Source organism: Calcarisporiella thermophila (assembly GCF_041956535.1).
Source record: "Calcarisporiella thermophila strain CBS 279.70 unplaced genomic scaffold VTP21scaffold_16, whole genome shotgun sequence".
Taxonomy (NCBI): Eukaryota; Fungi; Calcarisporiellomycota; class Calcarisporiellomycetes; order Calcarisporiellales; family Calcarisporiellaceae; genus Calcarisporiella; species Calcarisporiella thermophila.
The window spans coordinates 1-132,581 of record NW_027192206.1 but is presented as its reverse complement, the minus strand read 5'-3'; the positions used below and the strand labels follow the sequence as shown (position 1 = coordinate 132,581).

Genomic DNA, 132,581 nt, shown 5'->3' with positions numbered 1-132,581 from the left:
ATATCTATTAAACACATCTTAGGATGCGGACGGTTGTGCCTTGCATTTTATGTTTCATCCCCGCGATATTATCGGCTCCTATTCAGGAGGACCCATGTGCCAAGTTGTCTCATTGGCCCGACAACGGTATACCTCCAGCATCTCTATACCATTGCACCCAATTTGCTCTGTTCCCTGACACTTCATCTTTCCTTTGTACAATTTCTAGTTTGGGTAGCAGACACTTGGCAGGCAGTTAAAAGCTGCTACGAAATATTCCCATTCAATAACACAATCGCCACTCAGACTCTAGATACAGTAGCCGATGTCATGGATTCGCTCTATGTATACCGCGATGTTGTGAAGGCGCCTCCCGATTCGAGATTTAACCAAACCCCCGTAGATTTAGTAGAAGAAATTAACGCGTTGCGCAACAAGCAGTACACGAAGGATTTGGATTTCCACACTGACCTGTCTAAAGTGATTGGCAAAGGGCGCGATGGGCATCTCAGATACTGTAATCGGTAAATTCCGCCGTCATTTAACTTGTAGATTGGATGGTGTTTACACATTGAATCATGTAGGTGCTATTGTAATCGCTATGTTTTCCACCAGCCGCTGCTCCTTTATGCGCCGGTGGACTCGAGTGGTCATCAGCAGATCAAAGTGCTTGGGATGCTGGCCAGCACTCAGACTCATCCTAGTCTCGAAAAGCGCAATTTTACAGGATGCTCGGTGGCTCGAATCAATGGGGAGGAGGCCCTTGCCTATCTTCGCAAATGGTCTGCGGTAAACGTGCCTGGCCTCAAAGACCCCTCTGTCGGCTTTACCCACTCGCTCGCTAGCATGTCCCATTACGAACATTTGGGTGGCAATAAATTCCAATTTAGGGTGTTCTCAGGAGATTTTGCCATGAGAACCGTGTTGCCAGAATCCTCTCATGTCAGCTATACTCTGAAGTGCGAGACTCCCTCTGAACCTGGCTCTGAATTCGAAATTAACATGCCATGGTTTTCTCGGCGTATTTCCGGCAACTGGACTAACTCGGATGGTAAGGTTTATGGCATCAAAGAGATGGGTTTCAAATCACCTCTAATAGCTACTTTACCAATTTGACCAATTTAGAGTACTGGAAACAAGCTTGCATGCCCACATTCGACGTTAAAGATAGCGCCTATGCTAGTCCCTCTCCCGATGTTCAGCTTGTGGAGCAGCCCGCTCTGGATTCGGAAAAAATGGGTGTGGAGGTGGTTGCGGCTGATGGAAAGACAGCATTTGTGATCCTCCCACAACCCCAAGGTAGACCTAAAACGGGCGTATTCATATATTCGAGTGTGTACCCCCATAATAGCACCGATTCTGTCTGGCACGAGAATGCCGCAGCGAATGAGCGTGGATTCCTTGAGAATATTGTGAAAGGCTTAACTGCATTCAAGGAAAGGTCCGTTCAAAATCTCATTATCGATGTATCTCACAACGGAGGTAAGTTGGGTTCCATATTCTACCGAGTCAATTTACTTTATGCAGTATCATTGACTCCGACTCCCTCTCTCTATTTATTTTTGCAATACACATAGGTGGACAGGGTTGCTTGGCGGAGATGATCTTGGCCAATCTGCTCAATGAGACTCAATATCCTAGCAGACTATCTCAATATCCTTCTGAGAACCTGGCTTCTCCTAAGGCTATCCGACTTGCCCAAGAATTTAGAAGACAAGGATTACCCTGGGTGTGGGGAGCAAGTAAGTTGTAAGCATATTTCCAATGTGTCGTACATGATAGCTGATCTCTGAATGCAGATGTCTTGTTTGCGGACGAAAACACCTGGACCAACACCACCTGGACCAACACCACCTGGACCAACACCACCTGGTTGGAGCGACCTTTCCGAGAATACTCCTATGGGGGCAGTACGGCCAACTACACAGATCGATATCGCACCGATTGTGCACCTATGTGGACCCGGCATGCGGATATAATCAAAAACTTCCCTAAGCACTCCTGGGGCGGCGAAAATATTCGAGTCATTTCACAAGGAGACTGGTAATTATATGTTAGAAAAGGCCATATAAGGAAGAAATACTAACAACTTGTACTTATCTGCAGTGGCTCTGCTTGCGTGTATCTTCCAGTTTGTAAGTAGTGGTCTGGGAATTATGTCAATAGAGACCTTGTTTAACAATGCTTTATGAATATAGTGTTGCAGCGTGAAAAGAAGGTGAAAATCGTGACTCTTGGTGGTTTTCCTGATACCCCCATGACCTACTACTCTTACCCCGGAAACGAAGGTGAGACCACAAGCCCTATTATCGATGCTATTTTCATTTCATCTCTTGTTCGCTCGTGCTAATCTTTTCTCATTTGCTCCTCATGTCTCAATGAATCATAGTGGTTGGTAAGTGACAATTTCACCATTTTTACTCTTACCTATCCTAAACCGTGATTTTCTTGTATCCGCACAGACTATAAAGACTTTCCCACTTCGGTCCTCCATCACCCAGAGGTGGATATTCTCAAGAACTCAGAAAACGCTGATCTCTTCAGAAACTTCCGCCCACTCCCCACCCGATCCTACTTGTCTTATACAATCCGTCGCGCTTTCTTCACGGATTCGGGATCTGACATGGTCGAATATACCTTCACATCCGGAGACGAGCGCCTGTACTTCGACCAAGTGTCGGCCACGGCTTACAACCATGTGTGGAATCAGGTGGCAAATATGTTCTAATGTAAGAGTCAAAAGCGTGACATACTGCATCGTTATCCATCGGCACGGCATCCTTTAATAATACCATTACTCCAATTTATCTCTAATTTAAATGTAATCACCATATCACTACTGCAATATATATCATAGATTGTTCAAAATAAATTAGCTCGATTGCCATTTTTGATAGTTTTGCATCCTGAATACGAAAATAATGCGAGTATGTAGTTTATGTTAGTCGTGCTAGGACATTATCTTAGCAGCAGCTCACTTAACCAGAACCACCATATCGTCCTACGCCTTTTTACGAGGCATGCCACTTGAACAATATTAAAAGCAACTAACTGGACCTCGGCGATATATTCGAACAGTTCTATCGCCGCGGTGAGATAGATAATTTCCCCATAGGGATATCGCTACAATGAAACATCTTCCAGAGAAAGAACCTTGAGCAGGATGCTTGAAGAGCATTCGTCGAACCTGTAAAGGGCTAATTCCCTAAGGGCGAGAACCCTAGGGGAATGAAACTGGACACCCACCCACTACACTCTGCAAACACAGCACAGATTCATAAGACTTCTCGAAGCTAGGAAGCAAGGATAGTAGATACCGTCTGTAATTAATTTTTTGTTTATTACTACATTTATAAATTAAAAATCAATAGATCAATGGATATTATATATTATAATTTTTGATATATTTATTTTTCTATGTATAAAGAAGCACATGTTAAGGACATGGCACGAAAAGAAAAAATATGATCAAATTAAAGTTGAATAGTGAGTAAAAAAAAACTTATGTCTGAGCTCGCTTTTGTTTGAGTGCTTCAGTGTGTATCAAAAGGGTAGAATATAGCGATACTAACCAAGGTTGTTGGCGCGGTTGTCAGGGTTGTTGGGGTCGCAAAATTTTTTTAAGATTTTCAACAACAGCGATGCAATAACAGACGCCAACAACGCGTAAATTGGTTTCATTAATGTCGCCGCCAATCTCACGAACAATGTTCTTGGCATTAATCCCACGAACAATGTTGTTGGGATCGCGAAGAATGTTGTCAGCCCCAACACGTTTAACAAGGTCAGAGCAGAGGGCAGCAATTTTGTCAAGGATGGGGTCATATTCAACGCCGTTCCTGTAGTAATGGTTGCCTCCGCTTAGGGCGCTAACAACGCCAACAAGCTCGTCTTTGGGTCCTATTCAATGCGTTATTGACATTAAAGTTGATGTATCAAAATATCTGGAGAAAACACACTATTTAACACAATCTATAAGACTTTTCACCAAATTGTAGCATATTTACAGTATATCTGCATTAATGAGTGATTTCCTGTTTAGTGATTTAATTAAGCTAGTTCAATGCAAGATGACAAATGGCCTATACATGCATTTCTCTTTGGTAATTGTTGGATAATAGCAAATAAAAAAATTTTCGAGCTATGATTCTCCTATAGAGTCCTTGAGTATTACAGTGGCTCTAATCGGTTCATATTAAAGTCGGAAGCGTGTAGACAGCAAAATATTTAAAAACCTATTGAAATAGCGTAATAATCTTTAGTGGTAGCAATAGAAAATAAATTTTAATATTCATGCATAAAACCCACCAAAATTACTCTTGCTCCTGCACGAGAAAGCTAAAATCAACCAGAAAATCCTTACAATGAAGGATAAGGCGGTGACAAAGTGGCCTCCGGTACACAAGGAAGAGGAAAGGAAACCACAGGGACTAAAGGCACATGTCAAGGATTGCATCATATGAACGGGTGTTGAATATAGAGAAATTGTGTAGACGGTTTGATTGTACAGTTTAATGGGATTAGTGAATAGGGTTTGAAAGAGGGATGCAGAGGAGGAAGGAGGGGGTCAAAGAAGTCGAAAAATTTTATTTCCATTCTTGTACCCAAGAGAGTTTGGTTTAATCCGGGATTTCTACCCCGCTCTCTTGACTGTTTTCTGTGGATTTCTTTGTTACCATTACTCCGGTTTGTGTACGTAATATTCATATACCAGAAACTGCTATGTGGGCGGAATTCTTGGCATATGATAGAGGTTTGGGAGCAACGGTTGATAGCCTTTAAGAAATTAGGTTCAATATACTGACGAGCTAATCCTTTCCCTGTTCGAGATTTCCTCCCGCTTCAAACGCTGTTGCAAAACTCTCTATTCAATTTAAATAAGGAATAGCAGGGTCAGGTGTGGCAAAAAAATGCCATTAGCAAACTCTAGCTAAATTGTAGGTTTTAGCTGCGAAATTTTAGGTAGATATTATTGCAAATATTATGATAGGTATAGGGTATATATTAATTCTGAATAAAGTAAATATCAAGGTAAATTTTAGGGTAGTTTGGTAAATGATGAAAAAACTATTAAATGGAAGGAAAGTTTTGAGCGCGATTTTTGGAATACAACTACAAGCGATTATGGATCTATTACACTAAGAATGAGTACACTAAGATGAGCAATCGCAGTATTATTAGCTCTCAAAAGTCTGCTATAATACCCAAGATTTATAACTAAATAGTCTTAACAATTAAACTTCATAATTTTAACGATCCTGTCTGTTTCTTTGTAGATTCTCCCATTTGTAAATTTGCTTCATCAGCCATGTCTAAAATTTAAGATCCGACTTAGGAGAAAAGTGGCTAAGTGGAGCCCAATGTTTGTGCTTCGAAAGGTTTCAGATTATTATAGAAGAGGTTAACAAGTGGACTAAACGGTTCATCTTAAGAGTTCTGTATTTAGGTTGCATCAGATCAAAGCATCCTTTGTTTTACTGATTACTCATTCCGCGTCTCTCCTCTCTTTTCACCTTTCTTCAATTGTAGTATATTGAGTTACTATCTCTGGAATTCAGAATGCGAATATATCTAAGTTGTGCTCTGACAGCACTCTTTTCCACGATGGCATTCTGCAGGCCTCTGCATCTCAAGGATCCTAGTCCAGTTCTCAGCAAGCGCCAGTCCGTCTCTGAGCTTGCCAAAGGTGATGGTTCTGGAGGTGCTGGCTATCCGCTCTCAGGGCTCGTGCGCGATTACTACATTGCGGCTGAGGAAATCGAGTGGGATTATACACCGATGCGTTATGATCGATTTCACGGTGGAGAACTGAATGATACTGTTGCTCGCACATTCACTATCTCTGGTCCACAGCGCATCGGCAGTCGTTACAAGAAGGCGGTGTACCGTGCGTATACCGATCCGACCTTTGCAACACGGGCTCCTCACGAACATCACCTGGGCCTACTTGGTCCCATTGTGCGAGCAGAGGTCGGAGACAAAATAAGAATCCATTTCAAAAATATGGCATCACGCCACTATTCTATTCATCCGCACGGTGTGAAGTACTCTCCCATGTCGGAGGGTGCATACTATTCTAACACGCTGAATCAGAAGGGTGCTCGCGTTCCGCCGGGAGAAACTCACATATATGTGTGGGATGTGCCGGAGCGTAGCGGGCCTGGGACGGAGGATGCCAGCTCGATGCTGCACGCATACCATTCACATGTGGAGGATCCGGCGGACATTTTCGCGGGCTTGCTCGGGCCGATCATCATCTACCGGCGTGGTATGTTGGATGCGGACGGGCTCCCGTCTGGATTCATTGACCAGGAGGTGGTCACAGCTCTTCTAGTGACCGACGAAAATCGCTCTCCCTATCTGGCCGACAACATTGCCAAATATACCACCGACCCCAAGGGCGTCGACATTTCCAACCCCGAGTTCCGCGCGTCGAATTTCATGGAGAACATTAATGGGTTCATGTTCAACAACTTAGACGAACTTCCGCTGCATATGAATAGCCGCGTGCGGTGGTATGTCTTCTCGTTAGGTAGCACTTTTGACATGCATACGGCGCATTGGCACGGCTCCTCCGTCTCGATGGCAGGTCATCGCATGGATGTAGTCGACGTGTTCCCCGCGTCCTTCCGCACCGTGGATATGATTCCAGACAATCTCGGCGAGTGGATGTTCCACTGCCATGTATCAGATCATGTGGTAAGTGCAATAGCAAGAACGTTTCTGTCTTATTTTTGTTTCTTTTCTTTTTATTAATTGGCTGATTTTTCCATAGATGAAGGGAATGAGCATTTTCTATCAAGTGAAGGAAAGCATAGATGAAGATCTCTATGAATAGATGAACTTTTTTTTCTTCTTGTCTTTCTGCTGGTTTGCCAATGATATGAAATGATCTTTTTAATTTCACCCCTCTTAGATACCCGATTTACTTATATTGTTGTTTAATTTATCTTTCGTGTTTATATCTTCTTTCTCGGGTTTTTTTTGCTTATCTTTAAATATAATGTGCATTTAATACCTTCCATTGCACCGCTATATATATAATTTTACTAAGTTTATCAACTGAAAAATAAATACAAGTTCATGAACTACAAGAACAAATAAGACCCTGCCCCCACCGGGGTGTCTTCTCCAAAAATCGCCTTCCACCATCCGGGTATTCATCAGGCTCCTTGAAAGGCTCAAGGCACATTTCAAGACACACCTTCAACGGCGCGTAATCACCTTGCTCTGCTGCGTCAATGACCTCCTGGGCGACCCAGTTTCGCAGAACAAAGCTGGGATTGGCTTTGTTCATCCCACTGGCACGAAGCCCCTTCTGCTCACGAGCCGCAAACTGACCTTCGACTTGCAGACGGGCTCGATAAAGCTCGAGCCAGTTGGCCACGTCGCGACGTAAGACTGAGTCTTTCTGGGATTGGACGCGTTGGTCCTCGAACCCGAATCCTGTCGGAGAACACCCTCCGATCAACCTCGTGACAACCTCTCCGTCTTGCGGGATGTCCTCTTCCCCAGTTGCATCGAAAGAGGAGAGTGAGCGGAAAAAACGGTGGTAGTCGAGATCGTGACGATATAAGACCGAGAGCAACGGCTCAATCACTCTGGACAAATCATCTTCCAGTTGCTCGCTGAAACCCAGCTTCTCTCGCATGAAGGTTGTGTATTCCCGAAGAAATGCGTTTCCAAATTCGTCGTTCAAAAATTGGACAACAGAGCTCTTTCCTTTTTCTCGGTAGATTTTGAGTTGCTCATCGGAGGGCTGCGAGGGGGAATCAACCATATTTCCAGCACCAATCAGCTCTGCTAAGGTTGTGCCAAACTTGAACAGATTCCATGCGCAGATCTGGGGCTGAGCCTCGTACGAATATCTTCCCTAAAACGAGTAGAAAGCAAGAGGCAATGGAGGTTAATCAATGGAATTGGCAGTTGAGCAGAGTCGCACACGAAATCTACCCCGTCGTCGGAATGATTGCAAATGAATTTGGGATCAAAAGCCTCCATAAACGCAAATGGCCCGTAATCGAGCGTAACCCCCAGGACATGCATATTATCTGTGTTGAGTACGCCATGGCAAAATCCGGTAGCCTGCCATCGGGCGACCATTCGGGCGGTGCGGTAGGCACTTTCTCGGAACATTTGCCAAAATCTATTGCCGTTCCCCTCCTTGCTATCTGCTACAGGCTTTCCTGTCTCTTGGTCGGCCGCGGGGACGATTGTATCGTGTTGCTGTTGCTTCTCATGCTCGGAAATGGAAAAGAGCTCACGGCATGTGAATTCTGCGAGTTGACGAAGGGTGTCTCGGTCGCCTCGTTGATGGAATATTTCAAAGGTGCCAAATCGAACGAACGATGGTCCAATCCGACAAACGACAGCGCCGGGCTCATTTCTTTCGCGCTTCACTACCCGAGAAGTTTTCACCAACGACAGGGCACGAGTCGTCGGAACTTTCAGTGCCGCAAGGTATTCCGAGCCAAGAAACTCTCTGATAGAGGAGCGTAGGACCGCCCATCCATCCGTGAACCAGCGGGAGTAAGGGGTTTTTCCAGCCCCTTTCAGCTGAAGCTCATAGATTTCGCCACTGGAAGTCTTGGTCTCGAATAAAGAAATGGCACGGCCATCTCCTAACTGACCCGCCCAGACGCCAAACTGATGGCCACCATAGTTCTGCGCCCATGGGGTGGTCCCCTCTAATACTCTGTTCCCGGCCACTATCTCCAGGAACTCTCTTTTCTCGACTTCCGCTGGGTCAAGTTCAAGTAGCTGGACCGCAGCAGGTGAGACGGCGATGAGTTCGGGAGAGGGCTGGGGTGTCGGGTGAACATAGCTTGCGCAACCGGGTACGGCACGGTTCTGATGAAGGGTTTCTTGGGGTGGTAAATTGTGTGGGTCTGGAGTGGCGGGATCAATGGGGAGAGAGCTCGGGAATCGTGGAGGATGAAGTGGGAGATCGGACAAGCGGCGGAGCATGGTGGGGCAACGACTCATCATCGGGTGTGATCTTGAAGTGAATGCCCAGACTAGTAATGTTGGCTTCAAACCTCGTGTCGGCCTGGTGGTATACGCACAACTTTAATGACTGTCTCTCTGACCGCTACTCCAATATACTATAGGAAACCATTTTACAAGAAGTACCTCGAATTACGAATCACAGTCACGAATATTGATGCCACCTCGGTTTCTCAGTCGAGCCCACTTCATTTTGCCTTGATCTTGCTTCGTATCACTTCCCTCTCCTGTTTTCGATCCATCTAGTTTTGATTTAAATATGGCAGCAAAGAAAAAATCCAACGGTCCCGCACCTGCCTCTATCCAAAAAAAATCGTCCGGCCCAAAAGTCACCAAGAAAACAACGGCTACTGATCGGAGTGAAAAGATTGCTCGCGTCGATGGACGAAAACGCGTCAATAACAATGACGCCGCCGCGCCTCCCAAAGCTAAACGTGCGCGCGTTGCCGCACCCCCCGCCGCCAAGCCAGCCCTCAACCCTTCTCCCAAACTCCCCGCTGATGAAGGGACCATTTTTGTGTTCGGGAATGGTGATTGCGGCCAACTTGGGTTAGGAGACGAGCGCCTTGAAGTGAAGGCGGCATTCCCCGTGAAGGATGTGACAGGAGTGGACATTGTGGCTGGAGGATTACACAGTTTAGTATTGACTAAAGATGGCAAGGTGTTTAACATAGCAAATTGAGACTATTTTTTGGCATAATCTGACTATTCTTTGCTAAATTGTTTTTATTTTTTTTTTCTCGATAGATTATCTCATGGGGTTGCAATGACAAATGTGTGTTGGGTCGCGATGGCGACGAATTTCTTCCTGACCCGGTTGAAGGGCTCGACGGTGTTAAGATCGTCAAGATTGCTGCTGCGGACAATCTATCGATAGCCCTTACAGACGATGGCAAGGTGTATGCATGGGGTATATTCCGGGTATATATTGACCCTGTCAAAGATTGCTCTTCTCGTTCGTTAACCCTCTGCTCGACTATAGGATAGCGAAGGGAAAGATATAGGCTTCAACAAAGATATAAAAATTGCCAAACGGCCAACGCTCCTTAAAGGATTGGATAAAATAGTGGATGTGACAGCAGGATTGGAGCATGCACTGGCCTTGACCGCATCTGGCCATGTCTACGGATGGGGTAATGGTCAGTTGAATCAGTTTGGACACCGTATTTCAGAGAGGCGTATTAAAGAATATTTGTCACCGCAAAAGTATTATTATTATTTGCTCGTGATTGGGTCACCCATCAGGTACACTAACACTATGCTGTGAGTAGACTTCCGCTTCGTGACATTATTCACATTGGATCGGGTTCATATCACTCATTTGCAGTGACGAAGGAGGGACGTCTTCTAGTGTGGGGACTAAACAACTTTTACCAGTGTGGGTTGACAGAAGAGCGTGATGGGGTGCCCGAAGGCGCTGTGATGAATCCGACCGAGATCAAGGGGGAGCTGGAGGGTAAAGTTGTGAAGCAAGCGGCTGGCGGTGAGCATCACTCGGTTGTGCTTTTGGACAACGGTGAGGTGTACTCTTTTGGACGCGGCGACTCTTCGCAGCTGGGACTTCCCACTGAGCTGCTGCAGAAGCTCAACGAGAACGACACGGAGGGCTCAAGCAAACAAGCTGTCTCATCTCCAACACGAATCCCTGGACTGCCACCGTGTGATGCCATTGCCGTTGGAACGCACCATTCACTGGCCCTTACCCGAGAAGGCGAGGTGTATTCGTGGGGCTTTGGTGAAAATGGGGCATTGGGAACGGGGAAAGAGGAGGACGAAATCACGCCGCAGAAGATTGTCGGCAAGCGCCTAGAGGGATACAAAGTCATCCGAGTGTCAGCAGGAGCGCAGCATTCGATCGTGCTGGCTCGTAAGCTGTGAAAATAGAACCAAAAATAATGGATTCTGAAGAACGTCAGTTTGGATTTTCTTTTTGTTTTTAATCTGTTTGAATTTGATGTACGTCCGATCATATTGTTTTGTTTGACTTTATGTTTATTTGTTTTTTTTTCCTCTTTAATAGATTGTTTTCCATTCTGTTTTCCTGAGTTTTTTTCCCATGAGAAATAATGAGACGAAAGACACGGCCGATTTTCCATTCGGCGATACAACCCACTCTAGTTGGAGAGAAATGAATTGAACTAATATTAATTTGAAAGTGATTGTGAAAAAAAGAAGAGGAATGATAACTGGGTGCAAACTAGAAAACTCTTGATATACCGTCATTGCAGACATTACGAGCTTTCAGTTCCATTGGATATATGTTGCGTGATATTCATGACTCGAGGGGGTTCCACCGAGCATTTTTCACTGGGCTCGGCGGCTGAGGTGTTTTGGGCCGGCGTGGTACAGATGACCATGATCATGCCTGGAAGTGCAGCAAGTATCAAAGCAAAGTTTACAATCACCTGCACGCGATAAGAGACGCCCGCTCCATCAATGGCCCAAGCTATAGCTGCGCCGGCGCTCTGGATACTCTTGTAGAAACCGGTATAACGGGATAGCTCCTGTGGATCATCCGAAAGACCCCCGAGCAGCCAGTAGGCAAAAACCTGCCAGAGCGCATCGTTCAGCCCGAAGAGGGCATAGAGGACGAATGCTCCAGCAAAACGCGGATCGGTCCAATCGACGGCGGGTTTTTCGAGCGTACGGTCATAGGTCTGCTGGAAGACGACGGCTCCGGCCCACGTGGGAAGCATTGCGACGCAAATGGTCAAGAGCCCCAGGAGCCCACGCGTCCGCCGGCTGAATTGCTTCGCGTCCAACACGAGGCCAAACAGGGACGCGGTGATGATCTCCATGGTCCAATAGATGACGATATTGAGGGCGCGAGTCCGTACGTTGAAGTAGAAGCCGTTGACCGCGTTGAAGTGATAGGTGTAGTAGAAGTTGGACGAAAAACAGAGGGGCACAAGCACGAGCAGCCGCTTGTTCAACACAAGCTTTAAGGTTGCAATAAGCTCGCGCCGCCAATCTGGGAGCCTCGTGTCACCAACGGGTGAGTCGTCATCGCGCACAACCTTATGTGGAGGAAGCAGTGTCAAGCAGAGGACAGCCCCAAGGGCCATCAGAACAATAAAGGCGATGTAGGTCTCGTTGCTGATCGATTCGGCCGTGGTGTGGTTGAGGTTGATGAAGAGCGGGATCAGCCCCCCCACCACCCCGCCGATGTTGAAGATGCTCCAAAACAAGGATATATAGCGGCCCTTGGACTTTGCGTCGGGATAGCTTAGCATGATGACTCCCTGAGCCGTCCAGAGCAGCCCCGCGCACACCCCAAGGATTGCTCCTGAAGCAATCACAAAGGCGCTGGTGCCTCGAAGGTTGTAGGTGAGAAGCGATCCGCCGTAGAGCACGAATCCAAGAGTGCCAATAAACAGAGTCAGCTTCGGCCCCAGAAGGTTGCAGATGCCGCCTGAAGCAAACCCGACGATGGCAAAACAGGCATAGACCGCCGTGTTGGCCTTGTCGACAACGGTATGGTCCACTTGGCCGCCTCCGCCCATCCCTATTCAAGTGAATTTTCATCGATAGCACAATGGGGTTTTCTTTTTTTTATCTCATATATATTTCAGAGGGCTCCCCATCTTGGATACCTTGTAGAGCGTTGAACATCCCCGGGCAAGCCCAGCACACCAGACCCAACAAAATCACTTGAAAGAGCGGGCTATTATACCGCAACATGGTGGCTCTAACCTGAGAAAATTATTTAGGAGCTGAGCACCTTACCCCCTGTATTTTTTATGGGGGGGGACGACTTAAAAGCCATGCCTCTGCATAAGCCCAAGGAGGATGAGTCAAGATGGTTAGACGATACACAACATATAAAAGGGAAAATTCGAGGCTTGTTGAGAACTGTGTAAAGCAAGTTTGACTCTACAGAAAGCGAGCAGGGAGTGTGCCAATATGGCTATGGTGCTGCTCTCTCTTCTCGTCTCTTGAAAAATGTCTCGAACAAAGGAGTGGGACGGTTGCTTTCCCACACTGCTTGCTGTAAAAAACATAACAAATAATTAGAGTTCAAATTTCTGTTTCGATTACCAAAACCATTTTTTACGGTAAATATTAACAATTATCCGGTAAAAAACAAAGCCATCGTTTGCACCTATGTTTTTGTTTGGATTTAATTGAAGTTGCGACGGAGAAAATGCACTAATAGTGTACAAGAGGTGCGGATATAGTATGATTCATGGTAGGAAGGGATTAAAAAATGTTTAGCCTTGTTTTGACGGCCCTGGTGCAGTATACCCTCAGTATGGGATTTCTATTTCCCTCTAGATAGGACCATATTGGACGATGGAACGCCTGGGGGTTAGGGGCACCGATAATCACTTGTGACTTGGAATTATTCAAAAACGAAACGTGGGCATCTAACTTAAGAGTTTATTTTGACAGTTTTGTGTACGCAAAAACCTTTTTCCAACTCATTTTTTAAAACTATAAATTATTTTTCTCACTCGGCGAATGCGCCGTTCATTCCCATTCACACCCCTCCATTCTCATGGGCTCCAATACAAGGCCGAGTGAGGCAGCGCGCTCAGAAAGCGGATATACCACACCCGTCTCCGTTACGGAAACCGCAGTGACAGACGTCGACCTGGAAAAGAGCAGCAAGAAAAAGGCTGAACATGAAGCCGATGAGATCCCGGAACTTCCATTCCGGCAGCTGATTATCAGTATCGTCGGGTAAGTCATGGGGTGGGCCATCGACCTCCCTTTCGATGTCATTCCAACCGAACATGGGCTGATTGATTCCAAATTAGATGCTGTGTTGCTCTTTTCCTCGCTGCAATGGATACAACCATTGTGTCCACAGCCATGCCCAAGATAGCCTCGGAATTCCACCAGCTCGAGCTTGTATCCTGGATTGCGACCTCTTACATCCTCTGTTTCAACAGGTGGGGTTTCATTCTAATCCATTGGCGCCTTCCCTCTGTTTCTTTCCCACACTTACTTCATGAATACTAACCGAGACCCCTATGATCACATAGCTTCCAGCCGCTCTTTGGAAAGTTCGCCAATATCTTCGGTAGCAAAATTGTGCTGCTCGTGAGCGTGGTGTTCTTCCTCATCACCTCCGCCCTCTGTGGGGTCGCCCAAAATATGGCCATGTTGATAGCTTTCCGCGCGCTCCAAGGAATTGGAGGTTCTGGGGTGTTTTCGATGGTGATGATTGCCATCAGCGAGATTACGCCTCTGCATAAACGGGGTAAATACCAAGGATTCATCAACTCCGTCTTTGCGATTTCCTCGGTGGCCGGACCATTGCTAGGTAACCCTTTTTCATTCGATATAGATCAAGGAGGGAGGAATGGGAGCTAGGAAAATAAAAAGGGACTAACCGGCTGGATTCTATTTTCAGGTGGAGCGTTGACCGACAAAGTGTCGTGGCGGTGGACTTTCTACATCAATCTTCCATTCGGCGCGGTGGCATTTCTGATCATCTTCATATACCTCCGGATGCCTGCCCCCCGCGGTTCTTTCCGCAGCAAGATCAAGCGAGTTGATTTCATCGGCACTATTCTGGTGGTGGTTGCCTCCTCTTGTTTGCTGGTAGCCCTGACTCTCGCGGGGTCCGAGACGGGATGGGGGACGGCGGAAGTCATCGCCCCCCTCGTGATTGCAGTGGTGTTCTTCGCGGTGTTGGTGTGGGTGGAAATCAAGGTGGTCCCCGAGCCAATCTTCCCTCCCCATCTGTTCCGGGTTCGAACCGTGCTTAGCGTGTACATCTCGAATTTCTTCTTTGGTCTCACGTTCTTCTCGCTGGTCTACTACTTGCCCATGTATTACCAGGTTGGGATCTACTTTGTTTGCAGCAAGACTTTTTGATGGAGACGCTCACCACGGATATTCTATTACTGTAGAGTGTCAGGGGCGATAGTGCGACGATGTCGGGGGTTCGTATGATCCCTATGCAGATGGCCATTTGTGCGGTTGGCACCGTCATTGGCTTTTTGATTTCCTACACGCAGAGCTACCGTTGGTTCCTTCGCTTGGGCACGGCCCTAATCTCGGTGGGAGTGGGGATCTTCCTTTTACTAGACGCCCATTCTAGCGAGGCCGCCTTGTACGGGATCCCGGTCGTAGCCGGGCTCGGCGCCGGAAACATCTTCACCACCGCCGTGATTGCCATTCAGAGCGCCGTGCCGTTCCGTGATCTTGCCGTCTCAACGAGTCTTGGTAACTACTCGCGTGTATTCGGGGGCGTGATCGGAGTTGCGGTGTGCGCCATGATTTTGAACACGCATCTGTCGGGTTGTCTTCCGGCGGTGTTGCCTCCCGACGTAGCCAAGCTGGCCAGCCAGTCGATCGAAGTGCTTCATGAGCCGGGCCGTTTGACCGACCAACAGCGGGACATGGCCATTGAATGTTATGTGCAGGGGATTCATATGATTTGGCGGGTGTTGACGCCAATTGCATGTATGAGTTTCCTGGCGACGTGGTTCGTTCTCGCGCACAAGTTGAAGCGGCCGGCTGCCGGGAAGGAGACGAAGTCTGGAGAGCAGGAGGAGGAGAAAGCCGAAGAGGGACTCGACGAGATAGTGGTTGCAACCGAGGGGAATATGGATAGTGTGGGTGGCCAAACAAGTCAAGACACTTCCTCGGGAGACAGGGAGGAGGTGATCGAGCAAGAGGAAGCGGAGAAGGAAAAGGGCGATAAAAATGATCTCTCCAGCATCTGATGGCATTAGAGACTCTTTTCGGGACCCATGCTGTTTCTTCAAGTTTATTTTTTCATAGTTAAGTAGGTTTGGCTCTTATTTATACTGGACACGAGAGCCGTTTTCGACTATAGATGACCCTTATCCTTATTTATTCTTTTTATTTCGTATATGTTCCCTCTTCTTTCACTCAGATCATGTGTACATATTTCCCCTATCCCGCATTTTTATTTATTACTGCCTTTTTTTATTTTAATGCAACGGAGGGGGGGCGAATGCTGAGAAGCTTATTTAATATAGAGCATCCACCCAAGCAGCCCGCATCCGACCGCAAAGAATAAGGGAAAGCAATTTATTCAAACTACCCTTGAAATCCTTTTTACATTAAAACTACGGCCGTGGCTATTTTAGCTTATTAACAGTTATTGCGAATGCTACAAATTGAGTGAGAGTGAAGTGTGGATAAGCAAAGAAAATAAAAGTAATGAGAAGAAACAACAAAAGACAAACAAAAATTGGAATAGAGTAGAAACTTGAAAAGATATATCAGTAAAGAAACCAAAAAAAGATTGAACCTATTGCAACTCCATTTCATGCCTCGACCTCGATGCGCTGCTGCCCATCTTCCCGCTTTTCCTCCTCCTCTTCATCCTCTCTTGTTGGCAGCCGTTTGCGCATCCCCTCTCGGCATCCCGTCAGCTCAGCGCGATATTTCCGCTCCAAGTCCATGTGGGATGCTTTGATAGTGCGAAGGGTCTCGCGCATCTGGGCAAGAGATTCGCGCAGGGTCTCATTCTCGCGCTCGATCTCCTCGAGCCTTCTTTGCTGCTTGCCTTCTTCTCCATCCATCTTTGCCAGCGATGGATCCGGGCCCGCTAGCTGGCGGTGCATGAAGGCCATCTGCTGCACTAGAAACTCATACTCGGGCCCAAACCCAGCGTCGCGCCGAGCTTGGGCAATCTCGTCAAGCTCCTGCATCATCAGCCGATTGGAACGTTGCAGCTGAACGTTCAGTAAGCGCAGGTGATGGGCTTCATCCTCGGCAAGCCTCCGCGCCTCGGTGGCCTGCTCTTCCGCATCCACTTTGAGCAAGCGGCTGGCTCGCTGTAATCGGACGTTCTGGAGGGTAAGCCGCTCGAGCTGGAGCTCCAGCTGGCGGATCCTGGAGGACTGGTCTATTTCGTGGGAGGTGGCGGTGGAAGTGTTTCCAGAGGAGCTGATGGAGGTGGGTCGGGGGGCAAGCGAGGCCGATGCGTAGGAGGAGGTGACCGAGATTCCGTCGTCTTCCGTCTCCTCGTCCTCCACTGGGATCGGGGGGGCCACGGCCGGCAGGCACCTCTCGACCTTGGGCCCAGCCCTCATGTCCTGCTGCCGCCGTGGATCACTCTGGGCCCTCCCCACGGTAGAGTCGAGCGAGGAGCTAGCGTTGGAAATCCGGTCGTAGACATCCCATTCCCCATCATACCCCTCGTCCTCCTTCTCATACTCCTCCTCGGAAGAATACTCATAGTAATGATCCACATCCTCCACCACTCGATATGCCTTTTGCACCTTGGGAGCCGGCCCAAGAGTGTGCTCCAGGCTGACCTTCTTTGCCAGGGATTGCTGCCGTTGCGGCTGAGAGTTCGACCGTCGAGCGCTGAAATCGAACAGTAAAGAGAGCGGGCGAGCCCTTCGGTCCCGAAGCTCCTTCTTCTTGGGACGGGCGGCCAGGGCGGGCGGGAGATCCGAAATACTACTAATGCTCCGAGAGCAGCTTGATGTAATGCTCTTTGCAGAGGTAGTGGAGAGGGGTCTCTCCGGGGGCTTTGGGGTTGCATAGTCGTACACGGACACCGGGCGACGAGAGGGATCCCATTTGGGCGGATTGGAGAATCTGAACAAGCGCTTGAGGGGATTCTTTTCCAGCTCTCGGTCGGAGTGCGGCTACACAAAGGACAAATGATGAGCAAAGGTTAGCGATTGGGCAGGGCGCAGAGGATGCCGGGTCGAGGGTTTGGTTACCGGGGCGGGGTGGGTCGGGGACCGTCTTGTTCCCAGCATGTTGATGCTGCTGAAAGGATGAAGAGTAGGGCAGGGCCGTGTTTCAGGTGAATGCAGAGAAATAGGAAATGAATGGAAGGGGAGGCCGATTACATAAGGGCTGTAAGGAGAGCTGTGTGGGACGGGTTGGGGTGGGGGTGGAGGGAGAGAGGGGGCGAGGCTGAGAGCCGGAGAACAGAGAAGGTATATATTTGCTCTTGCGGGGCGATGTTTTGGGCAAATCTCTGTGCAAGCATGCAGTTTGGAGAGCTGATTCCTTCCTTATTCGAGCGTGCAGTCCAAGCTCCGCACAAGCTCTAGAGCCCTCGGAAATGAAATTGTTTTGAAACCTCTGAAATTAAACCTTGGCCCAAAAACCGACAAATCCCAGTCCTGGGGACCTGGCGATCTAGCCCCGCGCAGCTCCTCGCCCCCTCCGCAAACGGCCGCCCTCGTCGCCCCCTCGAGCCTGCGCCCTCCGTCCGCTGCGGCGAAGGCTGCGCAGTCGCCACGCAATGCCTCCCCTCCCCATAATTTCCTTATTTTGCAAGTGCACAGATGCAGAGGCATAGAGATTGGCCTCCTTTTCGCAAGCAACTCATTAATAAATCCTCCATGAAATTAATAACATGCATCGCACTCCCTTTCTATTTTTTAGTTTTTTCCATGCACGTTAATTCTCAATCGCCCGGATGGCCCATCGCTCCGCGCATCGCCCCCCCTTGCAAACACTTACTTTCTCTCGAGACTCCTCCAAAAATGGGCCTCCGAATGCCGCGAATAATTCACACACATACAGTATCGTGGCATCGATGCAATGCAAGAGGAGGGAAAAAACAAAAGATAGACGATAAATGATCGGAGCCTGGTATTCTGCTCCATTTTCGGCAAGAGATTCCTCCTCTCCAAGTCTCGGTGGTCGTCAGTCGGGTTCCCCTAGGTAGGTAGATCCTTTAATTTATCTTCAGTGCGACCTCCTCGAGCCAGTTTGGAAAAGAGAGGTCCATTTTTTCAGATGGCCATTCTTTATCCCCGGAATCCGAGTTTGCAACCAAGCCCCTTCACCATAGTTCACTCCATACACCATGGCGCTGTGCCCATTGATGGTGCATTGGAAACTACGCGTTGTGGTCTAAATTCTAATAACACCGGGACGAGAGGAATCCGGCTTTCCAAGTTTGAGGATGAACAAAGCTTTTCAAAATGGCGTCGATGTCCATGTGTCCAACCTGTATGCTCAAGCTAACTTCGTGTCTCTATACAGTGGAATTTATTAAAATGCCTTACAGGCCAAAGGATTGACTATTTCAAAGGCCAACTAGTCTAATCCATGCTCCTTAGATGCATGGCTGCTGGCCTCATGAGGCTCAAGGCCACGCTCGCCAGCGCCTGACTAGCCAAGGGTATTGGTGCTATGGAGAAGCATCGGAACGGTGTTGTTTTTACTTCTCTCTGCAAAGACAAATGCCATGCCATCCAGGTGATGAAGTCCAATATGGCAATGCGAGAACCACAACCCGGGATTATTGGCAACAAAACGAAGTACCCGCCATCCGACCGGCTTACCGCCGGGGATCGAGCTCTGATCCTTGACATACGAGTAGATGACCGTCGTATCGCGAAGGATGGGGTCTTTTGTGTTGAGGAGACTGGTGCTATTGCTTGAAATGTAGGCGCCCGGTCCACTCCCCAGATCCCAAAAGGCATGGCCATGCAAATGCCACGGGTGAGCTATCAAGAGGCAAACAAAGGTTAGAGGTGAAATCGGAAATGTAGACCAGCCACCCTCATAAGTTGGGGGAGGGGGGGAGCGGAGAAATTGGGCTACATACACAAAACTACACCCCCCGCATCGACGGCATGATTCTGCAGGACTACTTGGATCACCTCGCCCTCCTGAACCGGGTAGGTGTTGGTTTGCGGATCGTAGCCGTTCTCAAGTTCGCGGAGGGACTTGGACGGCGGTTGTTTCATGATCGTGTCGTTGAGGATCATGGGCAAACTGGGAGAATGGAAGGGCACTCCATTGACGGTCCAAAAGTCAGAAAAAGTGCTTGCATTACTATTGCCTCTTAGATCGATAATGATCTCACGCGTGTGTGGCAGAGGGGGGTGATAGTTGTCATTCAACTTTGCTTGTAATCGGCTAGCCACCCAACCTGTGCTTATCTGGACCTCGGGAATCAGGTTGAAGACCGTTTTATTGACTTCATCAAAACTCTTGGGCAAAATGGGCGGCGGTGCGTATGGATACTGTAACCACATGGCCGCGCAAACATCCTGGGCCGTCTCATTCCCCGTGCGTGTACCAATGAGGTAGCTGGCGGGTCGTTTATTGGTGCGCAACAAAGCCGAGTAGCGTTGGCCGAGATGAAGCTCAACTTGAGGAACGGTTAGGGGCTTGAGTAGATGGCCATCGGCCTCAACCAACTCCAGGTCTTGTCCTTCGATTTTGAATGCTTGGTAGACGCTGATTCCGGCGTTAATCAGGCGTAAGCGATACGTCTTTTGTGGCTCGACCTCGAGTAATTGAGGCTACCCGAGATGGTTAGTGCAGTTTAGGGTCCTGCCATTGATAAACACACCGTTTGCATCCAAATTGCCATAGCGGTTGACGTAGTTTGCCAAATCATTCCGATTTGCTGAACTAAGATCCGCGTTGAGAAAGTCAGAGAGAACGATGGTTCTCTCCTCGTCATACTGAAGCCCATCCTCGGGACGATGCCCGTTCCAACCTAGCTCATGTACGATTAGTGCTCCATGCGCTCCATACTATCATTTACAAAGGGATCAGTTTTCTCTGCCGCACGTTCTAGAGATTCCCACTCCGCTCCTGGCTAACGACACTTACCATATGCAATTTCGTGTGGGTGTGATAAAAATAGGTGCCGGGTGTTTCTCTGAACTTGAATGCATAGCGATAGGTGCTGTTGAAGCCGATGGGATACTGGGTGACGCCGGGGACACCATCGGATGTAAGCGTTCCGATCTGGTGAAAGCCGTGCCAATGCATCGTCACCGCATCCTCAGGATCGGGCATCTCATTTCGCACATTGACGATAAGGATGTCGTTGAGGTTGACGTGAATGGGGGGGCCGGGGGACATCCCATTGACGACCACCAACGAGGTATTACGACAGTCGGGGTATAGCACCGTGCGAGAAATGGTAAAGTTAAACTCGACCACCTTGGCCTGGGCCTGCGTAGCAAGCAGACGCGAGATGGCGAGCAACCCAAATAGGAGCCAGTTGTTAAAGTAACGACAAAATTGGAATTGCATTGCTCTCGAAGCGACTGCTTGGGGGAAATAAGCGATTTTCGCTTTCTTATTATGATCAGCAGCCCCAATACGGTCCATCCCGTCTTAGACGGGCAATATCTGTTTTGGGCCTTTTTTAGAATACAATGGCCGATTTACACTCGACCCCCTGTTAAAATACGGCAGAACGTCGTCACTAGCGTAAATCCCTATCCTCCTACCGAGACCTCATTGACAGAATGATAAAATCACTAGTATAAAATATACCAGGAATATGAATTCATCTCCTTGAGAACCATCGCTCTCGCGTTGGTTCAGTAATGCAGTATCAGTGAGCTGCATTACTGGACGGTAGACTGCCTACACTTTATCTGCTCGAGGAGCATTTGTGAAACTTGTCGATCAGACGGCACAATTCTGCGGTTCCCGATTCTTCAACTCGCTTCCGAATCTATTTCTTTGTTGATTTGGGGTAGAGCCTTGGAGCTTTTCCCTCGAAACACTACACATAATCTTCATCGGATGTCGTCTGCACCTGCTGTTTGGTATGACGAACCATAATCGGTACTTGAAATGCTCTAGAGTTTCAACAAAAGAGATCTCAAAACTGTATCTAACAAAAGCATTTGACTAGAGTCGCCTGTACACTTTTCTAGCCCCTTGGGCTGATGCTTTGGTTAAATAAAAACGGATGAAATAGCCTACTTTTTTTTGTCCTTAAGGATAGTTAGAATTCTGGCTTTCAAAAAACAAGGGGGGTCTCTTTCCACCCTAAAGAATACATTAATTCAGTTTACTAATTTTGCGGAATTGGACCAGACATGAAACAAAATGCGATTAATTGGCTTTAGTAAATTATCCGATATTAAGAACGCACATCTTGATCAAACAACAAATTTGGAGGCCCCATGTGAACCACACTCTGGGCTGCATGCGCTTGTTTCGATCCAATTTAAACCGCAGATTAACTTGCACTTCCAATGGCACTCCTTAGACCTTAATGCCAAAGATGCCAAAACCATCCAACCCTTATTTGCCCTTCGACATAGGCGGATGACGGCGAGGCTGGAATTGGCTCTCCAAACAGAATCCGCCAGTTGACTCTGAATTGATTGTGAGCCCTCTCCCTTCCCTAGAGTGTAGGTGTGTTTGTGGATGCCAATTCGGGTTTTCACTCATGAGGACTGGACACCCGGGCACCACTGGAAATTGCCGATATGGCCCCGGAATATGCTTTGACCAAGCTATTGACGTGCGTTGCAAGTGTGGTACACTCGCCGACGATTTTCGGCCGGCTAATTTCGCTGTCCCGAATTGCTCCCGAGTTCCTCCTCTTTCCCCCTCCCCCCTCCCCTCGCCAACTTCGGCTTGTACCTAGTGGCCAGCTTGTATTCCACGGGGCTAACCTAGGGCCTTTCTCCCCCCTTCCAATAAGGAAATGGGAAAGATTTCACCAGGGACACGTTGCATCTCCTTGGCAAAACCATCGAAAGGCTCTCGAGAAGCTATAGAAGAGCCCACCAGCTGTAAAGAGCTACCGTGGGAAACTCTGGCTCCTTTACACTCAGTTAGGTATATTCTCCCCAAAGATTCATGTGGATGAATGATGCGCCTACTCTCAAAAGAGAATAAAACCACAGAACCTCCCCGCTCTTCCCCCAATACACAAACCTCATGGCACCAACCGGAGACTTTCACCGCCCTAGCCTATTTCCTTATGTGCGGGCCCTGAGAATAAGGAGCGGGAATCGGCCGAATGAGAGGGCTTCTATTCTACGGCCGCCAACTCCGCCACCAGTCTAATTTTTTTCTTTTCCCACTTTGGCCCGACCGTTTCTAGGCCCTCTGCACCACCGCGCGCCTCCCTCCAGTCTCGGCTCAAGGGCTTCGCAGAGAAGGGCCGCCCCAGCCAGCTCTGGTCCTTGGAAGGATGAGCCGCAACCCCCTCTTCACCCCTAATAATTTTTGTGTGTAAGCTTCGGAAAAGCCTCTCCAATTGACATCATCGGGACATCAACGCAACTCAAACATGCATTAATTCCAAGACCAATCAAGACAAATAGCTCTTCGGTTTGTGTTCCCGCGAACCATGCTTTCCATGATTCTTGCGGAATGCCATGTTTGCCCCGCGAAACAACGGGCCTATAAATAGTTGCCTATTTTCGGTACTTCTTTTTCTAGTTGGTCTTCATTTGTTTATATTTGTCATTGTCTTTCGTTTCCCCCCCTCCCCCGTTTCCAGTCCTCTTCTTTGCTTTCCCAGGCCTTCTCCCCCCTCCTTCTCTACTGTGCTTGTGGAATCAACAACACACTCTCCTTCTTCTTCTTCTTCTTCTTCAGGTTTGGGAGGCACCCTCTTTTTTCTCATCGTCATGTTCCAAAACTACAACCGGTCCCTATACCAAATCATTTTGGTGGGGCTTGTTTGCTTCTGCTGTCCGGGCATGTTTAATGCCTTGCAAGGTAATGTCCAGAAAACTCGCCCTCTTCCGAACCCAACTTGACAAGTTTGCTAACTCGGTTATCGCCCTTGTACTTTTCGGTGGGTGTGTATAGGCATGGGAGGTGGAGGTCAAGTGGATCACACTGTTGTCGACAGAGCCAACGCTGCCCTCTACGCCTGCTTCAGTATCTTCGGTTTCTTCAGTGGCGGTATCAACAATCTTCTCGGACCCCGACTCACCCTGCTCATCGGCACCCTTGGATACGTGCTCTATGCCGGCTCTCTCCTCTGCTACAACATCACCAGCAATGGCGGCTTTGTGGTGGCCTCGGGCGCCATCCTTGGGGTGTGCGCAGGCATGCTCTGGGCCGCTCAGGGAGCTATGATGATGAGCTATCCTGACGAGCGCAACAAGGGTCGCTACATCTCAATCTTCTGGGCTATCTTCAACATCGGAGGAGTGATCGGCGGCATCATCCCCCTGATCATCAACCTCCGGCAGACCTCCGCCGGCTCCGTCAGCAACGAGACCTACATTGCGTTCATTGTGGTGATGGCGTTGGGAGGCATGCTCACGCTGACCCTGCTCCCGCCCCACAAGGTGGTGCGCGATGACGGCTCCATGGTGGCGGTGGTGAAGTACCCCGACTGGAAGGCCGAAACCATTGCCATCCTGAAGCTGCTCACGAACTGGAAGCTGCTCGTCCTCATCCCCATGTGCTTCTCGAGCAACTTCTTCTACACCTACCAGTTCAATGCGGTCAACGGCTTCTACTTCAACGTGCGCACTCGCTCGCTTAACAACGTGATCTACTGGGGCATGCAGATTCTGGGGGCCGCCCTCTTCGGCATGTTCCTGGACTCCCCGCGGTGGAGCCGTCGGACCCGTGGCTATCTCGGGCTCGCCATCGTCTGCCTGGTCTTGCTGCCGACGTGGGCCGGAGGAGTTGCCTTCCAGGTGACCTATGAGCGTAACCAGCCCTCGCCCGCCGTGGACTGGACCGACCGCCGCTTCGGCGGCGCCTTCGTGCTCTATGCGCTCTACGGCTTGAACGATGCCCTATGGCAGGTCTTCTGCTACTGGGTGCTTGGCTCGCTTACCTCGGACTCCCAGATGCTGTCCCGCTTTGCCGGATTCTACAAGAGCTTCCAGTCCGCCGGAGCCGCCATTGCATGGAGTATCGATGGCCACGGGGTGAACTACCTGACCCAGATCATCATCAACTTTGTTTTGCTGGTCGTGTCGCTGCCGGTAGCTCTCTTTGTCATTGCAAGCATCACGGAATCAAACGGCAAGGACAGTGAGCTAGCCATGGAGAAGGTCGACAAACTTGAGCACAAAAAAACAGCCGCCAGTGAGCATACGCTCAGCCCGCCCTCATAACTCCTACCCTACTTCACACCACTCTTAATCATGCTTGTCGCGCTTTTCTAACCGCTCGCCTCCCTAACTCCGTTTATTTTATTTTATTTTATTTTTTCCTCCTAATATTTTCGAATGTATTTACCCCCATCCCTTCAGATTTGTTATTAGAATCGGACTGTGTATATTAGAAATATTCTCTCTATAATAGAAATAATGAAAGGACTATCCCATGGATCTACCAGCACGACAAGACAATTTTTTTTTCCCCACCCCCTAAGCACACGACACTTCTAGCTGAGCTGTAGAGGAGATTTTTGGCGACATGGAACGGGAGCGGTTAGCTACTCGACAAGCACGGGTGTGAATACATAGCAGCGTTGAGTTCAACGTCGCATCCTCCCCATCCCTTCCCATCGAGAAAATTTTATTTTTCATGTAGAAAAAAATTCACTTCAACATGCATAATTTGTTCTGGAGCCCGACCAGCGTTGCATCAGAGTGCAAACAGAATACACACTTCATAAAATGGAAAAATAGCCGATACATAGGGCATCACGGATACAAATTCAACCCCTATGGTCGGTCGGGCCGTGAGCCAACCACGGGCTGGCAAATCACCCCTGCGTCTCATCGCGAGTGGTTGCAATGACCATGCCATGCCTCCACCATTGTGTCATCGCGGAGAGGATGAGGTCATTGCTTGTGTGCGCAACCCCTGCTAGCGCTACCTCGTTTCCGACGCCCGAGGGATGGAGGGGCGTGCCACCAGAACCTTCAATGTCATGATACAGGGCCTCTAATAAGCCACCGTTCTCTAACAAAGCTAATTTGCACGGTGAATATTAAGAGCTGCATGGTGTGGAGTTGCGCGTGTGTCGGCTGGGCGGGGATCCGGGGGAGGGGGGGTGATCGCTCCAACAAGGTGGTGTTTCATCATGTGAGGGGGCGGCGGCCTCCTTCTCTCTTCAATCCCCCCTCCCGCTCATCTCCGGCTGCAGATTTGTAAGCGTTGGCGCAATCCCCAACCATGTGGTTTGCCAAAGCCCGGTTGACTTTCCGTGGGCTTACTGAACAAGAGTGGGTGGGGACCGAAGATCCATTTGCGAGCTGTTAGTATGAAACATATGCGCGGACGCCCCGCTTAAGGAAAGCAAAACAAAGCCCAAACCGCTTTGGAACATGAAAAGTTAATTAAAAGCCATCTGCGATCAGCCTCCTGCACTTCTAGAAAGTTTCAGACGGGGGGAAGGGAAGCGGAGAGGCTTGGCTTGACCAAAACCAAGTCAATCTCCGGCTTCAGCCTGCAGGAGTCCGCAGGAGCATCACCACATGCGGAAATCGAGGCCCTCGATTAGGCTCAGAGAGGACTGAGCGCTGGTTCTATCCATCGTGACAGCTGGTCCATGAGTGGGAGGGGAGCCCGCTTGCCCATCCGCAGCCGCCAGGATGAGAGATTACCCGACGTTCATGCAGCCATGGGTAAACGTTTCCGGGCCCCGCCTGCTGAAGGCGTCCTGCGGGGGCCGCCCCACGCTTGTGGAAGGCGATACAGGGATGGAAGGCGCGAGGCGAGCGTTTCTGCGGCGGCTTTCCAGCCAGAACAGGCCTTGCACGAGGGCCATGAAACGAGCGCGCTTTTGACTGGACTGCGAAGCGTTGGGTGGGAACCGGAAATTTTGTGGTCTGAGGATAATTTTAGCTTTGTACCTGCTTGGAGAGACAGGTTGCCGCCCATCCTGGCCGCTTTCCTTTTTCCGCCCGAGATCTCCCAGCAAAATGGTTGATCGCTGGGCGGTGGGGGCAAGCCCCTATGAGCCAGAAACAAAGGCCGTCCCCGGAAGGCTCTGCAATGCCTTGCCGTGCGGCGCGGGGAGGCGAAAGGGCCTCGACTCTGCGACAACAGAGCGAGAGCACCGGGCCGGCTGCTGGGCCGGGTGTTCCATTGGAACGGAAATTAGATTATGCTTTGCTAGTACTCGGTTGTAAAAAAAATCAAGACCTGCAACCATGACGAAAGAGCGAGGGGGGAGGAGGAGAGGGAGAGCCGCCCGAAACCATATGCTCCTCCTGCACTGTTATGTCCGGGTTAATAAGAATGTTAGCCGGATGACTCACGAGAAACGTCTGAATTTGTTCAGTTATTCCGTGCTGGGATGTGTGCCGATCTCATGCTAAACTTGAAGATCCTACAATGTTCCACAGCTTGCGCGCGAGAGTGGGCGATCGACGTTGCTTTTCTTTGCTTTTTTTTTTCTCTTTTTTCTTTTTCTTCTCCCCAAAAATTTGCAGCGGCCGTCTGAACCGTTTTTCCGCCTTCTCCTGCCTCCCTCCGCCCTCGCCATTATTTTGCCAAAGGTCGAGCCATAGTCGCCCCTGCTGACCCTCGCCAGATATTGCCCTCGCCGCCCTGTAGCCGCTCTGCTCAGCCGTCGCTTTGATTGAATTTGTTTTTTCTTCTTCGCCCATCTTCTCCTCACTGCTTCTCCCTCCATCAAGAGCCCATTTAGCCCGCTCGCCGGCCTTCCACCGTCCCCCCCCCCCATCTTGTCGACAACAGCCCTGTGCCCCCTCACTGCTGCTAGCCATCATTGGCATCTCTACCCATTACGGGGCATTTCTGCTTTGTTAGTCATCTCTCCATTTGACGCTTGGCCCTGAATTCGCCCTCCTCATTGCCGTGCTACCATCCACTCGATTTGATTACATCCATTCGCTTGCACCCGAGAGGCCTCGCAAACCCACCCTTCTACATGTTTCAATCGCAGACCGTCGGGTACCCCTCCTACCATTATGATCATCGCCGTCCACTCTACAGCGGTTACAAATCTTGCGCATCACATTGTAAAACTTACACACTCGATCCTCGCTACGTGAGCGGTATGCCATCGAATCTGACCTCCTCTGCCACCACCACCACCTCCTCCCCCTCCGTAGGAGTCATTTCGTCTCCGGTGCCATCCTCGCCTGCAACCTCCAGACCCCTCTCGCCGCCTTCGGTCTCCTCTCCTCCCTTGTCAAAACATCTGCGTCGCACCCATCGCCGCTCCAACGCAGTATGGGGTCTGGAGGCCTTTATGCCACCGCCTCCGCCCCCGCCCCCCCCCTCTTCCTCCCAGCCCCGGCAATCGCGCCAACCCGGCGGGCTGGTGCCATAGAGTATCTCCCTTTTTTCCTCTCCTCCGTCATCATGCCGCTTTCATCATTGGTTTCTTTTCTCCTCTTTTAATGTTATTTCTCGTGATTTTGCACTTGATTTCTCCCCTAATTGTTTTGTCATGATTCTCCCCTTTTTTTATTATTCCATTTTCTGTTTGTACATAAGGTCCGGGAACAGTACTATTGTCTATTTCTCCTATTTCTTTTTATTTGAAATATATAATTTTTTTCCAAGAATAGTATTTTTTCTGCCTAACTCCCCTCCCCCCCCCCTCCTCCCGAATAAGCAATTTCCCTACGTAATGCCTGAATAGGGAAGGGAGAGGGCGGGAGAAGGGGAAGGTGACGTTAAAGCGGAGAAGCTTCGTGTACCAGTGTCTGTAGGATCTCGAGGAGGGGGAACCGATCTCAGCTCAGCGATGCGCTTTTATTGCTTAGACGGATCCGAGGCCTGCAAATCCATCGAATCGAGCCGGGGCCATTGGGCGTTTTTGATTCGGGAATGCCCCCTCTCGCCCGCTCGCACCAGCACCTCTGCCCCCCCCCCCCCTTAGCATCGCTGGCTTACCCGGTCAGCGATGGTAACCCTCGCATCCATATTCGTCCTCGCCGTGAGACAAGATGCAAAAAACGTGGAGGATAAGGTTGGGTTCAGCAATCAGCTACTGGTGCGGCGATTTCTCCTCGCTCGCTCTTCCCCATCTCTTTGCGTGACAAACAATTCCTCGGAAAATCCACGAACCTGACAAGACACAAAGTTTCGTGTGCAAGGATGGAGGGCTGTTTTTTTTTCTCTCACTGTAACGTTACCATGTCCCTCCTCGCTCTCTTGTTGTGTAATGACCTGATGTTTGTTTATTTCAGGCTGACTAGCTTGGCCAGCCCCTGAGGGAGAGAGGGCGTGAACCCAGCAGGTTTGGAGAAGCGCAAAGCAGAAGCCCCTCATCCTTCCATGATCCAATGAACTTTATATATTAGATTACATTACGTCCGTTAAGATTAGTCGCTACAAAAGTCACCACGGTCCCAGACCCCTATGGTGAAGCGCCAGCGCGACGCCCTCACAAGCCAGTGCGAGGGTGGGCGCGCACGCGGCGATAGCCGTAATGCCTGGAGCGGTAAGGCTTAGAGGCGTGCGCGCCCTTGTTTTTCATCTTTCTTCCTTTGGCCTTGGGCCGTTTTCCCTTGCCTTTCTTCGCCTTCTTCGCCTTCTTCGCATAGCCTTGCGGGCGGGCTTTCACCACTACCACCACCGGCTTCGCGGTCTTGACCACCGTCTGCACCGGAGCGGTTCCTTGCTGCGGCCGGTTGGCGGGGTTTCGCTGAATCTCCCCCTTTGGGTTAGAGGGCTTGGTGGCCGCGGGCTTGGCCTGCGGGGGCGCGGGAGCGTTCTGGACCTTGCCTCCAGTCCCCCCGCTCAGTCTTGCTCCTCCGATGCCGATGGAGGAGAGCGGACGGAGCACATTCTGCGCGAAGGCCCCAATGACATTGCCTAGTGGAAAAACAAAAACACGCCTCGGTCATCGTCCCTTCACTCCATCAGAGAGGGGGAGGTACTTACCGGGGGGATCGTACTCGCAGACGTACATGGGATGAATCGGCAGGCTGGGGCAAGGATTGAATCCGCACCCGATCCTCTTCGTGTCGCGCCAGACAATCTGCGTGAAGTGCCCAGTGTTCAGCGAGAATTGGGCCTTGGCGAAATTGAACGCTCCGATCTCGCCCTTGTACCAACTCTCCTCTACCGCCGCCCGCCAGCTCGACGACCCCCACGCCAGGTTCTCGCCGAACTTTCCGTGGCTGTGCTCCATGCGGCACTGGTTGGCCCAGGACTGGGCCGCATTCGCCAGGGAATCGCTCCAGGTGAGCGGGGGAGCCCCGTGGCGGGCGCGGAGACGGTTGTGAGCGTCGAGGATAGTGGCAATATCGCCCTGCGATAGCGAAGCGACGGGCTGAGGCGCATGGAAGGCGGCCATAAGGAAGCCGAGAGCCAGACCAGTGGCAGAGAGCTTCATCATGGTGATAATAAAAAAGTAAAAAAAAAATAAGGAGCGAAGGCTTGCCAAATAAAAAGAGATAAATTAGGTATGAAGGAGGGGAAGGGAGGGGAAGGGAGAGAAGGCGGGATGCGGGGATGGTTAAGGAAAGAAAAGGAAACGAAAGGAAAGGATCTTCCGGTTATATAGGGGAGAGGCGAGAGGAAAGGAGGAAAGAAAGTTAATAAAGGAGAAATGAAGGTGAAGGGAGGGAGAATAAACTTGAGATGTTAGGGTAGGACATGAATAATTGACCATCAGAAATCAAAGACATTTTGGAGATTTTCATCGAAGGGATGGCCCAGGTACCCTATCAGCGTGCAATTTGGATAATGAGGAGCGTAATATAGATAGGTGAAAGGCAAGGCATTCAAATTCAGATGTATCAGTTTTGTCAAGCATCTGAAACATCGGTTGCTTAAAGAAGAAAGGCAATGCTGGGTCCATAAGTCCTCCAGTTTGGATGCTTCCTCTCTGTCGAAGCGGTCCATGTAGACACCCTCCCTTTCCACCATCTTAGCGTTCCTGATTTGAGATGCTATCTGATCCTCTCGTCACTCCGAAAGCCGGCCGAGCTAGCCAATGCAGTTTAGTAATCCTCTTCATCATGCAGTCATGGATGGGAGGTGAGGCTGCCCAAGATGGTAAGAGAGTTGCACCGAATCAAGTGGAAATAATTAATATGATAAGAAGAATAGCAGGCGAGTATTCGACAAAGCTCGGAAAAATTCAATATTCATCAAAGCTCTGCGTGATGAACATTGTGTATCGCTAAAAGACGTCTCGGATTGTTTCATCATAATACCGAAAAACAAAATGGAGTGTGTATGGGATGGGTCTGGCTTAGCTTAAGGGGACATGGTAAACTGGCTGGGAAGCATCGTAGTGGTGGATTGGATAAGTAGAGCTGGAACACGACACAACTATCCACGTCAATTTAAGGAGGGCAGAAGACACCAAGCAGCATCGGTTCATCTTCCGATTCACCCGCCAGCTCCAACTTGCATGCTTGATATACACCCTAGCATACAGAATAAAAATAACTCTCCCACTTGGCTATAGGCAGAGTCGAGACAAGCAGTGTCCATTAACCCGAGGGGCAGGATGTTCCATTGCTTTCATCTTGATCCGAGAGGGCTCATCCACCTTCAGGCTTGTAAAATTCCCACGGTTATTCAATCCCTGTTGATGCCCGCTCCATCATACATGCAAACGTGACATATTAAGCTTACTCATTCCCAAAAGTTTATAGGGCATATGCTTTCCTTATACTTCTCATAACGCTTCGTCTAAATTTAGCCTACCACGCATTCAATTTCCATTAGATGCTGATGGCTCCCGAGTTCGGCCAAGAGTGGGCCGCTGAGAATGAAGCCGAACCTTGGTCGAAGAAGAGGATGGCCATGACGTGCGGTTTAGTCGAACCCGAGAATAAGGCCTGAGGCAGGAGCCAGCCTTCGAACTCCCCGAAATGAAGGAAAAGTTAATTTTGGAGCCACTTGATTTTTTAATAGAAGGCCGGAGTTGCTTGGCTGCGTTGCTTTCAATGGAGGTCCTGTGATATGCAGCCGTGTAGCGCTCACGAGGGGAGGGGGAGGGGCAAGGGGATGTTTATCCATCGGATGACTAACAAGTTTTGTTTGATAACCAAATGCAGGAACCGCAAAAGCGCTGAAGAAGAGATGAGTATTCCTGTGGCCAATACCCATTATGTGATGGATTTTGACACAAACGTTGTCAACTTTACATCTGCGACCGCCACCGGAAATCAGAGAGCAACTTAAATTCCCGCGCTTGTTTTCATTTGTTCGAAATTATAAATATTCTCTCCCCTCGTCCAGTATCTCCCCCTACTTTCTCACACCTTGTGTTTTCATCCCATCTCCAATGTCGACCCAGAACTTCTCCATCCCCGCCAATCTCACATCCGACGCCGCCCTCAATGGGAATGCTTCCCAGGGAACTTTCAACGTCAAGACGGGTCTTGCACAAATGTTAAAGGCAAGTAAATTAAACAAACAATTCATCTTGATAAACATCGTTCTTTTTCGCTGATCAATGTCGGCCGATCTATGTAGGGTGGAGTCATCATGGATGTCGTCAATCCTGAGCAGGCCCGCATTGCCGAGGAGGCCGGTGCATGCGCCGTCATGGCCCTGGAGCGGGTCCCCGCCGACATCCGAAAGGAGGGAGGAGTTGCACGCATGTCGGATCCCAAAATGATCAAGGAGATCAAAGAGGCCGTCACCATTCCAGTGATGGCTAAAGTGCGCATTGGTCACTTCGTCGAGGCCCAGGTACCTTCATGATTACTATTGCCATGTTAACCATGGATTGTATGACTCATTGTCCCCCTTTTGTTTACCTCTCTCTCCCCCTGCTCTCCGGCGTAAATCTCGAAGATTCTTGAGGCAATTGGCATCGATTACATTGATGAATCTGAGGTATTGACCCCGGCAGACGAGCAGCACCATGTCAACAAGCAGACCTTCAAGGTTCCCTTCGTATGCGGGGCTAAGAACCTGGGAGAGGCCCTGCGACGAATTGGCGAGGGCGCCGCTATGATCCGCACCAAGGGTGAGGCTGGAACTGGCAATGTGGTGGAAGCCGTAAGGCACATGCGCACCGTGAATGCAGAGATCCGCCGTGCTTCCGCCATGTCCGAGGAGGAGCTCTACTCCTACGCGAAGGAACTGCAGGCTCCCTTCCACTTGCTCAAGGAGACCGCTCGCCTCGGTCGTCTCCCCGTGGTGAACTTCGCCGCCGGTGGTGTCGCTACTCCTGCGGATGCCGCCATGATGATGCAGCTCGGATGCGACGGAGTGTTTGTTGGATCCGGCATCTTCAAGTCGGGCGACCCGGTGAAGCGTGCGCGCGCTATCGTCCAGGCCGTGACCCACTACAACGACCCCGTGAAGTTGGCCGAGATCTCCGAGGATCTAGGGGAGCCCATGGTCGGCATCAACTGCAGCACCCTGCCTGACGAGCAGAAGATGGCGAAGCGCGGCTGGTAAATCGGCGGTCCGCGATGGAGCAAAAGCAAGAAGAGAAAAAAAAAAACTAACAAAGACAAAATTTAGAACGCTTCCTAAACATTACCTGTATTGTGTTTATTGATGACTGTTTTGGGTTTATAGTATATATATATAATGTTTCCCCTATATTTTAAACAATGTCTATGATGCATATCCTTTTGTCAAGGCCGCCCTTTCCTCTCTTTGCTCTGAAGTCAAAATCCTCCCTCCCCAATCCACTCTCGTCATCATGCTCCCGCTACAAGCCAACTCAGCCAAGGCATTAGACCTATCTAAGTTTATTTTTGGAGGCTTAGCCTCGCTTTCCCACGAGCTCAGAACTGTAAATTCGGCCTTGCGTATGAAATTCACCACTCGCGCCCAGGCTCTTTCATTCCGCGACATTCTGACAAATTTCTCGCACCCTCGACTCTCATGCCTCTCCTAGCCCAAAGCCAAAAGTATCCCGCCAAGAAGCACTGCCAGAAGGTGGCTGCACAGCTTGGCGAGAAGAAAGGATTCTTCTACCTACGCGGTGAGGTGACTCGCTGCCGCCACGATACCGATGTAGGAACCCTGTGCGAATTTGCCGTACAAGATGGCTCGACACTAACCCTTCTCTTTCCATTCAGCTCGAGCTACCATTCCGTCAGGAATCCAATTTCCAATACCTCACCGGTACTTGCTTCCCTGCCTTTCCATTGCTTTCATGTCTCTACCTTTCGACTCCGAATTTTTCTAATCTTTCTTTCTATTGCTCGGTAAATAGGCATTAACAAGCCCGGATTCCACCTCCTCTACGATCTTGCGGCTGATAAGCTCACCATCATCGTGCCCGATGTTCATGAGGACGAGATTGTGTGGTGCGGAGCCCCTCCCTCAATCGATGAACTCAAGTCCCAGTACGAGGCCGACGACATGGTCTATGAGGCACAGCTTCCCGCTCTGCTCGACTCCGCGCAGCCCGAGGTGATCCACACCCTCCCCTTCACAGACGTCTCTGCGCTCAGCAACCACCGTATGGCCATTAATACGGACTCCCTGGTGCACGCGTCCCAGGAGGCTCGCCTTACCAAGGACGAGCACGAGATTGAGCTGATGCGCTTTGTAAACCATGTCTCGTCCGATGCACACGTGGCACTGATGCGGGCCGTGCGCAACGGCAAATCGGAAAATGACTTGGACGCCCTCTTCCGGTACGAGTGCGCGCGCAAGGGCGCCAAATTCCCAGCCTACAATCCGATCGTGGGCTGCGGCGAGAACACGGCCGTGCTGCACTATGTGGACAATTCGGCGCCCTTGGGCGATGGCCAGATGTTGCTGGTGGATGCCGGCGGTGAATACCAGTGCTATGCGGCTGACATTACCCGGTAGGCCCCTTGTGTTGTTTTTCTCTCCCCCCAGGACATCAAGAACCCTAACCGCCGCGTTTATCTAATTCGCATTATCCACACGTTATATTATCCAGCACCTATCCTGTCAACGGTAAGTTTACCGAGGAGCAGCGCATCATCTACGAGACCGTGCTGGAGATGCAGCAAGCGGTCATTGATGCGATCAAGCCCGGAGTGGCCTGGGAGGATATGCACCGCCTTGCACTGCGCGTGTGCTGTCGCCGCTTGAAGGAGGCGGGTCTCCTCGTGGGGTCCGAGGAGGAGCTCTTGGCAAATTTCATTCCCAACCTCTTCTTCGTCCACGGCCTGGGCCACTCCATCGGACTGGACGTGCACGACAGCATCAAGGCATCGTACCCACCTGGTGTGGAACGCATTAATGAGCCGGGCATCCGCTACTTGCGGATGCGCCGCAATCTCGAGGAGGGCATGGTCGTGACGGTGGAGCCGGGCGTGTACTTCTGCGAGCACATCATCCGACCCGCCCTCAACGACGAGCGCCGCCGCTTCATCAACCTGGAGCAGCTCGAGCGATTCCGCCCCGTTGGCGGAGTCCGCATTGAGGATTGCGTGGTGGTGCGTGCCACTGGCGTCGACAACCTGACTACCGCACCCAAGACGGTCAAGGACATTGAGGCCGTGATGGCGCAGTAACGGGGTCATGATCATGAGGGGCTGCTTTTTTTTCCTGTTTTTGTAAGGTCGCTATATCCAGTATCAATAATAATTTAAGTTAAGCAGCATACCTTGTGTTCAAATTTCGATGAGTGTACACAAACTTTAACCCCCACACCAAGCTGCATGGCGATGTGTAGCTGGTTTCATTCTTCCCAGTTCTTTCTGGGCCGTATCCAAAGATACAGGATGAAAACCTGGCGTTTTGCATCCTGCCTCATTAGAAAAACTTGTCTATGCGCTTAGACATCTCACCACCCCAAACTCCTCTCCTGAGTGCAATGTTTTCCATCGCCTGCCCGTATAGGTTTGAGAATATCTCCGTGTTCCGCCATACTTGCCCTATGAGGTGCCGCCTATTTTTATTGAAGACCGGTATAAGCCCCCTCCCAGTAGGTAGTCAGGGAATGGGATTCCCGATTGTGGAAGACAGATTAGAGTTATTCATCGGACCCCCTTAATTAAGCTCCTATTCGTGCCTCCACCTCTATTCACTAAAGTTATATTGGACATGGTTCGGGTGGTGCATTGCGCTGGGGGTGGGGGGGAGGGCAGATACCCCCTCTCTCCTCTTATCAATTTCATCGCCCTACCTCTTCGGTTAGTGACTTCCCTCGTGCGCTATTGCACACTAAGCCTCGCCGGGAGATATCTATTTTCTGCTCGCTTCGCCGAGGGATGAGGGCCTCATCTCAGCCATAATTTCTTGGCTAGTATACCTTCATTGCGGATGGAACTCTCCCAAGCTTGCTGTCGGAGATTGCTCATTTGTGGAGGGGGACAACCGATAACGATCACAGAGTAGGATCCAAACCTCTTCACCTCGCTCCTCTGCACTGTGTCAGCATCCTAGGTATACTCAAAATGCGAGTTCTATATTCGTCTCACTTTACTTTTCCCACGTAGGGTCTCTCTCCGCAATAGAGCGATTAGCCTTATTTTTCTATTTTTCGAGAAACAAAAACAAATACGTTATACTATGAGTATAGGGGAAGATTGAAATAGCGCATGGGATAATAAACAAATTGAAATCTTAATCCATGTGAAAATATCTCTATTGCTGTCGGCATTCTCACACTGGCTTTTGTAGTTTGCCCCAGAAATGCCCTTCACCCGAAGGTTTGCTACTCTTTTAGCCCATGCAGGAAATTGGGGGGGGGGGGAGGGAGGACAGTCGGGAATGGCTAAAGAGGGGAGTGGGTCGTCTAGCATTTAAACTCGCCAAAGCTATGGAGAGCCTCTTCCGTCCCTATAGGAAGCGCTTCTCCACTGGATGCAGGAAGGAAGTTTACCGAACTTGCATGGTCGCACCGGCTGACTGAGCCAAGACGCAAGCCTTCCGTGCTGAAACTATACATCTTTGCGCAGCGGAGCTAGTGGGTGCTGCGAACGACTTCCTCGAAGAGTTTCTCTTCGCTGATTAGGCTTGTAGCTGTGTCTCCGAAGACGCAGTCGCAAGCACAAGCTACAGATAGGCAGCGCTCTTCCGGAGCCGTTTGTGTAGGTTTCAACTAGGTTTCGCCTTTCACCAGACAATTTCTCACAAGAATTTCCATTTAGACCACACCTAATATAACCTTTTCTTCATTTGAGAGGGCAAAACCAGGTCAAGTTGAAGAAGGCCTCAACAAGGTACAATTACAGTAAGGCAAGGCTGTCAAACCGATGGTGGGTTCTGGGTGACTAATCTAACAAACCCAAAGTACATTCTGCACAAATTAATGGGGAAGGCGGCCTAACCATATAGGAGTGGCCCTTGTCTAAAGAGCCGTGACGTCTACCTGAGTCTGATGGGTTTGAAGGTCAGGCCAATCCTTCCATTGAGAGATTCAAGTCTCCGCCCTATGAGTTATTTGGGCTGCCTAGATTTCAATAAACATCGAATGGCTTGGATTCATTATTCATGATAAAGCTTAAATTGAGCATTTTAGCCTTAGGTCGAATAAGGAAATATGCTAATAATGGGGCCTAAAATGTTTCCCCCCTCCATCTTCGCCATTTCCAGCCTTTATTTTCCAGTGCGACACTGCTTCCTAGTTCTACTCTTTCGCCGTCTCTCCAACGCTGGGACCTGTCGCTCAGGCCAATGTCGTCATGCCCTGGCACTATCCTCGTAGAGATGTTATTATTTGAGGGCACAAACAAGTGGGGGCTGAATAGGCCAAGCAATCGACAACAGATCAAAAAGCAGCCCTAGTAATAAATGAAATAAATAGTAAAGGCAGTGGAGAACGAAAACAAAAACAAACACCAACAAGAGAAAACAAAAACAAATCTTGTTCATATTTTGCCTAGGGGCTGCTTTTTTTCTCTCCTCCCTCTTTGTGTAGGGTGGGCACGCAGCTGCTCTCAGAGGGCCGGCCTCACACCTGATCCGGAAACTCTAAAGTTTCTTCCTCTTTTGTTATCCCCTGGAAACGTAAAATGCATTCTTGCTGCCCATGCATCTAATAAAAAGCTCATCACTGGTTGATCATGAACTAATCCAGATAGAAATGACGGGGGGAAATTAGTTCGCGGTTTCCCATTCAATTCTGTACTATGAGATAATTGAAGATACAAGGGGGGGTTAGGGGGAAGGAGGATCGGACAGCTGGATCGGAAGTGGTCGTCATGGCCGTCCGGAGTTCAATGACTTGTAAAGGGCGTCAAGATCGAAAAGATCAAGGCCGGCTTGCCTCCATGCATGCGGCGAGGGGTTGATTTCCACTGACACGCGGCTCTCTGTGAAATGCCTCCGGCTAGCCGACCTGGATAAAAATAAGCAGGCAGGCGAGTCGCGTATATTCATACTGCCCAAAACAAGGTTATCAGTGATCTCTCCTGTATCATATGACCAGAACCACTTTCTCGCAGCAACGCGATGCATAAAATCGATATAAGGTGTGCAAAGGGGAGTGGAATGTGGGAATTATTTGGGTAAGGGGAGGGGGATATTGGAGGTGAATTGGAAAAGAAACTGAACGCGGGTCAAACAGGTCTTGCGATGATATCACACAAGTGCATACTTGTAAGAGGTGCTAAATGCCAGATTCACTCTAGATAAGGGTCGTACTGCATAGGGAGAGAGGGTGGGAACCTTCCAGATTCTTGGTAGCGGCTGCAATAGATGAAAAACTCTAGTTTAACAAATCCAGTCCCGTCACCTGACTCGTCTGACATCATCGCCAACAAGAAGTAAAATTCGAATAGCCATACTTTTCCATCTATGGCTAAAGGTGTTGGAGTGGTGAGAACCAGAAAATTTATTTAAAGTGAGCTCCTTGGACCAAAGAGAGAGGAGAAACCACATTTGCATTTCCATCATTTTTCATCACCTTCTCGCACGTCTCTCTTCCCCCCAATTTCCTGCTGGACCCGATAAGAACTCAAGCAACTCTCTAGTCCACACCGTCTCCTGTTCTCTCCCCTTCTCCTCCTCTTCTCGATTCCCATTCGCTCTTCCCAACACACGCCTACCTCTCCCACCATGACCAGCAAGTGTATTCGGTCTCACCCCTCCACCTGCGGTTGGAAGGTGTCTTGTGAGCTTTGTCAGGAATGGTACTTTTCCGTTTCATCCCATTTCTCTCCTCCCCCTCGCCAAACATAGCTAGGGCGGTCAACTAAGACGAGCGCGCTACTTTTTCTGACCGTTTTATTTTTTGTCTTTACTTATTTGTGCGTAGGCTTCCAAACCACAAGCCTAGTTGTCCACGCTATGGCCTTCATCCTGACCAGTGGCCACCCACCCACCACTTACTGTTGTGCCGAAAGGCCTGACCCCGGGGCCATTAACGGCACCTCTGTGCTCCAAAGCCGCCAAGTGACTTACCACGCCCCTATTAAAACGCTGGACGATATAATATATCTAAGAAAATGCATTTTGTTTGTCTGTGTGTGTGCTTTTTATGATAACTTTTTTTTGTATTTCAAACATTGTGAGTCCATCTTCATCAAAACTTGTCTCTTTTTTTCATTTTCTTTTTTTAATGTGTACGCTTTTTTACTTTCTCCTCGCTTGCTCCATTATGTTATGCTATTCAATTTCTTGTATGTTATATTCTCTTTTCTTCGCCTCTTCTTACCTTATCTAGTGGGCATCCATAACTATGCGTCTATTACCATCTCCTACCCCCCCCACTGCCACCCCCTAGCATAAAATTCCAAAAAAGAGAGAGAGAGAAAAGAAAAGAGCTACGTGGTGAAATAGACATCAAAAATAAATTCGCAGCAGACCATTGTTGTGATTTTGGATGGTGTTTACTTTTTTTTCCTCTTTTTCTTGTTTTAATAAACCAAATAGATAAGTGTATAAATTATAGATAAACTCAAGCAAATCCCATGGAAATTCTAACACTTAAGCCGGGAATCAACTCGAAGAGGACAGGAATAGTGCACACGGCATGCCAACCGATCCCGGCGTAAACTATGAGCTTGGTCACAATGTCAACATCGTATCTCAAGGGTATATCTTCACCAATGCGTTTGTCCTCGCCGTTCGCCGTCACTGGCTTGCCCTTAACGGAGTCTGTGAACCCGTTGGGTTTAGCAGCGGCAAGGATGTGTTTTTCCGAGTGCGATTGCCTTCGCTTACGGAAATCGCGTTCGTCGGCAGGTGCATCTGGGTTCAGCTCTGGGAGGTGAATGACGGATGGCACGCGTCCGATGGGCTCGTCGTGCAGCGAGCGGTAGTCCTTTGCGGCGACCTCAAAATTGCGGTGAGGAAGGTTGAGCGAGCGATAGATGGGAGGGAGCAAGAAATAGCAAGCCTTTTTGGCAACAAGGCGCCAGATAAAGAGGACAATAATGCCTAGAGTAGAGATGTTTTTCACCGAATTAATTCCATATCATCTGGGTAAGAGGGGTGCGGTGGGGGGGGGGGGGAGGGAGAGGCGGAAAAACCTTCATAGAGAGAGAACACCTACCAAAAACGATGCGCATCACCGAGCCGGCAACACCAATGGCTCCGACATCATATGGGACCGTGGCCACCGTTGGAGTCGACCAAGCATAAGGTGTTTTAGCAAAATACCAGCTGCCACCGAGCACACCGAATATCACAGACGTAAAGCAGACGCTATCCTCAAAGCAGGGACACCGGTCGACGGGATCCGGGTGCACCCACACAAGCAGAAGACCTGCGGCAACAAAGAAGAGCGGGGCCCATATGCCCCACCCACTCTCGAAGAGGAAATTCTCGATGATGAGATGGAATTTCAACTGCAGAGCCCAGAGTCCGGCGCCAATGGTGATTCCGCCAATGACGTCCGTCAGGCTGTGCATCCCGCAGTAGAGCCGCCCAAAAACCACACTAAAGCAGTAGAATGCGATGAGAGCAACCAGAAAAGGCGAGGGTGAGGAAGTAGCGCTAAGGAGATGCGAGAGGAAAAACAGCGAGATGGAGACTGAATTGGTGGAGTGGGTCGACGGGAATCCATACTCGGCGCTGGTGGAGCTAGAGAGGGAGAGACGAATCAGGGGGGGAGCAAACGGACGCGGGAGGCAGAGAAAATCCTTGAGAAGAGAGCTTAGTATGACCCCACACCCACTGAGCATCACAAGCCTAAGTTAGGGCCACAGGCAGAAGGATTAATTCACCGTCAAGAGTGGCTAGAGCCAGCACATCAGCCAACTTACCCTCGCCCATACTCAGAGTACCCAAACCAGAAGAGGAGCGGTAGCATCACCATGAAAAATGTATGCGTTCCCAGGTTTGCAGTCCACATGAAAAAATCATCTAACACCGGATACCGCACTGCTCTCTATGTTTCATCGAAACAACGCACAATTCCATTTAGATCCATTCCTGCAATAGAAGCAAAGGGTCCCATCACTATCATACCTGAAAACGAGCAAGTATATCGGTTTCGGCTCTTACCAGCGGGACGAGGCATCTCCGAGCCCAAGCCCGCGGCCAAAAGAGCACTTTGTCATAATACTCATCTGGTTGCGTTCCGGCATCTATGGGGATGTCTGAGGGTTTGGTTTGTTTCTGGTGATGTGTCATTACTTATACACTGGATTTATGTATTATTAGATCATACAGGCATTAAGAAGATTATATTCTAAACAAATCATATGCAAAGAGTCCCATTCAAAGGTCTGCGTTTCGAGGTCTGAATATGAAAAACATAAATTCTAACTTTCGTTAGCTTAGCCACTCAACAGTCATACAGAGCGTGAAGAAAGAGTGCTTTGCACCATGAGCCGAATAAAATTGGCCACTTGCAGTATTCTTCATTTCATAATGTCAATTATGAAAAAAAAAAGAAATCCTATTGACCGTTGGGGAATGTTAAAAGTTCATCCGTCACCTCAAAATATTAAAAAAAAATCCAACCGAGAAAATAAAAGAGTGTAGAAAAAAGAGGGGGAATATACACATAAAAAGCCGTGGAAAAACAAGGGGGGAGGGGGAGATTTAAAAGGTGGAGCCTTCGGGGGGCTGCGGCAGCTTCCTGTTGTGAGGGTTCGCCATTTCCCTGGAATAGGCAGGAAGGGTCATCAGAATATAGACAACTATTGCGAGATCCTTTTATTCTACAATGGTTTGTATTTTACCTTCGCAGCTCGGTCAAGACCGTCTCCATCGAATACGACCGTCTCCATGAGTTAAGACACCCCAGTCGAGAAGGTTCCACACGGCCTGTCTGTTGGTTGACACATGGCAGATTGATACGCGACACGAAAAAGACCTGCGGAGGAGAATCAGGGTAATTCTCGTCACAATGGAGGCGAAGGCTATAGATGCGATTTTCGTGAACAGTCTAGTCAAGCAAAGGAATGCATGGAGGATGTGAGATCAGAGGGCTATGGGAGAGGGTAGGAGGTGTACAAACATGGGAAGGGCCTAGAATCGTTCCGTTCCAATTCGTCATCATAATATCATCTCCATCTGCAAGGCCATAGCTACATGTTCTGTCTCCAAGACCCTTTTCGCCCTTTTCTAGTTCCTCTAGAAGTCGGAAGTTGCGGGGAACTACATCGAGGTGATTAATGATAGGATTTGAAGGGGAAAAAAATAATAGATCATGGAGTTCGAGGAAACATTCGTGAATACGCATCCAGAAAAAACAACATGTCTGATGCATTACCTTTTGCATTCGCCATCGGCCTGATTCTAGAACAACTTCGAGGAGGATTGATGAAGAAGTGTGTCGATGAAAGAGAAAAAAAGTGAAAAGATGATAAATCAAGTTTCTTTTTTCACTTTAGGTTGAGCAAATTTTAGAGTGTCAAATCCAACCCCTGAATTTGTAGTAAATAGGCCACTGAAATGGATTACTACGATAGGCGAGTCCTAAAAATACAACAAGAGAATAAAGTGGGCCCCTCCTCGTCTCTCTGAACACGGGCTACTTCCTCTTTCTACAGCAGCCTTCTTCCTCTCCTATAGCGTCCAGAGCCGTGTATTTTTCCATGTTATAGGAATACGACAATTTTCTCTTCCCACTCTTATAGGGGCCCATTGCCACCCCGCTATCAATATGACCGCCTGATTGAGATAAAAGAGCCAGAGTTAGGGATAAGAGGACCCAATGCTGCCCTCTTATTTTCTTCACTTATTTTTCCATTTGAGAGTCCTTATGTTATTTTTACTTTTGCAGCATTCAATGCATTGCTCTATGCCCATTCGACAAACTCTGGAATTCTCGATTCTATAGCGACTGGCAGAGTTGGGATTGAGTAATGGGAAAAACCCACTTCTTCTTCTCAATATGGCTTTGTGCCAAGTAAATCGACACGAATTCAAGCAGTCACCAAAACCCTGTATTGAACGCACGTTTAGGGAAGAAGGGGAAGCCCAGTAGCGGCAGTAGGGAAAGCGGTCTTAGTATAGCTCTCGGGCTCGCTATCTGGTGCATATCGAACTTGTATTTTTGCACGCCCGTTTTCTTTATTGATTGCTCATTACTGCTGTACCTCTCGTCTCACTCTGCCCCCTGTTTGGGAACATGAAAATATGCAACCAGGCAAGACTTGGAAACCTGCAAGGGCCAAAGAATCGTGCTGGCTTTGAAACAGAACTCTCAACCCTAGGTCATGACTATTAGACCTTGTTGGCCTAATTCTCTTAGTCTTATCACTCTCATTCTCCTACATAATATACAAAAAGTATTTTATAGACACCTCAGGCTACGGATATGATCCGGGATTCTTTGGTCAAGAAGAGGGGGCCTATAGCACTAGAAACCTCCCCATTACAATCCAATGTAGATAATAAAGGAGGATCTTTTTGCCTGGACCGGATGCTATATTTGACCAAACTCCAACTTCAAGGAGGATAGGACGTTTTGCAATTTATTGTAGTGGTGTAGAGTGGGATGGCATGAAGCTCAGAATTTGCCCAAGGTTTCGGCGGGGTGACAGCAGTTAATGTTTAGTATGATGCCAAATACAAATCAAGAAAAGAAAACAACGGAAACGAAAAAGATAACAAATTACGAGATCTGGAGCATAAGTTGCAGAGGACAAAAGCATACCTCGACTAATATTATATTATTCAGAAACTCTAGCCAGTTTATTTGAAGAAGCCCTTGTGCTTATGTCCATAGTGGTGATGGTGATGTCCATGACCGCCACCGAAAATCTTGCCAGCTGCAGACGCAAGCAATGCTCCACCAATACCACCCGCGGCCAACGCACCAAACTTGCCCATACCGCTTACACCGCCTTGCTGCTGAGGGGGTGGATAGTAGCCGCCGCTCCCTCCTTGCGCAGGATAATACTGCTGCTGGTTGGGTTTCGGTTTCGTGAAATAATGGGCCGCAGCCATACCCACTCCTGCACCAACAAGGTTGCCCATTAGGCCCTTCTCTTGCTGCTCCTGTCCTTGGCCCGGAACTTGGCCTGGAACTTGGGCTCCGCCGTAGGAAGAGGATTCACCCGCACCACCAGGGTGTGGCTGCCCAGGATAGGGAGCTGCTCCGCCTTGTGGGGGTAGGGGCTGGCCATATGGGCTTGACTGGCCGCCCTGCTGGGGGTAGGGACTCCCAGCTGGCGGATAGGGAGATGATTGCGGGGGATATGCTTGCGGCTCCGGGAAGGCACCTTTTGTGTCGGGGGTTGGCATTCCACCTGCATTATTTCCAGGCATCATGAATCCACCAGGACCAGAAGTAGATTGATTTCCACCCGGCATGGAGAATCCTCCGGCGCCCGGTCCCGCGGGCATTGCTACGTTCGTCGAGGGAGAATTGGTGCCAGGCATGCTCATGGGAGAGGGCATGCCATGGGCGGGGGCGGGATAGGGGGAGGATGTAGTTGGGGTTTGGCGTGGATCATCCCAGGTGATGTAGGGAGGATTTCGAGTTGTGTCGACGTAGTAGGGGCGCTGAGATGCCTGGTCCCATTGCTCAATCCTGGTGGAGAGAGCGGGCCGGGATTAGTCATGAATTGAAAATCAAGAAAATTTGAAAAGTAATTTACCATCCTGGAGGGAGAGGGCGTTGTTCAGTCATTTATAATTTGGATTGTATGTGAGTGATTCGAAAAGAAAAAATGAAAATGAAGAGAAGTGTACAAAGGCTACAAAGGTGGAGAAAATGGGCCAATTTATGAGCTTGGCTGGGTGGAAATAGAATCTTTAGAAAATTCTATAGCCACCCTCAACAAATTATGGTTGGATAGTCACAATTGACTACTAAACACTAATTGCGCGTAGAGGTGACTTTAACTTTGTGCTAACGCGTTCGATCCTTAATATTTCAAGCATGTCGATGGCGAAATGGGTGGAGACTCATCTCCATTCACAGCTGTCCAAGCTTCCACGCGCCGATACTTTTGTTCTCCACACCGCTTGTACACGCTCTACTCCAACCCGCCCTCTCTATTCCTCTGACAAAACGGCTATCGAAGATAAAGAAAATACATGGCGATGTCGCGAGAGCTTATTCATTCTCGGTTGGCGATCCCCTTCAAATAATAAGAATCAGGGCGAAAAGGGAGAAAATGAAGGGAGCAATTTAAAGAAATTCGGAGAAGAAAGCGAGAAAATTATCGAACGTACCAAGCAAGATGAAGAGGTGTTAATTAGCGCTCTTAATGTATACGAATATGTGTTCAACGAAGACGGAAAAAGCTTGCCAAGCCGTATCATATACATCTCCAAAGTGGACTCCTCTGGTAACTACCCATACCGCTCATCCATTTCTCCAACCAAGGCTCTAGTCGTTGCGTATTTGCGTTCTCTTACCTCCACTTGCAAAGCTTATTCTTCCACAAAAGTGCACGTGTTTGCAAGGGCGCAGAGGCAGTACCTCTTCGCAGGAAGTGGGGAGAACCCAATGAAGCGTGTTGCCGGAGATCGGCGTCTCGCCATCTGGTGGCTTGACGTGTTAGCTGGAATAATACCCAGTGGCAACGAAACAAAGAGCGGTACTGAGGGGATGCATCTGAGTGGAGTGAAAGCCAGAGGCTGGTGGTTTATTCCTGGTTCGTTTTCCCAGCTTGAGGCGCAAGCAATCCTCCGTTATACCCTTGCAACTGCAACCAACGAGGCAGATAAGCAGCCGTTTGTGTGGACGTATGGCTATCCCTACCCCAAATTGGCTCGCGCACACGTGGCTATTCCTCGGTTCGAGGACGATCCTAAAGCGCGGATACTCCAGAATTACAATGCAATGGACGAAAACGAGGAGGGAAATGAAAACCGAAAAGGAGGCAGTGTTGAGGAGTTCTGGGAAGTGCTCAGTGTAGGTGAGGAATGCGGTGCAGGGCGAGTAACCGGGTTTTATGTAGTAGAACTTGGGCATGAAACAGCGCTAGGAGAAAGAGCGGACGAGGCTGCTTCAAAGGAAGGGAATTCCACGCTATCCACAACTGAACACGTTAATGGCGAGCTATCGGCTGAGGTGTTCACACGAGTCGTCAACGACTTTCTTTCCCTCGACTTTTCCTCACAAGAGCACTCTATAGCATCGACAAAGCGTTGGTACAGAATATCGCAGAAACTGGGGTTGCCAACTCCAGCAATAATACGCGTGGAAGGCTCAAACACGGCCCAGGAGCAGGATGTTAAAGCGGCCTATAAGGAGAGTGAGAAAAGAAAAATGGAGCCTGTGGCTGTTAACGTGCTTGGGGCAGGGTTCATCAAACGAAAGAAAACCTAGGGTTGAGTACGTCCCTGCATCCTACTCTCGCAGAATGGATCCAAGTGAATCACCCAAACTTGATGGATCCAGAGTCGATTATCCTCACTTTAAATAAGGAATCGCCCCACCTCTCCATTGTCAATACACACTAGCCATTTTTTATCGTTGACCACCATTTTTTAATCCTTGTACTGTGTAGACTAATTTCTTTGTTAATAAAATCGCCGGAAACTTATGTAACGTGGAGATTTGTTTAGGCTCTGAAGGAGAGATAGAAAGTTTTATCTAGCTGAATGGTATTTCGCTTAATAGAAAGGCATCGACATAGAGTTGGATTTTGTTTAAACAAATAAAATCCATAGAAGAAATAGGTTGTCACACTGTGCTCGAGCTCCCTGAAATTCAGGTTTGTGGTGAAGGACTTCCGTGCCAGATAACTGGGGGGAAAAGCAAAATTGAAGACACATATCTGGCAAGAGAATAATGCCGAAGGCCTAGGTGGGGTGGAAAATCAAAACGGCGCCTGCCATCCCTTCTCTAAATATATAGACGCTAACCAAAGGGAGTTTGTTCGATCAAACATTTGTGACTGCATTTGGCAATTCTCAAGTATATCCCATTTTCCACAGTAGAATATCCTGGGCTGTGTAACGAAGAGGACAGAATTGAAACGGTTAACTTAAAGAAGGAAAGAGAGGAAAAGATTTTGATCGCTAGATCTGGTCTACCCTATTCTATACTCTGTTTTTGACGGAATTAAGCGCATATATTTATTTCTTACTGAGGTAGCAAGCCTATCATCATCTGATTTTTCCCGCGAATTAGCGAAATAACCTTGTGATTCGGCTTAGATCGACGACACGCTTTAGAACTAGACATCTCTTACAATGAAAGGGCTCAAAGGAGTCGTATCCTTTTTATTTTACAGTCTTTATCTTATAAGACTTCTGATTCTCTCTATATGTTTCGAATGTCCATCCTTAACTCTTTGCTAACAGCTCTCAAGAAATAAAGGTAACAACGACCAGCAGAAACATGGGCAAAAGCTGCAGGGATCCAACTCCAAGAATGGCAACGGGCATAAGCGTGGTGGTGGGGCGAGCGGAGGAAGCCAAAAACAACAAGCCCCGCGACGCTCTAACTCATGGTCCTCTTCCTCTTCATCAAAATCGGCGAAGGGGTCTTCAACCCCCGTAATCGTAGTGAATAGCAGTGGATTAAATAGCGTAAATGACCTGTTTTTAAACCTTTCATTGGAATATAATACTGAACGGCCCGACCACTCAGACATACACTAGCGATGCGCCTAATCCAAACGCGAAACAGGGGGATAGGGAGTTATCCAAAAACGGGCCGCTCGGTCGAATGCGCAGTGCACCCAAGGACACCTTAGCATTTGTCAAACCTCCTCGGCGGCAACGCTCCTCACGCTTCCACACGACTGAGAGTGAGCCCGTAAAGCTAGAGAAACTGGCAGGATTCTACGGTAGTGATTGGCCCAGAATTTCGCGTGAATTGCCGCATTCTAATATGAATCACTTTCCCTCTGCTTAATACTGATAGAGGTGAACCAGAGTGCACGGCAAGAGCTGTTGCTAAGAAAACTTCGTCAATGCTCCGTGGTGTTCGATTTCAATGATGCATCTGCCGACCTTGAGGGCAAGGAGATTAAGCGACATACGCTAACAGAAATTCTAGAGTACATCAGCTTGAACAGAAACGTGCTTACCGAGCCTGTTTATTCCGGGATTGTGTCCATGGTAGCCCTATTTATCCAAACCTTCGTTGAATTGGTTCAATTTACTTATGTCGGTTATATTGGGCACCCTCTAGTTTTCCTCTAATCTTTTCCGCACAATACCTCCGCAAACCAACCCGGTTGGAGACGCCTTCGATCCCGAGGAGGACGAGCCGGTGCTCGATCTCGCATGGCCTCACCTGCAGATTGTATACGAAATATTCTTGCGATTTGTCGAGTCTCCCGAATTCAATACTTCCATAGGCAAAAAATATATTGATCAACGGTTTATTATCCAGGTACGCATTGGCCTCTTTGCCATGCATATAGCTCCAATATTCCAAGCCTGTAACCTCTCCTCTTCCCCTTTCAAGCTCCTTGATCTATTTGATAGTGAGGATCCACGTGAGCGAGACTTTTTGAAAACCACCCTCCATCGAATCTACGGCAAATTCCTTAACCATCGGGCTTTCATACGAAAGTGGATCAACAACATATTTTTTCAGTTTATCTATGAGACTGAAAGGCATAATGGCATTGCAGAGTTGCTGGAAATTTTGGGAAGGTGATGCGTCTCTCAATTCTGCTGCTAGCCCTCTCTTTATTAACTTGGGCCTCCTTTTCGGCTATATTTTATTGTATAGTATCATTAACGGGTTTGCTCTGCCTCTACGAGAAGAGCACAAAGTTTTTCTGGCCCGCACACTCATTCCATTACACAAGTCGAAGTCACTCGCCCTTTATCATCCACAGCTTGCCTATTGTATTGTACAATTCCTGGAGAAGGATCCTTCACTTACCCAAGAGGTATAACTTTATACCTATGATCTTCCCTACACAACTAACGAGATATTTAACACTGCTCTCCTTTAAAAGGTTATTCATGGCTTGCTTCGTTTTTGGCCCAAGACTAATAGTTCAAAAGAGGTGATGTTTTTGCACGAGATTGAGGAAATCCTCGATGCCATCGACCCGCACGAATTCCTGAATATTCAAGTGCCCCTCTTTCAGCAGATTGCACAATGCATCAATCGACCTCATTTTCAGGTAAACATTGGAAAAAATAATATAGGCATGAAAATCCATTGGCAATCTAACCTGGATACTTACCCGCCTTTACTTCTCCGCTACAGGTGGCTGAAAGGGCACTGTTATTTTGGAGCAACGACTACATTGCCAAGCTCATGACGGACAATGTGGAGGTTATAATGCCGATTGTATTTCCCGCGCTATATCAGAATTCGAAGGGCCATTGGAATCGGTATGGCACTCATGAATGGAATCGTGATGAAACCTAAACTCATCATTTATGTTATGGCAGCAATATCCATAATTTAATCTTCAATGCCCTCAAATTCTTTATGAATGTTAATCCTCAGCTCTTCGATCAATGCACAAATCAGTTCAAGCAGAACAAGGCCGAGTAAGTGTCACTATGCTATATTTGTTCGGATGCAACGGAATTAAACAGGAATTCCCATCTCGCCTCCAGAGAGAAGCAAAAACTAAAGGAACGAGAGTTAATATGGCAAAAGTTGGAGCAACATGCATTGCGAAATGCTATGCAACAAGACATGTCTCCTCCCAGCTCCGCGGTGGAGGTCGCTAAGATACCAGAGTCGAATATGGGAGCGGATGAATACATGAATTCATCCTCGTCTTTGAGTAGTTTAAGTAAGGGCCAGCGATACGTTTCCATGATATCACAATAATCCTAACTTGTGTGGAATTTTTTTGGGTGTAGTGAATGAGGAAGCAGGCTCAGAGAAGCCGGAAAAGCCTACGGACGAAGAACATTCAAAAAAACTAAAGGAACATGGGGATTTTCAGGGTGAACTGGTATCTACCCTATTTTTCCTCCCGAGCTGACTAGCTTGCTCAGACTGTTATTTTCTTTTAGCAACGTTTCGACGGGAATCCCACACTAGAGCCACAAATTCGACGCAAGTCGATGATCCCGGTGGACGAGCGGGTGGCCAACGAGCTCTCGCGACACCGTAGCCTGGAAGAAGTAGTGGGCACTGAGGCATTGGCGGTGACTAAGGCTGAAACCTTAGATGAACAGTACGCTACTTCCTGAAAATGAACTCTTTTACTTTTCTCATATACACATATAGATTGTTATATTTTGCAATTAAAAAAAGTCTCCCAAGGAAATTGGTTGCCTTGTTTTCTTTTTTTTTTTTGGCAGCAGTGGCCATCAGACTGATATTGTGATCCCCATGGCTTATATATTATTTGACCGGGTTGTTCTTAGACCGCCTATGTAGTATTTTGTGTCAATCTACTAATCTATTTGCTGATTTTCTTTTTTGACCATAATTAGTTCCTTTTCCTTTTTCGTTGTTCCTTTAAAACCAAGGAAGCTTCTTAATATATTCTCATTCTCATTCACATGGTGACTTTGGATTGGGTCGGTTTATATTCTCTCGGCAATCGTAGTCGGTCTCTCCATGTTCCCCCTTTTCTCTCCACGACAACTCTACTTGTCATCGTGTGGCGAGCCAACTCAAGGATGAGCCACAATCATCTTTTCATATCCTTTGATCCAGAAGAAGCAAATATAATTCCCTGTACATACGTAAAATAGTTCAACCCGCTAATTCCCGTACCCTGAGCCTTGAGGACGGTCATGATTTTTTCCCTTTGGAGAGGGCTTGATGCCTTCTCCTGCACAACCATCTCGGCCGCCTCCGCCCCAGATTAAATTACCCCCAAGAATGGAAAGGAATTAATTATCTAGGAGTTTCAGACAGTTGCAGAAACCATTCAGTTGGATGAACTGCGATAGATAGTACAATGTGTATTGACAAACTTGGAATAGGGTGATGTGCATAACCACAACTAATAACAGTCAATTAAGCACCACTTGAAGGAAGTGTGTTTAAATTAGAGACATGCAGGTTGCAGGGTAAAAGCCTTTACGTTCGTCCCTTCAGCGATTTTGCCTTTCCCTTTCTTAAGTCATCATCCCGCTTTGCATTCTTCATCTCTCCCGATCTCATTATATTTTCCTCCTTCCTCTCTTTACCACTTCCCGTTCCTTCTATATTCTTGTGTCCACACATCTCTCTATTTACGATGTATCGCTTCCATCAAACAAAGAGTACGATGGTGTATGTCGCACTTTATATTGCACTAGTTTTATTTTCCTCCATCCCCTCTGTCATCGCGGCTTCGACTTATAAGAATTTAGTCGTATTCGGAGATTCATAGAGTGATAATGTAAGTCGCCCTCGGATAGATACTAGAAAGAAATTAATTTGATGGCCTCTCAAAACCGCTATTCAGGATAAAGGAAACTCTAATGGGCGATTGTGGAATGATTATCTCTCCGAGAGATTGGATGTAAAACTTGACAACTTTGCCTTTAGTGGAGCGACTGTAGATAACGTAGACTTTAATCCTAGGCATTTCTTGTGCCCATTTCATGCTGATGCAATGCTTTCTATCTAGCAAGTAGTGCCTCGCTCTGCACCAAGTGTGAAAGAGCAGGCCCAAAAGTTCTATAAAAGTCAAGTTGCAGACACGGTTTCGTACAATGAGGGGCGCCTTTTTGCGATATGGATCGGAATCAATGATAACTACGACCTGTTTTTTTCGGGAGCCGCTCCGAGCAAGCAAAATGAGGTTATTAAAGCTCTAGAGGAGATTATGACATGTAGTCTACTTCCCTCCTGACTTTCTAAAGTTAATTTTTCATTTGATGCTGCAGGCCAGCCTTTACCAACATGGTGCGCGCCACTTCTTTATCCCTAATGTTCCTCCTGTAGAGGCTCTCCCGCTTGCTTCCGATCGTGTCAAAGGGTACCCGGCAATAATTCAATCTCCCAAACTAAGAGAATACGTTATTAGATATAATACGCTACTGGAAAAGTCGATACAAGGGCTTGCATCACAATTTCCAGATGCTAATGTGCAATTATTCGATGTTCACTCGCTGTTTGACCAATTTATTCAATCTCCCGAGAAGTTCGGGTTCTCGAATGTGAAAAACCCATGCCAGAACAATTTTGCCAAATGCGCAGAGCCAGACAAATACTTATTCTGGGACAAAGTTCATCCAACAAGTAAGTCTCGCATCGACTCCCTCTATTTTCCTATAAAACGCATGCTTATTTAGGCCTTTCTCTTCCACTAGCCTATGCACATCGGCTGATCGCCGATGCTTTCTATAATGCATTATAGAGGGCAAACGAAATTAAACGATGATAAACAAAATTGCAGTGCATAATCCAAGGATTATGCAGAGTAGTTTTAATAACCCGTTCCTAATCTGTTTCTTTGTTTCAAGCTCTCTACCTCTATCTCGACCTATAATACCACTTTCTATACTTTTTACTTTGATGATATAATAACACTTTAATGATAAAATAAAAGTTTTTTCACTTTCTTTTTACTCTTTGACATTACATTGGCCAATCCACCTCATCATTTCATCATTTGGCCGTAGAATCATTTCGTTGTTTAAATTCCTTTTCTCGTTTGAATCTACCCTACTGCTTTTTAATATAAAAAACAGAATCGTTACGTCGCCTTTCATAGTATGTAATAACATTTTAGATTAGCCCTGCATTACAGACTAAAGTTTAGGGGAAATTTTCCACTGTAGCCCTATTATTAATATTAGCAACAGCAGCTTCATATTGATTTGTTTTCCAAGGTGACTTAGTGCACTAGTGGCTGTTTTCCAATTACGTTTGAACATGCACTGTTGTTCAAAACCTGGCTCATTCGAAGTAGTTGTATTATGGTGTAATTGCTTGACATAAATTTGTTCTCTAATACCAATGAATAGTTGTGGCCCAACCTCCATAAGCGATAACAAATAAATAGCGGTACAACATATAATAAATTAAATATATATATATATATCGAAGACATGCTGATGTTTAACGCTGTCCTCTCACTCCTGGCTCAGTCTTAACCTGATTATCTGTATTTGGGGCAAGAGGGTGGAGAATAATGAATCACAACATACCTGCGGCCTATTCGTATTAGCCCGAATTCTGCATTTTCCATATACGAACCACACTGAGTTGTTGTCAAGGACACCAACGGTCCAAAACGAGCCATTCATACTAGGGCTGCCCTATCACGACCCCTCGCTGTGCTGGGGGGGGGGGGGAGGGGAGAGGTCAGAGACTGTAGTGCCTCTGATTTACTCTATTCTCTCAAAACTGGCTGCATTCTACCCTAAGACGCATCATCTCCGTAGCGGAGGTCGCTAAGGTACCAGAGTCGATGATAGGAGCGGTTGAATACTTGAATTCGTCATCATTTTCGATTAGTCTAAGAAAGGACTAGAGATACTTTTCAGAATACCAGCTTGGATTATCAATCACTCTGCATGTTGTGCAGGATTTTTAATTTTGGGATAGCGAGGAAGCGGACTTAGAGATCACCCAAGAAAAAAAAACTACAGGAACATAGGGATTTTCACGACGAACTGGTATCTATCCCGTTTTTCTGTCTCGCATTGACTAGCTTGCTCGGTCCACTATTCTTTTTAGTAATGGTGGCCATCAGACCCCAATGGTCAGACCCCCATGGTTTATATCTATTTTTCATCGGACTGCATTTTGACCACCTAACGTGGATATGTGTCAATCTACTAATCTCTATGTATAATAATTTCTTTTTGTTCACATTTCAATCCCCTTTGCCTTAATCTTTTGAGGTTAAGGAGATTAAAATAATTCATTTTCATCAAGATTCACTTTGAATCGGGCCAGATTAGTCTTTCTCGACTATTGCAGCCGGTCGCTTTATTTTCCCCTGACTCATTTTTGACCGGCTTAAGTGCTTGATTTTCTCACCATGCCAACCTTACTTGTGATCGTACGGCGAGCCTACACAAGGAAATGAGCCTCAGCGCCGTTGTTTTCATTTCCTTTGCGAAGGAGGAGATGTAATAAATACGATCCCCGAACGCACATGAAATGAAATCAACCCGCCAGCTCTGGCACCCTGAAGCTTGGGGGAGGGGCCACGGAAACCGGTCATGCGCAAGACCAACCTTGATCCTTTTCCTCGGAGAGTGCTTGATGCCCCCTGCTGCAGATCCATGCGCGGCCTCCACCCAGATGAAATTATCCCCAAGAAAGGGAACGTATTAAATCCCGGGAAGTTGCAGACGGTTGCAGAGGCCGTTGGATCAGTTCAGGTAAGGTTTTTTTTTTTTGGGACGACCTTGGCCTAGGTTACATGGGCGTAACCGGTAACCACAACAAATAACAATAAATAAAACACCGTTTTCTGAAGGAGGCGTGCCAATATTAGAGATTTGCTGTGCAGGTTGCAGGAAAAAAGGATTTGGGTTCTTCTCTCCATCGTTTTTTTTTCCTCCCCCTTTCTGAGGCCATTCTCTTTCCTCTTAACCCTCTACTTCTTCGGTCTTGTTGGTTATGGTACAAATATCGGCCCGAGAACTGTAACCCTCATAAACTTTCATTTGTTTTTTCTGATATTTTTTTTTTCTCAAGTACAGTTTACCCTATCTTCTCTCTCTCTCCACCCTCTGCCTTTCAATATTACCCAGAACATAAGATATTGCTTTCTCAGTTTCATAGAGACGTGCGAATGAAATGGATGAAGAATCAAAGCCGCACTTCATTTTAGGAGAGCTGCCACCGCAGTTTTCGAAGAATGAAGCAGGACACGGGGCGTGGAGGCTAGCGACCAGTCTATTCTCACCCACGTCGGAAAAAAGCGAAGGTCTTCCCTCGAACCTGTACATGATAAATTCGCCAAGCTCCACGGTCTCGACGCCAGACAGAGCTCTTCGAGAGATTCAGGGATCCTCCATGGACAATTCTAGCATCTCTTCGATTACCTCCTCTGGCTCGGCTTGGCCAGCCTTTCGGTATGGCATCGACTGTGGGGAGAACCTCTCACCGGCTTGCAGTGGTTGGAGCACGCCGTCGCTAGTTACGGCGGCCGCCAGCTCGGACCCGATTTTGAGCTCTCCTCCCAGAACCCCGCCCAAGATTACCCTTAAGGATATCGAGGGACGGATTCACTTGTTGGCACAGGACCAGCTGGGGTGCCGTTTCCTCCAACGAACGGTGGAGTCTAACAGTCACCTTCACACCAGCTTTATCATCCGGGAGCTGTACCCACATTTGCCCGAGTTAATGATGCGTAACGTATCCTGCCCTCTTTCCCTCTAACCGCTCCTTGGCGTTTGCTCATTTCAAATGTGTTGGAATAGACCCCATTGCGAACTATCTGTGCCAGAAGCTCTTCGAATACAGCTCCGAGGAACAGCGGACCGTGCTAGTTCAGGGGGTGGTGCCGGACCTAGTTGAGGTGGCCCTTAACAACCACGGGACCCGGGTTGTTCAAAAGATGATCGACACCCTAAGCACTCCACATGAAGTTCGGCTTGTGATCGCTGGGCTCTCCGGAAACGTCGTTGGCCTTATCAAGGTAAGCCTAATCTTTTGATTGACTTCAGCTAGCAGCCCGGCTAAGTCTTATGCACTCATCTCTCAGGATTTAAATGGCAACCATGTTATCCAAAAATGTCTCCAGCGCCTCAGCCCAGAAGAAAATCAATTTATCTATGACGCGGTGTGTCAGCGCTATGTGGAGGTGGCCACTCATCGACACGGGTGCTGCGTTCTTCAACGATGCTTCGACTATGCGTCTCCCAGCCAAAAGGTAGGCTATAACGAATCTAAACAATGAGTTCGCTCCGTTCTCACGAAATGGTCAAGGCCCAACTTGTCCAGGAAATTGTCCTCTACCACTCGCTTTTGCTCATTCAGGACGCCTATGGCAACTACGTCGTCCAATACATCCTTGACCTCGGGGACCCTCGCTATTCTGAACCTCTGGTCCGACAGTATATTGGGCATATATGCAACTTATCCGTACAAAAATTCAGCTCCAATGCTATAGAAAAGGTAAACAGGAATCGAAACGACCTTCATTTGCTCAAGCAATCCCACCTGATCTTGGACTTCTCCTTCAATTTAGTGCATTCGCGTTGCACAACCAGAGACACGCAAGCTCATGGTGGAGGAGCTTCTCAACAAGCAGCGGCTCGAGAAGCTTCTTCGCGATCCTTATGGCAACTACGTGGTCCAGACCGCCCTCGACCACGCCGACCCAGTGCAGCGTGCTCGTCTGGTGGAGACAATTCGCCCGCTTCTTCCGGCAATCCGCAACACACCCTATGGGAAACGAATCACAAGTAAGATTCTGCGCGACCCCCAGAAGCGTAGTAAGACGGCAAGCATTGGCTCGCGAGCGACGGATGTGCGCAAACCGGTTGGACTACGTGGGCTGAGCGGAGTGATGACCGGGCCAGAGTTGGATGCATTGCTCTTTCGCACTGGATTTTCGAACGGATTCGCTCGATTTCTGATAGATGATGATAAAATTTAGATAGACAACCTATGAACCAGCATTTATTAGAGAATACCAACCTTATTTTATTACTTTTTTTTAATTCCCCAATGCTTTCATCCCTTCCCCCCCCCCCCTCCCCTCTCATATGCACTTATTAATGAAGTAATAACTGAAAAAAAATTATATTTTGTTCTGTTGTAGTGTTTGCGATTCTCTCCATTATTTTTTTTTTTCCTCATTCATTTCTCTTTGTGTTGTAAAATGAACTTCTTGGTACCACTCCTTCCCAAAACATTTCGTGCAATCACCCTTTCCTCGATTTTCTCCCCCTCCCCCCTTTCCCCTTTCACATTTTACTTCCCATTGTCATTGCATCCAATTTACTTGTGTGTTTGTTATAATGTGATAAAAAAACGAATTAAATAACGATGACTCTATATTTTGCAGTGTTATGGGGATATTGTGATGATTTGAGAAAATATCAAACATGGCATCATGAAGCAATTACATTAAAGAAATGGTATACTTCTTCTGTGTCATACACTGCGATCCTTGTCCGGCAGTTCACGCACTCAACAGGAAAATAGAATTCATCGCCCTCGTCCGATATTTCATTCTCACCACCTTTTCGCCGCTTGTGTCGCGAATCAGGGGGTTCATAGCGAAGACGTTCTGTCTTGATGACTCGGCAGTGTCGGACAAACATGGCCCGGTATTGATGCTGATAGCGCTCATGTCTAGGATGAAGAGAGAGACAAGGATCGATCGGCTGTTGCTATCACTAATCGGAATGTATAGAAAAATTACCTTTGACAACTATAACACACCTCGGTTAAGCAACATGGACAACTAAGTATTGCATCTGTCTTGAATCCGTGTGTCTCCGGCGCGACTTTAAAGAAAAAGAGTGAGCCAGTGCACAAATTGACATTATCAAACAAGTTAGATCTTACCTCCCATTTCATTGATCACCCACTCCTCGTCACGATCGTCTTGTTCAGGATCGTAGAACAGCTCGTCATTTGTGCGCACTATTCGATCGGCTTTGTTTTTTCCTGCAAAGAAACCAAGATAATGTATGAATAGATTATTGAAATCATGAAGTATAATAGTTGGGTCAAACCTTTTAGATCACGTTCATCCTCGCTTTCATCAGAATCAGTGTCGAAATACAATGGATCATATAATTGTTCCTGATTATTTTTATCATGCGTCATTGTATCTTCAGTAGCCACATGGTCGTCGTTGTCAGAGGGGACACCTTCAAAATGCACCGTTTTGGCTTTACTTGAATGAGCCGCTGTTGTATCCAAATCCATTATTAAGAAAACTTATCAAGCAAGAAGAGAAGACACTTAAAGAATCCAATTCATTAATATACAAATAAATAGGGCAAAATAGCTAGTTCGAAGGTACCGGTAAAGAAAATAGTCTAATTAAAATTGTGATCGCTTGTGGCTTAGCACGATATGTAGGTCGTTGCTCTAGATTGTTGACCAGTGGGTGCCGAGAGAATTAGCCAAGAGGGGGGATTCTCCGATATATATATTTGGTTCACTGGTAAAAAATATTAAAACAAGTGGTATAATAGTGTTTATTTAACGTGGTAATTGTTCAAAAATAGCTTTCGAAAGTGTCATCATCGAGGAGTTCAAACAGACGAGGCAAAACAAAATATAAGGAAAACAACATAGAGAAATTACAAAGTAAAGCAAAGGAAAATAAAACTATGTATTAATAATGAGGAAAGATAAGAATAACCATAAAAGAGGAATAAAGGAGAAATGAAAAAAAAAAGTTTGAGGTCCTACCCTTAGGTATATACGTCCTCATGGTGATTTGTCTTCCGTGGGCTCCTCCACTAGTCGGCCAAGCATAAAGAGGGAAGGAGAGTTGACCTCAAACACCTCTGCCGTTGAGCGCATCATTTGTTCCATAAACCCAAGGGTCTTCTTTCGTGAGGACCGAAATCCTTCGTCCGTGAAGCTGCTGAACTTTCGCGTAAGGCTCAGGGTTTTTCGTCTGGTCGATTGGAAACTAATCAGGTCAAATGAGGTGAGATACAAATTTCCGAAAAAGGCCAAGCAGGACCATCACTTACATCTCAGTCTCACTTATGTCTCCCATCAGCTCTTTGATTCCTCGACTAGTCATATCATAAACGGCATGACTTGCTTGAAGGATTGCATCGCTTGAATCTACTACCTCGGCTTTTCCACTCTCCATCTCCTGAATCCGTTCAGGTTCTGTCTGCACACTTTCTCCTGATGTTACCGATGAGAAAGAGGTTCGGGATGTAGTTGAAGGCCTGGAGGCCATCGATGTTCGAGATGACTCTGCAATTCGCGAACGCTCCTCCTGTGCTATTGCACGTCGCCATCGTACTTGGAGGCGGTGAAGCTGTTCTTCGTGGTAATGGAGCTCATCACGAAGTTCCGCAATGCGACGCTCCTCAGTAGCGATAGCGCTCAGCAGTTCCATGGGCAATTCTGCGATGGGCTCATCTGACTCCTATAATGGGAAAAAAGTAGTACTAATTAGTGATGATGTCCTTGCAAATTTGAATAAAAATGTTCAATTGCCTGTTCTTCCTGTAGATCGGTAACAATGTCCTCCTTTTCCTCAGGTTTCTGCTGCTCTTCACCGTGACCGGACCAGAATATATCGGTTTCAAAAAGCATTTGTCAAGTTGATTAAATATCAAATGGGTAGTGAAAGTATAATTTTGAAAAAAAAAAAGAAAAAGAATGAGGGATCGAATAAATACTAGGACCGACGTAGAAGGAGAAGGAATGGGGGGAGTAATCCCCAGAGCTGTAAGTATTTTGTATTTTGATCCTATACAATCTAAATCTCACGAGTAGGAGAATCTCATCAATGGCGACCAATGTAAACCAGAAGAAAAAAGTAACTGAGTAATAAAAATGAGTCGGGGCCGTTCTTGCATTCCAAACTGGTCAAATCTGCTATCAGATATCTGATATCTCTCTTGCTATTCCAATTTTACTGTAAAAATCATCACGGGAAATGAGAAATGCTAACGATAGAAATAGGTATTCTAACGAAAATGAATCACCACAGAGGGCATTGCATGTTATATTTTGGTCGGTATAGGTGGTCTTCCCTAGCCACACATATCGCTTTCAAGATCCTCTTTTTACTATATACTATTTAAAGACTGGTAATAAAAAACTGTTTTAAGCTTGCCTCCGTTAGCTGAGCATCGAAATTGCCGATATTGCTAAAAGAGAGATAGGCTGATGATCTACTATCGAGTCTACTTTGAAAACAATTACCAGAGAAAATGTCCCTATCAAACGCCAACTCAGACACCGTTGAATAAGATTCTCCTTTCAAACAATAGCTTATCATATAGATGGATTGAGTACAGATTACAACTATCAGAGAACGTGCTCTTTATTTTTTTTTGTCGTGCTATCGTATTTATCAGCCTTTGAAAATACACGTAGAAAAGATAAAGTAGATATAGGCATATAACGAATTAGATATGAACTATGACCGCAGGCAGTTGAGATCGTCAGTCCAATCTTCGCTACCGACGCAGTGCCTACACCTAAACAACCCCCTTGGATCGACTGACTTTTTTAAAGATTTGAGACGTGAATAATGGCCACTGAAATAGGATATTTGCCGCTCTGGATAGTTTGGATCGGACTCGTTATGTAGCAGCCAGAATCAGGTGTAATATCCTTAAGCAGCTGAGTAGCGCGTGTTATTGATGCTTTCCGGCGTTGGATCTCTTCCATCGTAGCCGTATCTTTCCAGGTGCTCGGCATGACAACATGTAATAATGCCTTTCGCCAAGCTGGATTAATCGAAGTTTCGTTGTTATCATTTCGCGCAACTGCTTAATTGGGCGAGTTTAATGAACGAAAAGGATAGCATCGTTAAGGATAGCGCAATTAGAACAAGGAAAACATTTGTATATAAACGATTTTATATTTGATTATTTCATCGTACATAGTGGGGCTAATATTGCTATCATTACAGGTAATTACAGCCTCATTAGAGGAGGGGAGGTTTACAATCAACTTTTAGATGCAATTATAATGCAAAAATGCCAAGTCAGATGCAAAATAGAAGAAATTCTCGAAATACTTTGGTTTTAGTCACATATATCTGATTCAGTGATCGCTATAAAATTCCCACCAGCTTAATTGAATTTTTCTGAGCTAAAACGTGTATGGTATAGTATCCATTGAAGATATTCTCTAGGAAAACATCCGAGGGTATTTATCTATTTTTCTCAGTCTCTCAAAAGCTAGTTAATAAACAAGCTGGTAGTGGCAAATAACTTAGATAGGCGTTAACTGATATGTGTATACATCGAAAATGTTTTTTAATACTTTCATTTTCTGGTTTCCCAAAGACCTATTTATTGCAAATTTTTATGAATATGAATGGCAGTCAGGCAATTTCGACTCATATATAGAAAAGTAAGAAATAAGAAAAAAAATAGCTCAAGTTCAGTGTAAACAATAAGAACAACACCAGTGGGGACTCTTTTTCTGGCAAGTCCCTTCACAGCAGACATCACCACCAGAACAAGGTGCGTTCAGTGGTTTGCATCTCTTTTCCAGGGTACCAGAAGCCAAGGCCAATGAGAAAAGAACAGTAAAGATTAACAAAACTATAACACATTTCATTGTTATTGAATTGTTCAAGTTTAGACGTTTTAGAAACGGGTAGCTAATGTGTGGAAAAGGTCAAGGAGTTTCTTTCAGAGAAATAACGAGAGCGAAGCTTGTGGTTCAAGCATCTTTTATATAATTCCAATAACTATTCTTAACGCACCTGCTATCCAAACATAGTATATTTCACGCTTGAGCGTTTTATAGTTGGATAAGGTTATATTGAGAAATGTCATGGTCTCATCTACTTAATTAGGCTCTCGCTCTGTTATATTACGTAGAAGGCACGGTGAAAAGCAATATCCATTTGTGAGCAGAGAAGGTTCTAGTGGTTGTGCATTAAAAACATTGAGGCTGGTGTATTCCAAAAAGTCCAATTTAGGACATTTCAGATATCAGCCAGAATAAGTATGTCGATTTTTCCTTGATTTATGCATACGGCTTATGTGTATGTGTTAGAAAGCACGTCAGTATAGGAGAACACGTAAATTGTCAAGCTTGCAACATACTGGTATACTATATTCGTCCGAGATCATTTAGCGTTATTAGAAAATAATATACATACATAATAAGTCAATGATCAGTTTTATTAATTTTACAAACGAATTATAGAGGAGATATTCAGAAGACATTGTGGTAATAACACCTCATCTAGGTGGACTAAAAGCCAGTTTAGCCAACGGGGTAGCACTGTTTTTCAGCCTTATTGCAAAAGAATCCGGCACAACAATCGCGGGTGCGGTGACAGTCTGCCAAATAGCAGGTCTGGCGCTTCTTCAAGGGATTGCTGGTGGCCACCGCGAGAAGGGCAGAAATGACTAAAAGAGCAAGAACCCACTTCATAATGGTGTGCGTGATAATGTGCTGTGCCTTGTGAAAAGAGTGTATTTGGATGAAGAAAAGAATGGATATGTTTTTACCATGGAGCAGAGATGGTATTTATAATGACTTGCACAGGAATAGGAAATAAATCGGATTGAATTGATATAAAGCGCTGCACTCCGTACTAGTCAATTTCCCCCGAATAAATAATAAAATCGCCTTAATCTTTGTTTATTTTCCAACCGACGATGGCACTACCTAAACAAACTAGGATCTTCTAAAATTGTCCTAGAGCAAAATAATTCCGATTTGATCGCTTCCGATGATGAGGCTTAGTAAAAGTCTAATATTTGTTAAGGCTTTTATATTTACTATTTCTCAAGTTGTGTGCCTTCATTTTTTTTTACAGTTACTCCTTGTTCTTCGAGCATTCTTTTCATCATAGCCTAAGACTATAGCGATTGTCACAAAATTGGGTTGAATCGGAGTATATTAGTTTCATTTTTTCAAGATCTAGCGATTCAGAAAGATTTAAATCTCCTTTATAACGTTTAAATCCAATAAACAAAAGCTCCATATTTTATGATTGACTTGTGCGAAATCTCAAAAATCTCCATAGTTCTTGTATCCTGAATTACCCTTATATTCCTGAAGTTGAAATACAAATATAATTTGTTACCTGCTAGATACACGAACAGAATGATTCGTCAAGCAATAGTTCTGAAGATCCATAGTCGACTGATACGGCGAATAGAGTGAAGGAGAATTTTCTAAACCTTTAAGAGTACACGAGGTGATTTATTTTTGTTTTTTTAAAGCATACTTTGTAACCATATCAGGGTGAGATAACTCAGAATAGCCAGTGCAAACATAGATCTAATATTTCGGTGTTTATTCGGATAAATCACTAATATTGAAGTTTTTCGTATAACAAACAAGTAGCAAAAATTCCAGGATCCTTGGAAAAGATCACTTAATAGCTGCAATAACCGGTTGGCATACAGAGAGGTGCTTCGGGACAACAATCAGCGGGGGTATCGCAGGGTCTACCTGGACCACTACACTTTCTACGATTCTCTGCAAGAGGACTCCCCAAGGCAACCGCTAGAAAGGCGGACAAAAACATTGCGATAATAGCTACTTTCATATTATCTAGTTACTAGCTATAGTATTGGGAATTTTCGATAGCTAATAAAAGAAGTGGAATATTTCGAAAGGTAGGGCAATTTCTTTATGAAACAGACTCACTATTTATAAGAAACCGTGCTCTTATATCGATTTATTAGGGCGTCTAAAATAGCTCTGTTTAATAATCTCTAAGCAAAAAATTCCCAAGCTTAACTTCTTGCCAAGTCCCATAGAGTGATATTCCAGTCTGGCTGCCTATGTTGCGTGGGAAGAATGCTTTTATTAATTTTCGTTCTCATTCCGATTTCCTGGACCCGAAATAGAAAGCAGTCTAGTTTAGAATAAAGTATAATATGAAAAGCATTGTTGTATAGAAAGCAAATCCAAATAACTTGATTGGAAGTGGTTAAAGCAGATGTGAGAATATTTACTACTAGAAAAACTAAGCAAAAAAAAGTTCTTGTGTATTGAAGAAGTGCAATATTGGCTCTGGTTACCCCCTGTCCTTGGCAAAGTTATCGGAAATTAATCGATCCAATCGTTCATTTTTATGCTATTACATTCTCTTTTCCAATATTCAACGCTAACAAGTTGTGTTTTTTTAATAACTCGCGGTAGGGATAGTACCTACTATTTTAGTTTTTCGTATTGGATAAGCACTATTAGTTTAATCACCAATGTAGTTCAAGACGGATTACACATGTCGATACTGATAGATGTTGGTATACAATAAACTATACATCATCTACCGAGTATTGGTTGAAGAAAATCATTAATCTACAGGTTTTGGCCCTCAATACTGGTATCATATACCACATTTATTGGAGACCATTGCCTAGAGGACGAAGTAATCGAAATACTTTTTAATATAGATTGGCTCTGAGTTTAACAAGACAGGGCCTAAAAATTACTCTAAAGCGTGGGATATTCTATAATCAGAGCAAATCGTGAAAAGCATTCAGAATTTTGCGTGTACTTAGTGTTGTACTCAGCGAATACTTTGGACTCATACTATTGTCGGACACTCTTAGGATATTCTTAGAATTTAGCTTCAAGGGTGTCGGTATTCACGTCAATATCCATGACAGAAACAAAGAATTCCAGTCATGATCTAATGCCCAGTATGTAAGGCACTAAACTTTTCGCTATATAGCACATTTATCCGCTATGGTTTTCTCACGTTCTTAGTTGCAATCTAAAATCATTTCGTCGATTGCGGCTCCATAATCACAATGTAAGATTTTCTATAGTGTTTGTGACCTCCCTTCAGGCTTGAAACTTCTAGGCATTTTAGGTGTCAAGTTTGGTCAATTATTACCGTATATTATAAAATGCCCATAGAAAACAAAATTAATAATTATCAATCAGGTAACAATAGGATTTATGCCAACGGTTCGTCTCTTTCCTCTTTTAATGCTTCTAACCCAGTTTTTAAACCAGTGGGGGGAGGAGGAGCGACGGTTCGCTGTTCCACAAAAAATGTGTTCGAGGAGGAGGCTGGGAGCACCACAACCTGCTGAGCGTGATTCACCAGAGCAGTGGCGGCATGGTGCGCATCCCCTTGTTGGGATGCCAAGGAAAGGGGATAAAGTACACGCACAGGCGGTAGATGGAGTTGTCCAGTTTTGAGTGGAAGCAGCGTTACTTCGAAAACGTGCGTGTCACCAGGCTAATGGGGCAAGGGAAAAGATAGTATGAGAAAATGGGTTGCTGTTGGACGATAAAAGCTTTTTTTACTTTAGATCGGAAGCGCTGCTTTTTACGGCCCGAAATTAGCCATGTGTCCATATCCCCCTCTACCTCGTAGTAGAAATCGCGGGAATCATCGTCTGCTTCAGTTGCTTCAATGGGCTGCGCATCTTCAGACGTTGCCCAATGCTCTGATTGACTGATAACTAGCTTACAAGGCACTGGCTGGCCATGATAAAATTTGGTTTTAGCAATGGGAGCAAATTCTACCGACATTACAACCTGTTTAAATTTGAAAAAAAATTATGAATCGCATCCAGTGAACTTTAGTAATGGAGAGTTTACCTTGACAACAGGAAGCTCCATCGAGAAAGAGACAGAAGAATCTTCGAATTTTGTGCTGGAGGCCAGCTCCGCTCTTGTTACTTTGGTGTGGTCCTATATCCAAATTGAAATAGATAAGTACTTGATATAGAAATCATGCTAGGATATTGATTAAAAAGGTCACTAACATTGAAAAATTTTTTTAGTACATCAATTACGCCGGTTTTTGCCTTAATATCGTGATGCTCTAATGCCCGCTCCAATACCTGCCAGTCTGGTGGGGGCGCAAGTGACATGGTTTCTGTCAGGCCGTAAGTTGTGTAGTCTAGGCCGGCAAGGAATGGCTCGAGCTGTTCAACAGCCAAGGAAGCATAATGACCTATACCACTATCCTTTAGTTGGCGGCGCACTTCACGAAAGAGCCATAGCTGAATCTCTGTTTGTAGCGCGCGGTAAGTCGCAGAGAAGTAAAATTTGGCCTTGGCAGTTCGGGCTTTGGTAAGAGGAGAGTAAGTAAAATCATGTGTAAAAATCTCGTATTGTCACTTGGCTTACCTTTGTTATGCTCTTTTCGGTTTACTTTGAAGAGAAGAAAGCCACGCTGCTGAGGAAATAGTGTCTAATAGTTAAAGAATCGTAAGTATAATCGGTATTTAGCGAAAGAAAAATGTGCAAATTGAACTGTACTATGCAAGCGTCTTTTGCGGTCGGGCATGGATCCACTTCAAAACCTTCACTTAGCGCATTGAGACTCCCTCTTATTAATCGCGCAGGTTGGGCGCCATTACAAGAAATGCTCACACATAAATAGAAGCAGTCCTTTCGCCATCGCGGCCATGCTTGTGCATCCACCGGGATCCATACACGCACAGTGCCGGTGGTCCGAGAGGAGAGTTTTGCCCCACGTTTTGTTTCATAGTCGATATGGACTTGGACTCGGTGTGTCGAGACATTTGGAGGGGTTGCACAAGGAATGTTGAGCTCCAGGACACGGTGGGCATCTACTTCAGGTAGTTGAATGTTACCTGATTCATCCATTTTAAGCTCCAAGGTCTGCTGAGAGTCGTCGGAAATATTTTCAGTCTCTGCGTTTTACCCGGAGTCAGTTAGATTAGGTTGGATTATGTTGAACATAGCAAAAACAATAGGAAATATGCTCACCGGGGTCCACTTCCCTGACAGTGCATGAGATGGCTTCTCTCTTAACTATACCAAAGCCTTCCGAAAGGGGTAAAAAGGAGAGCTTTCCGCTATTGATGGGTTGCTGGTGCGTAAAAACTTGAACGAGGCATGTCTCTTGTTCTCCAAGTACAACTATATAGAGGCAAAACCAAGTTAGCTTGACGTCTATAACCTGATATCATGGCATTAGGGTACCATCACGAGGTTGGGATATGGCAATCCGCAGAAATGAAGGTGGCTCATGTACACGGAATTTAATTTTACGGGAGATGATTGATAGGTCGTGAACAAAGGCGAGATTTCCAACCTGAACTCGACACAGCTCGGCAACGTAGATTCCAGAAGTGGATATCTAAGATAGTTAAATATGTAATTAGAAACTTTTGCACACAACGACCAGCCTTGACACTGGTCTTTCAGTTTAATATTTACTGTGCAATGAAGAAGTATTTTGCTAGTGCCGACGGGCAACGATTGGTCATTCGCTCTGAATAAAAGATCATCCAAATCTGTGTTGCTTGTAGTCAGCTCTCTTTTTCTTCCCAGTGTGTTTTGGCTCACAAGTCGCACTTCCAAAGATTTGATTTTCAGTTCCTTGAGTAGAGGACTGTAAATCAGGAATAGTTGCATATGGACAGTAAAATAAACCCGCTCACCTTGTCGAATGAGTTTACAATCTCCAACTCTAAGCGTATGCTCTCGTCGCCCTCCGATGATTCGAGGAGAGAGAGTTGCTTAACGGAGAAAAACGGCTCCATCCCGGTTACTATAACTGAACGAATAAAGCAGAATTTAATATTGACAATGCAAGACCGGTTAATGATCGGATCTATTTCACCTTCTTCTAACTTGCTCGAAGAATCAAGTAACTCGTCAGTGTAGAAATTCTTTTGTTCCTCAGCCAGCTCGCGACGATTCCGTAAAAGATCAATGCACATCTGCACATATGTAGTCACGTGTTAAGGATAGTGGATGCAATTATACGACTACATACTCAATTATATAGAAAAAAAAATAAAAGGATATTTTTTATGATTCCCGAGATGTTTATTGGAGACGGCATTCATTTGGTATAAATAGTTCTCAATCACTGTCCAGCCTCTATAATTGTGGCGTACGAGGATGGATTCGAGGATACGAGATGCCTCGTCGTATTTTTCACGGTAGCTATGAAAAAAAAAAATAGTTTGAAAAAATCCTCAAGTAACTCTTTCAAAGGTTTAGTGTATTTACAAACGAAGTGCCCCCACATCCGCATGCAAGCAGTATTCAATTCTTTTCCGATTGCTCAGGTCACATGCCCGTATAGCTCTCGTGGTTAGTGTCTATCGAATGGAACCAGATTTCAGCAACAGAAATGCAACCATTCGTTTTACAAACAATTACAAACCGTATAGAGTTTATCAAAAGACTCCCGGGAAGCTAGCCCATCCTTCAGTCGCTGATATGTAATTCTTACGGGGCGATCGTCGCCATTGGCTTCTTCCCCATCTGAACTGTTACAGTACAGAATAAAGGGTAATTCTTTGGGGAGATGACCATGGGCTACACCTAGATAATCGAGCTGAAATGGAACATTTCAATTACTGTCTAAAGCTGAAATCATACATAATGCTAGGATGCCTACTTGACGCCGTGCGGCAAAGAGTAGCTCTGATTTTGCCGCATTGTAAGGAATAACAACAGCCGGCTCATTTGCGTACATTTGCATCATCTGCTCACACTCATTAACAACATTCATACACGAGGAGAAGATCCAAGATTCAATGAAGTATTTTCCTAAGCTTTGCTAAAACATAGTGGCAAACTATCGTTATGCTTTGGAAAGCCATGATTAGAAAATAATAATACCAACTTTGTTGTCTCGTAAAGCTAATGACATGGATAAAATGAATATTTGCGCTCTCTGACATATCTCCACGGGATGGTTTAACTTGGCGAGCATGTGGCATTGTCGAGCGAAAAGATAGCAGCGAAAATCAAATAGGGAGATAGCGTTTTGCATGATAAGATCTCGATAGGTTTTTTTGCGAAAATCGAGGAGATCTGCGCTATCGTCACCCTCATCCATGCCTCCAAAATGGCCAAACCAAGCAAGCGCCTTGTCTACATATTAAAGAAAGGCACGTGAGGAGAAAATATGAAATTAAATTTATAGCACCAAAAAGTAACCTCGTAAAACCTGGAAAAAGGATGCTTCTAATTCATCATATTGTCGTAGGGCTTCGTCGTATAAACCCATGGTTTCAAATACATGCGATAACCCCTCCTATAGAATGATGGATATCAGTGCATTTGTAAAATGAAACATGCAGCTAGTGTAGATTAATTTTACTTTAAACATAAAAAACGTGCAATAGTTCCATCCAGGCATCTGCCTTTGTGAATCTAGACGGCGAATGTCCTCCTCGTACTTGGCGACGTGAAGATCAAAGCTCGACATAATACCTTCCTTCATTTTTGTGAGAAAATCACCCCATATCTCCGCCTCTGATGCTTCAGTGTCGTGAAGACGGATGGTTGCACATCTATTCCAATTGAAACGAAAATTCAAAAACACGATCCACATCAAGAAAAAACGTGGCAGGCACTACCTATCCTTTTTCGGTGTGTTGAAATCAGCCTTTATCTTGTCATAAACAGAGCTACGCATTCGAAGGAAACTTGCGGAGTTCTTTGCCGATATTTGGCCAGCAACATACACTATTAGCCATTCTTGATTCTTTTTGGACGTCACTGTATCTAACCAATCCTTTATCTGTTTCCGAACGTTATTACGATATGTCTCACTGTCCTATAACGCGTGAAAAATAAAAATAAGCAAAATCATGGATCCATTTTTTTAAATATAATTAATTCATGTCATTACTTACATCACAAGCTACAAAATATAAATTCAAATATGGGTATTGGATATGCAGCATATGCTGAGGAGATGTGTCGGGCGTGAATCGTTTTAAATCTATCTCTAGCGAATGGATGGTACGAGCAGGATGCTGGGCCGAATTCCAGTGCAAATTTTTTAGTGGGATGCGCGATGAAAGTTCGTCTGCGATCTGTGGCCACAGGCCATATTCATCATAATCTAGCAGAAATTATATGCATCGATAAAACATATTAAAAACGAGGGAATGTTTCATTACTCACACGTGACAACTACTCTTTTCACATCCATTATAATTTCATCTGCGATGAATTAAGCTCGAATTAGCGCAAACGCACGAAAGAAATAAAAAAAAACTAGTCACGAATCTAATAATTTCAAGCAATTAAGATGACTACTCTCATGACTAGCCCTTAACTTGGAGGGCCGTTAACTGGCCACTTTTCGTTCAAATGCTAAGGGAAAAATTAACACAATTTTAATGCCTTAAAACATATACATACGCCCTCTTGCATACCCTTTTCATATACCTGGATATTAACAGAATGGTGCAAAGTTTTGGGGAAGAATTGCCTTCTCCAGACGATTTGGTGGCAACATGGGCATTTCTTGAGGAAGGTATTAATCAAATTATGAACCACATGGAGCGAGGATTTGACTACCAGCGTTTTATGAGCTTATACACGTAAGAAAACAATTGCCTCTTTACAAATATGTGCGTTTGGTTCTCTAATAAAATTTTGATATGAATCTCTCTACATATAGAACAATATATAATTACTCGACAAGTTGTAAATCAACCATGGCCTACAGCCCTTCTGGAAGAATGATACCGAGAAGTATGTATTTGAATTTATGCACACCTTTTAATTACCCTTCTTAATTTCTCTCTTCGCCTAAGCTGGAGCGACATTTATGGGTGGAGATCTGTATAGAAATTTGACTATATTTATTCAGGACCACCTTAAAAATATCGTAGAGGTTAGTATGCGGATATGAAATATAACATTCTGTAAGGTTTATTTTAAATGTTGGATTTAGGAATCACAGAACCAAACTAGTGAATCGTTGTTACGTTTTTATGCGAGGAAGTGGTCCAGGTACACAATCGCCGCTGGCTATGTGCATCATGTATTTCAATATTTGAATCGCCACTGGATAAAAAGGGGGATTGAAGAAGGGCACAAGAACGTGTTTGAGGTCTATATAGTACGTATCAAGCTAACATATGCTATCGTATTTCCGTTGTGTTAATATTACGAATGGTGTAGTTATCGTTAGTTAGTTGGAGAGACCATTTTTTCATGGCCGTTCAACATAAAGTAACGGCCTCCATCCTTATGCTAATTGAACAACAACGTAATGGGGGTACTATCGAATCAGATTTGATCAGAACTGCTATAGAATCCTACGGTAATTTGGGAGTTTGACTGTATTAATTCTTGTGACGAGCGCAATACTGACATGTCGTAATCATAGTTGCAGTCGGAATGGATGAAGCTGAACCTAACAAGACCGTACTAGACATTTATCAGAAGTATTTTGAGACACCATTCATTGAAGCAACTGAAGCTTTTTATCGTGCCGAGTCCAAGAAAATTATTTGTGAGCATAGTGTTCCTGAGTATATGAAAAAGGTAGTGATGTGAACATTACATGTTGGGTTTGTTCATTTAAACGAACTTTGTTAAATAACAATATACATATATACACATTTATAAAAATCATAGGCAGAGACTCGCCTTAAAGAAGAGGAAAATCGAGTCAAATTGTATCTTCATCAAAGCACCTTAAAGAATGTAAGTTCGATCATTTGATGTCAATGAGCCACCCTATAAATATTTCATTTTTTTACTTTAATAGCTCAAGCTTATATGCGAAAATGTTCTAATTAAAGAGCATATTGGTCTTATCCAAGATGAATTTCAGGGCCTACTAGATGCCGAGAAGCATGAGGGTATTTATCGGAAGTCATCTGTCGTTTGTCTTTGCCCATATCATCCTAATGTATATTCCCATCAGACTTGCACCGACTCCATTCTCTCCTCTCACGGATCCCGCATGGCTTGGCTCCTTTGCGAAATTTATTTGAATCGCATGTTAGACGAGCCGGTTTAACCTCTATCGACAGAATTCTCCATGGAAGTAATGAAAGATATCAATTAGTAAGAACTTAATGAGACGCTTGTTCTGATTGCAATATATAATCGTTCCTCTGCAAATTATTAGAATTCGAGGACCTATATTACGACCCTTCTCGAGGCTTATAACAAATATCTCGAACTCGTCCAAACAGCTTTCTCTGGTGATCCTGGCTTTGTGGCTTCGCTTGATAGGGCATGTCGGGAATACATCAATCGAAATAAAGTAAGTAGGTCTTCAAGCGCAAAATCCCCCGAGTTGCTTGCTCGGTACTGCGATTTGCTGTTGCGGAAAAGCTCCAAGTTGCTTGAGGATCGAGAAGTGGAGGATCGGTTAAATGATGCAGTGAGTTTGTTTATTTTTTTTTGAACTGAAGAAAAGATACCTAAATTGCTCGATTATTAGATGATAGTGTTCAAATATGTCGAGGATAAAGATGTTTTTCAGAAATTCTATAGCAAATTGATGGCGAGACGACTGGTGAATGGAATATCTCTGTCGGAAGACGTGGAAATAAACATGATATCCAAATTGAAGGTAGACAACTCTTTTTGATTTCGTGTATTCTCTTTTAACACTCGTTTTCACCTTTCTTAAACAAACTACAGGAATTCTGTGGCTATGAGTACACCTCAAAACTTCAGCGAATGTTTACTGATATAACACTTTCCAGAGGACTGAATGAGCAATTTCAAGTTGCAAAGAGGGCTCGTCACGAACAAGAGCTTTCCACTGGTATGTACCTTATTTTAAAGCTACTAAAGCATTGTTAGTACATTCATATGATGTATTTCCAATAGTTGATTTCTACATCAACGTTCTTGGTACATCAGCCTGGCCACTGAACCCTCCCGCTACTCCATTTAATATTCCAGAGGAAGTATGTCATTCTTTTTTTATGGAATAATCAGATCAAATTGTCTAATCAGGTGCCCCAAACCTATTGTGGCTAGGTGATCAATATCTACCATGAGTTTCAGACATTCTACCTGAATAAGTACTCAGGTCGCAAACTCAATCTACTTAGCCATCTTTGCAAAGCAGAGCTCGTAGCGAATTATCTTAGGGTAGCCAGGGCAAATTACACTTTCCAAGTTTCATTTTATCAAATGGGTATCCTACTGCAATACAACGTTGCGGATGTTCATAGCTACGAGGATCTTGCCCAGGCAACGGCCCTCAATTTAAGTGATCTCGACGCCCAGCTTCGGGTCTTGTGTAAAACACGCGTGCTCCTACTTGACCAGGGGGCACAAGTGGGCGATCCGGGGAGCCAATACAGGCTTAATTTTGATTATAGGAGCCGAAAAATTAAAATAAACCTCAACCTGCAAGCCAAAACGGAGGTGAAGGCGGAGGCCAGTGAGACTCACAGGACCATCTCAGAGGACCGAACTTGGCAAATAAGGGTAGACATCCTGGAGAAGTTACAAGCATTTTCTTAGCCCTGATTCTTACTCTCTTTTTATGTGGTTTGCAGGCTGCCGTTGTCCGCATAATGAAGACCCGAAAGAGGATGCGACATGTTGCATTGATGAACGAGGTGCTCACGCAGCTGAGGTCTAGTTTTATACCGCCAGTACAAGATATTAAAAAGTGTATTGACTTCCTTTTGGAAAGCGAATACATTGAACGTGTATCAGGCCAGTATGATATGTACAGCTACGTTGCATAGTTTTGGACTTGGAAGGGGTTAGTTTATGTCTAGAATTCCACTCCCTAAATGTATATATATCCACACTCTATATTTCTCTGTGCATTTTTGTAACGCTATATATTTTTATGATCACAATGACTATGTTTAGATGGTTTTGCCCTATTTTATTATTGGTATTATCTTGAAGATGTATTCCTGATATACAAGTATATAAATTATTAAAGCCTGGTTCTATAGAAGTTCAATAGAGCTTCAAATTCCCTGTAACCCGATCAATTGCGGATATTGGACCTGGTGATGTAGGAGGTTCACGTTAAACCGATAGAATATGATAACAGTTACAAAAGGGAAGTTTACCAGGTCCAACTGCCAGCACAGTACGTGATCCAGCGGCTATCTGCGTTCGGCCCGCATCCCGAATACTCTGAGCACATAAACCCAATTGTCTCGCTTTACTCTGCAAGTCGAGCCTGTACATCGAAGCCAGGGAAGTTAGTCTCTAAGTTAGGTCTGAAAACTTATTGTATATACATTGCTTGCTCGCTCTCCACTTTAAGGGTGACCTTGGCCTGGCCAGATCTTTCCCATGCTCTCAAAATCTTGGTTGAGCAGAAAAAAAAATAGGTGAAAGAGCCATTAACTAGTCCGAATTCAACATCACTCACCTTAGGACATTTCCGTGTAGCTTCACGATAGCAAGCTAATGTAGCGTGAGAGCACTATTCAGGAGAAAAATGAGGTCACTACCAGAGCAGCAATAAAGATCGTAATTAATAATGATGCACCTGCGCGGCAACTTTTCCTTTTGTCATTCCAAGATCAGTTCTAACTACGAGTACCTGTGGTAAAAGAAATTATTGAGAAATCCACTGACCATACGATACATTACGAAACTTGGCGGTATACCATCTTATAATCGTCATTATATACATCGATTCCCTCATCTTCCTGCTCACTCAAATCTTCCCAATCATCATCGTTGAAGGAATCACGCTTTTGCGCCGCAAAATTTCTGGATCCCAGAAAATATCCGACAAAAAATGCAGTGGTTGCAACTATTAGAGTTGATGTCACGAAATTTGCACGGAGTAGATCTTCCATTCTGTCTTGGACTCTCTAGATGCGTAGTTATTTTCGACCTTGGAGACGTCTAGATTGGAGAATAGCTGCGCCACTGAAAGTAATCCGGGTCGAAGGTTTCGACTTTTTTGGCAGTGACAAGTGGTAAACGGTCCGTGCATTTAGCGATTATAGAAAAAAAAAGGGTAAAAAAGGGCAGCTTGCGAGAGTTAGTGCGCTCCATCAAGTTCTCTGGTCAATGAGCGAGGAACTATCTCAATGAGTTTCACAGTTGTGAAACTCATTGAGATTCATAATGTTTCGGAGACTTTAGACATGAAGTAGTCTCGCATTACTTTTGGGGGGGCTGGGTTTCCTAAGCATTTTCAAAAGTATGCCTGGGGTAAATTCAACAGCCTCTTCTACTTTTTCTCTGCAAGACTATGCAGCATGACCTAGTGAACGACAAGATATGATCGTTTAAACTCGATAGCTGGTTCCATGGCCAACTTTTCGATTGACAATATCGTTAATACTGGCTCTACTCCCCACCTGTGGTAGAATTTCATATATTGAGAACGCTTCGATGGCGTGTTTGCGCATGTTCCCCAAGAAGGATACTTTTCATACTGATTATTCAAACGTCGGTGTGCTACTCTGGTAACAGGCGGCCTCAACTGCCTGTTGTCTATTTGAGCCGTAAATCGACCCAGCTGCAAAATCCATAACATCGTAGTCATCCAATGTTGTTTGGCCATCTCTGCTGTCATTATTCTGACTTCAACTAGCTCTTCAGGATGGCTGCGATAGACCTGTATTTCTCGGAGAAATACAGGTAAAATGTCGATTCCCTCCACACTAAATGCAGCGCACGGCCATACCAAATGAAAAAAGTCTTGCTCACGCTGTTACACACGTTCAATTTCGGTTGACGCGTTGATATATCTTATGAATTGAACGGGTGAATGCGGCATTCAACGCTTGATGAGCTTAAACAAAACCCTGTATTGACTTCTACGAAACCTTTGAAGCTTAAAAAAGCATCAATAAAAAAAAAGAACATTTCTTTAGAGGAATTGGTCCGGCTTACACCCGGGATTTTTCGAAACATGACTCTCGCATGGCAACAGCAGATGCAACCAGGAGGCTAGCTTTGCCCTAATACACAGTTCTGCAAGAGACATGCATATACTAGAAACCTCCTGTAATTCAATTGCCGCTTAGCTTCCCAAGGAGCCCCAACGGTAACCAGTTTATGTAATATATGTAATGTGCGAGGTATAGAGATGGGCTTCGGGTCTGCTTCTTGGCCAGGACTGGCAAATTTGCCTCAATGCTGACGGGTCTTCCCAGCTGGATATTTGGCCGCATTGGCGCGTCTTGAGGATTTGGCCAAGAAGCGCGCCACTCATTTCCTCCGAGTTTTTGTAAAGCTTGCGGACCGTCGAGTTTAATTTCAGTCGACAGCCAAAACAAACCAACAACTTACAAAAAACTCCCATGCTGAGAGGAATTACCGAAGCCGTGCAGTACAGCCAGCGGGATGTCCCGGTCTGCATTCCAAGGGGCCGTGTGGGCGCGATCCTCTGTCGTGGGAAAAGGACCGGCCTCTCCGCGGTAGCGAGAGGGGGTGGTGAGCTTACAGTGGGGAGGGCTGGCTCTTGACATTATTGATTTATGATCAGCCACCATCCGCTCACCATTCAGCCGTGCACACCCTTATTTGCTAAATAGGAGGACTGAGGGGGGATGGAACAGGGCGTGGAACAAGGAAGAGCACCGGTATACCAATGGCTTAAGGGGGAGAGGGACGGGTTGCAACTTAAATGCGATATGCAGTATTCCGCTTAGGAGAGGAGCAAGGTTGCATCACATAGGCCGCGCTGGCAGATTTAAGACCGCCTCTCCAAGTTTAAGAAGAGCGGCACGCGACAGGACGAAGCGGAGAAGAGGCCCAGTGGGGCCACAGGCGCTGCCGCGAGAATCCTGCCAAAGCCGGGCTGCGATCCGAGTCCCGACGAGGGGACTATGGCCGCCGAGCGGATGGGCGGGAGAAGGCCAAGGTTTGGAAAACAGTGTTGGGGGGATGCGGGGCGGCGGAGTTCTGAAAACGGGAAATTGGAGATGCAAAACTCAAGCGTTAGGATATATGAATCAGAGCTGGTCTTTTCGCCCCGTGTTTTCCACCATCCGCCTTGAAATGCCTCACGGCGAAGCCATTCGACGGCTGTAGCGCACTGCAAATCCATCAATGCCGCCAAGCTCAGCACGGCCCCTGCTCCTCCAGGAGCCTGCGAAAGACAAGAAGCGCCGCATCCAGGAGGCTTGCCAAGCTTGCCACCAGCGGAAGCAGAAATGCGACGGGAATCTGGGGGGCTGCTCTCGCTGCAAGAAGAATGGAATCGAGTGTCGGTACCAGGAGAAGAGCGCGCGTCGAGGCCGCCCCAATCGCAACGTCATCCCCAACGAGCGGATCCTTTTCTCCATCAACCACCAGCTGCTGCTCCGCATGCGAGAGCAGGGGACGTTGTTTGGGAAATTCCAAATGCTTCTCAATAAACTCGACTATATCATCAGCGGGATGGGGGTGAGCAGTCCCGGGGCATATGCCATGGCTCGGATGAGGATCTCAATTGACGCGTCTTATTTTTTCATAGATAAAATCAATGCCTTCCACCACACTGGATATCGTGTCGGTGTGGCGCTGGGCACAAGGGATGCATTTCGGCCACTCGCCAGGCACCAGGATATTGATCAATGAAATGCTCGGCATCTTGATCGAGAAAATGAGCTCATTGAGCGTTGGCGAAACGGTTCAGAAGAATTTCCCAAAGCTGATTTCCAGCGACGACGGCGCTGATCCATCCATCCCCATGTTTCAACATAGAGATCCTCTTAAAGCCATCACCGATGACCAAGCCCTTCTACTCATCCATGCTTTTTTTCGTATGCATTTTTTCCCGAACATTCTTAATCGCACCATCATTTACCGAAATTATAACGAGCATCGTATCGACCCCATCCTCTTCTCGGCCATTTTCGCCTCAGCATTAAACATGACCTGCATCCCTATCTTCAATCAAACAAAGAATGGGCGACCGGGTTCGGTTTTTGCGGAATATGCCCTCTCGCTGCTTGAGAGCGAGCCCTACAAGGCTTCCCTTGAGAAAATTCAGGGCCTCTTCATCCTGGGATGCCATTTGATCTACGTGTCCGAGACGGACAAAGGAATGGCCCTGCTAGCAACGGCATGGAAAATGGCCACCGAGCTGCGGATACCGGAGCAGGACTCGGACCAATTCCGGGAGAAGCTCGATCCTCTAGAGCGGGAGCTCCGAAACAACATCTGGTGGGCGATGCGCATCGCTTTCACCTGGGCTTATTTCCAGATCGGGTCAAGGATTGACAAGGATATGGTGGTGACGAATATGCGATTGCCGGTGAAGGACGAGACCGAATCCCTCTTGTATGCTTACGACAAGGCCCATGGGAATGTGTCGCCCCTGGAAGAGCACGCCTACTCAATCCGTTCCTTCTACAACTCGGCCTACCTATCGGTTGTCTTGTCGGAAGTGTGGCTTCGTATTGTCCCCATGTCCGAATTTCGATCCATGATAGATCCCGAGAATGCGGTTCCTGCCGGCGACAACGAGCTCCCCACAGGGTCGCTCGAAACATCGCTCCGTTTCAATCTAGATCGATTGATGAACTTGATTCCACATAACTTGAATCCCATCAACGCGGCTGAACTATTGCTCTATCTCAACATTCTTCGCATTCACACTTACTTCCCAAAGAGAAGGGGCGACTTGTTCCTCTTCTTTGAGGACACGTCCATTGCGGAGTGTACTATCCCCGCCGCAACCATTGTGAATTTGGCCAAATTTGTACTTGATTTCCCCGACAACCAAATGCTGCACACCATGGTCGTGTTCGGGCTGAACACAAGCGCCTGTGTGCATCTTCTCCTGGCGGAGTCCGGACCCAGTGAGGCCCGCGAGGAGTCGCTGTTGTATCTGAGCAGGACACTGCACTTATTGAAGAGCAAACACCTCGGCATCCGCGATATTAATTTAATACGGACGCTTGAAGACGTGCTGGCTCGTTCGAGGCAGGACTTCATCTACGAACTCTCTCCATCGCCCTCTGGCACCGACGATGAGAGCCAGCCGCTGGTCTCTGTGGTCATTCCTCGTGTTAGTTTGACCCCCATCGCTAAAGTACAATCGGCCAACCAAGTTGCGCCTGCTTCCGTGCACCTGGTCGCCATAGGGGTGTCCGCGCGGATGGAAAAGCCATCGGCTGAGAAATTTCGGTCTCAGCGGGAACTGGAGGGGTGGTCGGAGGAAATGGTAACGGCTATCCTCGACGAGTTTTCCCTCGTCGCATCGCAACCGGGCACCACAGGTATACTCGTGTTGGCTCTTGTTTTTTCGACTTGTGCGCTAAAGCCCTAGTACTTACTACTCTCCTTTCTTTAGATATCGCCCCAAAGGAAAGGTCTCCTTCTACTCTCCCTCCCAACACTCCCATCACTCCCATCACTCCCATCACTCCCATCACCCCAGTGGGGGGTTTCGATCAGGACGAAATAGCCTCGTGTAGGAAGCATTTCGATGGCGGAGAGGTGATGCAGATGCTTTCCATAGATACGCCTAGTTTATACGAGTAACAGCTACCTGAGGAAAGAGAAAAATACTAAGCTAACCTCGGGAGACACCACAACCCCTTTCATTCCTATTTCCTATTTATTTGTGCACTCCTATTTCTTGGACATTATTTATTCACAAGTCACTACTTGCAGGGTAGATGTAAGTTAACATTATTGGGATAGTTTGTTTTAGTTTTTCTTTTTTTTTTTTGTTCAATGACACTTTGTTACGGCATCGGAAATAAACTTTCCGACTATGTGCTCATCTGGCGGTGATGCCAGTGCTCTCTCTCTCTCCAGTGACCCATGGGCTAGGGCGGTACACAAGATGGACAGAGCTCATTTTCATCCATTGGATGGTCAACGGCCTTTTATTATCATGGCTGGCCCTTATATATGCTTAACAAGGTTGCATAAAAAAAATAGATGTATAACCAAGCACTTAAAGTGGATAGAGGAAAACAACTATTCCAAGTGTCTAAGTGGATTTCACGGCGACTCCGCCGTAGCTCGCCTTTTAGTAACGGCCATATCCCTGCGGGGGGTTGTATCCATAAGGTCCAGGGCCAGAGGGCGGCGCAGGCTGTGGTGCGGCTCCCGACGGCGGCTGCTGCTGGTAAGGATAATTGGAGTTAACCGGTGGAGCCTGGGGTGGGTAGATGCCAGGCTGCGTTGGGGGGGGTGGGGGGGATGAGTAGTAATTACTTGTTTTAGGAGGCGGCGGGTAATTATAGGAGACAGGGGGGGACGCGTAGCTAGCTTGGGAAGGTGGTTGCTGCGGCTGTACATCTTGGGGCTGACTGGGTTGCTGTGGTGGCTGCGGCTGCGATGGTTGAGGATGGGAAGGATGCACAGGGGGTTGTTGTGGTATCTGCTGGGATTGCATGTGTGGGGATGGGTAGCTAGGGTAAGGACCGGTGGACATTCGCTGGGGAGGTCTTTGTGCCGAAGGAGAGTAGGGCGGAGCGCTGGCAATAGGTTGCTCGGTGGTGGCGGAGGATACACTTTGAGATTGTTGGTGTTTTGAGTCGAGAAGCTCAGCTATCACAGAATAAAAAAATGAGCCCAGCATGAAAATAATAAATCACTTCAACTTTGTATTTACCCATATCTTGAGTAGACAAGGGCTTTATTGCCGATGCTGGTCGCTTCACCTCTTGCTCTTCTTCGTGTGAATTGTCAGGTAGTGCCTCTAGTATCCTTCCTATAGTGTCGCGCAAGTTCGATAGCTCCTATACGTGGGATATCGAGATGACACCGTTAGCCATGGTGAAAAAAAAACGGGCAGTAAGCAAAATGCAAAATTACATGTTTTAGGGAGGTTAGACTGGAAGATGAGAGCGCCAAATGACGGAACTTGCTGTAAAGCGTGTCTGTATCGGCAACAGGAAGTGGTAGAGTTTCTTTATCTAAGATAACCCAATGACGTGTTAGATGGGCATTCAACCTCGATGTGAAAATGAGACACAATATTTACCAAACACCGATACTTTTAAAACGTTATTGCTACTCACAGCATGAGCTATGTCAGTGTCATCTGTGAGGCATACAAGATCGCCATCTAAGAGATGAATGATACAATGCCGGTTACGATCATGCCCTTCTTCATCAGCAAATAGTCAAGTCACCTTCATCAGTGTATCTCAGCACCAAATTGTCCAGATTTCCAGAGAGCTTGGGCCGGAACAAACGTTGCATCATGAAACATAATCTACAGAGGGAGGAGAATTTCATGTGGTCGAGTCAATTTAATGTCGAGCATGGATAAGAAAAAAAATACTCTACTCGTCATAAGTGGGGATGTTAAGGATGGGGATACGCCTGATTTCGGTGGCACATCGGCATTTTACAATGATGGTGGATCCCGCGTTGGATACAGGAACCACCTTTCGTAGATCTTCGTAATTCGTCATGAAAATGCTTGTGAGCAAATATCTGGTGTAGATATGGGAGGGGGAGATGTCAGCCGCCACCATTATCTTTCTCTCTTGGCAATAGAGATGTCTAAGCCACAGGCACGTGCACTCGAGACGGCAGCAAAATGTTTTTGTTTATTTTTTCACCCTTTTTTTCTTCTCTAGCGTGGAATTGACGTATTAATTATTCCTTTCATCTCCTCCATTTCATAAGCAAAAATGTCGTTCCGTGGAAAACCCTGTTACAACTGTGGCGAATGTAAATGACAAATTCTCTATTCTTTATTTTTATCCATTGGAACTGGAATATTTCCAATATAAGATGATTCTTTATGGGCATCTTGAATTTTTTGGAACGACTTGAATGTTCTTCTGGGGGAGGGTTGGGGTTAATGATGTTTGTGTTTTGTTGTTGTAGCTGGTCATCAGGCTCGTGATTGCACAAAGAACTCGCCCGTGTGGTAAATGATCTGACCTAGCATGGATAATTCTATACTTTATTTTTCTCATCGTGTTTTCCCTCAACCACTCAGCTATAACTGCAACCAGCAGGGTCATCTGAGCAAAGATTGCACTAATGAGCGTGCGGAGAAAACCTGCTATCGATGCAATGAAACTGGTCATCTTGTAAGCAATGGGCAGATAATGCATCCTTCTATATTAATCTGACCCACTGCGTTTAAACAGTCCCGAGATTGCCCAAACTCTAATCAGGAGAGCAGCACTCAGTCATGTTACAAGGTATGTATCAGAATGCGCGCTATCTAGCCTTTCATCTCTGAAATTTAATGTTTCTTTAGTGCGGTAACACTGGCCACATTAGCCGAAACTGCCCTGAAAACAGAGGTCAACAAGGAGGCTATGGACGGCCGATGAGCTGCTATACCTGCGGTCGGACGGGCCACATGTCGCGCGATTGTAGGCAGGGATCAAAATGCTATAACTGTGGCAACTTCGGCCATGTTTCCCGCGATTGCCCTAGTCCTCAACAAGGTAGGCCTCTTTCTTGAGTGAATGACCAGTACAAGGGAAGTAAAATAATTGGATCAATCCGTCTTCTTCATAGCCAAAAAATGCTACAAGTGCCAACAAGAGGGTCATATCTCCCGCGAATGCACTCAGGTGAACTAATTGCAAATCAAATTCACTTCAGATCTTTTATACTCTTTTACTCTCAAAATATAAATGCTTTATACTTAATATATCATTATTTCGATTTTCCTTTTTTTTGTTTGATTTGAGGATATTTCCGATTTATGTTACATATATATACGTGTGAAGTAACCTTATGGTCTTATTTTTTTTCGATATTAAAGAGTTAATGTATTCATTGGATGGCCATGATAGTGTTAGAATAATTACGACATAAAACTAGTAGTGCCTGGATGCGTCGCTTCCTTCTCCCTCTCTTAAAACAGCTCACTAAATATATGCAGATAGGGCGGTGATAACTTGACAAGCCTTTAACAAGTAAACACTGGAAAAAGTGGTGGGGTGGGATGAAGCCATAGATCAGAATGATGGCTCGAAACTAGAGTCATCTTCTCAAAGCATTTATGCCGAATGTGACTTAATTACATGACAAGTCACGCAATAGCTCCTCCATCTCCACCAGTGGAGGCTATCTATTAATTTTCCCTTCACTTTTCCCCTTGTTCTCTTAACCCCATCTTTGCCGTTTTCAATTACCGCCCTCTTCCAATTCACCCATTTTCCCATACTCCACAGTGGCTGCGGTTGTCTGAGCATTTCTTCTCTTCCCTTGGATCTTATTTCTTTTCTTTAATAATTTTTTGGGGGAATTAGCTTTTGTCATATTCTTATCTCAAAATATTATCCGCGTTTCAGGAGCCTAATCTCAGCGTGAGGGTAAACTAGAACCATGACTACTCAAGAAGAGCCCAATGGGGTGAATGGGCTCAATGGCCACATGCCACGAACCCGTTTCCAGCCCCAAGAGCTAGTTCGCTTAATCGTCCAGGCGCTGCAAGATCTAGGTTACAAGTATGAAAGCCCTTAATTCATAGGAACGACCATTATCATTCCGATGGAAGATTACTAAATCAACTTTGATTGTTTAGCGAATCGGCGTCGGTATTAGAGCAAGAATCGGGATATATGTTGGAATCAACAGAGGTTGCGAGATTTCGGAGTGCAGTAATGGCGGGAGATTGGTCAGAGGCTGAAGGCCTTTTGACAGGGCTGGGGTTAAATGAAGGAGAAGACCTGCAGGTAGGTTTTCCAGCGTCGAATGAATCGCAGGGGGAAATGACATTGTCTTAATGTATTCTTTTGCTTGCCAATAGAAAGTCAAATTCCTAATTTCTCAGCAAAAATATCTCGAATTGCTTGAAGCTCAGCAACTCAAACGGGCATTACACGTATTGCGAAATGAATTGACACCCCTAAGTTCAGCACCTGAGCGATTACATTCTCTCTCTAGGTTGGCGCGCACGTCTTAATTGGTATGACACGTGATGCTGATTTTTTTTTTTTGCATTTAGCTATATGATGTGTTCAAATCCGGAAAATTTGAGGAGGAGAGCAGAATGGGATGGGGCGGGTGGTGTTTCCCGCGAGAAACTTCTATTAGATCTCCAACGTATATGAAGTTTTTTTATTGGAAAAGGGAGGGATGGTTTCAGCTAATCTCTAAATGGTTTTGCAATTCTTAGAATATATTTCTTCGTCTATCATGGTTCCAGCAAGAAGACTAGAGACGCTGCTATTGCAGGCAAACGAGTACCAGCGTGCTCGTTGCCTATATCATGACACCGATGACGACACTCTATGTCTTTACACGGATCATCAATGCACTCGTGCCAAATTCCCATGCGTGACACGGCATATTCTTGAGCAGCACACCGATGAGGTTTGGTTTGTAGCATTTTCCAACTCTGGACGCCTCTTGGCATCTGCTTCAAAAGATATGACGGTCATCATCTGGGATGTCGAGGTAGAGCACAACGCCACTATTGCTTTGTAGACAGGGGTTCCATCTCTGACGCTAATGTCTTACTACACTTTATTAGGAGGGCAAATCTATTCGAACACTAAGGGGACATACAAAATCTGTATCGTATGTGTCTTGGTCGCCTGATGACACCATGCTCCTGTCGTGTTCATTTGATTTTGCAGACGGAGTCAAGATTTGGCGGGTTGAGGTAAAATATCACGATACCATCTATTTTCGCTACCCACACACTCTTTTGAAAATTATTATCCTAATAACCCCTACCTCCTCTGTTGTGATACAAGGATGGAGAGTGCATTCGTACGGTGCAGAAGCACACTGAGCAGATATCTGCGTGTGTGTGGCTGCCGGATGGGGAACGGTTCGCCACTGCTGGTTTTGATTTCAGCGTATATCTATGGGTAATGCATATTCTACACAAACACCATTGTGTTGCAGATGGGACTTTCACCTACAACTGGATCTATACAATTGCTAGAATGTGGATGGGACACTAATTCACCGATGGAAGACTCAGCGCACACGGGATTTAATCGTAGATCCTGCGGGACGTTTTCTGATAGGGGTTTGCAATGAGCATCGGATTCGGAAGTACAACTTAGAAAATTGGACAGAAGAAGTGTATGCTATTCTAGTTTTGCTTTGTTTCATTCAACTCTTTGTCGAACCACATGGTTGGCTGAGCGTTTTATTAAAAACAGGTGCATTCAAGAGAGCACGAGTATAAGTTCAGTGTGCCTATCACCGGACGGCAAGCTCCTGTTAGTGAGCCTGCAGCCCTCTGGGCTCCATCTCTGGAACTTAGAGGACCGCACACTAGAGCGTAAATACACGGGGCATCGACAAGCAGACTACATTATTCGTGCATGTTTTGGCGGGCGGGATCAACAGTTTGTTGTGAGCGGAAGCGAGGATTCGTGCGTTTACGTGTGGCACCGGGATCACGGAACACTGATCGAGGTGCTCAAAGGGCATACGTCTGTGGTCAACAGCGTGGCCTGGAACCCCGCAGATCCTTTGATGTTTGCATCCGCGAGTGATGATAAATCGGTTCGCATGTAAGCTCTCCTTTGAGGTTTTTGCTTTTCACTCTTCTCTGTTGCACTGACCCATTTCTCTTCGTAGTTGGGTGGATACGGAACGGATGAATCGGCTGCAGAAAGATATGTAAAATTAGCACTCCTGTTTGTTTTCTTTTTCATTTTCTTTTTCCCTGTTTCTCTTATTTTTTTTTTTTATTTTCATTTCTACAGCTCTTGGTTTATTTTCGCTTGCGGTTTAGATATAAATATATATATATAGCAAATATATATATATTTATATATATAAAGGCTTGTTTTCCTATTGATTTTTCTGGCACCCGAGTGCGGAATAGATTGTTTTGTTGCTATCATTTTCTTGCAACGAACTGGGAGTCAATCCAAAGTGGTGGATGGGTCTTAATCTCAATCGTGGTGATTCTTTGAGGTCTGACTTGGTTCATCTAATCTATGTCCATCCCCGATATGGTTTTAAACTTTCTCCACTCTTTATTTTTTGTCTATTTTCCTGTTATTTTATCCGTGACATCCGTAGTCTGAGTAAATGTAAAATATATTCCCATTTATTTGTCTTAACTCGTATTCTTTTGTGGTAAAAAGAAAAGAAACGGAACAAAAAAAAACTCCCATACAACAAAAAAAAAATACTTCTAATAAAAAAGGAATGATACACTCCCAGGAAGAAAGAAAAGAAAATAGAAATAGAATAGAAAGTGATCAATGGAATGAAAAAGGATTTTTTTTTTCTCCTCCCCACACAACTACACAATTACAGCGACACCTTCAGCCCAGTAGAATTCGCCCCCACCTGGGCAATCTCACACACTTGACACAAACTTCCGTTGTAGCTCACTTCGTAATTTGCGCGACAATAGGGGCAGTGTACGATATCGCCGCTTGCGCCCCGTAGAAGGGCGGTGTGTGATCCTGCGGAGATAACAAAGGCTGCGTGCTGATCGTAGTCAAGAGGGATGATGTCTCGCGGGGTACGCTCGCATACGGCAAGCATTTGGCGGATTTGGGTGGAGACGTTGGGAGGCGGATTGAGTTCGAGGAGTCTGCGAGCGAAGAGAGAAGCGGTGGCAAAGTTCTTGGCTTTGAAGCAGGCAGTGGATGCGTTCCGTAAGCTGAGGAGCATATGGGCAGGCTTCAGCTGGCAGTGTGTGAAGAGAGCGGCAAGCTCAAGCGCGCGCTTTGTCTCTTCCGGCGGGAGGCTACGCTGCTCTTGCACAATGGCTAAACCCACCAAATATTCCCGGCACTCGTTGACCAGCTGGTGCACCTCGTCGACCTTGTCGGCCTCGGTGACAAGCAGCAAAAGCGAATGCAGGATCTTCTTGAACGTGACGGTGGCATCCTGGAATTTTCCGGCCTTGGTGAGCGCATACGCCGACTGCAAGTCTTGGGACACAATTCGCTGGAGAGAGTTGATTTGGGCGGGGAGTGAGCGCCGCACCTCTTGTTCGTCGGGATTTCTCCGAATGGGCACGACAAGAGGAGGCATCGAGATATTGCCTGGAATGGCGGCACGTGTGGCCTGATACATCGCCATGAAGTGCGGCTTGAGGGGGGTGAAGTTCACGGCTCCAACCTGTCGATTTAGGATTTGCATAGCGGTCTCGAAAGATCCCGCAGCAACGTGGTCGGCCGCCAGTGGAGAGTTCTGCACCCAGAGTGCGGATTCCGGCTGGCCAGGGGTAGGGGCCACGAAGTCGCCCGCGGCTTCTTGTGCTGCGCCATTGATGGCTTCTGCCTCCAACTGTACCTTGAGATCGGGATCGAAGCCCCATCCAGCATCCACGTCAAGGGCCTCTTCACCCATGCCTGCGGGCTCACCACCAACCGAAGTGACGAGTTGGACACCACCAGAAATAATGAGGTCCTCTTCTGCGCCCCAGGCATCCTCCACATTCTCGAGCATAGCTGCTGCAGCTTGAGGAACACCAACTCCTTGCACTGGGGGCTGATTCTCTGCTGCTGCAGCGAAAGCGTTAGCCAGAGATCCACCGGGGACGGACAACAGGGGCCAGTTATTATCCTCCAAGCGTACAACGGGTTCGGGAGGCACAAGCTGATCGCCACGACCACCATAATCCTCTACATCCTCGGGCGTAAGATCCGCGGTAGCAAGAATCGACTCGGCTTCTTCAGCCATTCCATGTGCTTTAGCAGTCAGATAAGCAAGAGGAACTAATTCCAGATAAAAAGGTGAATACAGCTGAAAAGGAAGAGGAATGCAAACAGTGAATACGCACGCTGGCCAACTTCTTTAAGCAGACGTAAACGCTCCTCCACGTCCCCAAGATAGAGGGCATTATGGAATCGTAGCATTTGGTCGCCATGCAATTCTGCAATCTTCATCATCTTACGCAACTTGTCCGTACTTCCCGAAATTAAGTAGAGGAATGAAAGACGATCAAAACTCTTGGTACGCTGGTAGGCTTTTTCCACGATCTGAGAGGAGGATATCGAGAATTAGCCGGCAATTATTGAAAAAAAAAGGGTGGGCCATATTACCTGGAAATTGCCTTGCCTTAGGGCCTCTTTTGCAAGACGGCTCCAGCAGTCCTCACGGTCCATGGCCTTCGCGGTCTCAAGGGCAACTTCCAAGTTGCCACATTCTAGCGCCAAATCAAAGCGCGTCTTATCATCTCGTACGAAGTGCAGAGCAATCTATATAGGGTGAAAAAAAAAATTAACCTATAAGCATAACCAATGTTGTCCTCGAAAAGAGCAAACCTCAGGGTAGCCTTTCTTTTGTAAATAGGCAATGATCGCTTGACCAACAAGGTTCGAGTTACGAATGATATAGAGCACCTCGTCATAATTACGTTTAATGAGGGCAAGTTTGAAGCGATACTCAGTTGGGTCGATCGTGATCACACGGGCATTAGCATCCCGATCGAGGATATGCACCGATTTTCCTTTGACACGAGTGAGATATACAGGGTGCTCAAGCGTGCGGATGATTCCGTGGTCACTAAATAAATCATATCCAAGAGATCAGCCAAATTCCAAAATAAATGAAAAAAACGGTATATATTACCCCTGGGGAAGAGCATATTTAATATGATTAAGCGTGGAATAAACGAAGATGCCCACGTCATCCCAAGCACCGCTCTTGATACGGATTGTCTCATGGATGAGGCTACTTTGTTCCAGGAGTTTGTTTGCAATGGTAATAGCTTAAAGTAAAATAAAAAAAATGAATTATCATGCTTATCATATCTCAAAAATAAATAACTTACTGTGCTTGCTAAGCAATGCCACCATATTCATATCTGCTGACCAAACCACATATTTCACAGGCGGTGTGGACAATTCCGCAAGGGTCTTACGCTGTTGGATATCATAGAGGATTACCGAGTTGGGCGTGCTCAAAAGCAAATTACCGGTGCCTGCGTAGAATATCTCATTCACTTGAGCCGGAGGCTTCACACTCTTAGTCGTAGCGTTGGAAAGGTCTTTAATATGTATTTGCTATGTAAAAGATGAACATAATGTTTAAAGTATGGCCTACAAGTGGAAATAGCCAGCAATTAAAATACCTGATTGATTTTATCAAGCACCGCAAATCTATTACGTGCAATGAAAATCGCAGAGGAACCGGGCCCCCGTTTTTGGTCATCAGAGGGTTCGCGCGGCTCACCGGAAGCAAAATCACGAGGAAGGTTAAAGAGTTCATAAAGTCCACCCTCTGCCGACTATATTTGCCAAAACGATAAAATTACAAAGAGCCTATTAGAAATCGTTCCTGAAAGTGTGGCAAAATGTGAATAACACACCGTTGTCACGAGTACTGCACGCTCAGCAGGGTTATACGAAAGAGAGCGCGGCTGCGTATACTGATTTCCTAAGCGTCGAACAGAAAGAACCGAATTATCAGACCCATTGCTAAAATCGTGTACGTGCAAATATTTGTCTTTGATGTAGAAAAGACTGTTTTGGTGTACGGCGTATGCAGGCCGTTCTCTCTCTAGCTTAAATACGATCAAACCATTGTCATGCCCTAAAAAAAAAGAGGCGAAATGTCACGAAAAGGAGTTGAGGGAATAATGAAACACCAGGTTTACCAGCAGCAAACAAATTTAATTCCGGATGAACAGCCATAACCCAGAAACGATCGTGTTCGCGACGGAATGTCTGAACAGCGGTACGCTTGGACATATCCCACACTCTGATCGTTTTATCTTCACCATTGGAGATGATCAAATCCTGGCGTGGGTGGAAGAGTACGCAGGAAACATTATTGAAGTGACCACGACATGAATCGACTTCCCATGCTTTTGAGTCTATAAAAACAATGTCCATTACTCATTGATTCCAAGCACGGGGTATAATAAATTTAGTACGAACCATTCATTCTCCACAGCTTCACTTGGCGGTCATCACCACATGAGGCAATTAGTGGCAGAGAGGGATGGAATGCGGCCCAGTTCACGCCCCGGTCGTGACCTTCAAGCACATATTTCACCACAACGTCCAGGCTACCAAATAATTCGGGTGGAGCACCTGCACGCTGGAAAGCATCTTCGTACTGCATTAATCCAGGCGAGGATCCTTTTTTCCGCAACCCAGAGACATCCCACACACGCACTGTCTGATCGAGTGATGCCGACACTACAAGATCTTCTTTAGGATGAAATTGCGCGCACATAACATAGTGATTGTGCCCCGTCAAAATAGCGATACACGATCGAGATTGCCAGTTCCAGATGCGAACAGTCTGGTCATCTGATGCACTAACTATCCACGGGCACTCGTGATGGAAGAAGACTGTGCGTACGTAGTCAAGATGGCCATTCAATGTGAATAGGCAGCGGCGTGTCTTGTAGTTCCATACTTTAATTTTGTAATCATCGCCACCTGAGACAAAAAGAGGCTGTGTAGGATGGAAGGCAATTCCACGAACTGGGCCTGTGAGATATAAAAATAAAAAAGCAGAGTGAGTATAAGTAAGAATTAAAAGATAGAAGAGGCAGAATAGAGCCCAGATATTAAGTTAAGTTTGGGGGTTAACGAATTAAAAATTAGTATTTAATTACTCACCATCGTGTTCATCAAAACGTTCTAAAAGGGTCCCCATCCGATAATCCCACAGCTGAATGCACCCATTATGAAGTGCAGCCAGTATCCATGGCCGCTTCGGATGAAACGCAATCCCTTTCACCCTATTGCTCTTTGACTCAAACTATTAGGAAGAATGGTGGTTAATACATGAATATATATATATAGATCTCTGGTTTGCTCATCCGAAGCAATAAAAAAAGAAAATGGATAGAAAAAACTTTTTAACGCAAAAAATAAAGGGGATGATGGATTCTATCGAAAACCTCAAGCATGATTGTGACATTCACCTTTGTTAACATCTGCATTTTGGCACCCTATAAATTTATATCCTCCAAAAAAAAAAAAAGAAAAAACACGAAAAAATAACAAGGGCAAGACGAGGACGAAACAAGAAAATTTCGCTGCGAAAGAAAAGAGAACTATCCCAATAATATCTCAGACTATCCAAGATCTTAAAATGACATGTGGCTTGCAAATTAGGACAGATGTCGAGATATGATTTGGGGACTCTAGGCACTAATTGCTTGGAAGCAGTTTAAAATAAAAGAATTCACCATAGATGCCAAGAGCATTCATTGACATATTTTGCATTAGAGTTTCGTAGGCATTCGTTCTATCTATATGTCTATAATTTCATAATTCGATCGATTAACAGCCCTGGCTCTTCTTTTCACGTATTATTTCTAGCGTCTCGAATATTTCATGCAATATAAAAAACACAATATAACTTTAGTTTCAATCACAGCAGCTTCGCAGAAACCCTGGTGAGGGCAAATATGATCTTCAACTTCTCAGCCGAAAGCCTTTCGAGCCCTACATTTAATACTAGTTTCATTTTTCCAGTCCACAATTAAGAGTGCTTTAAGGGTATATATCAAAATAATTGACAATCTCACACTCCAAGCAAACAAAATTATTATTAATTATTAGAGATACAAAAAAAAAACTAACACTCATATTAAAATTAACTATGTAATCGCTACTGCTTTTGTTTCTTCTTCTTCTTCTTCCCGCCTTCTTCTTTACCCTTCACTCCTTCTTCAGTGTGCGATTTACCATTAACATCCGCACCCCCTTTTTTACCTCTCTTTTTCTTTTTCTTCTCTTCACCTTTAGAAGATTCTGGTTCGATATTTTCATGGGAAGCCAATTTCTGGCTCACGTTATCCGCTTTATGCTTCTTTGAAGGTGGTGGTTGAGCAGATATCTCCTCTTCTTCCTCCTCTTCTTCCTCCTCCTCTAACTCATGTGGGTGCTTTTCCGCCTCTTGATTCGCTAAATACATTTTTCTCTCGGCATCATAGCGCTCCTTTCCCTCCATGTATTTTTTCTCAAATACTTTCCTCTGCTCTTGAGGAAGTTGCTTCCACCTTTCCCCGATAATCGTTACGATTTGTTTTTGATCTGCATCAGGAAATTCGGCTTTGATCTTAGGACGCACTTCGTTGCTAAAAAGAATATAGGCCGTGTTTGGCTTCTTAGGGGCGTTTGGATCGATATCGCGCTTGCGTTTTGGGGCAACAGCATGAGCATCTTCATACAAATAATTGAATATCTGTGGTAAAATATTGTTTGTCTCCTCAAGAAAGTCAGCGACAGTCCGAAGTGCTGCAACAGCCTAAATGAGAGTTAAAAAAATAATTTAGCAAAAATCAAACGTGTTTAACGCGCTTTTTAAGCGTATAATTACATTCAAAGTCTTCTTTTTCAGCGACTTTACGAGATTACTCCTTTCTTGGTATGAGAGTTGCGACATCAGTTAACGATTAAACCGGTGCTTGAATTGATGAATAGAAAGAAACTACGCGTTAGTATTATGGATTAAACGCGTAATTTGTACCGCTCTCATAAAAAAGGTCAAAATCACAGGTCAAAATGTAGATCAAAATGTAATGGTTACCTTTAATTTTATAATTACGCGACCAGAAGCTAGCTGAGCGAGAGAGAGAGAAAAAAAAATAGAGCGAACTGTTTTGCAATCAGAACAAACAGGGGGAAATAATAAACTTATAGATGGGAATTTTAGAGATCAGGGGTGTAACAAATATTAATCGGAGTTACAAAATTTTTCGTGGCTTATTTCCAATGCTTCTTTACCGAGACATTACCCATTGCAATTTTTAACGAAGTGCGTGAAATGGTATGTTCAGCTAACTTGCCAATATTACTCATTCTCTCTAATGACATACTGTACTAGTCGGTCACACTAAATACAGATCTTGGTGAGCTCAAAATAGAGGTATTTTGTGAGGCAGTTCCAAGAACAGCTGAGGTATTTATATTTATTAAATTAAATTATGGATCTCGTTGATTCTCCTCTCGTATTGTACAAAATAGAATTTTCTTGCATTATGTGCAAGTGGGTATTATGACAACACCCTTTTTCATCGGTAAAGATTAAATAAATTTTCCTCGATGCGAGCATTCCCTTTACCTTTTTTATTATTGTTTACATTTCATAATCACAGTAATATTGCCGGGTTTATGGTGCAGACAGGCGATCCTACGGGAACAGGCAAAGGTGGAACTTCAATATGGGGGCGGAAATTTGCAGATGAAATACGGTCTACACTAAAGGTTTTTGCAGAATATACACTGAAATTTGTCTTTAACTCGATATTAACTATTTTAATGCACTGTTAGCATAATGCTAGAGGCATCGTATCGATGGCCAATTCAGGTCCGGATACCAATGGTAAATATCAATGAGTGTGTTTGAAAGATTCTTAGAATATATATGAAGGAAATTTTCATATTTTTCATTAGGATCTCAATTTTTCATCACCTATGGCAAGCAGCCCCATCTCGATGGAAAATACACTATATTTGGAAAGTAAGAACCGTCTAATCTATTCAGGGTCAACATGGATCTAACCTCTTTTCACTAACTTTTGTTTATTTTTTCAGGGTAATTGATGGTGCCGATACTACCTTGGATGCTATTGAAAAGGTGCCTGTCGATGAAAAATATCGTCCGATCCAAGATGTCCGTATTCGAAGTATAACCATCCATGCCAATCCAATAGCTGAACAAACAATATAGATAATAATGGCCCTATCTGTAAATATGAATAAAATACGATCAACTTCAATCTATGTAGATCTATTTTTTCGTCGCAGCTCTTGTGGAATCTGCTTCATTTTGCATTTGGCCTCCAGCATACCTTGCAAAATTCTTAGTTTTATATCTTTTCCGGTTGCATCCCAATCTTATTCTCAACCTTCATCAATGCCAACTTGTAAAATGCCCCATATGGTACATGACCTATTGGCCTGTATTGACGCATTCATAGACGGAATGGTCTGCAAATACGATTTACCAGCTTATGGGCAAATTTGAAAAACGATTGAGAATCTAAAGTGTAGATAAGAATGAGAGCCGGAACAACAAGTAGAGTTAAGCTATTAGCATCCAAGTTAATTATACTTTTTTTTAACTTCTACAAAACGAGCTTAATAAATGGCTTAATGGTTCGGGTTTTTTGGAGTTCTACTTCAGGTTCACCCGCCACATAGAAATTCAGCCCTAATCTCTGCTGTATTTTGTGATACCAAGCCTAGAGATGCAGTAGAAATTGCATTCACTTAAAAGCGAGTGACTGAATTTTAAAATAATACGCTCTATCAAGGAACAAAGCTTTCTTTGAGTTATCCGCTGATTCAACACCTTCAATAGATTGTCGCTCTATCCAAACCATTGCTCACGCCTATCCGCTTGTTCCATGCCCAAGGAAATACTAAAAGTGGTGATTATAGGAGATGGTGGTGTCGGAAAAGTAAGTAACTTATGAATTATCTTTAATAATCTCCATTTTCATTCTCTTGCGATGTATCCTCATCTATTCTCGTGTATAATCGCACAGACTTCTCTTCGCAATCAGGTAATTACAAGCGTAGAGATTGATTTTATTTTACTATTGCTTAAGTACTTTATCGAATTTTTGCCTTTTCTCTAAAGTTCATTCATAGGCGCTTCACAAATCAGTATAAAGCAACTATCGGGGCAGATTTTATCACGAAGCAGGTCTTCTTGGGAGAGCGATCAGTGACCCTGCAAATATGGGACACAGCAGGTACAAGAGACTTAAATTGGTTCTAGCAATCCATTGTCTTATTTTCTCTACTAAGGACAAGAGCGCTTTCAATCCCTCGGTGTAGCGTTTTATCGCGGTGCAGATGCCTGCATCCTCGTTTACGATGTCACAGACTATCTTTCCTTTGAACATCTTGAACGCTGGCGATCCGAGTTCATCAAACAGGCCGCCATCCACGATCCCACAGAATTCCCATTCATACTTATTGGAAATAAAATCGATATTGATGATCGAGTGGTATCCCGAAGACAGGCCAAAGCATTCGCACAGCGTTATTCAGGTCGGCAGCAGCAAATATCTCACTTTGAAGCAAGCGCCAAAGATGGAACAAATGTGGAAGAAGCGTTTACACATATTGCAAGAATAGTAAAAGTTCCTGTAATGGATTTCGACATGACAGAGAGCGATGTGATGTCTATAGGTCATCGGACGCAGCGGCCATCAGAGCGAGCGAGCTGTTGCTGGTAACATTTCTTTATCTAATAATTATTATTTTCTTGTTGATTTACGCATCTTTAATATATATCATCCTGTATTTCTTTCGTAATATTAAAATATAGAATTTTATTACCGAAATGAAAAAAGGAATCAATTATTTACATAAAGAACGTAGTTAAATGAAAAGAATAGGCTGAAGAGTGCTGGTAAGATGTTCATTAGAATTATAAACCGTCATTCCAATGCTGACCCATCTCTGGGACGATATTGTATACCACGTCGCTCTAACTCATCTTCAACATATTCCGGGATACGACCGTGCACTGCGGTAGCATAAACCCCTTTTGCATAGCCATCTAATGATTTCGCAAATAAAATCGATGGAATCACAGTTGTAATATACTAAGATAAAAAGAGAATTACCAATTCTTTGCCATCGAGACACCCAGCTGTCTCCTGGGCCCATCATTGCAATAAATCTAGATCAAAAATTATATAAATCTTTGTACATAAATGATTTTAATTCCCTGGTTCTAACCCCTCAAATTTTTGAACTTGTGCACTCCATCACTCTATCAATATTGCCTCTAAGTTCTAAAATGTCTTCACAATTATCACATCCGCTTCTTTTGAACTGATCTACGTTCTAAAGCAAACTCAGATTGCAATACTGGGTAAGAAAAATATGTAATATACTAACCTTGATCAGACAGCACAGCATGCAAGCACGCAGCTGTTTGCGATCGCGAGGTATCTCTGCCATAATGCTCCACTTGAGATCTATTTTCAGATGTTAGATCTAAGTAGAACTATTTTATACACCCAAGGAAAAGCTGCGCCTCTCAAAGACTTCAAATACGCGAAATCGACGATGGTCTATTTATTCCGATTCAATTATTGATAAAAAAATACACTCGGATACAATTTCCTTGTCCTCTTCTTTCCTGACTTGTAAACATGGCCACAGCTGAATTTCCTCTTCTGAAAAATGATTTAATTTTACGCGCTGCTCGAGGTACTTTACAACCTATTTTCGAATTTTATATGACTTCTCCGAGCATTAGGTAGTATGGTTCTATATCTTTTCTCACTCTCTATCTATAGGCGAGCCCACCGAACGCGCTCCTGTTTGGGTAATGCGACAGGCAGGAAGATATCTACCTGGTAAGCTATTTGTTTTACTATATGTACTATATGCACACTGCAAATTATATTAGTATTCATCTTTCTAATTTTAATCATACGATAAGAATTCCGTCAAGCTCGTGAACGTAACGATTTTTTCACTATTTGCCGTACTCCCGAACTTGCCTGTGAAGTGACCCTCCAGCCCATTGACCGTTATTCCGATCTCCTCGATGCGGCCATCATTTTCTCCGACATTCTTGTCGTACCACAGGCATTAGGTCTCGAGGTCGAGATGCTCCCTGGAAAAGGGCCTCATTTCCCCAATCCACTCGATACTCCTGCGGATGTTGCTCGGCTGACCAAGGATGTCGATACGCATACGGTGTTAAAATATGTGTATGATGCTATCACTTTGACACGGCATCGACTCAACGGCCGTGTGCCTCTACTCGGATTTGCGGGTGCGCCATGGACCCTTATGGCCTACATGATCGAGGGTGGAGGTAGCAAAACATTGTCAAAGGCTAAGACATGGCTATTTATGCACCCCTCAGAAAGTCACGATCTTCTGCAACGGGTAACTGATGTGGTGGTAGATTTTTTGGTGGGTCAAGTTCAAGCAGGTGCTCAGGTAATGTAATATTCACATATTTTGTGACCCTTCTTCGCTTTTTTCTTGCACACACATCGTTATTTATCATGGTTTCGATTATAGATGCTCCAAATATTTGAGTCTTGGGCTGGTGAACTCAGCCCACAAGACTTCGCTGTCTTCTCGCTCCCCTACCTCCGTCAAATTTCCAAATGTGTTAAGCAGAAGCTCGGAGATAATCAAGTTCCAATGACTATTTTTGCTAAAGGTGCTTGGTTTGCTCTCGATGACTTGTGCGACTCTGGTTATGACGTCGTTTCTATCGACTGGACAATTGATCCGGAGTCTGCGCGAAAGATTGCAAGAGGAAGGGTTACGTTGCAAGGAAACATGGATCCATGTGTGCTCTATGGAGGGGAAAAAGCAATTCGTCACAAGGCAACAGAAATGGTCCGCGGATTCGGTGGCGGAAAGGGAAGATATATTGCGAATCTTGGCCATGGAATTTTGCCAACTGTGGACCCTGAGGCATTACGGTTATTCTTTCAGACTGTAAAGGCGGAGAGTGAGAAATAGGCTTGTTAATTTATTATTTGGCCTTTAAAAAAGAAAATATGCCTCAATGTATTTTATAAATACGCTTGTTTGATTTCGTGCCAAATTACAATCATTTGCGTTTCCTAAGCACAAAATGATACATTTTTTACAATAGTCCAAATTTATCGAGCTTGCTTCAGAGCATACGTATCTGCAAAATGCAAAAATTATTGTAAATGGAGAATTGATGAGCAAAGACATTATAAACATGTAAAGGCTACATCGCCTCAACTAGTGCAAATTTTAACAAAATAAAGTTTTCGTTTTGAAATAGAACAGATGGATTTTACCATTATTTTTATAGTCATCATCCAAATGACGAGAAAAAAATCTCAGGCCTTCACCCAAAGTGGTATATAATTCTCAGGAACAGCAGCAAACCGCTAGTTTATCAGCAGTAAATTTTTATACATTTTCTCACTTTCTCCCTAAATCTTGATACATTTTATCATTCATTTCATTTCCAGCTGTTGCGAATAAAGTATATAGTGCACGTGTAACCTAGTATTTATTCCAAACTACCGATATTATTCAAAGAAATTGACAAGCAAATTAGCACCCTATGGTCATAAAGTTAAAGAACTATTTATAATACTTGGATCTCATTATAAAGGAGCTCAGATAAGTTTGCAATATTTTTCCATTTGATTAACACTAGGAGCATCCTTGGCATATTTCCCGCAAGCGTCGATGCATTTACCATAAGAGTCCAAGAACGTGGAATCATCACAGTAACATTCAAAGATGTCTAATAGAGAAAATTAGAATGGACGATTGAATTAAGGAATTGGTTCAGCCAACATTTTACCTTTGTAGAACTCTCCATCATCTTTATTGCTGGCCGCTTTAGGGACACATTTGCGCAAGAGTTCTGTCATCCCATGGCAAGCTTCAAGCGAGCATTCTTCACGACGAATGAAGGGAAAAGCTTGGACAGAGGTAGATGCTAAAACAGCGACGACAATAAGAGTGCTGAGCTTCATCGCTAAGTGTATCTAGTTCAATGATTTAGCTGTTATAACCAATGAATTTGATGTGAATAATATATTATTATCTTTAGCAAGAGTGGAGAGATGAAGAACTTATATAGATTCGAGCTGCATAAAAAGATAATTCTAATTTTCTACGGTAGTTCTATAAGGCATTTCCATTTTAATGACTTTCTCTTTCATATTTCAGCCATTTTTCGATACCAAGAAAAACACTAAGCAAATGAACTAAAGAAGACCACAGCCTCACAGAAATGAAATCATTTATGCTTGGCAAATCAGCCGAGTGAATTTTCTAGCATTTTCTTAAGAAGGCTCTTATATTGTTTGAGCGGAAAACGATCTTGGCTCCACTACACTGAATTCCATATGCTCCATAGAATAGTTTGATGCTTGGACAGTGATCGAATCATATGACGCAAATTCAGTACGAGATAATTTATGAGACACTTGAGGCAATAATTAAGTTACTCATAAAGACCATCAAATAGTTGAGAAGCATTTAAATTATTTCTCTAAAATATAGTATATAGAAAATATATTATAGAATGTGTGACATCTTAAAAACTTTATCTAAAAGAGAAAAAAAAAAGAAATGATATAGGATACACTATGGGCGCAGAACAGTATTGGGTCAACTCGTATGAATTATGAATTATATAGTAATAAATTATTCTGGATATAGTTTTTTTTTTTTTCATAGAGAAACGCGATTAATGGATAAGCTTAATAAAAGGGAACAAAATTTCAACAGAACACAGTGCATCATTTTATAATTTCTTCTTATTCTTTTTAGCCAGTTCTTTCTCTAATCTTTGTTGCTTCCGGAATGCACGATATCTAGTATCTGTCTTACAGAAGTAGTCCCAGAATCTGAACTGGGAGCCATAGTTGTTGACGAAAGCAAGGTGATGGTAATCGTGGTGCTCGGCTCCTAGATACGATAAACTGGAGTGAGCAATTGGAGGAATAACAAGTGTAAAAATGATAAGTCCCACCTGCCCAGAAAGGGATGAAATTGTGGAGAGACCAAGGGAAATCTATTGAGCAATGTTAAATGGCCCAGCGTGAATAAAAAGAAATAAAAACAACTAAGACAGGTCAATTCGTACCATATCCTGAGTGCGAATCCACAGCTTGAGCCATCCGCACGATCAGCCACAACAAGAAGGTAAAGAGATGGAAGTCATTAGCGAACGAGCAGTAGATGAGCGGTCCCAACATGGTGCCAAGTCCTAAAATAAGAGTTTCCATCCAAGATGTGTACTCGGCAGCCTGGAATATTATAGGTGTGAATACGAAAAATTAAGGAAACAGCAGAAGCCCATTTCGAACAAGTCAAAATTACCATGCCAAAAGGTGCAGCATATTCGTGATGCACTTTATGAATATGCTTGTAAAGATAAGGAGTATGTAAAGCTCTATGTCCCCAGTAATTATAAGCATCTTCAATGACAAGGAAAAATGCAATTTGAAGACAAATTGCTTGCCTACGGAAGAAAAGTTTCAAAAATATGAGCTTGAATGATTATTATTACAATGACATTCAGATGAAATAGTGCTCACCAACTAGGCAACGGTACTTCTGTAATTTTCATTCCCAGATATTCAGCTAAAGGATGAAATGTCAAAGCGACCATTGGGAGTTCCACGAAAATATGTAGGAATAGCACGCCTCTTAAGCATTTCAACCATTGTTCTCGAGTCGGGTACTTATCCTAAGAAAACAGATGATATAATTTGAAATGTAAGGATGAGCATCACTCGATGAGTCTATCTAAAGGTATAGCAAAGGAAACACGTTACAGGCTGCAGCTTATATTTTTGAAGGGCCGGGATATAGTCCGCAATCCAAAATGGAACATATCTTCCAAAGTACGCGACTTCGTGAGTAACGAAAGCAACAATTGCAGTGACAACGGCAGGATTGCGGCCCTCATATAAGGCTACCCATTGTCTCTCAATGAAGTTGAGGTCACCGGCGTTAAGAGTGGCATTCATTTTCGGAATGTGAAGCCAAATTTCAAAAGGCAAATTGGCTAGAGGAAAGGCTCGAGAAATAGTAAAAAAATATCGAATGTTCCGCCCTTAAAGCGAATTCCAATTTGTCGTAGGTTAGGTTAAAAGTGGGCAGATGATATTTTAGCCAATCAGGGTGCATCGAGTATTCATTCTTACAACGGTCGGTCTTCCTAAATTCATTTTTGCGGGGGTGTTGGGAATGTTAGCTGTGACTATACTAGCTGGTGAGTTTTCACAAGTTTGATTGGCTTCGGAAGAATTCTTTCCTTCAAGTTGGGTCATCTGAGAGATATAAATGACAAATAGAAGGCATATACGGTATCTTCTAGAAACCTGTTAAAAGACCTGATTTAGAAGAGTGAAATTTTTTAAAGAGATTAAATCTTAGGCACTTTATTGATTAACGCTAGTATTTGTGCCGGCCGAAAATGGATAATATCTGTTTATTCACGAAATAGATGAAATTTACTTGTAATGGGAGCAACCCTAATTCAATTTTTCATACAACAAGCCTAGAAACCTCTACACAATAATTTAATATAAGGTAATCACTATGCCTCTTCATCACCATATTCGTGGTGCTACAGCATTCAATAGCTTTAATATATCGATAATTCTGACATGAGAGCCTACTTGCTATGATAAGCAATAGTATCTCATATAGGGTAAATTGCGATCTTACATATTATGGCATAGGAAAAAATCATCATCTAACATGTAAGAATTAACCAATCTAAATTGTAAAAAAGTAAACGATCAATATGGAAGATGTGAATATATATTATATCTATTCAGTTAAAATTGTTAATATAGGGTCAATCCATTGTTTATTCGCAAGAAATAGTATTTAATAGTCAATTCGTTAATATTAGATTCATCGATTGCTATATTGCAAACCAACAAATCAGCCAGTTTGAATAGTTCTCCCTGGATATAAGCAATTAATGATATGTTGCGCTCCTATTCAGAAAAACCAAGCCAAAGTAAAAGCTTAACCATAAGTTGATATTTAAATGCGGTTCTTTATTGAATTGATTTTAATTAAGGCACAATTAGTAAAGGAATTATTTATTTTGCTATATCATATAAAACCTAAACCACTCTTTGTTTATAGAGTTATCAGAAAAGTAGCTACTTGTAAGAATTCTCAAATTTTAGCAAAGAATTTTGTGCTGGCTGTGAATCGCAAGTACGCAACGATTAAGGCTGCCATGACAGTGCAAGCTATTCGTCCCTGAAATATTAGCTAATAATTACTTATCTGAATTAACTGTAGCCTTTACCTCCGGTAAATTCTATTAAAGGAGTAAAATAATTATGTCCTGCTGCATCCAGTAATGCTCCACTGCAAAATACAAAGAATATTTAAAGATTGGCCCTAATTAATTGGTAAAGGATTTTTTTTTACCTTGCTGGAGTTCCAAACAACATTCCAAAAAATTGAGAAATCGATATTATGCCCATTGCAAAATCCAAATCCTCTGCCTTTACAATTGTCGCTACTACGACGGGGAACAAGGAAATGAAGCCTCCTGCAGTGAAGCCATAAATTAACTGGAGGAAAAATTAGGAGGTCAATCACCCGCAATAGAATTACAGTGAATTGGATATTTACCACATAGATTATCAGCACACCGAGACTTTTTGCAAAAGGCCAAATGGCCATCGTAGACAACCCTGCTATTAATGTGCACCAGAGCAAAGCGTTTAAGCGACCACTAGTATTTGGAACTAGGTAAAATCATTAACTGTTGGAGTTTGTCAACACTGACTTACAACAAATCTGCTGATGCCCCAATCACTACACGACCCAAGCTATTTATTCCGCTCATAACACCTACGAGAATCGCAGCTGTGGGTTGGTCAATATTGATCGTGCTTGCGTATCCTAATTATAAGCTGAGTGAGATATCGTAGCCATCCCAATGAAAGCAATTGATACCTTACTTGGAAGCATAAGAAAAGGTGGAAGATATCTGGGCCGTAATAAATAAGCAAGGATATAATATAATCTATTTCTGAAGCTAATATCTTTACCCGAAGCTTGCAAAGATTCCAAAGCAAAATAGAGCTGCTAAACGATTTGTAAAAATATCAGGTTTAAATAGTACTTTTTTTTGAGTACTTTTTAATGGAATTCGAGGGCGACAAAGGATTGATCCAACAACTAGAAGAATTAAACTGATAATCGCTGAAATGCGGAGTGACCAACGGTATCCGTATTGATCTGGATTGAAAAACAATTAATCATATCTATGTTTAAAATAGTAATAAAGGGATAATACCTATAATATATCTTACCAACGGCGATAGGCAAAGTCCGCCGATACCAGATCCAGATACCGTAATGCCCGTTGCCTATATTTGAAAAAAAAAAGCTATAATATTATAGGTAAATTTCAATATAAACAATTAAGAACATTACTTACTAAGCCCAGGTGTTTCTTGAACCATTGATTTGGTAGAAGAATAGAAGGAAAAAACAGGCAAGCGAAGCCGATTCCGAACATGATGCCTTGGGTAATATAAAGTTGCCACAGCTATTATAATAATATAAAAATGTAAACACTTTATGTCTCTTGCTACTGTTTTTGGATTGTCTTTACATGTGTATTGAAACTTGCAAGAAGAAGGGCTAATGGGCACAAAACGGCGCCAAACATCATGCAAATACGGAATCCAATCCGTTGAGATACGATGATAAACATAGGACCGAGGAGAAACATTAAAGCATTTGAAGATGTGCCGATATAAGATATAGCCTGATCTGTGGCTTGACCAACGAATTCTTTTGTGAGATACACCTCCTAGCAACCTGAAATAAGTAAAGAATTAAATTAAAAATTAAAATGGACTATACCTGGTATATGCCCCACGTGTATGTGATACCAAAATTATTAAAGACGATCAAGAACCCTCCTAGCGTCACCAACCAAGCACGCCAGGAGTCTATCTGTGAGATATCCGCCTCGCTGGTTTTATTTTCTTCTATCTCGAGTTCAACTGTTATATCTTCATTGCTTTTTACAGAGGAAAAACGCCTAGCGCCTGAATCAGATTCGTTTGGAAATTTTTCGTGAAGAGGCTTTCCATTTGACTTCACGGATGCAAATTTTTTTTGACTCATCTTTCACTATCTATGCTATGGTGAATAATTCATTGCCTTGTCGCGTGTGAGAAGACCTTTTATAATGAATTGATATCTGCATGCTGGGCATCTATGTTAGGAACTATTTCAATTCATTCTACTTATGCCTACTAATGACTCGGCTGATAGAAAGCCCCCTATCAGCTTACATTACTGAAATAATAAGCCGGGAGCACAAAAAATTGTTACGAAAATAGTAAGGAGCCTAGGAGGTGTTTCCAATTAAGGCAACAAGTAGGCTCAAATAACCTTACACAATCATAAATAATATTCAAACTCTATAATATAAAGCCGGTGTAACAACAGCTACAAGCATCATTTAGTTAAATTTATATCCGATAGATATGGTAGGGATAATCTTCAGGTGCCCACCATACTATTCCAGTGCGGCTTCCATATGAAAGCTAGAAATTCATTAGTTCTGCTTCTTGATTTCCCCACATCTTTTCAAATCGGCATAAATCTTCGCGCTAACGGGACGACACCTTTCCGACCCATGCAAATGCATTCTCTCTAGAATCAGCTTACTGGTATTAATGCAACTGAAAGTATCCTGCTCAGTGCTAAGTAGTAATATCATCCTTTTAGAGTTGCGTATAGCTTGAATAAAAACGGTACTTGAGGAATCAATTCGAAAAAACAAGAGTATAATAAAAAAGCCATTGATCATGTACTATAACTCTCTTTAAGATTGAAAGAACAGTGTTATCGACTTCCTTACACTAAGAACTCTGTCTTTGAAGTTTGAAAAAGCATATTGTCTTAATGAACCAACCATATTTTACAAACTCTCAAATGCTATTTTTACGGCTCCTTAGGATATATAGAGATGGATGCTTCCAGATCTTTTAGAGTGCTGTTTTACAGCAAATCAAGTCTCAGGATATTAACGGCGAGATCCCGGATGATTTTTGTCAACTAACGCCTGCAAATTACACAAGGCCATAGCACGTCAATGAACTGGACCGCCGATTTGGATAGTCAAGCTTCTTGTGGTCTCATCCTGCAACTTTAACTTGTACATTAGCCTTTGGCAATAAAAACGTTTCTCTTAAAGGCTATGTAATTAAACTTTGTTACTCCACAAGAGACACTTTTGTGAACTTTTTTACTATTGACATTTTCTTAATCAAACGACGCTTTATTCACAAATTCAAAAATATATACAGAATATTTAATCGAACATTGTGATACGATTAAAAGGACTATTCCAAAAGTCTTTTTTCAAGTTTTCTTGCTAGCCTTTACCTTGTTTGAATTTAGATTCTCCGACGATATAGCTTACTTACAGTACATTAAGATAAAGTAAAGCGAAGGACGAATTATATAATTTAACTGGTATATATAATCGGGACTGCATTTTCATCGGGACCTATGATAGTGGCACGTAAAGTTATGCGAATTAATTAGAGAATGGAAAAGCATATTTCTCTCCGAATGGATCCATTGGAAAGTCTTCGACATCATTGCCTTCAAGCCTCTGACTCATCCTTCTCCAAAATTATTCAGCCAATGACATTAAGATGGCAGTGTGCAACGCCACAGCTATATTTGTTCAATTGGATGCTCGTAGCTCGATTGGTTAAATTAACTAGCCTCTAATCTCCAGCGGTATATTCTCTACGGCCCCGAGTTATAGGCTCCGCTAATCAATCTTAGATTTCGGCAAATTTTTTTAGAGCCTTCTCCACAGATATATAGGTCCTCTGTTTGGGGAAGCCTACCGTTTATTTTGCTTGTTACGGTATCCTTTTTTTTTGGGCTCTTCCGCTATTATTCTTCCAATTTACCTAACAAGACTGATATAATTCGGTACGTCATTTACATTCATATTCATGTTACAATCTCTATCTATGAATCCATAACTCATGTTCTAATGTCTCTCATACCGATATAGGTGCGGGTTGTAAATCATGAAAAACATCTTCGCCTCTCTTCTACTCTTGGTTATTTTTCAACTTACAGCAGCTATCAATAGCGTGTGCTGCGAAAAAGATAGAGGTTGCCAAGGACCTACATATGCCTGTGGTGATAAGTTGAATGCTGGTCACTACAACAGCAACAAGAAGATGTGGTGTAAATTTAGCTCCAAGCAAGAGAAGGCCTTTTGCGATTGCTGTGAGAGTGGCAAATTAGGACCTAAGACTCAGTGCCGAGTGGACATTGGAAGAAATTGCGATAAGTGGTTCGATAATTAATTCTAGATGAGTTCCTATTTTTTATTTATAAAATATCATTCTGTAATAAGGCTGTTATAAAAAATAATAAAGAAAATGGAAGAATATTAACATTAGATCTTAAAAAATAAGAATTCTTGGGATGATTATATTTAAAAGGTGCTCTATGAATTATTTTCCTAGGTCTAGTTAGTGAGCTTAAGTTCAAGAATGGATCCCCCTCCAATTCATTCCCATATGGAACCAGTAAGTAATTCTAACAAGCAAGTCTAATCAGCACTACACCTGAAAATCCCCATTTTGTGAGAGACTTATTTGAGATCTCTCCCAAAGAGCTGATAGAGCTGATTAGCCGCGAATAGCCGCAAACGTGTCACGCAAGCTTATCCATAAAAATAAATAGATATTATATAATTAAATGCTAAGTACTCATCTGATAACTGGCATTGCCTGCGAGCGTATTTTCTACAGGATCCTAGGACTAAACATGACTGTGCCTTTCAATTATGGATTCTGGTTCATACTTTCGTACTTAGTAGGTACGAAAAATATTTATAAAGGACAAAATACCCCTATCACGAGAAGATTATTTAACGCAACATATGGGGAAAAATGATAATTTAACGCAACCTATCCAGCTATTAGTGAGTTTGAAGCCACAAAGGATTTGCCTGAGACGGAATATTTGGTTCTTTGCGAAACTATTTGCTAGAATTATCAAAAACTGAGTCGGAGGATACATTATCAGTGGTCTGAGGTCGTATGAAGCCAAAAACCAATACCATCAAGAGAATGGAACATGTAATAAATATAATGTCTGTTACAATTTCCCATAAGATATCGTCAACTTCATAATGGTTTCATAAGTTTAGGAAGGAGTGCCTTGAAAGATTTACGATTCACATTAATACTTAATACGCTCTTGTACTCAACAGAGAGAAATATACTGAAATAAATATACCACATATGCTCTCTTTAGTTAAATGTTTTCAGCATTAGTTGTGGCATGGAGTGGTTGATTTTAATAACGAAAAATATAAGGTTAAAATCTTTGTTCATTTCATAGATTAAACGTTAAAAATCCAACTTTGTCTATATCACTCATTATATTATCTATTAATTCATTAGTGTTTGTCTAGTGTCACAGTTGGATAAATCTTAAATGGTGTCGATTTAAACACAGCTATTGCCACCTTTAACGCATCTATACAAATCGCTGCCTGGAGGTAACCCATTATCGCAATATCCGTTTCTCTTAGGACCTTTCTTGCCGCTCACACAGCATTCCAAAAACTGCTTGGCTACTTTGGCTGTTTCAAATGTCCATTCTTTAGTGCTTCCACTATATCTTTTGTCTCCTCCCAAATGTTGCCCACAAACATAGGTCGGCCCTTGGCCAACTACTTTGTTGTAATAGTCTCTGCAAGAACAGGTGTAATGAGAAGCGTTAACAGTCAAGGCAGATAAAAGGCATATGAAAATGAATTTCTTGAGGACCATTTTGGTAAGATCTGAAATTATGAAGAAATAGCAGAGGTGAATGTTTTCAACATATCGTGTCAAGAGAATGCAAGATTAACTAGTAATACATACCAAGTAAAATTTAACCGAAAAATCCAGAGGAAAAGTTGCGGCTAGTTATGTATTATAGAGAATAGACTCAGGGGGGTAATTGAGGAATGCCCTTTTATAACTGAAGGTGTATTTAACACAAATACCGAATACATGAGTTCTTTTGATCAAGTTTAAACTGCACTGTTGGTTCTGTTTAGTCTAAACTAGCAATGGAAATATGAGCTATTAATCATTATGCTTGGTGAAATATTCGAGGCACCGCTAGAGAAAATTTTTGTTTGTGACATCGACCAGTCAAACCATCTCAAGCAAAATTGCCACGGATAAATTTTAGCCATCCAATAGTTAAGGGTATTGTGGCCGTTAAATCATAAGAAATTCGCTCCTTCGAAGCTTCCCCGGATCGATTCCGGCACAAAGGCTCCATCCCCAGAGAGTCGAGACTTGAGATCCCAAAAAGCTCCGTTTAAACCACTCTGAGTCAAATAGATAATAGGGCGAGCGTTTTAATTTGTGGCAAATCACGTATTATAGAGGAAGCATTTTATCTATTAATTAAATAAGCTATTTTCCATAATATTGTGCTAAATGCATTTCGATAGATTCCATCGTGATACAGGTGTTATCGATTCGATTCTTCTATAGGCTTTGATTTCTCTCAGGCGGAAAACGTGCTCTGTTTGAGTAATAGACGTATACTAATATAGTAGAGTGTAATTACGAGAGTCTGAAGCGAATAATATAATGGCATTGCACTATTCATCGGAAATTGTAAGACTACATTTTTTATATAACTTCTTACTACGCGAATTTTAAGCCATTTGACAATTTGAAAGACATGTATTGTAGGTAGCAATAAATTAAATAGAATATTCAAATGCGACATTCTCCTTAGATATAAAGTGGTCATTAGAATGATGGGGCTCGTCTAGGACATTGCATGAAAAATTTTTTGATAGATATAAATCAAAAGAGCATATAGAGAAACTCAAACATAGCAACCGGTAAAAATAACTTAACAATAGGGTATCTGGTTCATTATATAGTATTCAGTGAGGAAGTAATAGCAAGTATACACATTTATTAACAAATTGAATTAAGTCTATTGCCGCATCATGAATATGCCCCACTCATCCTCGTCCATTGGCATACGCGTCCCAAAGTTCAACGGCTCAGTTGATTCGAAACTTGTTTGAGAAGAGAGCATTTGGAGGAGTAGAGAGGGCAAGGCTTGGCTTGTCTGCGAGAGTGAGGCCTTCGAATTATCATCCCAAGAAGGTGTAGGGGATTCTGTATTAATATCGTTTGTAGTGGTGATCGGATTGGAAACTGTCTGTGCGTCCATTTGATGTTGTTTTTGTAGAAGCCAGAGCGAATCCAGCAAAAAACTATCAGGGTGGGGGATAGAGGATGCAGGGAGGAGCGAAAAATCGGATGGATTAATCGGTTGCATAGTATCCGGGTTCGCTCCAAAAAAGTTCAAAAGTTCCGGGTCAACTAGTGAATAGAGATTAAGTTAATAGCTCGATAACATATCTGCTGTAAGTGTGAATTTACCAATGCTTGGATTAATCTCGTTACGGGATCCGCTTCCCTCAGCCTCTGTTGTCATCCCATTATTATAAAATCCTTTCGGAGAGCGTGGTTTGGGAGTTTCAAAACTGTCCAAATCATTGTCCTCCAGACCAATTTTACGTATGAAAGCAATATTACGAATCATTGCTCCAAGCATCTTCGACATAAACCATACTGGCTCCAACGCTTGCAATACTTTCAAGCCCTTTAAAGTGTTTAGTTTAATACCACGTAAATCTATGCCAGTATTATAGCACAAATGGAAAGTGGTTGCGTTAAAAATCGAATAGAGATTGGGCTCTACTATGTGCATTACTCCACCGCAGTTATAGCGGCTATAGACCAAATCAATGATGGTATCGGCGGATTCACTGCAGGCCTTTGTCGAAGCAAGTAGATCTGGAGTAGGTTCTTGGCACGAGAGAGGTAAAAAGGGTCGGTGAAGTAAAATCACGCAGGTGTGATATATAATATGCATATTCGAGGAGACAGCTGAGAGATGTGGCGTTTGTTTGGAAATGGGTAGCCGTAAATGCAGAGGCAACTTGTGAAACCAAGAAAGTAGGGCATGATGCAAAGAATTGACTAAGATGTTTGGGCTCCTGGAAAGAACAACGCTTCTTTCCGAGCTGATGGAATAGATATTATTAAGTATGCGGCCGAGTATCTGATAGAGTTGCACTAAATAGCCAAAATTGGATATAACTTGGCAATGATTTGCATTTGCAACGGGCCACGGCTCCTCCTCGTCTTCTGCTTGGAAGCTAGGCACATTGCATTCGCGCTCGTCAAGCGAAATCGGTCTACCATGCCTAACTGCAAGTAGACGGTCCAACACAAAGCAGCACCAATACACGCGTTTTCGTAATTTTCGATCCCTGCGGGGCATGGAAAAAAAATAGCGATTAAGCCCTAATTCAAGCGCAATCCTGATCGCCTATCGATGGGAATTTGGGAATGAAGTGTAAATCAGCAATTCACGATACTTCAAGTGCAATGGCTACTTACTATTCCGCCGAATATCCAAGAGCGACTTGGCCGAGGGGCTCCTGGCTGGTAATAGGCTAAGAGCAGGGCCGCTTGGACGGTGGATAGGTTGGGGGTGTCGTACTCACAATCCAGAAGGAGTTTGGCACGTTCGAAGAAAATTCCACCCACTAGCTCAGGGCACTTTGAGTATGTAAATGACTTTATTCTCGGGTCATCAGAGATACGCGCCGCAATTCCATAGATTGCATTCAGTAGCAAGAGAGGAGGTTGTGTTGTGCGCAAGGAGCGAAGAAATTCGGGTCTGTCTATTACCGGAAATAGTGGGTGGAAATTGTCAAAGTATAGATGGATCAGGTGATCAGAGAGATCTGATGGAGGAACATCATAAGGATTTACATCTAACTGTTGCCAGTTACTTCTACGATGTAGAGTTTGATTCGCCCCTAGATTTAAATACCCGCTGTTGTGGAGAGCGCTATTGCGCATCAAGTATACGCCACTGGCATTTCCATGGAAACGAAAATCCTCGATCTCCTCATATATAGTGAGATCTCCTGAAAATAAATTTAATTGATTTTCCGCAACTTCGAACGAGCGTGAAGGGTCAACTTTTGATTTGTTATCATTAGGAGATTGGAATCGGAGAGTGATAAAGTCCCCAGATGACGTTTCTATAGGTGCAGTTAGCTCTGCCAAAACTGATTCAAGTCTCGGGTCATCACCAAAGAATTCCAAAAGCATCTCATGTACGCGATTCAGGCGAGTCTCGATGGCTTCGACATATCCCTTTGGCGGACCTCGCTTCCGGAAAACAGCAGCATAGGTACACGTGCAACCAATGCATTGGCAACTGCCGCAAACAGGGGCTAAACCATCGCATTTTATTTTTTTACTTCTGCACTGGTCGCATGCCCTCTTCACCCGAGAAGAATCCAAAACCTTTTCAGATTTGGGCATTATGCACGAAGAAGATTTTAAAGAAAATTCACTCCGCGAAATTAATTGGCTATCTCCACTGCACTATGAATTGTAGTGATTTTGGATCACATATCACTTGAAAGAATCTCCAACCCTTTGCATTATATGCTGATTTGTACAGAGTAATATTTTGCCAAGTGCTGAGAATAAACCACGCCGGAGATTATGGTTGAGTAGCCCGCCCTCCCACTATTTAGAGCGGGTCAAATCCCATTATCCTCAGCATATACCCATCCTAAAGTCGATCCTCTTTAGTTTTGCCAGAAAATGCAAAGAGGCTGGCTCCTATGCGAATAGTCTATAGTTATTTTACCGATATCGATTCGCTTTTAATATGAATGCCACAATATTAAACGCTATCCAACATGACTACAAGAATTCATCAGCTGATAAATATTTGCTTCCCGAGCTTTCGTAAAATATAAACTTGGATAGAGAAACATTAATTCTGTGCTAAATCGCTTGTAGTGTGAGTAGAGCTGTATTTGCCACATTTTTCAATATTTTCCGATCAAGTTCGGCTCCATCTTAAACCTATGGCTTGGAAAAGCCGTATGTTCAAGTTGAGAAGTCGAGCTAGGCATACAGTATATACATGTCTGCCGTGTTTACTATATTAAATCAATTGTGCTACTTGTTACCACGTATTTTATCAATACGTCTCTACGTCATATCCAGAAATCCTAAGATGCCTGTAATCATGATTGGACGAAAGTCTCGTTAAAATTCTCCTAAGCCCTCCAAGCCTAGAAGTAACTATTGGGTGAACAGAGTTTGATTTCCATGGAAAAGTTTCGCGAGCACAAACTTTTATTGAAAGAAGTTTATATCCGTTCATTTAGCAAAGCCAGCATTGCAGTTAACTTATCTCTGCTACATTCTCTACAAGGTATCAGTCACAAATCGGGACACCTGGGTGATTGTGAGCCTAGGTAAACTAAAGACTTAGATCAGCGAAGTCTACATTCACAAGTTTGCCGTGAGGAGAGAGTTTTCAAAATGGTATAGGAACGAAGAAAATTCGGCTTCCACCTTTTAGTACACTTCTGATTGGGGACACCTTATTTAAACCTTAGTAGCAAATCAGCTGATTTGAAACACCTTAACCATATCTCCTACTTATATATAAAGCAATATATGTAATATCTGACCTCTTCATAAGAAATCAACTATGCCTAAACTAACAGGGTGTTGTTTTTGTTTTTCGCTTCGGGCGGGAACTCTACTATTGGCATTGTATATATTAATTGCGAATGCCGCTTTATCGATGCGATTCGCTACTAGGCCAGATAGTACAGTATCTTGGACTCTATCATGGTCCATTATCGCCGCTATCTGTTCCTTGTTTGGGGTAGTTGGAGCTATTAAGGTAAGCATAAGGTAGAGATGGGAAGCAGATTATTTTGAAATGCAATAGTAAAAAAGAGTAAAAATACTGCATTGTTGCACTTTTGAGGCAAATATCTATAATAGCAGTAGAGTATTTTTTCTATGTCAGTATTATATTTAAAAGTGCAAAAAGAGGATATTTCAAGAACCAATTTTGGCATTGTAATTTTATTTCTCATCTTTCTTTTTCTTCGTATATCTATTTTTTATTTTTATTCTAGCAACACACGTTTTCTGTGTTAATATTCTCTATCTACAACCAAATCAGCCTACTGCTATCAACATTCAATATTCTAAGTCTACTTCTGGGATTAGGCTCAGACAAATTTGAATGGCCTGATAAAGACATATGTAACGATAAGCGCCATCCTGATCAACCACCAACTGAAGGTTGTCTTAGTATGATTAATATGTTTCCATTCATTATCGGCTTTTCTGCCTTCCTGGTAATTGCAGTACAAGTAAGTTCATTTGCTTCATTCCAAGCGATTTTTTCAACTAATACTATTATTATACACACTTTTTTAAACAGGCCTACTTCACGTTTGTGATTATCAGCTATCATCGTCAACTACGTGAAAAAGATGATCTCGGGGAGGGAGGAAATTCGCCCTTTTTGTCTCATCCCGCCCCGGGATATCAAGCTGTGGCCACCACAAAAGTTTGAGGGCAAATCTAAATTTATTACATATGTGAAAGCGTGTAAAAGGATTACAAGAACAGAAATTATGTGAAAGGAATAGCTAGGTGGTTGTAGATTATTAGCAGGAGTTGTTAATTAATACGTGATATATTTTTATATTTATGAGGAATGATGAATAATGTTCTACCTTTTGCATTCCATAATAATAATCGTTTTTGAATAAATTTTATTAGTTTCAATAATGTAATTTCGATCGCAATATACTGTACAAAATTAGAACACTAATATTTGGTATTGAATTTTTTGAAAAAAGTATTAAATTCTCAAAAATATTTTTTAATAAATCCCAATATTTTCTAAATATCAAGAGCTACACATTTAGCATATTAAAACATCTTTCATGTTAATATTGTTTGATAAGTCCAGCAATGAATTTTGACGACGGTTTCATTATAATGCTACTGCATTCTCAACCTTACTGATAAAATGGTGCGCACATTTACAAGCCTCGTGCTTATTCTTGGTATTTATTGTATATTGTAGGATAATGGAGATGTTATTCGTTGAAGGTTGGTCTATTAATAAGAGTTGCCAAATATCCTGGATACTTGAAAAACAAGCAAGGCCGCTCAAGTGCTCAATCAAGAGAAACGAGTTTAAACGAGATTCAGATCTGTATTGTACTTACATTTAGTTTGTATTTGTCTCCCACGAGCAACATTTTGTACTAGTCTCCATTGTATTTGCTTTGGTCATTTAAGTAGCTTACTAATGATTCTGCTAGTCTTTTATTCGCCCCAGTTTCAATTTATTCACTATAGATTTTTTAGCAGCTAATTTGAAGGTATTCGAACTTAAATTGTAACCACACTGTCTTCAGTAGAGGCTGATAATTTATTTATTTACCAGAAAGGTTCATTTAATGGGGACGATGGAAACATTTCTATTCCATCTTAGCCACAACAGAGGCCCAAGTTCGATAGAGTTAATTAGACACTACTCTAATTTTTTGTTATTGACAAGATATTGAGGCCAAAATACTGGGTTATAGCAGCTTGCCAGTTTTTCAAACGAGAAAAGATAGAAAGGTAAGCAGCTTCTTGAAATTTTTGTATAATCATCGGGTATAGCTACGAAGTTCCTGATATCGATAGCTTTTATGTTCAAGTCTCGGCTCTCTCCGGTAACCTTTGATAATATTGTCGATACTCAAATAAAGCTTATTGCGAAATTTGCCAATACGGTATATCCGATATAGTATCGTAGTAGTTGGGGCTATTTCATGCTTCTTCCATCTAAGGTTTGTGTATATAACTTTGTACAGCACCAATTAATAAATCATAATAATTTAATTTAAGAGCAGATTTCGCTCTGAAACCAGAGGACAGCTAAAGCTTAGCGCTTTATGTTCTCAGAGTTCACACTTTGGAATAGTTTATTAGAAGATATTAAATTTAAAATTAAGGATGTGATTAAAGAGCATTGGGAATCACATATTTAGAGTTAATTTTTTCTTTGCATTTGAACCAAGAGCATATATCTGGATAATGTATTTTGCATTATGTCTAAAAATAATATTGCGAATATACAATGCATTTAGTAAACTTTAGTTCTTTGTCATCCTGAGAATACAAAGAAACGTGAAAATATATAAGTAAATGGAATGTCCTGATACTTATTTTCGCAGAAGTTTCGCATGGGTAATAAAATGCTTTCAAATGGCCGAGTTTATACTCTTTTATCCATAGTATTTGGCGAATTTAACCTGGATGCAAATACGAATTAGCTCCGGAGAAAACGTGAGCATACATTAAATCATCAACTTGAAATAAATATCCAATATCATAATGCGGGTGATAAGATGAAGAAAATCAAAGAATATAAGTGGCAAGGATAGTTGTTCATTCAAAACTCTTTATAAAAATTCTACTATATAGCATGAGGAAAATACCCATTGTCGCAAGCAAGTTAACGATGTTGCTGTTCTCTCACATCCTGAAATGAGATGGTCGTAATCATTACGGATATTGCTTAGAAACAAGAATTTCTCGCATACACAAGATGATGCAAACTAAGAAAAAGATTTAGGGTCTCGACAACATTCAACTAAGCCATCATAACCTACTAGGCAAGACGTTTGCCAATTTTAAAATAGAACATCTTTAACGGCAGGAGTCCGTTTTGAATTTAAACTCTTTGGAAATATTCTCACTTCCCCTTTCGACCTTAGATAAAGGTTTCAATTGGTTATTTTAACTGAGAAGCTGTATTAAGCTTTTTCCTGTGAAGCCCGAAATTTTTTTAATTTATTATGGTTCGGAAAAATGAAATGGGGTATCAAATCAAAGCCATGTTCAAAAGATGTATAAATTAGAAGAAAATAAATATTTGCCTGACTCTTTACTTACGATCATTGCAAAATCAATTTCTGGACGAGAAAAGAATTGACAACTATAGCTAACACCATGAAGCTCAATCTTTCTATGCTTTGCGTCATGCTCTTTGCCGCTACGTCAATGGCCGCAGTACCGGGCAGAAAACACCCTCTAGATGGCCAGGTCAAAATTGATAAATGCTATCCTGGTACTGGGCCCACTTGCACCGACGGTTATTGCTGGAAGACTTGTGACTCTGTGGGTCGTTGGTGCTGGCTTGCCTGGGGCAAAGGTGCTGGCAGATGGGCCACCTGCTCCAATGATGACAACTGCAACAATAGTGATCTGGACTGTGGCGGTACGTGCAGTTGTTAAAATAATCCGAGAAAATACCAAAGAAAAATTAGGAAGGCTTTAGGTTTACTCAATAATTTGTTATACCTAAATTTAAATAAAGGCCACCATACTCCGATTCAACTACATAATCCCAAATCATGCTTTATTTAAAGTAAATTATAGACTGAGCATTCGATCAGAAATTTATGATTTGGGTTGGTGAAGCAGTTTATATATCAAAATTTACAAAAAAACAATTGTTTCAAGAAAAGCTAAGGTTTTACTATATTAGTTTGCTATTATTCTTATTGCAATATACAGTAGAGCACCATGACATAATGGAGCTTTTGGTACGCTATATGTGAACATCATAATAAAATATTACAAAAAGAATGAACATCGCTAGGTATTCATACAAATTATGTACATTTCACAGAGAAAATTCAGTATTATAACGCCGGTAATAGTATACTTTTTGTGAAATATACAAGTGAAAATACTAAAATAGTATCGATTATCATTAAAAAAAAACTATACTCCCATATAGCTTCGCTCATAAGCTACATATTTTTCACATATCAGATTATGGTCAAGTATATTGACTGCAGAGATTTCTCGTTTTCTTTTCAACTCACGGAAAAATTCGATACAATTGTTATTAGTTGAATGAATATTATTTCCAATTGAACTTGATCTTTCCTGTGTATGTGGTACTATCGCAATGCTCTCTGGTAAATCATGCTCTGGCGTGGTTGGGTGATCATTTCTAGTTTTGTTGGCTAGGGAATCTTCTGCTCGCTTCAAATCCTCAAGTATATGTTCTATTTGTATAATTAAGATGCTCCTAAAGCTGTAATGACCTTTCTCCAGTGGCCTCGTACTTTCGCTTATTAATGCATCAAGTTCTCTACGAGCCTCTTGTAATTCGCCCAAATACATTCGCATTCGAGCTCGTTCGAAACGAGTGAAATAAAATATGTAATGATCAAGTGCGATTTTGGAGCTGTGATTGATAACGGTGTCAAAACATGTTAATGCAAGTTTAACATATTCTTCATGTGGATACGATGCTGAGCAACTTTCGTAAAAGGCCAGTTTTGAGGCAATGACACCTTTAAGCATGTAACCGAGACAGTAATCATCCCAGTAGTTCGCATATTCCATGGAATTGGGATTGATTGAGCCTACGCTGGATGAGGGAGCGGCATTTGACATCGATTTTGATGGATACTGAGTTTTTCCATGTGGTCTACGATTTGGACTCAAACACTGCTCGGTGACATCTATATGGGTTACAGTTTTCTCAAGTAGTTCAAGATTCGCTAGATCCATTGAAATAGAAGTTAAGCAGTTGATCATCTGTGACATGTTCATATAGTTGTAGCAGTTCCAGATATACATGAGTTCAAACATAGGTAGGAAGAGTCGATTTCCTTGTGCAAAAAATTTACGTGCTTTCCTTGCTACAAATTTCTAGTGGCAGAGTTCAGATATAGTTGTGTTCTTGAGAGAACAGTCGTCATATAATCATGATAATTACCTCTATAGGCAAACATTTTCTACCGAAGCGATACACCTGGCGGTTTATATCTGCCATTGCAATAATCACCTCATTCGAATTAACTTTGTCTCCGAGTATATACATGGCCACAGCTCTATGATAGCAATATGTCGCCTTGGACCACATACTCTCCATTGCGAGGATATTAATCGAGTTTAAAGCTTTTTCCCAATCAAGCACTATGCAGTAGCAGAGGAACAGGTACCAGCATGAACAGTGGAGTATTTGTCTCCACTCTTGTCGTGTATGTGTTGCAAATTCAAATATACTAATTGCCGCATCAATATTAGAGGAGACCATTTGGGTCACGCCAGATATATAGAGAAAAATGATGCTATGCTCATATCGTGTCACGAGAAAATTGGAGATTTTGACAGCGGTGGTGAGATCATAACTAGGGTTCATCAAGAAGCCACTCACCACTACCTGAAAAATAGAAATGACAACATCACAGAATAGTTGCCGCAATCCGCTGCGTCCCCGTAGAGCTGCACGCTCGTAGTAGCTGGAATTTGTTTCTTGTTGCCACCCGCCTGTAGCCTTAAGGAGAGTAAGACCATATTCACGATTCCCCTTAAAGCCGGCAACCCGGAGAAGAAAGGCGTTATAACGGTGGAGCATATTAATGTAAGATATACCGATTGCTAGTATTGCAGGACCAAATGTGATACCCGAGTAAAAATCCACGTCAATATTGTAACCAGTAATGTCAATTCCATTCTCGCTTTCTTTTTCGATAGCCACTACAAATTTTCGTATCGCGCTGTAGAGAGTTTGACAACGCTTGACATAGAGGGCTGCCTTGATTAGAGGTTGATTACTACGTTGAATAAACACCAGCATAAATAGTAACAAATTGGCCTCAGCAACTACAAGTTCCTAAAATATATATAGATCAATTTCTAACCGGTAGTAAATCTTGTAAAAATTAGTTTTGCAACTAACCGCATGCCTTTGGCATCCTGTCATATTTTTGAACTCATTTACTGACGGCCCACCTAGTATAATATCACTAATCATGGTTCCCCTCGATCTCCGATATCGGGAAGCTACTTTAATTGTGGTTTCCAAAGCCATAACAGCTATATCAATTTCATCTGGTTTGAAAGTTAGCAGAGCGCGGAAGGTGAGGAGTACACTATAACCATGGGTCGAGTAGAGAGTCTTTTTGTGCCCTTTTAACAACAACGCTTCTGCATCATTCATTCGAGAATTGCAGAATAAGTCAAGTGCACGATGTGCTACAGCAATATCTGATTTTAGCCTTGCTTCTTCATGTTGCTTCACTTGCTGTATGGGGCAAAGAACCCTAAGGTCGTTTGCCACAACCTTGCCCTTCATACTTGATATCTTCTTCCACCTAGAGCTTGGAAACTATGAGGAAGAAAATTGTAATACGAAAATTTCGATTAAATAGAAAATTCGTTTTCAATTTGCGCAATTTTTGACTCTGTTTTAAATATTATTAGACCCCGGATTATCAGACAGCCGTGGAAGAATACTGACCATGCGATACACATCAGCTAATAAGTTAAAAGGGGAAAGCCTCACGCCAAATATACTATATAATAATGTTGAAATTGGATAACCAAGATACAGAAAAATTCCCAAATTTGGCAAATGGTTCGTGGCAAACGCATCAAATGCGAATAAATTATGATGAGACCGAAATTGATTCCCCAAATTTTATGCTTATACTGAAACAGGTTGTGAAGATCATACAAATCCAAGAAACTGTTATTGTTATTGGATGCATTTACGCCTTCATTCAATATGATTTTCAATCGAACATAAATGACAATTAGATAACTTCCGCTTGATACTTCAGGTCGAATAAATTTTGAGTATCACTGCTTGTCTGCAACCAATTACGCATATCTCTCCGTCGCCGCAGAGTAAAACCTTCAATCAGGTTTTTAAAAAATTTTATATCTCAGAGCCGGGACTATTCCGTTAGTTATTCTCCGATAGATATTTATTCAAATTGCTCTACATAAAGGAAACATGGCATGCAAGAAAATTATTCAAAGGGGCTAGTAGGTTTAATGAATTGTGTAAAGAATAGCACCTGGATGAAAAATATTTCTGAAAAATGCTTCGCCATTTGTCCAAAATTTTTCAGCCCATCTCCAACCTTATCATCTCAATGATTGCATTTCAAAGCTGAACGATCAAAACTCCTGTTTTTTCATCTTTTAGAAAAGGGATTTGCAAGTAATCTCTTAGTATTTACACTTGAACTTTAATAGAACTTTTGCTTTCTTCCTGATTTATCTGCATCATGCGAGTCCTGGTAAAGTTTTCTGAATTTGAAAGCGAGATAATGTAACCTACGCTACGCCAACTTTTATTTTGGTTAATACAACCATATCCCTTCATGACAATGCGGGGTGGAATTTCGCTTCTGGATCTAAAAAATTAACGAACGGATGTACGACAATAAACTTTGCAGATGGTAAAAACTGGTTCTTTTAACACAAGGGCCATCAATATGTAATGCTTGATCATTAAATGAAGCATATTTTTTAAATCACGCATTCAAACAATAGCTGTCCCAAAATTGGATCATCTGAGCAATTAAAGAGGCAGGGAGAGCAGGACACACGTCGTCAGCGAGATAGGTTAAAATTCATTCATCGTTGCCAGTAATTTTATCATTATCATTGTTTATTTTATACTACTGATAATACATAGGGAGATATATTGGTAAAGTTGGTATTGTAGAACGGAACCTAACTTCAGTGATTTACTTTATACTGTAAATAAATGTTTCAAATATTAGTGGCGCTTAGATGAGCTTGCACCATTTTTCCATTTGATTAACGCTAGGGGCATTCTTGGCATATTTTCCGCAGGCGTCAATGCATTCACCATAGGAGTCCAAGAAAGTAGAGTCATTGCAGTAGCACTTGAAGATTTCTAAGAGTATTGACGTTAGAGAGGGAAATGATCGATATCGAATGTATATCTCACCTTCATAAAACTTGCCATCGTCTTTATTGTCAGCCGCCTTAGGGACACACTTACGTAGGAGCTCTGTCATACCATGACATGATTCAAGAGAGCATTCGTCGCGGCGGATAAAAGGGAAGGCCTGGACAGAAGTGGCGGCTAGAAGAGCAGCAACAATAAGAGTGCGAAGATTCATTTTTTATCGTGTCTAGGATAAAAGTTTGATTACTGAAACTTATGTAGTTAATGCTAAGATATTGTTAAAGGTATTGCGGTTATCAAGAAAAAACGGGCTTTTATATCTTCAAGCTTTCGTAAGGAATTCTTTCTAAATTTCTATACTATCTGAAATAGGAAAATAGTTTTTTTGCGGCTTTCATTTTCATTGAAGATACTGTATATTGACCATATTTATCGCACTCAGATAAGATTGTAGGGCGCAGGGTGAACTTGCAGAGAAATTTTAGCTATAGAAAAAAAAAACCAAGAAAAAGAACTTAAGAATACCGTATAACACAAAAATGAATCATTCGGACTTGGCAATAGGCTTCGAATATCCAAGAGGTGAGTGCTTTTGCTATTTTATCTCAAATATACTACTCGCTTGTATATTTATTTTCCATTTTTCTGTTTTCTTTCCAACGCCATCCAAATAAGGTTTTTATGCTATAACGTTTCTACGTAATGTCAAAATATGTCTTGGAAGAGGCGAGAAAAAAGAGCTTGGCAAAAAAAGCAAAATATGTAGGAATCGCTCTATTGTTAAATATGCTTCCCCTTTGTTTTATCGCATTTGTTCTTTACTAGCCTGTATTCAACGTGTACTGGCTGAGTCAGTCCTTTAAATTTTTATGATGAATAAAGAAATACTCGGGATATCCGACTCTTGATACTTGAACATATTACCCCAAAATTTTTAATGAGTTGGTTGGTTTCCCAAACCAAGGTAGAGAAGTAAATTTCTAGAATAACTTAATAATGCTAGAAAAATTGGAAAAATTATCCGCATCCGAACCCCTTACTAACTTAGGCACATGGCAATTCCACTAGATAATCAAGATAACATGGCCCTCGGTTGATAATACATCTTCATTAGTTTATGTTGCCATACCATCCTCTTAAAACATTTGGAATACTCGCTGGTATATTTGCAGTCTTGCAAGGAACAGGGAAGCTAACATATTCGTTAGCAAGCGGCAATCTGTCACGTTCGAAAGAAAAAATCTTTCTACCAACTCAAGAAATTTTGAGCGTTTAAACGATTCTCTCTTGAATTTTCAGAGACATGAGAGTAAATTTCATAGATTGCATTCGATAGCAAAAGATTGGGTTGTAGTGTGAACAGGAAGTGAAGAAATGCAAGTCAAACTAATAATGGAAATAGTGGAAAAGAGTTGTTGAAATCGATGAATCAGATGGTGAGAGAGATCAAATGGCGGAATGACATAAGAATTCACAATTATCTGTTGCTAATTGTCAATAAGCTTCAGGATTCAACTATCCCTTAGTTAGGCTACCCATTATTGTATGAAGTGCTGTTGAGGATTAAATGTTCTCCAATTGCATTCCCCTGGATTTGAATACTTTTAATCTCATCGTAGGAGGTGAACTTTCCTGCGGAAAGAGATGAGTTGATTTCTGCATCTTCACCGCGGAGCCGAGAGGTTAAAATGAATGTATCGAAGCCATTTTGAAAATGAAGTAGAAGTGAAATGATTTAGGGTTTCTAGAGATGTGGAACTCCTATAATTTCAATCTTGAATCTCCCACTCAAATATTCCAAGCGTCGTGTACGTGTTTCAGTTGAGGTGGATTGCTTCCAATTACCCCATAGAGAAGCCTCTTTCGGAAAGAGCAGATTAAGTACAAACGTAATCAATAATCTGGCAACAATTACATTTAGTCAAGGCATTGTACTCTAGTTTACTGCTTCAGCATTAATCGCATGCTCTTATTATCCAGGTTGGATCCAATACCTTTTTCAGATATGGACATTTTGAGAGCCTAATGGTTTTTAAAATGAGAGTTATAACTCTTTGCACCTTAAGCAGTGAACCAAGGTTCAACTATTCTCTCGAGAATAAAGATCCCTCTAGCAAGACTTATCTCCTCCCATATATGCTTTCATTAGGTGTGAATGTTTGCTTCTGAACGACAAAAGTAGTTCCTATATATGAGTCAAAGGTTTCTTCTAACGCGATCTTGGTTTAACGTGTTAGCTTGCAATATTAAAGAGCAATCAAAATCGCAATTGTAATGAGTCAAAATCAGAAAACTGTGGATGGACCATCTGTGAGCCTTGGAATTTGACGGTGCTCAAAGCCACAAACTTTCTTGAAGTAGTATCACTAGTTTAATCTTTTTGGCATCGTCAAAATTGTACTTGAAAATCAAATATATCCCAAAAAAATGCTATGATGTACCCATTATGTAGAGAAGCAATTTGTGGCAGCACGTAAAGGAAACCAAGGAGGTCAATTTATAAGAAAGACCTCGTAAACTGGCAAATTGTTCTGAGACCTGGATCCTGCAGCGCTGACCTAAAGTAGGAATGTGTTTTCCCAAATACATGTATATAGCTTGGCTCAAATCTTCAGAGCACAAGCCTACCAGTATGGTGTCCCGATGGGTCCCCCTAGGGTGCTTATCAGGTGATTGCGATCGTTATGGCTCAATACAGAATCGGAATCCGGCGATTGCTCCGCAGCCCTGGGGAATATAAAGGTCCTGCCGACCTTGCTTCCAAAGTTAGTCAACCAATTAGAGAATAGGTTGACCGCAGGCGACTTATCTGCCGAGGTATTCAAATTTCGGGCGACATTTTAATTGATTTCCCGGTGGCGGTCGTTGCAAAAAAGGGCTTGAATTCTTGCAACACCGCGGGGCACTTCTCTTCCATTATTACAAAAGTGGCGTATCCCCCGAGTTCAGTTGTGATTGGACTTAATGAAGAGAGATGGGCTGATCAAGTGTTGTAATATGATATGCTTATGGTCAACCCCTATGCTTCACCATACATCTGATGGTGTTACTGGTTAAACCGCGATCTTTATCCGATATATACGGTGTTCCATGTCGTTTCTATTCCATACCTCATGGTTGGATTAAAAAGCAACGCTACTGAAATATTCGAGAATTTAAATAGAGCAAAGGAAAAAAGTGCACGCCATTGGTGAGAATACTGTTGACGCATGAGCGCATCACTAATTTAGCCCGCCAATCACGAGAACGAATAAAGCTGGATGCTAGGGATAAGAGAGAGCGATTAAGGCAGCAATGTGGTGAAGCCGGAAAGGGGGGGGTTTGGGCAAGCGAGAAAAATCGATTGAAAGTGTAACTAAGAATTATCGCCAAATCAAGAGCGATTCTATCCAATATGAAAACATTCGTAGTAGTCGGTGAAAAGCATAGATCCATTCTGATCATAAAAAGATATCGCTGGTAGCCTCATTTAAGATGAACCAGAAGATATCAAAAGAACCAAATAGACCTGGTTTACCATCAAAAGTTAGTGCCAAGTCGTGGAGCATGGGAGAGGTGAGACATTCTCTTTCACATTGCGTTATTGATCCATTATATACAATTAATGACCCGTAAATTGAATTATCTCTAATGTTTATTTCACTTTTCTAGTTGGGTGAAATTCAAATTCTTAGGGTGCTGATAAGTATCTCTAGCATCTGATGGAGTTTGGGCGCCCTGACAAAAAATCTAGCTTAAATTTTTGCAAGGGCCGTTCTATCTCACGGTTTAGAGTAGAGACTTTAAGGTCTGATTGGGTCCTGTGGAGATACTAGATAGCTGTTCTCACTACTCTCTACCAGCATCGTGTCGGAATCACTCTTAGCAATTTCTCCACTATCTATTCTTTAGCCGATACTGGTATATGATGTACAAAATTGTTCCCGTAGAACCACTGTAGCTCATTGGCAGTAAAGCTGCGGAGTAATCGCCGAGCACATGGAAGAGTTCACTGCTTATATGCGAGCCTGTCATCTCGAAAAGATGCACCTTTCTAACTGGGGCGGGGGAAAGAGCGTTGGTGCATCTAGCTTCAATGTGGACACTGCTTGGAAATGTTATGCTCGGTATAAGCATTCAATCGAAAGCTTGAAAAAAATTTGATTTAATATTGTTATCGTTTTGTTTGGAGTATGGTTGGAAATTCATGTAGTACATCTCTTGCAGCTAATCCTCATGTTTTCGATATCGTACATCAGCATGCTCGCTCGTTTGTCATTAGTAGTGAGTTCTCGGCTATTTCAACTTTATCAGCTAGATGAAGCTGCCAATAATTAGTTTATATGATGAGAAGTCATATCATATATATCTTTGCCTTCGTGAACAGCAATGAGATATAAATTGTTTTAGAGAGAATAGCTAGAGTTAGGGCTGCATTGAATGGTATTGCGCTTGGGATTCATTTATCAGTATCAAAGATCACAAGAGTTCAACTTAAATAGAAATAATTAAGTAAAAAAAATGTATATAAGAGAAAGTAAATTAGAGCAATGGAGGAGGTCATTATATGATAATCACACCCTCAATCATCTTGTAATATATCGTACAAAATAATATGCAGTTTAAATGATCATTACAAATGAAGAGTAGCATAATAAATAAGGGGCAATACTATCCTTGGCTATGGGAAAAAGGCCCTGTCCTCTGTCAGAGCTTAGACAGCCGCCGGAGCATTGTTGCCGGTCAAATATTTGCTCACGTACTCATCTTTCACCATTGCATCGACGATGGAAGTCATATTTGACAACCGTACTTCTATGTCGCCGTCCGACCCTGGTACCGGTAAAAGGAACGGCGGACCAATTGTGTCGGGCAAACGTACCCGTTGCGGTGTACCGGTACCGAAATCGGCCAAATCGAAACCCAGTGAGGCCCAGTCGTTGATACCAATATCATTCATACCGAGATCGGCACATACTACGTGAGTGAAACACTTATCAGGCAGCTGTTCGATAGCATTCGATAGTGATTGCAGGTAGATAGCCGCGTCATATCGTCGCTTAGCCTTCCAGGAGATGCGCGCCAAGTGCCAGAGTTGAGCAGCATCAGTTACCACGTCACCAGTGGCTGAAGCCATAAATATGCCTAAAAGGTTTCCCATACTCTCAACTGGTAATCCGGCATCAGCTCGCAAATTTTTCACAACAACAAGACGTAATATGTCTGTCGATTTGGAAAGCCCAAGCGCTCGTGCGTACGCGCGCCATAATATTGCGGACAGGGCATCATGCGTCGATATCCAACCTTTGTCGTCCGCAGACCGCAGGGCCTGTATATCCGCCTTGATACTTAGCTGCTGAGCGCGAGTCAAACGGAGATACACGGAACGCTTTTGGAATTGATCGCCTTTTGAGATAGTGGGAACTGGCCCAAATTCAGTATGATCTAATGTCGGTGCATCACAAGTTGGCGCGAGATTAGCATTTTCAAACACAAAATGTCGGGCAGATTTTCCTCGATTAATTTCGCTCCATACTCTCACGATGTTGGCCATTGCCTTCCCGTCAGCAATTAAATGTGAAATGCTAACGGCAAGAAGGATACCACCGTCGCGGAAGCGCGTTAACTGCGCTTGAATAAGCGGCTGCGACATGCTACCGGGCTCTGGTGCTCGATGAAATTGAATTTTCTCATGATCCAAGTTAAACCCATTTTGCTCCAGCTCTGAATAGCAAGCATCGAAATTTTGAGATTTATACATTTCATCAACCGTAAATGGCTCACTGTAGTTGACGAAAATTCGTTTGTCCTTAGGCGAGTTACCATGTATTTCTAGGCGACCGGCCAGAATGGGGTTGAGAGCCAACAATTTTGCCAATGATGCTTTCATTGAATCATCATTCATAACAGAAGCGATATCACTTGTATTCGGGTACAACAGATAGATTGTAACATATACTGGTGTTGCAATGTGGTCCAGATTGCTCAGAGCATGGAGTTTTTGCTCGGAAACCTGAGAAGTGACCATAACTAATTAAATGAGTCGAAATTTTCGAGGTTTAATGAAATCTCGATATTTATATAAGGATTGCTGGGTTTAAATGTCCCCAATAGGATAAGCTTATCTAACATGACATATTGGGGTTTTTCACGTTGTTAGATTCTGATTAGCCTTGAGTTGAAATTTGAATTATGCCTCCCTAACTCAGCCACCCACTTAACTGTGACAATTTTATTATTCAAAAATTTTGATATCTCTTCGAGTTCACATTCGTGTTGCTTTCCTAAATTTGTACATTGATTAGATCGCGATCTACTTAAGTAGTCCGTGTGTTTCAAACTTGCAGCCCCATTGGTATCGCGAGTTCAAGTGTCTTAAGACGAACACTTTTTGCTTCATAATCCATTTTCAATCAGGGTGAGATTCATGTTGTTACTGAGAATTGTCACGTGTTTTAGCTTCATTTGGAATGGCATTTCCAATATTTTATCAAAAATGGTAAATTCTTTTCTTAGTAATTTAAATGATTTGTGACCAAGATCATCGGGTATACTACGGTATTATTCTTCTTATAATTTTAAAGAAAATGATAAATTAATCTTATTGCAGAAAACTAGCCTACAAAAGTGTCATTTGATTGTTTATTGTTAATTAGAGATGAGTAATATTTCTGCTGCGATTATGTGATGATCAATCATCGTGGAAGAGAGGTTTAGAAATGAAACCTGCTTTGAGAGATAATTCTGGATTAGTTTGTTGAGGTTTGTTTGTATTATCAAACAATAGTCATAAACGAGTTAAATGAATCGAAGAAAACGAGACATTTTGTGATTATACAATTTCCCAGTAATAGATAACGGAACCTGACAATGACTGTATTGTAAATAGTCTCTATCTGATGAAACATTTTGAAAGGGTTTGTAGCAAGCTGCTCGAAAATAAAATCACTCACATGAATAAGTTTGTTCGTATTATGTCAGTAGAATGATATTAATATAATACTGAGGAGTCGTATTACACGAAGAGTATGCGAAATGCTGTTGTTGAGAGATTACGATTTGTGGACTTAAAGATCTACAGGAAGAGTATTTTTCATAAGAGGAGTTTTGCAAAGGTTGTGAGAGGGAAAAATCATCCATTATCGAAGTATAAAGTAAAAGATGTCGAGAATGCACTATAATGATTTATCGAATTGTTCCAGGGAAAATCTCGGACAAGGCTTACTTGTACGCGAATATTGTTGATCTATAAATACATAAAAGTACCCAAAAATAAAATTCTCTATAAAATATCCACGATTAGAATATGCATTTATTATTTTTATGAAATATTGTAACGAGGTTGAAGTAGCGATAAAAAAATAAGAAAAGGTTTTTATAATGAAACCAATATTGCTATTATGGTCATTTGCAATGCGATTCGGCTGGAAGACAGAGAAATTTTAATAGAAATAATATGAGACAAGCAATAAAATAAATCAGATGGAATTATATAGAAAATAAGTAAAATAACTCGTAAATGTTCAGGAATTTCAAGATCTTATACCTAAGTTTTAACATTATTTTCATATAGGCTTAGGTTTCACAGACAGTTGATTTTCTTCTTATCAAGCAACATCATCCATTACGATAGTTAACTCTTGTTAGCATATGTGACACAACCATCGACCACAATGGTCGCTTCATTCGTGTATGCGCCAGCGCGCGATGCTAGATAAATGCATGTTCCCGCAATATCTTCAGATTCACCAATGCGCCCAGCTGGAATTGCTTTTTTAAGTTCACTCAAAAAGGCTTCATTTTCTTCTGAGATTATGTCTTTTGTCATTTCAGATGGGAAAACTCCTGGTGCAATTGAATTCACGGTAATATGGCGACGGCCCAGCAGAGGAGCAAGCGCTTCTGTCATACGGTGAAGACCGGCCTTAGAAGCACTGTACACATAACTCGGCATGGGTGAGTTGATCATTGCAGCAATAGAGCCTATCATAATTACGCGACTCGGATCTTCTTGTGTACATTTAGCAGTTAGCAGAGGAATAAGGCTGTCAATAAAAAGAAACAAAATGTAGTAAGCTATGCATCAGTATACTGTTTAAGTAGATAGGTCGCATAGAACGCTTATTTCAAAGATTCATTTCTTTACTCTCAATATCAAAATCCCTACTTACGCCTTGGTCAAAAAATAAGGGGCTTTCAAGTTGACGTCAAAAATATCGTTCCAACTCTCCTCGGTATAGGTGTCGAATTCTTGGTTATTGGTCACTCCTGCATTATTCACTAGAATATCGAGGTGATTTTCCCGATTCGTCAAATTTTCCACTAGTTGAGATATTCCATCAAGATGCTTCAAATCAGCAGGAATGCTTATGCATTGGCCCGGTCCTTGTCCATTTAATCTGGCAGCGACCTTAAGCATGATATAATAAATTGAAGGGTTAGAAAAAATTGTAATAACTCGTAAGCTATAAGTGAAAGCATTGACAAGCAGCTTATCGCATTACCTGATTGCACACATCAACTGACCTACTTGCGATGTAGACTTTAGCTCCATTTGAAACGAAGCCCTATACCAGCAATATTGAAAAAGATAGTTGAATAGAATTCAGCTTGAGAACATCCGACTGAATTTAAGGAAAAATTCTTACAGTAGCAATCATTTCTCCAATACTAGACATAAAAAGGTCAATTATAACTTAAAATCCTGAGACCACAATAAAATAATATCAAGTTATAGTTACCCACGACTTCCACCGGTTATAAGTACCACTTTTCCCTTGACACTAAACAACTTCGAAATATCCATTATATAGTTGCAGGACACTTACTGGATGATTAAGAAATTATTGAGTGGGAGAGATTGTACAATTTCCAGACTATTTTATACCATATATCTGCCAAGCTTCAGAATGTGATGACTTGGCAAAATTAAATTAATCTTTTGACCTTTCGGAATCTAACCTTTTTCCCATTTTCAGCAGGTATATGACGTGGGCTGTGGCTGAAATTCTTTTTTAAATCAAAGCAACACAATTGCATGAAATACTTGGCTGAATTAATATCACAGAATGGATAGTCATTTGACTTGGTAATATCCCCATCAAAATTGCATCTCAACTAAAAATATTGTGATAGCTTATTATTGTTAAAATTTATATAATTCTAGGCTATAAATTCCGATTTACAAAATGTTTATACTATTAATAAAACTACTCACATTGATGCTCCCCAGTATATAATAGAATACCCTCATGTAACTCTCTTCGCAAATAACAATGATTTATCTTAAAATCTTTTTTAATTCATTAAATTAAATGATACATGGTTTTTTCCTTTAGACGAAATCATTATTATTGTAGTGACGGGCAAAGTGAGGAACAATAAAAATAAAAGAGATCTAGTATTTTATTAGAATGCATTGTAATGAAAACATTATACATATTTGAATAAACTTAATAACAATAAATATATAAAAAGCATATATAATAAACGAATATTACATAGAGGTTGAAATATGCTATATTTGCTTGTTGCAAAACGTGCCCTGTTAAATTGGGTAACTTCTCACTGCATTGATTTCGCACGCCATATTATAGGAAGTCTCGATTCCGAACTTTATCCGTATATCTTGCTGATTAATTTTATAGCGCCACTCCAGTGGTAAAATCTTAGCAAGCAAGAAATATTTCAGATTTAAGATCTTATTAAAGTCGAAGGATGTACTAATGGTGGTCAACTTGTACTTTACTCTTCTTTATCCTGATCATTTGTTATGATGAGTCTGTAGAGAAAAAGAATAAAATGTTGTAATCATAGTATTTTCAATTTATAAAAAATGAAATTTTCTATAATAAACTATTATTTTTCGTATTGAAAGTTAGAAATGATATTTTCATTGCATATGGGATTATCATAAGAACGATGATGCGAGTGATCCATTCAACAATATAAATGTTTTATATATTAGATATGTTTGTGAAGGAATCTTTAGGTTGAATTTAAAAAATAATAAGTTGTCGAGAAACTTTTAAGAGACATTTTGATTTGCGATGAGCATCAAATTTATAACATTGTACCTATAACAAAAAATCTGCAAAATGTAGAAATATATTTTCTTTATTCAAAATCAAGACTCCGATGTCTCCAGTTTATTACTTTAATAGGAATAATATGTATCCATGAAATCAGTTTAGGGGATGTAGTTAACTGACTTTTACGTCTTTCTCCTGCCAAAGTTATTATAATGTTGAGGTTCTAATACAATTTGTAGCTACGATTTCCATTAGACTATTTTTTATGAACTATAACAAAGCACTCAGGATTTTTCTTATTATACAAAGCCAAGTTCGTACATTAAAACACCAGTTTTCTCTCCAATAAATCCACGAACTCTATTTTTGAAATATAAAGCAATTTATTTTATTACTTTCTGGATTTAACTTGGGATTGTATTATTTTTTAATCCTGTTTGGATTGGACAGTTAAAATCTCGTTTTTATATTCAAGGTCAATTAAACTCTAATGGTATGTAAATTAAGTAAAAAATCTGAAATATGTTTAGGAGGGTGCTTTATTCTTATAGAATATAAAATGATCCCAAATGTATGTTTCACTTTCACTGATTTTTCATGACTTGGATATTTTTTCTGCTTAAGAATCGTTCTTCTATCAACAGTTAGATATCTAAATCAAAAGTAATATGCCAGATCAATTTCTGAAACAATTTCTGAAATTTGCTTAATTTTCCATTTCTAAATTGATTTATCCACTTTTTCTATAGATATTAGATCTGCTTATGATATTTATTACTACTTTAGAAAAGGAAATCTATCATTTTGCGAAGAGCAATCTTGGAGCTGCTCTGATTCCAGGATTATCTATTGGGCTTTCACAAGCTTGGCATCTTCGTCATGTGCCAATGTCCATACTCTTTGGAAGAATTATGCGAACGATCATTTATCAGCTTTTTTATCTGTATCAATTCAATGTAGGTAATCACATTGCGGGAATAGAGGAAGACAAAATCAACAAGCCAAATAGACCACTTCCTTCTGGACTCACTACTATACAAAGAGCTTGGGGACACCTGATTATATCAATTATAATCTATATGCTTTGGGGGTATCACCTAGGGTATCTGACGGAAACCACAGTATGGATCGGTTGCTCAATTCTATTAAACTTCACGGAATTCTTTGGGAAGGATGGATTTATGAAGAACTTACTATTATTTCCTGGCGTATACGTAATAATCGTAGTCGATATGAGTATTATGAATCAGGTAGACGTCAGGAAAGATCCAATAATATATCGATGGATATTATTCATCGCCACGCAGCTGACTCTATTAATCCCTATTCAAGACCTTAGAGATGTCGAAGGTGACCGAAAGGTTGGAAGAACTACCCTTCCCATACGATTCGGAATGAAATATACAAGGATCGCCCATGCTCTTACTTCACTTTTGATATTATTTTCTGTCATTGTTGAAGAACTTCTCCATCCAATTGCTAGGACAGTTCCTTCACTTATTTACCTAGTAATCAATATCTTTATATTTGGAATGATATTTTTAAAGCTCGTCTTGGATGTTGATGTAAAAACTGCCTATGAAGTTTACTTTATATCTTGGTTAAACTTGAACCTACTTATGTCCCCCACGGTTTCTTTATTGTAATAAATTATCTCCTTTTTAATTCCTTTTCGACCAATTAATAATGATATTATACATGGTAATAAATTAACTGTTGCAGTTGTTCCTGAAATTTTATTTCCCTAATTTCTAAATTCAGTACATCTGATCAAGCTTAGAATATTCCATATATTGTACTTTGCGACCACATCCTTTGTATTGCAATATAACTTCAGTGAAAATTAACCATCCATTTAAACAGTCGCACGCCAAAGAAAGAAAGCTGCGTGTATCCACAGTACATAAAACAAAAATAAGGGGTCCTCGTATTTGGGGCTCTCATTTAGCTTCAACTTTAGAAATTTAATTCAATGATCTCTACATCAATATCACTTGACACTCAACAACTATCTTTCTCTATGACCGGTTAGGATTGAAGGTTCCAATGAAACTATAAGGAAAATCGGTTTGGATGAAACGCTCTACCAAAGAAAAGAGAGTATAAACATTTATTAATGTCGATGCTGAATTATGTACTGTAATTGGAGATGTAGCATTAAAAAGATAATCTAGATTAACAAAGCAAGATATATTGTAAAGTAGATATAATATTTCGGTATAAATGAATGAATATTAATATCTTTTTGAACAGAATGTTTCCAAATTGAAGTTTTGCAAATAATATGTGCATATTTCTCTCGTATCTATTTACAGTATTATTGTAACAAGTACAATAACTAATATATGTTTAATTTATCGACAATCGATCTCGGATATTTTAACTTTACGTATAAAACCACTTGTAGAACTTAATTACGTCTTCACCGAATCTTTAACCGAATTTTTTACGAATTGACTTTACGTCTTTTTACGAACTTATTTTAGTGTAATAAACATTAGTATATGTCGAACCCTACTTGTGCTTATTACAATTATATTAGTGCGATTGTATAAGCATCTGCATTATACAGGGTTACGGCTTGGATAAATAGTATTCAGTTTCTATTGATGTAATACGGAGTACAATATAAAGTTGGATGATACTGCTTTTACGACCAATCACCTATTAATTACTCTTCAAACTTCGGTGAACACTCATCATCATTCCCGGTGATCACCTTCGACATCTGCTTTATTCAAGATGTACAACTTTTCTGAAATAAACTATAAATGAACCAAGCCAGACAAACATCCTGACGAAAATTTTATTTGCATTTATTTCTCATTATTTTCGAGGGTCACGTTTTTGTACTACAAAGGGTTGCCAAGAAGCAAATAATTTCAGTCATAATATTCATTAATTTTTAACGTGTTTAACTTAGCGCAGGAGATATTTGATTTATATTCTCGTTATTTACGCTAAACTATGGTAGATAGGATGTATTTATTTTCCTGCTACAACACAAAGTCAAAATTTTCAATTACAAATGGACATGAATCATTTTAGAGCTGATTAGCAGCAAATTTCTCTGCATTTACTGTTGGGGTATCCAGAATTCCTACACTCTTCCATGCAAATTCGAGTAATATGGCAACCTCTCTTGGTCAGAAAATTCGCTTCAGATTGGACAGGAGCATTGTCAAGAACTTGCTCAACCAAGGGAGCCCCATTTGAGAGGGCAATGAAGCACGACAGAATAAGGACAGCGACAGCACTGATTGTCTTCATGGTTTTTTTTTGTGAGAGAACTAAGTTAATTTTCGAGATTGAAACCTACAGGCAGGGTATTTATATATGAATATCCAAAAGTATAATGAGTAATCCGTGATAAACTCTTTTCTGGAATATGGAAAGTAGCAGATGAATCATTAGGACGTGAGAAAAATTTTTCATTCTAAGTAAAATTGTAGTATATAGTAAGATTATCGTTCGTGGTTCTCTTAATAAGCACTTTATGTCATGAATATACTTGACAAAGTTGACTAACTCAAGATAAGAGGGCCCTACTGTGTGTTCTCGCGGTTGGTCGAGAGGATCACACTGGTGATATCTGCATTGAACACTCGATTTCTTCTGTAGAAAAGATCTAAGATGGATGTTGATGCCCAATTTCCTAGA

The 132,581-nt window shown here is 43.2% G+C and overlaps 53 protein-coding genes across 53 annotated transcripts in view; 24 read left to right on the top strand and 29 right to left on the bottom strand.

The window, feature by feature from the left end:
• The window catches only part of VTP21DRAFT_2962 (uncharacterized protein), a gene marked incomplete at both ends in the record, with an annotated part of 3,016 nt that extends 309 nt beyond the window's left edge, over nt 1-2,707 (top strand). The window contains 9 exons of the mRNA XM_069393212.1: nt 87-503; nt 564-1,030; nt 1,105-1,461; nt 1,557-1,721; nt 1,779-2,022; nt 2,086-2,114; nt 2,178-2,267; nt 2,369-2,374; nt 2,442-2,707. Of these exons, the coding sequence (XP_069249572.1) occupies nt 87-503; nt 564-1,030; nt 1,105-1,461; nt 1,557-1,721; nt 1,779-2,022; nt 2,086-2,114; nt 2,178-2,267; nt 2,369-2,374; nt 2,442-2,707 (2,041 nt within the window). The remainder of the gene's footprint in view (nt 1-86; nt 504-563; nt 1,031-1,104; nt 1,462-1,556; nt 1,722-1,778; nt 2,023-2,085; nt 2,115-2,177; nt 2,268-2,368; nt 2,375-2,441) is intronic.
• Nucleotides 2,708-3,571: 864 nt separating this feature from the next.
• VTP21DRAFT_2961 (uncharacterized protein) lies at nt 3,572-3,980 on the bottom strand (the record flags this gene model as incomplete). The annotated part of the gene is made up of 2 exons (XM_069393211.1): nt 3,572-3,879; nt 3,968-3,980. The coding sequence occupies 2 exons, from the start codon at nt 3,978-3,980 to the stop codon at nt 3,572-3,574; spliced, it is 321 nt and encodes a 106-aa protein (XP_069249571.1).
• Nucleotides 3,981-5,583: 1,603 nt separating this feature from the next.
• Nucleotides 5,584-6,817, top strand: VTP21DRAFT_2960 (uncharacterized protein; the record flags this gene model as incomplete). Its single annotated transcript, XM_069393210.1, has 2 exons — nt 5,584-6,678; nt 6,755-6,817. The coding sequence occupies 2 exons, from the start codon at nt 5,584-5,586 to the stop codon at nt 6,815-6,817; spliced, it is 1,158 nt and encodes a 385-aa protein (XP_069249570.1).
• A 243-nt stretch (nt 6,818-7,060) lies between these two features.
• On the bottom strand, nt 7,061-8,967 carry VTP21DRAFT_2959 (uncharacterized protein; the record flags this gene model as incomplete). Its single annotated transcript, XM_069393208.1, has 2 exons — nt 7,061-7,852; nt 7,933-8,967. The coding sequence occupies 2 exons, from the start codon at nt 8,965-8,967 to the stop codon at nt 7,061-7,063; spliced, it is 1,827 nt and encodes a 608-aa protein (XP_069249569.1).
• A 277-nt stretch (nt 8,968-9,244) lies between these two features.
• Nucleotides 9,245-10,863, top strand: VTP21DRAFT_2958 (uncharacterized protein; the record flags this gene model as incomplete). Its single annotated transcript, XM_069393207.1, has 4 exons — nt 9,245-9,646; nt 9,733-9,906; nt 9,968-10,191; nt 10,257-10,863. 4 exons carry the CDS (start codon nt 9,245-9,247, stop codon nt 10,861-10,863), a joined length of 1,407 nt encoding a protein of 468 aa, XP_069249568.1.
• A 353-nt stretch (nt 10,864-11,216) lies between these two features.
• Nucleotides 11,217-12,666, bottom strand: VTP21DRAFT_2957 (uncharacterized protein; the record flags this gene model as incomplete). The annotated part of the gene is made up of 2 exons (XM_069393206.1): nt 11,217-12,490; nt 12,579-12,666. The coding sequence occupies 2 exons, from the start codon at nt 12,664-12,666 to the stop codon at nt 11,217-11,219; spliced, it is 1,362 nt and encodes a 453-aa protein (XP_069249567.1).
• Nucleotides 12,667-13,483: 817 nt separating this feature from the next.
• On the top strand, nt 13,484-15,665 carry VTP21DRAFT_2956 (uncharacterized protein; the record flags this gene model as incomplete). The annotated part of the gene is made up of 5 exons (XM_069393205.1): nt 13,484-13,668; nt 13,746-13,880; nt 13,974-14,254; nt 14,345-14,775; nt 14,847-15,665. The coding sequence occupies 5 exons, from the start codon at nt 13,484-13,486 to the stop codon at nt 15,663-15,665; spliced, it is 1,851 nt and encodes a 616-aa protein (XP_069249566.1).
• A 113-nt stretch (nt 15,666-15,778) lies between these two features.
• Nucleotides 15,779-15,985, top strand: VTP21DRAFT_2955 (uncharacterized protein; the record flags this gene model as incomplete). The annotated part of the gene is made up of 1 exon (XM_069393204.1): nt 15,779-15,985. One exon carries the CDS (start codon nt 15,779-15,781, stop codon nt 15,983-15,985), a length of 207 nt encoding a protein of 68 aa, XP_069249565.1.
• Nucleotides 15,986-16,235: 250 nt separating this feature from the next.
• On the bottom strand, nt 16,236-18,236 carry VTP21DRAFT_2954 (uncharacterized protein; the record flags this gene model as incomplete). The annotated part of the gene is made up of 4 exons (XM_069393203.1): nt 16,236-17,570; nt 17,649-17,697; nt 17,781-17,983; nt 18,045-18,236. 4 exons carry the CDS (start codon nt 18,234-18,236, stop codon nt 16,236-16,238), a joined length of 1,779 nt encoding a protein of 592 aa, XP_069249564.1.
• Nucleotides 18,237-19,059: 823 nt separating this feature from the next.
• VTP21DRAFT_2953 (uncharacterized protein) lies at nt 19,060-21,024 on the bottom strand (the record flags this gene model as incomplete). Its single annotated transcript, XM_069393202.1, has 4 exons — nt 19,060-19,397; nt 19,499-20,201; nt 20,250-20,438; nt 20,518-21,024. The coding sequence occupies 4 exons, from the start codon at nt 21,022-21,024 to the stop codon at nt 19,060-19,062; spliced, it is 1,737 nt and encodes a 578-aa protein (XP_069249563.1).
• Nucleotides 21,025-23,297: 2,273 nt separating this feature from the next.
• Nucleotides 23,298-24,752, top strand: VTP21DRAFT_2952 (uncharacterized protein; the record flags this gene model as incomplete). The annotated part of the gene is made up of 2 exons (XM_069393201.1): nt 23,298-23,388; nt 23,482-24,752. The coding sequence occupies 2 exons, from the start codon at nt 23,298-23,300 to the stop codon at nt 24,750-24,752; spliced, it is 1,362 nt and encodes a 453-aa protein (XP_069249562.1).
• Nucleotides 24,753-25,348: 596 nt separating this feature from the next.
• On the bottom strand, nt 25,349-26,677 carry VTP21DRAFT_2951 (uncharacterized protein; the record flags this gene model as incomplete). The annotated part of the gene is made up of 5 exons (XM_069393200.1): nt 25,349-25,557; nt 25,761-25,801; nt 26,061-26,114; nt 26,193-26,542; nt 26,633-26,677. 5 exons carry the CDS (start codon nt 26,675-26,677, stop codon nt 25,349-25,351), a joined length of 699 nt encoding a protein of 232 aa, XP_069249561.1.
• A 223-nt stretch (nt 26,678-26,900) lies between these two features.
• VTP21DRAFT_2950 (uncharacterized protein) lies at nt 26,901-27,323 on the bottom strand (the record flags this gene model as incomplete). The annotated part of the gene is made up of 1 exon (XM_069393199.1): nt 26,901-27,323. The coding sequence occupies one exon, from the start codon at nt 27,321-27,323 to the stop codon at nt 26,901-26,903; it is 423 nt and encodes a 140-aa protein (XP_069249560.1).
• Nucleotides 27,324-27,484: 161 nt separating this feature from the next.
• VTP21DRAFT_2949 (uncharacterized protein) lies at nt 27,485-27,889 on the top strand (the record flags this gene model as incomplete). The annotated part of the gene is made up of 1 exon (XM_069393197.1): nt 27,485-27,889. The coding sequence occupies one exon, from the start codon at nt 27,485-27,487 to the stop codon at nt 27,887-27,889; it is 405 nt and encodes a 134-aa protein (XP_069249559.1).
• A 1,062-nt stretch (nt 27,890-28,951) lies between these two features.
• On the bottom strand, nt 28,952-29,908 carry VTP21DRAFT_2948 (uncharacterized protein; the record flags this gene model as incomplete). The annotated part of the gene is made up of 2 exons (XM_069393196.1): nt 28,952-29,382; nt 29,452-29,908. 2 exons carry the CDS (start codon nt 29,906-29,908, stop codon nt 28,952-28,954), a joined length of 888 nt encoding a protein of 295 aa, XP_069249558.1.
• Nucleotides 29,909-31,813: 1,905 nt separating this feature from the next.
• Nucleotides 31,814-32,940, top strand: VTP21DRAFT_2947 (uncharacterized protein; the record flags this gene model as incomplete). The annotated part of the gene is made up of 3 exons (XM_069393195.1): nt 31,814-31,927; nt 32,005-32,223; nt 32,329-32,940. 3 exons carry the CDS (start codon nt 31,814-31,816, stop codon nt 32,938-32,940), a joined length of 945 nt encoding a protein of 314 aa, XP_069249557.1.
• Nucleotides 32,941-33,375: 435 nt separating this feature from the next.
• Nucleotides 33,376-34,988, top strand: VTP21DRAFT_2946 (uncharacterized protein; the record flags this gene model as incomplete). Its single annotated transcript, XM_069393194.1, has 4 exons — nt 33,376-33,507; nt 33,573-33,618; nt 33,710-34,310; nt 34,409-34,988. The coding sequence occupies 4 exons, from the start codon at nt 33,376-33,378 to the stop codon at nt 34,986-34,988; spliced, it is 1,359 nt and encodes a 452-aa protein (XP_069249556.1).
• A 4,331-nt stretch (nt 34,989-39,319) lies between these two features.
• Nucleotides 39,320-40,998, bottom strand: VTP21DRAFT_2945 (uncharacterized protein; the record flags this gene model as incomplete). The annotated part of the gene is made up of 4 exons (XM_069393193.1): nt 39,320-39,801; nt 39,917-40,554; nt 40,629-40,753; nt 40,834-40,998. The coding sequence occupies 4 exons, from the start codon at nt 40,996-40,998 to the stop codon at nt 39,320-39,322; spliced, it is 1,410 nt and encodes a 469-aa protein (XP_069249555.1).
• Nucleotides 40,999-41,412: 414 nt separating this feature from the next.
• On the bottom strand, nt 41,413-42,101 carry VTP21DRAFT_2944 (uncharacterized protein; the record flags this gene model as incomplete). Its single annotated transcript, XM_069393192.1, has 4 exons — nt 41,413-41,473; nt 41,553-41,758; nt 41,831-41,970; nt 42,086-42,101. 4 exons carry the CDS (start codon nt 42,099-42,101, stop codon nt 41,413-41,415), a joined length of 423 nt encoding a protein of 140 aa, XP_069249554.1.
• A 1,411-nt stretch (nt 42,102-43,512) lies between these two features.
• Nucleotides 43,513-44,452, bottom strand: VTP21DRAFT_2943 (uncharacterized protein; the record flags this gene model as incomplete). Its single annotated transcript, XM_069393191.1, has 2 exons — nt 43,513-44,353; nt 44,421-44,452. The coding sequence occupies 2 exons, from the start codon at nt 44,450-44,452 to the stop codon at nt 43,513-43,515; spliced, it is 873 nt and encodes a 290-aa protein (XP_069249553.1).
• Nucleotides 44,453-44,704: 252 nt separating this feature from the next.
• On the top strand, nt 44,705-46,102 carry VTP21DRAFT_2942 (uncharacterized protein; the record flags this gene model as incomplete). Its single annotated transcript, XM_069393190.1, has 1 exon — nt 44,705-46,102. One exon carries the CDS (start codon nt 44,705-44,707, stop codon nt 46,100-46,102), a length of 1,398 nt encoding a protein of 465 aa, XP_069249552.1.
• An 869-nt stretch (nt 46,103-46,971) lies between these two features.
• Nucleotides 46,972-49,902, top strand: VTP21DRAFT_2941 (uncharacterized protein; the record flags this gene model as incomplete). Its single annotated transcript, XM_069393189.1, has 13 exons — nt 46,972-46,992; nt 47,083-47,310; nt 47,372-47,570; nt 47,648-47,844; nt 47,918-48,121; nt 48,197-48,387; nt 48,467-48,629; nt 48,699-48,869; nt 48,956-49,083; nt 49,144-49,245; nt 49,315-49,496; nt 49,567-49,661; nt 49,723-49,902. 13 exons carry the CDS (start codon nt 46,972-46,974, stop codon nt 49,900-49,902), a joined length of 2,061 nt encoding a protein of 686 aa, XP_069249551.1.
• A 1,001-nt stretch (nt 49,903-50,903) lies between these two features.
• On the top strand, nt 50,904-52,010 carry VTP21DRAFT_2940 (uncharacterized protein; the record flags this gene model as incomplete). Its single annotated transcript, XM_069393188.1, has 5 exons — nt 50,904-50,987; nt 51,114-51,215; nt 51,279-51,452; nt 51,538-51,892; nt 51,964-52,010. 5 exons carry the CDS (start codon nt 50,904-50,906, stop codon nt 52,008-52,010), a joined length of 762 nt encoding a protein of 253 aa, XP_069249550.1.
• A 1,676-nt stretch (nt 52,011-53,686) lies between these two features.
• Nucleotides 53,687-56,216, top strand: VTP21DRAFT_2939 (uncharacterized protein; the record flags this gene model as incomplete). Its single annotated transcript, XM_069393186.1, has 7 exons — nt 53,687-53,733; nt 53,799-53,988; nt 54,395-54,965; nt 55,036-55,253; nt 55,320-55,487; nt 55,544-55,732; nt 55,806-56,216. 7 exons carry the CDS (start codon nt 53,687-53,689, stop codon nt 56,214-56,216), a joined length of 1,794 nt encoding a protein of 597 aa, XP_069249549.1.
• Nucleotides 56,217-56,673: 457 nt separating this feature from the next.
• On the bottom strand, nt 56,674-57,499 carry VTP21DRAFT_2938 (uncharacterized protein; the record flags this gene model as incomplete). The annotated part of the gene is made up of 4 exons (XM_069393185.1): nt 56,674-56,917; nt 56,988-57,072; nt 57,134-57,235; nt 57,304-57,499. The coding sequence occupies 4 exons, from the start codon at nt 57,497-57,499 to the stop codon at nt 56,674-56,676; spliced, it is 627 nt and encodes a 208-aa protein (XP_069249548.1).
• Nucleotides 57,500-58,009: 510 nt separating this feature from the next.
• VTP21DRAFT_2937 (uncharacterized protein) lies at nt 58,010-58,861 on the bottom strand (the record flags this gene model as incomplete). The annotated part of the gene is made up of 3 exons (XM_069393184.1): nt 58,010-58,217; nt 58,282-58,691; nt 58,763-58,861. 3 exons carry the CDS (start codon nt 58,859-58,861, stop codon nt 58,010-58,012), a joined length of 717 nt encoding a protein of 238 aa, XP_069249547.1.
• Nucleotides 58,862-64,163: 5,302 nt separating this feature from the next.
• On the bottom strand, nt 64,164-69,152 carry VTP21DRAFT_2936 (uncharacterized protein; the record flags this gene model as incomplete). Its single annotated transcript, XM_069393183.1, has 21 exons — nt 64,164-64,451; nt 64,520-64,753; nt 64,817-64,909; nt 64,984-65,288; nt 65,351-65,414; nt 65,483-65,880; nt 65,957-66,109; nt 66,173-66,329; nt 66,410-66,571; nt 66,634-66,749; nt 66,816-66,925; nt 67,004-67,144; nt 67,211-67,302; nt 67,368-67,541; nt 67,605-67,766; nt 67,833-68,083; nt 68,150-68,246; nt 68,313-68,505; nt 68,572-68,771; nt 68,851-69,062; nt 69,125-69,152. 21 exons carry the CDS (start codon nt 69,150-69,152, stop codon nt 64,164-64,166), a joined length of 3,630 nt encoding a protein of 1,209 aa, XP_069249546.1.
• A 254-nt stretch (nt 69,153-69,406) lies between these two features.
• Nucleotides 69,407-72,678, top strand: VTP21DRAFT_2935 (uncharacterized protein; the record flags this gene model as incomplete). Its single annotated transcript, XM_069393182.1, has 15 exons — nt 69,407-69,546; nt 69,627-69,700; nt 69,763-69,842; nt 69,903-70,070; nt 70,133-70,274; nt 70,341-70,498; nt 70,592-70,660; nt 70,725-70,818; nt 70,884-71,026; nt 71,091-71,348; nt 71,409-71,540; nt 71,612-71,738; nt 71,804-71,883; nt 71,957-72,412; nt 72,484-72,678. The coding sequence occupies 15 exons, from the start codon at nt 69,407-69,409 to the stop codon at nt 72,676-72,678; spliced, it is 2,316 nt and encodes a 771-aa protein (XP_069249545.1).
• A 223-nt stretch (nt 72,679-72,901) lies between these two features.
• On the bottom strand, nt 72,902-73,761 carry VTP21DRAFT_2934 (uncharacterized protein; the record flags this gene model as incomplete). The annotated part of the gene is made up of 6 exons (XM_069393181.1): nt 72,902-72,951; nt 73,018-73,130; nt 73,192-73,259; nt 73,326-73,379; nt 73,446-73,499; nt 73,567-73,761. The coding sequence occupies 6 exons, from the start codon at nt 73,759-73,761 to the stop codon at nt 72,902-72,904; spliced, it is 534 nt and encodes a 177-aa protein (XP_069249544.1).
• A 544-nt stretch (nt 73,762-74,305) lies between these two features.
• On the top strand, nt 74,306-75,918 carry VTP21DRAFT_2933 (uncharacterized protein; the record flags this gene model as incomplete). Its single annotated transcript, XM_069393180.1, has 3 exons — nt 74,306-74,379; nt 75,153-75,352; nt 75,617-75,918. 3 exons carry the CDS (start codon nt 74,306-74,308, stop codon nt 75,916-75,918), a joined length of 576 nt encoding a protein of 191 aa, XP_069249543.1.
• A 52-nt stretch (nt 75,919-75,970) lies between these two features.
• Nucleotides 75,971-78,391, top strand: VTP21DRAFT_2932 (uncharacterized protein; the record flags this gene model as incomplete). The annotated part of the gene is made up of 3 exons (XM_069393179.1): nt 75,971-76,306; nt 76,377-78,126; nt 78,201-78,391. The coding sequence occupies 3 exons, from the start codon at nt 75,971-75,973 to the stop codon at nt 78,389-78,391; spliced, it is 2,277 nt and encodes a 758-aa protein (XP_069249542.1).
• Nucleotides 78,392-78,887: 496 nt separating this feature from the next.
• Nucleotides 78,888-80,346, bottom strand: VTP21DRAFT_2931 (uncharacterized protein; the record flags this gene model as incomplete). The annotated part of the gene is made up of 6 exons (XM_069393178.1): nt 78,888-79,411; nt 79,476-79,602; nt 79,679-79,779; nt 79,848-79,931; nt 79,999-80,081; nt 80,156-80,346. 6 exons carry the CDS (start codon nt 80,344-80,346, stop codon nt 78,888-78,890), a joined length of 1,110 nt encoding a protein of 369 aa, XP_069249541.1.
• A 159-nt stretch (nt 80,347-80,505) lies between these two features.
• On the top strand, nt 80,506-81,417 carry VTP21DRAFT_2930 (uncharacterized protein; the record flags this gene model as incomplete). Its single annotated transcript, XM_069393177.1, has 6 exons — nt 80,506-80,545; nt 80,705-80,747; nt 80,820-80,913; nt 80,974-81,027; nt 81,087-81,279; nt 81,353-81,417. The coding sequence occupies 6 exons, from the start codon at nt 80,506-80,508 to the stop codon at nt 81,415-81,417; spliced, it is 489 nt and encodes a 162-aa protein (XP_069249540.1).
• A 751-nt stretch (nt 81,418-82,168) lies between these two features.
• VTP21DRAFT_2929 (uncharacterized protein) lies at nt 82,169-84,431 on the top strand (the record flags this gene model as incomplete). The annotated part of the gene is made up of 10 exons (XM_069393175.1): nt 82,169-82,290; nt 82,368-82,518; nt 82,593-82,729; nt 82,791-82,888; nt 82,962-83,242; nt 83,319-83,450; nt 83,545-83,661; nt 83,739-83,881; nt 83,962-84,318; nt 84,386-84,431. 10 exons carry the CDS (start codon nt 82,169-82,171, stop codon nt 84,429-84,431), a joined length of 1,584 nt encoding a protein of 527 aa, XP_069249539.1.
• Nucleotides 84,432-85,069: 638 nt separating this feature from the next.
• Nucleotides 85,070-89,675, bottom strand: VTP21DRAFT_2928 (uncharacterized protein; the record flags this gene model as incomplete). The annotated part of the gene is made up of 12 exons (XM_069393174.1): nt 85,070-86,490; nt 86,556-86,754; nt 86,818-86,973; nt 87,040-87,280; nt 87,347-87,485; nt 87,549-87,780; nt 87,849-88,004; nt 88,086-88,309; nt 88,374-88,592; nt 88,657-89,217; nt 89,350-89,491; nt 89,658-89,675. The coding sequence occupies 12 exons, from the start codon at nt 89,673-89,675 to the stop codon at nt 85,070-85,072; spliced, it is 3,708 nt and encodes a 1,235-aa protein (XP_069249538.1).
• A 674-nt stretch (nt 89,676-90,349) lies between these two features.
• Nucleotides 90,350-91,126, bottom strand: VTP21DRAFT_2927 (uncharacterized protein; the record flags this gene model as incomplete). The annotated part of the gene is made up of 2 exons (XM_069393173.1): nt 90,350-90,988; nt 91,061-91,126. 2 exons carry the CDS (start codon nt 91,124-91,126, stop codon nt 90,350-90,352), a joined length of 705 nt encoding a protein of 234 aa, XP_069249537.1.
• A 381-nt stretch (nt 91,127-91,507) lies between these two features.
• On the top strand, nt 91,508-92,413 carry VTP21DRAFT_2926 (uncharacterized protein; the record flags this gene model as incomplete). Its single annotated transcript, XM_069393172.1, has 7 exons — nt 91,508-91,510; nt 91,568-91,642; nt 91,708-91,760; nt 91,839-91,947; nt 92,014-92,065; nt 92,137-92,203; nt 92,278-92,413. The coding sequence occupies 7 exons, from the start codon at nt 91,508-91,510 to the stop codon at nt 92,411-92,413; spliced, it is 495 nt and encodes a 164-aa protein (XP_069249536.1).
• A 679-nt stretch (nt 92,414-93,092) lies between these two features.
• VTP21DRAFT_2925 (uncharacterized protein) lies at nt 93,093-93,932 on the top strand (the record flags this gene model as incomplete). Its single annotated transcript, XM_069393171.1, has 4 exons — nt 93,093-93,146; nt 93,234-93,251; nt 93,329-93,443; nt 93,499-93,932. 4 exons carry the CDS (start codon nt 93,093-93,095, stop codon nt 93,930-93,932), a joined length of 621 nt encoding a protein of 206 aa, XP_069249535.1.
• Nucleotides 93,933-94,136: 204 nt separating this feature from the next.
• VTP21DRAFT_2924 (uncharacterized protein) lies at nt 94,137-94,665 on the bottom strand (the record flags this gene model as incomplete). The annotated part of the gene is made up of 4 exons (XM_069393170.1): nt 94,137-94,258; nt 94,326-94,381; nt 94,466-94,548; nt 94,603-94,665. The coding sequence occupies 4 exons, from the start codon at nt 94,663-94,665 to the stop codon at nt 94,137-94,139; spliced, it is 324 nt and encodes a 107-aa protein (XP_069249534.1).
• A 194-nt stretch (nt 94,666-94,859) lies between these two features.
• On the top strand, nt 94,860-96,198 carry VTP21DRAFT_2923 (uncharacterized protein; the record flags this gene model as incomplete). The annotated part of the gene is made up of 4 exons (XM_069393169.1): nt 94,860-94,917; nt 95,007-95,066; nt 95,153-95,661; nt 95,746-96,198. The coding sequence occupies 4 exons, from the start codon at nt 94,860-94,862 to the stop codon at nt 96,196-96,198; spliced, it is 1,080 nt and encodes a 359-aa protein (XP_069249533.1).
• Nucleotides 96,199-96,836: 638 nt separating this feature from the next.
• On the bottom strand, nt 96,837-97,202 carry VTP21DRAFT_2922 (uncharacterized protein; the record flags this gene model as incomplete). The annotated part of the gene is made up of 2 exons (XM_069393168.1): nt 96,837-96,967; nt 97,028-97,202. 2 exons carry the CDS (start codon nt 97,200-97,202, stop codon nt 96,837-96,839), a joined length of 306 nt encoding a protein of 101 aa, XP_069249532.1.
• Nucleotides 97,203-97,978: 776 nt separating this feature from the next.
• Nucleotides 97,979-99,209, bottom strand: VTP21DRAFT_2921 (uncharacterized protein; the record flags this gene model as incomplete). The annotated part of the gene is made up of 6 exons (XM_069393167.1): nt 97,979-98,142; nt 98,207-98,248; nt 98,321-98,483; nt 98,557-98,698; nt 98,775-98,926; nt 99,015-99,209. 6 exons carry the CDS (start codon nt 99,207-99,209, stop codon nt 97,979-97,981), a joined length of 858 nt encoding a protein of 285 aa, XP_069249531.1.
• Nucleotides 99,210-100,377: 1,168 nt separating this feature from the next.
• Nucleotides 100,378-100,896, bottom strand: VTP21DRAFT_2920 (uncharacterized protein; the record flags this gene model as incomplete). The annotated part of the gene is made up of 4 exons (XM_069393166.1): nt 100,378-100,454; nt 100,514-100,575; nt 100,639-100,784; nt 100,846-100,896. 4 exons carry the CDS (start codon nt 100,894-100,896, stop codon nt 100,378-100,380), a joined length of 336 nt encoding a protein of 111 aa, XP_069249530.1.
• A 510-nt stretch (nt 100,897-101,406) lies between these two features.
• On the bottom strand, nt 101,407-102,357 carry VTP21DRAFT_2919 (uncharacterized protein; the record flags this gene model as incomplete). Its single annotated transcript, XM_069393164.1, has 5 exons — nt 101,407-101,457; nt 101,532-101,588; nt 101,660-101,770; nt 101,837-102,037; nt 102,091-102,357. 5 exons carry the CDS (start codon nt 102,355-102,357, stop codon nt 101,407-101,409), a joined length of 687 nt encoding a protein of 228 aa, XP_069249529.1.
• A 1,934-nt stretch (nt 102,358-104,291) lies between these two features.
• VTP21DRAFT_2918 (uncharacterized protein) lies at nt 104,292-104,576 on the top strand (the record flags this gene model as incomplete). Its single annotated transcript, XM_069393163.1, has 1 exon — nt 104,292-104,576. One exon carries the CDS (start codon nt 104,292-104,294, stop codon nt 104,574-104,576), a length of 285 nt encoding a protein of 94 aa, XP_069249528.1.
• A 1,152-nt stretch (nt 104,577-105,728) lies between these two features.
• On the bottom strand, nt 105,729-106,055 carry VTP21DRAFT_2917 (uncharacterized protein; the record flags this gene model as incomplete). Its single annotated transcript, XM_069393162.1, has 1 exon — nt 105,729-106,055. The coding sequence occupies one exon, from the start codon at nt 106,053-106,055 to the stop codon at nt 105,729-105,731; it is 327 nt and encodes a 108-aa protein (XP_069249527.1).
• A 1,177-nt stretch (nt 106,056-107,232) lies between these two features.
• VTP21DRAFT_2916 (uncharacterized protein) lies at nt 107,233-109,652 on the bottom strand (the record flags this gene model as incomplete). Its single annotated transcript, XM_069393161.1, has 3 exons — nt 107,233-107,627; nt 107,688-108,642; nt 108,714-109,652. 3 exons carry the CDS (start codon nt 109,650-109,652, stop codon nt 107,233-107,235), a joined length of 2,289 nt encoding a protein of 762 aa, XP_069249526.1.
• Nucleotides 109,653-110,940: 1,288 nt separating this feature from the next.
• Nucleotides 110,941-111,729, top strand: VTP21DRAFT_2915 (uncharacterized protein; the record flags this gene model as incomplete). Its single annotated transcript, XM_069393160.1, has 3 exons — nt 110,941-111,042; nt 111,284-111,523; nt 111,595-111,729. 3 exons carry the CDS (start codon nt 110,941-110,943, stop codon nt 111,727-111,729), a joined length of 477 nt encoding a protein of 158 aa, XP_069249525.1.
• Nucleotides 111,730-114,170: 2,441 nt separating this feature from the next.
• On the top strand, nt 114,171-114,455 carry VTP21DRAFT_2914 (uncharacterized protein; the record flags this gene model as incomplete). Its single annotated transcript, XM_069393159.1, has 1 exon — nt 114,171-114,455. One exon carries the CDS (start codon nt 114,171-114,173, stop codon nt 114,453-114,455), a length of 285 nt encoding a protein of 94 aa, XP_069249524.1.
• Nucleotides 114,456-114,947: 492 nt separating this feature from the next.
• VTP21DRAFT_2913 (uncharacterized protein) lies at nt 114,948-117,318 on the bottom strand (the record flags this gene model as incomplete). The annotated part of the gene is made up of 3 exons (XM_069393158.1): nt 114,948-115,889; nt 115,957-116,856; nt 116,965-117,318. 3 exons carry the CDS (start codon nt 117,316-117,318, stop codon nt 114,948-114,950), a joined length of 2,196 nt encoding a protein of 731 aa, XP_069249523.1.
• Nucleotides 117,319-118,765: 1,447 nt separating this feature from the next.
• Nucleotides 118,766-119,125, bottom strand: VTP21DRAFT_2912 (uncharacterized protein; the record flags this gene model as incomplete). The annotated part of the gene is made up of 2 exons (XM_069393157.1): nt 118,766-118,896; nt 118,951-119,125. 2 exons carry the CDS (start codon nt 119,123-119,125, stop codon nt 118,766-118,768), a joined length of 306 nt encoding a protein of 101 aa, XP_069249522.1.
• A 4,479-nt stretch (nt 119,126-123,604) lies between these two features.
• VTP21DRAFT_2911 (uncharacterized protein) lies at nt 123,605-124,918 on the bottom strand (the record flags this gene model as incomplete). Its single annotated transcript, XM_069393156.1, has 1 exon — nt 123,605-124,918. The coding sequence occupies one exon, from the start codon at nt 124,916-124,918 to the stop codon at nt 123,605-123,607; it is 1,314 nt and encodes a 437-aa protein (XP_069249521.1).
• Nucleotides 124,919-126,523: 1,605 nt separating this feature from the next.
• Nucleotides 126,524-127,696, bottom strand: VTP21DRAFT_2910 (uncharacterized protein; the record flags this gene model as incomplete). The annotated part of the gene is made up of 5 exons (XM_069393155.1): nt 126,524-126,935; nt 127,062-127,300; nt 127,395-127,457; nt 127,539-127,560; nt 127,632-127,696. 5 exons carry the CDS (start codon nt 127,694-127,696, stop codon nt 126,524-126,526), a joined length of 801 nt encoding a protein of 266 aa, XP_069249520.1.
• Nucleotides 127,697-132,581: the final 4,885 nt, after the last annotated feature.